This window comes from Corythoichthys intestinalis, chromosome 14 (genome assembly GCF_030265065.1).
Source record: "Corythoichthys intestinalis isolate RoL2023-P3 chromosome 14, ASM3026506v1, whole genome shotgun sequence".
In the NCBI taxonomy this organism is placed as follows: Eukaryota; Metazoa; Chordata; class Actinopteri; order Syngnathiformes; family Syngnathidae; genus Corythoichthys; species Corythoichthys intestinalis.
In genome coordinates this window covers 51069900-51214078 of record NC_080408.1, presented here as the reverse complement: position 1 = coordinate 51214078, position 144179 = coordinate 51069900, and the positions used below count along the sequence as shown (strand labels likewise).

General features: G+C 39.7%; 1 protein-coding gene and 3 long non-coding RNA genes across 6 annotated transcripts; 1 reads left to right on the top strand and 3 right to left on the bottom strand.

Moving 5' to 3' along the window:
• Positions 1-3527: 3527 nt before the first annotated feature.
• Positions 3528-21825, bottom strand: LOC130929598 (uncharacterized). Of its 2 annotated transcripts, none has more exons than XR_009066925.1 (5): positions 21800-21825; positions 21052-21084; positions 20685-20717; positions 4540-4607; positions 3528-4459 (listed from the first exon to the last, which is right to left on the bottom strand). It is a non-coding gene; the product is annotated as an uncharacterized LOC130929598 (long non-coding RNA). The 2 variants fall into 2 exon arrangements; XR_009066924.1 differs by lacking the exon at positions 21800-21825 and adding an exon at positions 21425-21462.
• A 9529-nt stretch (positions 21826-31354) lies between these two features.
• LOC130929421 (bile salt-activated lipase-like) lies at positions 31355-82247 on the bottom strand. Its single transcript, XM_057856527.1, has 12 exons — positions 82201-82247; positions 77538-77558; positions 55729-55761; positions 35872-35904; positions 35499-35531; positions 35132-35164; positions 34760-34792; positions 34393-34425; positions 34020-34052; positions 33653-33685; positions 31412-31444; positions 31355-31365 (listed from the first exon to the last, which is right to left on the bottom strand). Exons 1-12 carry the CDS (start codon positions 82226-82228, stop codon positions 31355-31357), a joined length of 357 nt encoding a protein of 118 aa, XP_057712510.1. The 5' UTR covers positions 82229-82247.
• Positions 55768-70231, bottom strand: LOC130929599 (uncharacterized). Its single transcript, XR_009066926.1, has 3 exons — positions 58226-70231; positions 57759-57791; positions 55768-55925 (listed from the first exon to the last, which is right to left on the bottom strand). It is a non-coding gene; the product is annotated as an uncharacterized LOC130929599 (long non-coding RNA).
• A 16995-nt stretch (positions 82248-99242) lies between the features above and the next one.
• LOC130929625 (uncharacterized) lies at positions 99243-102053 on the top strand. 2 transcript variants are annotated; one of them, XR_009066929.1, is made up of 8 exons: positions 99251-99317; positions 99730-99763; positions 99839-99937; positions 100003-100109; positions 101338-101398; positions 101469-101520; positions 101717-101785; positions 101895-102053. It is a non-coding gene; the product is annotated as an uncharacterized LOC130929625 (long non-coding RNA). The 2 variants fall into 2 exon arrangements; XR_009066928.1 differs by lacking the exon at positions 99730-99763 and having other exon boundaries at positions 99243-99317.
• The last annotated feature ends 42126 nt before the right edge of the window (positions 102054-144179 follow it).

Here is a 144179-nt window from a genome sequence, read left to right as displayed (position 1 = left end):
AACATTAAATAATAAAAATGCATTTATTCAGTACAACATGGCAAAATTACTCCATAACAGTCAAAATTGTCGATTTCACCTTTAGTGTCGCACCTCCCGAACGATATTTTATGCCAAAGTAGTTAGTGCGGCTTTTGTCATTTCCCTGTCACTTCGGATAATTTAACAAACCAAGAGGCGTGACAGCTAGCAGATGTTGGCGTTGGCTCTCGACCTCGTACCTTCAACGCCGCCCATTCTTTTTCTGTTCTGGAGGCTTTAATAAAAACGGAATCGACACACAAATACTGAGAGTCTCAGGGTGCGGTCAAACAACAAACACGTTTTAATGAATAAGGCACACACATTACAGTATCTGACTCCGATATATACCTCACATTTTACAATCTAGTGGGCGTTTACTTCACTCATTCAAGCCATTGGTCAACAAGGAACAGTTCTGGGGGTTTTCTTGTGGCTTCCCCTGATTGGATGAACAAAGACTTGAGTAGACTGAGGGGGGTTCATGTTACACCTTTGTGGTCTTCAAAGGACTAAGATAACTGAGCTTACTCTTATAACACCAAATGCTATATGTTAAAACTAACCAGAATGTGAATGCATGATTTCTTTGATTAACAATAAAAGACTACATAATGCATACAACTGAATACATAAATGTAAGTACATAACACAGAGCATGCTAACCCAAACTGTGTGATGTTTCAAAGTCTTCGAAGCAGAAAATCCCACATAAGTAGCCCTGATCATTTCACACGACGGCGGGATTGTCGATTGTCTTCACTGATTGGCAACCCGCCTGGCGGTGAGTTAGTTGGAGCTCGTCATTCCCCTTCTGAGGCCAGGGGGCTTGTTTGCGGAGAACCAGCTAGAAAATGACCGCCGGACAAACCGACCGACATCGGAGGAGCAGTATAGCTGCCAAATGGTCAACACGAATATAGCAAAATAATGCTCTACTACACAGCGAAAACGTAGACTGCAAGAGGAGAGCGGCTGAAGTTGTTGTGCAGCTAACATGACAAAATGTGTATGGGGAGAGCTTTTTACATGCACATCTATGATCAAACGTAAGTAGTCCTTTATTTAAAAAACGTTTTTCCCAAAAAGTGTTTACTTTGTAATCGCTGTATTCGCGGCTATTTTTAACACAAAGTTGCAATTTCTGATTGGGTGGAAAATTTGACAGAACATCGGGCACATGAAGAGGGCAATAAGCTGAGTATAGTGCTCTCCCGGCGGGGGGATGTGCGACAAGCCGCCTGTCGTCGGCCGAGTGGATAAGGAGCATGTCAGCCACAAAATGCAAGCCACCTACATATTAAAATGATCCCAGTATTTGACATAATACAAACTACTATGGTTACTAACTTCCTCTTAAGTCCAATGGTCTCACAGTAGTAGGGCTTGTTTTGGCCAATATCCACCGGTGAATGGGAACCTTTTGAAACCCCAAAAAGGCTCACACGCCTCTCCCTGGTGCAGCAATATTTTGCTGCAGCCGTTTGGCTGGTGCGATGCGAAAAATAAATGAATTAATCCGCAAAACCAGCTAAATCCGCAGTCGTTTTGCATACTGTAGTATTGGCTGAATACTGAAGATGACCATCCCGCCTACGTCACATAAGCAATCCTCGTCAAAACAGGAAGTCGCTCATTTTCATGGCACGGGATTCAAAAAACTAAATAAATATATTAGGGCTGTCAAATTTATCGCTTTAACAGGTGGTAATTAATTTTTTAAATTAATCACGGTAAAATATTTAGCGCAATTAACGCATGCGCGGCACGACCCACTCACGCATTGCCGCAAACAGCCTACAATGGCGCCGTTTTACTTATATATGTACAGAGCTAAGAGGCAGTGTCAGGTGAGTGTTTTTTTTGTCGCCCTCTGCTGGCGCTTGGGTGCGACTGATTTTATTGGTTTCAGCACCATAATTATTATTGACATCAACAATGGCGAGCTACTAGTTTATTTTTTGATTGAAAATTTTACAAACTTTGTTAAACCGAAAACATTGAGGGGTTTTAATATAAAATTTCTATAGCTTGTTCTAACATTTATCTTTTAAGAACTACAAGTCTTTCTATCAGTGGATCCCTTTCACAGAAAAAATGTTAATAATGTTAATGCCATCTTGTGGATTTATTGTTATAAAAAACAAATACAGTACTTATGTACAGTATGTTGAATGTATATCTCCGTCTTATCTTTCCATTCCAACAATAATTTAGAGAAAAATAGGGCATATTTTAGAGATGGTGTGAAGTGCTATTAATTACGATTAATTAATTCTTAAGCTGTGATTAACTCGATTAAAAATTTTAATCGTTTGACAGCCCTAAAATATATCGATCACTTCCACACACATCCAAGCAGTCCATTTCATTCAGGAGCATAAAATACCATGGAAAATATGACATAAACATGCTTTTTGTTGTCATAGGCACTTTAAGGCAAAGCACTACCGCTCTTGTTCACCGGTGCCGCTAAAATCGACCAAAACTGAAAAGTTACCTACAGTAGTGTTGCTTTAAAACTCCAAGTATTTTATTTAATTTATTTATTCATTTTTAATGGTGACTGAGACACTGCTGATCAATACTGGGGCATGTGCCCCAGTGAAATAATTCTGGCAACACCCATGATTGACGCTGGGCGACACTAGCTGTCTAGCTAACCAACATTTTATCAACATTTTTATCATTACAATATAACGGCGTTACTAACGGCGTTATTTTTTTCAGTAATGAGTAATCTAATTAATTACTTTTCTCATCTTGGCAACGCCGTTACCTTTACTGAGGCGGGAAAGGCATGCGTTACTATGCAATACTAAGTGGATTGGATAAAAAGTCTAAGAGAGACGGACTCACGGAGACGGGAGAGCAGAGCAGGAGTGGGGAAAAGGCCGTTGCAAACGCGATGCTAGGTGGCTCCAATAATACCTGACTGCAGCCATAGCCTACAAACTATGCCCACATGATACGGTAGATATCACATATTATAGAACTAGATGCAAATGTCAGACACGGCTGCATTGGCAACATGTTTTAAGGACTACATGCGTTAGTAAATAGCCACCATCTTAAAGCAGTAGACCTCTCAGGAAGGCTCTGATGTAGAGATCCTTCCTAGCGAACCTAAGTAATTTTTTTTTTTTTTTTTAAATCTAAAATGCTCCTAAATCGGCAAAATCTTGACTTAAATCTATCGTTAAATGATGAAACAGTTTTAAAACTTACACATGTTGAAAGTAGACAGAAGGGAACTAATGCAATAACGGGAGCAATTTTAACAACTTTAACGGTTGATTCACAACTTTAAATGACTTCCACAGATAGCAAAGGTTACTATCTAGTTATCACAATACCCTTGTATCTAAGTGGAGGGTAAAGATTTGGGCTAGGGCCAATTGTCCCCAAAACCCAAAACATTGTATGACCTGTTTTGTTTTTTTGGGTTTTTTTTTTTTTTTTGGGGGGGGGGGGGGGGGGGGGCATGACCATTATCACTAGTTACTTTCCCAAGTAACTAATTACTCTTACATTCAGGTAACTGAGTTACTAATGCAATTACTTTTGGGGAGAAGTAATTGGTAACTGTAATTAATTACTTTTTTAAAGTAAAATTAACAACACCGGTTATATCAAAATGGACACTGTTCTTATCTTAGCTGCCATGTTTTAATGTTTTAGAATTGTCTGGTTTTGATCTGGTTTCACGTGTTTCGTCATTTTAGTGTTTTTACAAATATTTTATATTGCATGGTTTTAGTGGTATGTTTTACTGAGGAGGGGGCCGCCACGGAGAAGGATGAGCGGCACAGAGGGAGCTGCGATGGACGCAAACAATAGAACCGATGCCAGGAAGGCCGGACACACCCAGACAGGCGTGGCATCAGGCCAAGAGTGTGATTTTTACTTTAAACATTTTAATGTCTTGTAAAATGTTGCTCATAAAATGGGTTTTTGGCTTTTTAAAATAAATGTCTGTTTTTAAAGTCAACTGTTTGGAGTCCCTTTTCTGCTGGTAGAATCAGGTTCACGTTGTTATTTAAAAAGAACCCTCACACACCTTGTGTGACAGTTACATGAATAACCTGTTGCTTTAGAAAGACTCAGTATTCAGGCATAGATTAATGTCGGACAAAGTTCGAGAAAGGTGGAAAGACTTCAACTTTAATTAGTATGCAACTCGGACACAGTTTGACAGAGGAGTTTATTATTTCAAAGTGAGAATTACCGGTACTATACACTTTTACTGTAATTGAATTAAATGAACAGACTGTACATTTTCAGCCCCGTGTACATGACAAGCACACCCCATTCGTGACCAGCCGGAACAGTTCTCCATTGCGCTTGAGGTTAAAACCTGTCAGGGTCCTGGGAGTTCCGTTACTCTGAGGTTAACTAAGCAGTTTCCACATCGGCTTCGAGCTTCTTCTTCAATGTACTGTAATGTAAGAGTGTGAAAACATTCTACATAAGACCAAGAATACAGTATGCTGCATTGCTGGTATTTGGTGCACTTACTTTTCGAATTAATTCTGTCACAATGAGACCGTTGACATGTTCAACCTGAGCTCTGATATGTGCCAACACTGTAGGAAAATAGAAATAATCAAAGTGATGAATTGACTGAATCAGCATCCAGTATTCTAACTCCACCTTCATCATTATGGTACACCACATACGGTATTTGAGCCACTGCAAGGAATCTGAAAGTTTACAAGGAATTGATTTCCCAACATTTCATACATTAACAAATGTCAATTTAATGTTAATGTTACAAGCAATGTATTTATTCACATTGTTAGCATAATAGCATAACTGCCTAACTTTTTTTTGTAAACACTGATAGTTTTATGACTAATAGTCTTTTTGAACAGTTCTAATTAGCTTAGGAGGAAATCAGTAAGTCAGGATGATGTAGATGTGGTAGGAAAGTAAAATTATACATAAATCTCAATTGGGCAAAAACATGACTTAGGCAATTATGCTATTAGGTTAACAATAAGCAAATGTGGAGAAAAAAAAACAACCTTACTTTTCCCATAAGATAACATAACCAGTACAGCATGAAACAGGAGTGGAATTTCACTTGTATTCCCTCCTGAGAAAAATCCATCTTAATCAAGGGGTTGAGTCAAAAAGTAAATCCCGTCCCACTCCAGTAGAATGACTCCCAAACGTGTCCTGCTCCCAGTCAAAATTACTCCCACTCCCATTTTTATTTATCCATCCATTCATCCATTATCTACCGCTTAATCCTGGGTCGGGTCGTGGGGGAAGCAGCTTTCGCAGAGAAGCCCAGACTTCCCTCTCCCCAGCCACTTCAACCAACTCCTAGGCGATCCCAGGCCAGCCAAGACACAGTGTCTCCAGGGTGTCCTGGGTCGTCCCCGGGGCCTCCCGCCGGTGGGACAGGCCCGAAACACCTCTCCAGGGATGCGTCCACGTGGCATCCGAACCAGATGCCCAAGCCACCTCAGCTGGCTCCTCTCATTGCGGAGGAGTAGCGACTCGACCATGAGTCCCTCCCGGATGACCGAGCTTCTCACCCTATCTCTAAGGGAGAGCCCGGACACCCTACAAAGGAGACACATTTCGGCTGCTTGTATTCGGGATCGTGTTCGTTCGGTCACGACCCACAGCTATTGACCATAGGTGAAGGTAGGAACTTAGATCAACTAAATCGAGAGCTTCGCCTTTTGGCTCACCTCGTTCTCCACCACAATCGGCCGGTTCAGAGTCTGCATCACTGCAGACGCTGCACCGGTCTGCTTGTCAATCTCCTGCTCCCTTCTGCCCTCACTTGACCCCAAGATACTTGAACTTCTCCACTTGAGGTAGGAACTCATCCCTGACCCGGAGAGGGCACGCCACTCTTTTCTGACTGAGGACCAGGTCTCGGATTTGGAGGTGATGATCTTTATCCAACTGCTGCACTCTCGTCTGCGAACCCCTCCAGTAAGAGTTGGAGGTCATGGCTCAATGAAGCCAACAGCACCACATCATCTGCAAGAAGCAGGGATGCAATGATGATGCCACCAAACTGGAACCCGTAACGATCTGGCTGCGCTTAGAAATTCTGTCCATAAAAGTTATGAACAGAATTGATGACAAAGGGCAACCTTGGTCCAACCATCGCTGGGAACGAAACCGATTTACTGCTGGCAATGCGGACCAAACTCTGACACCGGTCGTACAGGGACCAAGTGCCTCGGTACCCCATACTCCCGATGCACACCCCACACGACTCCCCGAGGGACACGGTCGAACACCTAATCCAAATCTACGAAACAGATGTTGGACAAACTCCCATGCACCCTCGAGCGCCCTTCCGAGGGGGTAAATTGCCATTAGGAAAGTCAATGGATTGTTCTTTTTGGATGACTGACTTTAGATTACCACTCGTCCCCGAGCAACTACAGTTATTTACTAGTCCCGCGCATTTTTTACAAGTCTTCAAAAATACACTAGCGTTCAAAAGTTTGGGGTCGCTTTGACCCCAAACTTTTGAACCGTAGTGTATCATATGGGATTTTTCATCATGTACAATCCAGTTCAAAAGTGGCTTTGTCAAAAGTCAAGAATCTGCATTGCACAAGGTGATGATTCTGGAACTTGGTTTGGTGCTGCTCCAGTGAGATTTACAAAGATGACTGCCTGGAAAAAAAACATCAAAATTCCCTCAGTCCTTGATAATATGGGGCTGCATGTCAGGCAAAGAGACTGGGGAGATGGCTGTGGTTAAATCTTCAATAAATGCACAAGTTTACATTGAAATTTTAGACAGCTTTCCTATCCCTTCAATTGAAAATATGTTTCCTCCGGGAACTCCGGTTTCCTCCCACATCCCAAAAACATGCCTGGTAGGCTGATTGAACACTCTAAATTGTTCGTAGGTATGAGAGTGTGCGTGAATGGTTGTACGTCTCCTTGTGCCCTGCGATTGGCTGGCAACCAGTTCAGGGTGTCCCCTGCCTACTGCCCGGAGTCAGCTGGGATAGGCTCCAGCACCTCCGCGACCCTCGTGAGGAAGAAGTGGCATGGAAAATGAATGAATTTTCCAAGATGACAATGCATCATGCCACAGAGCTAAAACTGTTAAAGCATTCCTTGGAAGAAGACTCATCCAGTCAATGTCATGGCCTGCAAATAGCCCAGATCTCAACCATATTGAAAACAATTGGGGGGGAAAATTGTCTACAGCAAGGCTCCGACCTGCAAGGATGATCTGGCAACTGCAATCAAAGAGAGTTGGCACCAAATTGATGAAGAATACTCATCAAGTCCATGCCTCAGATACTGCAAACTGTCATAAAAGCCAGAGGTTGTGCTGCTAAATACTTAATAATAATAATAGTTTTTACTACTTTTTAATACTAGAGTGTTGATTGTTATTTCTTTGTTTGGTTCTCGTGATTCCATATTTTTCATCACAATGGAGTGATTCCATATATATTTCCCTGCACTTGCTTTATAAAAATAACATTTACTGACCACCATAATGTTTTTTGTTAATTTCTTTTAGTGTTTCTGAATGCTAAAGAGTTGCATTTTTTAACTAATTCTGTTTTTTTTTTTTCAAGCTTTTTATCTGAGTTTGTACTACATGATAAAATGTCTGAGTGAGTGCTCGTCCGAGACTGGTGATTCCATACTTTTTGCAAGGGGTTGTAGCAGTCGAAGTGTTGGAAACTTGGGATAATGGAATGTGTAGTTCTTCTAACGTGCCAACACAAACCCACCAAAATAAAACTACAAAAATGGACGCTTCGGTCCGCGAGGCTTTTTTTGACACAGGTGAAAATCATCATTAATGTGTTCTTGCCCGCTCCCGTTAATTATTATTCACATCCCCAATGGCGGTTCTTAGCACGGTCGGGTTGGGCGGTCGCTGTAAATTGCTAGGGGCGCATGAACGTGAGGTGCACCCGAGTGATTGTTTACTATTATAATTGGTGCCCCTAGTGTTGCAATGACGTCCCCTGAAGATCGCAGTTACTGTCTGCACACAACTCCAAAATGAGAAGGGGGTAGGGGCGGGATTGGATTTGTTAAGTTTCACTCATCTACGGTTGACATTGATTTTTAACGTGCAAAGAATCTTTTTTTTCACTTCAATATTTGACCTAGTTGTATAATGTATATGATTCTCTCTGTTAAAGTGATCCTCTAGTTTTAAGACAAGTAATTCTTAAAAGATACATCTTAGTATGAGTTATAATAATTTGACACTAAATCCCTCTTAATGTTTTCGTTTTAATAAAATTTGTAAAATTATTTTAACTGATTGTTCGCCATGGTTGTTGACGTCGCAGTGCTGTGATGTCACAAATCCCGCTGACGGACTTTAGCGTGTCATTCATTAGCTATCCCAACATGTCGTCGGTTCGTCCCTTCCAATTTGAACCAGAGCGGAAAAGTGAAGAGCAGGACAGCACTGTCGGTCGTTCACAAGACGAGTAGCAAAGGCGAAATGCAGAGCAAGAAATACTTGATGAGGCAAGAGTTGGGCTAAACTTCTGGTGTACTTGCGGCAAGTGCATCTCGATGACAACGGAACGAGAGAGCGTATGCTGTCGAAAACTCAGGTTTTTGTCAGCAGATCTTCAAGGGTGAGTTATTGCGTCATCAAACTCATTCCAATATAATTATGTAGATTGTTAGCATCCAGAGCTGTCGTATGCTTTACATACAGTACAGGCCAAAACACCTTGGCATTCGTGCCTTTTTATTTTCATGACCATTGACATTATAAACTCTCACTGAAGGCAATAAAACTATGAATATGTGGCGAGCTAGGGAAGGAGGCGAAGTATCAAACCACGGAGCAAATCCGCGTTGTTTTATTGACATTTTGGCTGCAAGAAATAGCAATGTCTGTCTGGCATGCGACCCGCGGAAGGTAATGTTATTTCCAGCTGTTCTTCACAAAGTACCCCCCCCAACCACACAAACAAACACACACATAATTTCCGCCGGTGAATTCTGTTATAACTTGCTACAAATGCACATGTGTGAATTGTGTACTTAGAAAAAAGGTGAAATAACTACAAACGTGTAATATTCTAGTATCTTCGAAGTACCCACCCTTTTCTCTGATTACTGTTTGGCACTCTTGCCATTCTCGCGATGAGCTTTCAGAGGGAGTCCCCTAAAATGGATTTTGACTTCACATGTATGCCATTCCGCCGTTGATGAGAATTTATTGCTTTATCAATGGGGTTGGGACATTTGTGTTGCATTGAATGAATTGCATTGGACGTGCTTTGATCAGTTTGAGTGGCAGCATCACTCATATTAGGTGAATACTGAACACACACACTTAATGCCTGATGAACTGACAGTAGAGGTGAATTATTAGCTTCCTCTGTGACTAGCGGTACGCCCGAAGGTTCGCCTCCCGCTGTAGCGACAGGAGCGGCCTGGGTGCTTAAGAGGGCGGCCAGAGTGTCTCGTCGGTCTCGCTTCATTGCGCGCATTTCACTCGATATCCGAGCAGGCTGAGGCTTCTTGTGCTGGGAAATAGTTGGAACGGCATTTGGTTTTAGTGTGCGCTTATATCTAGCCGCTCCGGTGAGATCTTTCATTAGTTGTCGTTGACTAAAATCCTCAAACGCGGTAGGAGAAAAATGGCGAGAACAAAGCCTTGGTTGTTTGGGAAGATTTGCTTGTCTACAGGCATTTTCCCAAACCTTTCTCCTCTTCTTGTCAACAGGAAATTTGTGGAGACTCACATCACTCTCCTTGTTTCCGTTTGACTCGAAATTGCATCCATAAGCAGCACATCGTGGCATTTTACTTCGCGAGTTAAGCCAGCAATACACAATTGTTGTACACACTCTACACGATTGGGAAAATATCATCTACGTCATCAGTCCGCGCCCGCAGAACATGGCGCCAACTATCGGTCAAAAAATGCACCAAATATTATAAAATATTGCCATTGATTTAACATTTTATGTGTTTCTAACGACATATTTTAATACAAGAGAACAATTGTGGTTTGTTAGAGCCTACATCTCTTTAAAATCGAGGATCACTAAGAATTATGGGTATTTGATAAAGACCCAGATAGCGTTATTCTGTTTTTTTTTTTTTTTTTGGGAATGGGATTTCTTCGGCGCGCCACACAGCCCGAACCGTTTGACCGATGTATCGTTCTAATATCGAAACGACCGGAATTTTCATGCGATGCCGGGAATTTTTCGAACTAAAATTTTCCGTTCGCCCGTAAATGCCGTTTTATCACAGATTTTACGGAAAAAGAAAAAATTAAAACTGTATCTAGTCCTACAAAAACCAAATGTCCCGAAATTAACAGGAAACCAGATACTAGGCCAGATACCAGACTAGGACAAGCACCCCAATTGTCCCCAAATAACCTAATATGACCAGGCCACGCCCCCCAAGTGTCCCCAAATGACCTGAAATGACCAGGCCACGCCCCCAAATGACAGGATATAACCAGGCCACGCCCCCAAATCACCTGATATGACTAGGCCATGCCCCCCAAATGACCTGATATGGACAGGCCACACCCCCAAATTACCTGATATGGCCAGGCCACGCCCCCAAATGACCTGTTATGACCAGGCCAGGCCCCCAGAGTCACCAAGTGACCTGATATGACCAGGCCATGCCCCCCAAATGTCCACAAATGACCTGTTATGACCAGGCGTGTCCCCAAAAATGTCCCCAAATCAACAGGAAGTGACCTGATAATGTCCCCAAACCAGCCTGGGCGAGACTAAGATCTGTATCTCCACACAGTAAAGACCCAGAGTAATTTCTCCTGAAATTGAAGTTTCTAGTCATTCAAGTTGTTTAATAGTTACCTGGGTCTTTCCAAAGGAAAGGCCAAGGTAATGCTGTTCTGCAACTTTATTGTACTTATTACCTGGTCTTTCCTTTGGAAAGATCAGGTAGTGAGATTCTACAACTTCCTCCCTATATGTTATGCTGGTTTTTTTTTTTGAATGGGAATCCTTCGGCGCGCTGCGCAGCCCGAACCGCTTGACCGATCGGCACCATTCAAGTACCGACACGTCCGGAATTTTTGCGTGATGCAGGGACTTTTTCAAAAGTCCCCGAATATTTTCTGTTTGCCCGTAAACGGCAATTTTCCGAGAAAAAAAAAGCAATTTTCAAAATGTATCTAGTCCTACAATTTTTTACCAAATTACATAATTTAGGTATCAAAAATTCCGGGACGGTGAGGGGCATAAAAGTTGTATACAGAATTTGGAAAAAATTTACGGTTCCCCAGAAATTTGACAAAAACTTGCCCATTCATTTTTAATGAGGAAAAAAAAAGTTTCAAAATGTATCTAGTCCTACAATTTTTCACCAAATCAAACAATTTGGGCATCAAAAATTCAAGGACGGGGAGGGGATGGGAATTTTTCAAACGACCCCGAAAAATTTTCCGTTTGCCCGTAAACGGCAATTTTCTGAAAAAAAAAAAGCAATTTTCAAAATGTATCTAGTTCTACAATTTTTTTACCAAATTACATAATTTAGGTATCAAAAATTCCGGGACGGTGAGGGGCATAAAAGTTTTACGGTTCCCCGGAAATTTGCCAAAAACCTGCCCATTCATTTTTAATGGGAAAAAAAGACAACTTTCAAACTGTTACTAGTCCGTCAATTTTTGACGAAAACACACAAGATGGGCGTCAAAAATTCCCGAATGGCGAGGGGCATAAAAAATACAGAGAAAATTTTTTTGATAAAATGTACGGTTTCCTGGCAAATTGCCCAAAACTGGCCCATTCATTCTTAATGGGAAAAAAAGAAATGTTTCAAAAAGTATCTAGTCCTTCAATTTTTGACCAAATCACACAATTTGGGCATCAAAAATTCCGTGACGGTGAGGGGCATAAAAGTTGTATACAGAATTTTGATAAAAGTCGAGGTCAGCAGTACACCATCTTCACTATACACAGTGTTAATAGTGCACTGCTTTCCTCTTTTCAGACGCCAGATGGTGGACCAGAATTTCCTCGAAGCCGTCCGGAAGTCGTTTACCATGGCCTCACCGAACTCCTCCCATGTCCGAGTTTTTGCCTCGGCGACCGCCGAAGCCACAGTCCGCTCGGCCAGCCGGTACCTGTCAGCTGCCTCCGGAGTCCCACAGGCCAAAAAGGCCCGATAGGCCTCCTTCTTCAGCTTGACGGCATCCCTTACCGCTGGTGTCCACCAGCGGGTTCGGGGATTGCTGCCACGACAGGCACCAACCACCTTACGGCCACAGCTCCGATCGGCCGCCTCAACAATGGAGGTGCGGAACATGGCCCACTCGGACTCAATTTCCCCCACCTCCCCCGGGATAAGGGAGAAGTTCTGCCGGAGGTGGGTGTTGAAACTCTTTCTGACAGGGGATTCTGCCAGACGTTCCCAGCAGACCCTCACAATCCGTTTGGGCCTGCCAGGTCTGGCCAGCAACTTCCCCCGCCATCGGAGCCAACACACCACCAGGTGGTGATCAGTTGACAGCTCCACCCCTCTCTTCACCCGAGTGTCCAAAACTTGTGGACGCAAGTCCGATGACACGATTACAAAGTCGATCATTGAACTGCGGCCTAGGGTGTCCTGGTGCCAAGTGCACATATGGACATCCCTATGTCATCCCTATGTTTGAACATGGTCTTCGTTATGGACAAACCGTGACGAGCACAGAAGTCCAATAACAGAACACCACTCGGGTTCTGATCGGGGGGGCCGTTCCTCCTAATCACGCCCCTCCAGGTCTCACTGTCATTGCCCACGTGACCGTTGAAGTCCCCCAGTAGAACGAGGGAGTCCCCAGAGGGGGCGCTTTCCAGCACACCCTCCAAGGACTCCAAAAAGGGTGGGTATTCTGAGCTGCTGTTTGGTGCATAAGCGCAAACAACAGTCAGAACCCGTCCCCCCATCCGGAGGCGGAGGGAGGCTACCCTCTCGTCTACCGGGGTAAACCCCAACGTACAGGCACCAAGCCGGGGGGCAAAAAGTATGCCCACACCTGCTCGGCGTCTCTCACCGTGGGCAACTCCAGAGTGGAAGAGAGTCCAACCCCTCTCGAGAGGATTGGTACCAGAACCCAAGCTGTGTGTGGAGGAGAGTCCGACTATATCTAGTCGGAACTTCTCTGCCTCACACACCAGCTCAGGCTCCTTCCCTGCCAGAGAGGTGGCATTCCATGTCCCAATAGTTAGCTTCTGCAGCTGGGGGTTGGACCGCCAAGGCCCCCGCCTTTGGCTGCTGCCCAACTCTCTGCGCACCCGACCCCTTTGGCCCCTCCCACAGGTGGTGATCCCATGGGAAGGGGAACCCATATTGCCTTTTCGGGCTGTGCCCGGCCGGGCCCCATGGGGACAGGCCCGGCCACCAGACGCTTGCTTTCGAGCCCCACCTCCAGGCCTGGCTCCAGAGGGGGGCCCCGGTAACCCGCGTCCGGGCAAGGGAAACCTGAGTCCATTAATATTATTCATCATAAGGGGTCTTGTGAGTCATGCTTTGTCTGGCCCCTCACCTAGGACCTGTTTGCCATGGGTGACCCTGCCAGGGGCTTAAAGCCCCAGACAACATAGCTCCTAGGCTCATTGGGACACGCAAACCCCTCCACCACGATAAGGTGATGACTCACGGAGGGGTCCAAATTTTTTCCCATTCATTTTCAATGGTAATTTTTTTTTCTCCAAATCAACAGATAATGACTAGATATCAATAGGACGTGTCCCCCAAACTTCCCCAATTCCATTGGCGCTTATGGAGGGTGATGCCATTGACGTCCATGGACGTCCAAATTTCCCATTCATTTCTAAAGGCATTTAATTATGTTTTTTCATTTTATTGATGCCAATGTACTTGGATTCCATTGACGCCTATGTAAGTTGATACCATTGACGTCCATGGACGTCCAAATTTTTTCCCATTCATTTTCAATGGGATTTTTTTTTCTTCCCCAAATCAACAGGAAATGACAAGATATCAATAGGACGTGTCCCACAAACTTCCCCAATTCCATTCACGCTTATGAAGGGTGCCACCATTGACGGCTATGGACATCCAAATTTCCCATTCATTTCTAATGGCATTTACTTTATTTAATTCCATTGACTGGCATTATTACCTGGTCTTTCCTTTGGAAAGATCAGGTAGTGAGATTCTACGGCCTCCCCCTATATGTTATTCTGTTTTTTTTTTTGAATGGGAATCCTTCGGCGCGCTGCGCAGCCCGAACCGCTTGACCGATCGGCACCATTCAAGTACCGACACGTCCGGAATTTTTGCGCGACGATGGGAATTTGTCAAACGACCCCGAAAAATTTTCCGTTTGCCCGTAAACGGCAATTTTCCGAAAAAAAAAGCAATTTTCAAAATGTATCTAGTCCTACAATTTTTTACCAAATTACATAATTTAGGTATCAAAAATTCCGGGACGGTGAGGGGCATAAAAGTTGTATACAGAATTTGGAAAAAAATTACGGTTCCCCAGAAATTTGACAAAAACTTGCCCATTCATTTTTATTGAGAAAAAAAAAGTTTCAAAATGTATCTAGTCCTACAATTTTTCACCAATTTGGGCATCAAAAATTCCAGGACGGGGAGGGGAATAAAGGTTAATAAGACAATTTTGAAAAAATATACGGTTCCCCGGAAATTTGCCAAAAACCTGCCCATTCATTTTTAATGGGAAAAAAAAGACAAATTTCAAACTGTTACTAGTCCGTCAATTTTTGACGAAAACACACAAGATGGACGTCAAAAATTCCGGGATGGCAAGGGGCATAAAAAATACATCGAAAAATTTTTTGATAAAATGTACGGTTTCCCGGCAAATTGCCAAAAACTGGCTCATTCATTTTTAACGGGAAACAAAGAAAACTTTCAAAATGTATCTAGTCCTTCAATTTTTGACCAAATCACACAATTTGGGCATCAAAAATTCCGTGACGGTGAGGGGCATAAAAGTTGTATAAAGCATTTGTAAAAAAATTACGGTTTCCCAGAAACTTACCAAAAACTTTCCCATTCATTTCTAATGAGAACATTTCCCATTCACTTCCAATGGGATTTCCAATTGAATTTATTTTTTTTTTACATTGCATTGATGCCATTGACGGCCATGCATGTCGAATCTATTGATGCCAATGTACTTGGATTAGATTGACTTTATGGATGTCGATGCCATTGACGGCCATGGACGTCCAAAATGTTTCCCATTCATTTTCAATGGGGAAAAAACTAAATTTCCCCAAATCAACAGATAATGACCAGATACCTATTGATAAATAGGACCTGTCCCCCGAACATCCCTGACTCCATTGACGCTTATAGGGGGTGCTGCCATTGATGTCCATGGACGTCCAAATTTTTTCCCATTCATTTTCAATGGGAAATGTTTTTTTTCCCCCACAATCAACAGAAAATGACCAGATATCAATAGGACGTGTCCCCCAAACTTCTCCAATTTCATTGACGCTTATGAAGGGTGCCGCCATTGACGGCCATGGACGTCCAAATTTCCCATTCATTTTCTTATGGCATTTCAGCATGTTTTTATATTTTATTGATGCCAATGTACTTGGATTCCATTGACGCTTATGTAAGTTGATACCATTGACGTCCATGGACGTCCAAAATTTTTTCCATTCATTTTCAATGGTAATTTTTTTTTTTCTCCAAATCAACAGATAAGGACTAGATATCAATAGGACGTGTTCCCCAAACTTCCCCAATTCCATTGACGCTTATGGAGGGTGATGCCATTGGCGTCCATGGACGTTCAAACTTCCCATTCATTTCCAATGGCATTTCTTCATGTTTGTTCATTCTATTGATGCCAATGTACTTGGATTCCATTGACGCTTATGTAAGTTGATACCATTGACGTCCATGGACGTCCAAAAATTTTCCCATTCATTTTCAATGGGAATTTTTTTTTTCCCCAAATCAACAGAAAATGACTAGATATCAATAGGACGTGTCTCCCAAATGTCCCCGATTGCATTGCTGCTTATGGAGGGTGATGCCTTTGACGTCAATGGACGTCCAAACTTCCCATTAATTTCCAATGACATTTCTTCATGATTGTTCATTCTATTGATGCCAATGTACTTGGATTCCATTGACGCTTAAGTAAGTTGATACAATTGACGTCCATGGACGTCCAAAATTTTTCTCATTCATTTTCAATGGGAATTTCCCCCCCCCCAAATCAACAGGAAATGACCAGATATCAATAGGACGTGTACCCCAAATGTCCCCGATTGCATTGACGCTTATGGAAGGGGCTGCCATTGACGGCCATGGACGTCCAAATTTCCCATTCATTTCTAATGGCATTTAATTTGTTTAATGCCATTGATAGGCATGTTTGTCCATTCTAGTGATAGCCTTGGGCGGGGCTACGATTTGTATAGCCACACAGGAAAGACCAGGTGTAATTTCTCCCGAAATTGCAGTTTCTAGTTGTCCATTCTATTGCTACACCTGAGTGGGGCTAAGATCTGTATCTCCACTGAGGAAAGACCCAGGTGTAGTTTCTCCCGAAATTGCAGTTTCTAGTTACCTGGGTCTTTCCCAAAGGGAAAGCCAAGGTTATGTTGTTCTGCAACTTTATTGCACTTATTACCTGGTCTTTCCTTTGGAAAGATCAGGTAGTGAGATTCTGCAACTTCTTCCCTATATGTTATTCTGTTTTTTTTTTTTTTGAATGGGAATCCTTCGGCGCGCTGCGCAGCCCGAACCGCTTGACCGATCGGCACCATTCAAGTATCGACACGTCCGGAATTTTTGCGTGATGCAGGGACTTTTTCAAAAGTCCCCGAATATTTTCTGTTTGCCCGTAAACGGCAATTTTCCGAGAAAAAAAAAAGCAATTTTCAAAATGTATCTAGTCCTACAATTTTTTACCAAATTACATAATTTAGGTATCAAAAATTCCGGGACGGTGAGGGGCATAAAAGTTGTATACAGAATTTGGAAAAAATTTACGGTTCCCCAGAAATTTGACAAAAACTTGCCCATTCATTTTTAATGAGGTAAAAAAAAGTTTCAAAATGTATCTAGTCCTACAATTTTTCACCAAATCAAACAATTTGGGCATCAAAAATTCAAGGACGGGGAGGGGAATAAAGGTTATTAACACAATTTGGAAAAAAATGGAAATTTGAAAAAAACCTGCCCATTCATTTTTAATGGGAAAAAAAGACAATTTTCAAAGTGTATCTACTCCTTCAATTTTTGACCAAATCACACAAGATGGGCATCAAAAATTCCGGGACGGCGAGGGGAATAAAAAAGACAGGATATTTTTTTGATAAAATGTATGGTTTCCCGGCAATATGCCAAAAACTGGCCCATTCATTTTTAATGGGAAACAAAGAAAAGTTTCAAAATGTATCTAGTCCTTCAATTTTTGACCAAATCACACAATTTGGGCACCAAAAATTCCGTGACAGTGAGGGGCATAAAAGTATATACAGAATTTTGATAAAAATTACGGTCCCCCGAAAATTTGCCAAAAACTGTCCCATTCATTTCTAATGAGAACATTTCCTATTCACTAACAATGGGATTTCCAATTGAATTTTTTACACTGCATTGATGCCATTGACGGCCATGCATGTCGAATCTATTGATGCCAATGTACTTGGATTCAATTGACTTTATGGATGTCAATGCCATTGACGGCCATGGACGTCCAAAATGTTTCCCATTCATTTTCAATGGGGAAAAAACTAAATTTCCCCAAATCAACAGATAATGACCAGATATCAATAGGACCTGTCCCCAAACATCCCTAACTCCATTGACGCTTATAGGGGGTGCTGCCATTGACGTCCATGGACGTCCAAATTTTTTCCCATTCATTTTCAATGGGAAATGGTTTTTTTCCCCACAAGCAACAGAAAATGACCAGATATCAATAGGACGTGTCCCCCAAACTTCTCCAATTCCATTGACGCTTATGAAGGGTGCCGCCGTTGACGGCCATGGACGTCCAAATTTCCCATTCATTTTCTAATGGCATTTCAGCATGTTTTTACATTTTATTGATGCCAATATACTTGGATTCCATTGAAGCCTATGTAAGTTGATACCATTGACGTCCATGGACGTCCAAATTTTTTCCCATTCATTTTCAATGGGAACATTTCTTTTCCCCCAAATCAACAGAAAATGACTAGATATCAATAGGACGTGTCCCCCAAATGTCCCCGATTGCATTGCCGCTTATGGAGGGTGATGCCATTGACATCCATGGACGTCCAAATTTTTCCCATTCATTTTCAATGGGATTTTTTTTTTTTTTTTTTTTTTCGAAAATCAACAGATATCAATAGGACATGTCCCCCAAACTTCCCCAATTCCATTGACACTTATTAAGGGTGCCGCCATTGGCGCCCATGGACGTCCAAATTTCCCATTCATTTCTAATGGGATTTAATTTGTTTAATGCCATTGATAGGCATGTTTGTCCATTCTATTGATAGCCTTGGGCGGGGCTACGATCTATATAGCCACACAGGAAAGACCAGGTGTAATTTCTCCAGAAATTGCAGTTTCTAGTTCTTCATCTTATTCTCCGTGTTTTTTCGGCGCGCCGCGCAGCCCGAACCATAGCACCGATCGCCATCGTTCAAGTATCGGCACGACCGGAATTTTCGCGCGACGCAGGGTCTTTTTCAAACGGCCCCGAAAAGTTTTCCATTCGCCCGTAAACGGCAATTTTCCGGAAAAAAAAAAAAAAAAAGTTTCAAAACTCTACTTGTCCTACAATTTTTGACCAAATCGCATAATTTGGGCATCAAAAATTCCGGGACGGTGAGGGGCATAAAAGTTGTATACAGAATTTGGAAAAAAATTACGGTTCCCCGGTAATTTGCCAAAAACTATCCCATTCATTTCTAATGGGAGAGTTTTCCATTCACTTCCAATGGGATTTCCAATGGACTTTACATTGCATTGATGCCATTGACGGCCATGCATGTCGAATCTATTGATGCAATGTACTTGAATTCAATTGACAATATAGATGTCGATGCCATTGACGGCCATGGACGTCTTAAATTTTTCCCATTCATTTTCAATGGGGAAAATACAAAATTTCCGCAAATCAACAGAAAATGACCAGATATCAATAGGACGTGTCCCCCAAACATCCCCTACTCCATTGACGCTTATAGGAGGTGCTACCATTGACGTCCATGGACGTCCAATTTTTTTCCCATTCATTTTCAATGTCAAAAAAAAACAATGTCCCCAAATCAGTGGGAAATCACCAGTTATCAATAGGACATGTATCCCAAATGTCCCCAACTGCATTGATGCTTATGGAGGGTGATACCATTGACGTCCAAATTTTTCCAATTCATTTTCAATGGCAAAAACAAAAAATGTCCCCAAATCAGTAGGAAATCATCAGATATCAATAGGACCTTTACCCCAAATGTCCCCAACTGCATTGACGCTTATGGAGGGTGCTGCCATTGACGGACATGGACGTCCAATTCTCCCAATCATTTCTAATGGCGTTTACTTTGTTTAATGCCATTGACTGGCATTATTGTCCATTCTATTGATAGACCTGAGTGGGGCCAAGATTTTTATCTCCACAGAGGAAAGACCCAGGTGTAATTTCTCCCGAAATTGCAGTTTCTAGTTTAGAGTGACGTTTTATTAATTTACCTTCTATTTAAAGTGGCATTTTTATTTTGGAAACTGCTCGGGCTTTTATTTCCAGTTCTGCGGTTCTGGGCAGCTCCTTCAATGATGATGAGAGTATGCCTTGTAAAGTGAATTCTAGGCGATGCACATACTGTAGATCGTGAACATTCCTCGCAATGCTAGGTGGAGGAATAGTTGTGTTAGATGTGGTTTGGTGTCTGTTTTTTTAATGTTTAAGTGTGAGCAATAAAAAAAAATCATAGTTATTAGCTTGTTTTTTTTTTTTTTTTATCGGCGATGACTGTTATCATCATATTAAATAATTAATGTGAGCAGTGACTGTAGTGATTTGAAGGAAGATAGTGTGCAAATGTTCACTATAGTTGGTTTATAGTTAAGGTGATGTTGTTCAATGTTTAATAACCTAAACACATTAAGAGGTCTGTGAACGTTGACTGTATGTCTGCAAGTCTTTCACCAGATACTAAATGTACTCTATGCACACCTGCACATGAGCCCAAAAAGTATTTTATTTCACCTCCTGTGCTCTCTAACCGGAGCCCCAGTAGCGGTCATCACATCTTAGCCAACTAGTCACAAGTAAAATCTTCCAAACTTTTATTTCTATTATTTCTAAAATATTTAATAATATTTGTGATGTAAATTAATATTCTCTTTCATATATTTATTGTTGTGCACTTCATAAATGTAGTGTTCCTAACAAATACTGTGTTTTTGTTGTTAGGTCATTCTAAGTATACTTGTTGCGCTGTATTTTGTGGGTCAACCGTTGTTGTTTTTTTGTGATTTTTATTTATCTTATTTTTGTTTTGTGGGGGTGCCAAAGCATCTTGTCACCCAGGGCGTCATGTAGGCTAGAAACTCAACTGCCCGTCCTGTCCCCTTATGATTGAATTATATCTACCTGAAACCTTGAATATTTTAGATGAATTCTATAGGTATACTGGGGCAAAATATGTAGAGTACAGTTGTGAGTTGTGGGCACTCACCTGAGGTTCCACTAGTTGGTGTGGGGGAAGTTCCTAAGTATATAAAAGAGATAAAATGCGATTAAATCAACTTGAATATATTAAGTATATAACTGACAAATGAATGAATGATGTTTCCTGAAACTATGAATATTTTAGGTGAACATTATAGTTATACTAGGGTAAAGTACAGGTGTGATGTGTGGGAACTAAACTGGTGTAGTGGGATATCCGAAGTGATAGATGAAATGATATTAAATCAATTTGAATTTATATAATTGACATATGATTGAATGATACTTACCTGAAACCTTGAATATTTAGGTGAGTTCTATAGGTATACTGGGGCAAAATATGTAGAGTACAGGTGTGAGTTGTGGGCACTCACCTGAGGTTCCACTCGTTGGTGTGGGGGAAGTTCCTAAGTATATAAAAGCGATAAAATGCGAATAAATAAACTTGAAAAGATTAAAGTATATAATCGACTAATGAATGAAAAATGTGTCCTGAAACTATGAATATTTTAGGTGAACATTATAGGTATACTGGGGTAAAGTACAGGTGTGATGTGTGGAAGATAAACTGGTGTAGTGGGATATCTGAAATAATGTGTGGAAAAAATGATATTAAATCAATTTGAATTTATATAATTGACTTATGATTGAACGATATCTACCTGAAACCTTGAATATTTTAGGTGAATTCTATAGGTATACTGGGGTAAAATGTGTAGAGTACAGGTGTGAGTTGTTGGCGCTCACCTGAGGTTCCATTAGTTATTGTTGGGGGAGTTCCTAAGTAAATAAAAGCGATACAATGTGATTAAATCAAATTAGTTATATTATTAAGCTATATAATTGACTTATGAATGAATGATGTGTCCTGAAACCATGAATATTTAGTTGAACATTATAGTTATACTAGAGTAAAGTACAGGGGTGATTTGTGGGAACTAAACTGGTGTTGTGGGATATCCGAAGTAATATGTAGATAAAATGATATTAAATTAATTTGAATTTATATAATTGACTTATGATTGAATGATATCTACCTGAAACCTTGAATATTTTAGGTGAATTCTATAGGTATACTGGGGTAAAATGTGTAGAGTACAGGTTTGAGTCGTTGGCGCTCACCTGAGGTTCCATTAGTTGTTGTTGGGGGAGTTCCTAAGTAAATAAAAGCGATACAATGTGATTAAATAACCTTAGTTATATTATTAAGGTATATAATTGACTTATGAATGAATGATGTGTCCTGAAACCATGAATATTTAGTTGAACATTATAGGTATACTGGGGTAAAGTACAGGTGTAATGTGTGGGAACTAAACTGGTGTAGTGGGATATCCGAAGTAATATGTAGATAAAATTATATGAATTTGAATTTATATAATTGGCTTATGATTGAACGATACCTACCTAAAACCTTGAATATTTTAGGTGAATTCTATAGATATACTGGGGTAAAATGTGTAGAGTACAGGTGTGAGTTGTGGGCGCTCACCTGAGGTTCCATTAGTTGTTGTTGAGGGGGTTTCTAAGTAAATAAAAGAGATACAATGTGATTAAATAACCTTAGTTATATTATTAAGGTATATAATTGACTTATGAATGAATGATGTGTCCTGAAACCATGAATATTTAGTTGAACATTATAGGTATACTGGGGTAAAGTACAGGTGTAATGTGTGGGAACTAAACTGGTGTAGTGGGATATCCGAAGTAATATGTAGATAAAATTATATTAATTTGAATTTATATAATTGGCTTATGATTGAACGATACCTACCTAAAACCTTGAATATTTTAGGTGAATTCTATAGATATACTGGGGTAAAATGTGTAGAGTACAGGTGTGAGTTGTGGGCGCTCACCTGAGGTTCCATTAGTTGTTGTTGAGGGGGTTTCTAAGTAAATAAAAGAGATACAATGTGATTAAATAAACTTAGTTATATTATTAAGGTATATAATTGACTTATGAATGAATGATGTGTCCTGAAACCATGAATATTTAGTTGAACATTATAGTTATACTAGAAACTGCAATTTCGGGAGAAATTACACACCTTGGTCTTTCCTCTGTGGAGATACAGATCTTAGCCCCACTCAGGTCTATCAATAGAATGGACCATAATGCCAGTCAATGGCACTAAACAAAGTAAAAGCCATTAGAAAAGATTGGGAGAATTGGACGTCCATGAACGTCAATGGCATCACCCTCCATAAGCGTAAATGGAATTGGGGACGTTTGGGGTATACGTCCTATTAATATCTGTCATTTTCTGTTGATTTGGGGAAATTTAGTTTTTTCCCCATTGAAAATGAATGGGAAAATTTTTGGACGTCCATGGACGTCAATGGCAGCACCCCCTATAAGCATCAATGGAGTTCGGAACGTTTGGGGGAGACGTACTATTGATAACTGGTCATTTTCTGATGATTTGGGGAAATTTAGTTTTTTCCCCATTGAAAATGAATGGGAAAAATTTTGGACTTCCAGGGACGTCAATGGCAGCACCCCCCATAAGCGTCAAGGGAGTTGGGGACGTTTGGGGTATACGTCCTATTGATATCTGGTCATTTTCTGTTGATTTGGGGAAATTTAGTTTTTTCCCCATTGAAAATGAATGGGAAAATTTTTGGACGTCCATGGACGTCAATGGCAGCATCCCCTATAAGCGTCAATGGAGTTGGGGACGTTTGGGGGACACGCCCTATTGATATCTGGTCATTTTCTGTTGATTTGGGGAAATGTAGTTTTTTCCCCATTGAAAATGAATGGGAAAAATTTTGGACGTCCATGGCCGTCAATGGCATCGACATCCATATAGTCAATAGAATCCAAGTACATTGGCATCAGTAGATTCGACATGCATGGCCGTCAATGGCATCAATGCAATGTAAATTCCATAGAAATCCCATTGAAATGAATGGGAAATTTTCCCATTAGAAATGAATGGGATAGTTTTTGGCAAATTACCGGGGAACCGTAAATTTTTACCAAATTCTGTATACAACTTTTATGCCCCTCACCGTCCCGGAATTTTTGATACCCAAATTATGTGATTTGGTCAAAAATTGTAGGACTAGATACATTTTGAAAAAAAAAAAAAAATCTGGAAAATTGCCGTTTGCGGGAAAACGGAAAATTTTTCGGGGCCCTTTTTAAAAAAGCCATCGTCGCGCAAAAATTCCGGACGTTTCGATATCCGAACGGTGCCGATCGGTGCAGCGGTTCGGGCTGTGCGGCGCGCCGAAAAAACGCGGAGAATAAGATGAATAATAATAATAATAAAAATAAGTACGATAAAGTTGCAGAACAGCATTACCTTGTTCTTTCCCTTGGAAAGACCAAGGTAATTAGGGTAAAGTACAGGTGTGATGTGTGGGAACTAAACTGGTGTTGTGGGATATCCGAAGTAATATGTAGATAAAATGATATTAAATTAATTTGAATTTATATAATTGACTTATGATTGAATGATATCTACCTGAAACCTTGAATATTTTAGGTGAATTCTATAGGTATACTGGGGTAAAATGTGTAGAGTACAGGTTTGAGTCGTTGGCGCTCACCTGAGGTTCCATTAGTTGTTGTTGGGGGAGTTCCTAAGTAAATAAAAGCGATACAATGTGATTAAATAACCTTAGTTATATTATTAAGGTATATAATTGACTTATGAATGAATGATGTGTCCTGAAACCATGAATATTTAGTTGAACATTATAGGTATACTGGGGTAAAGTACAGGTGTAATGTGTGGGAACTAAACTGGTGTAGTGGGATATCCGAAGTAATATGTAGATAAAATTATATTAATTTGAATTTGAATTTATATAATTGACTTATGATTGAATGATATCTACCTGAAACCTTGAATATTTTAGGTGAATTCTATAGGTATACTGGGGTAAAATGTGTAGAGTACAGGTTTGAGTCGTTGGCGCTCACCTGAGGTTCCATTAGTTGTTGTTGGGGGAGTTCCTAAGTAAATAAAAGCGATACAATGTGATTAAATAACCTTAGTTATATTATTAAGGTATATAATTGACTTATGAATGAATGATGTGTCCTGAAACCATGAATATTTAGTTGAACATTATAGGTATACTGGGGTAAAGTAAAGGTGTAATGTGTGGGAACTAAACTGGTGTAGTGGGATATCCGAAGTAATATGTAGATAAAATTATATTAATTTGAATTTATATAATTGACTTATGATTGAATGATATCTACCTGAAACCTTGAATATTTTAGGTGAATTCTATAGGTATACTGGGGTAAAATGTGTAGAGTACAGGTTTGAGTCGTTGGCGCTCACCTGAGGTTCCATTAGTTGTTGTTGAGGGGGTTTCTAAGTAAATAAAAGAGATACAATGTGATTAAATAAACTTAGTCATATTATTAAGGTATATAATTGACTTATGAATGAATGATGTGTCCTGAAACCATGAATATTTAGTTGAACATTATAGGTATACTGGGGTAAAGTACAGGTGTGATGTGTGGGAACTAAACTGGTGTTGTGGGATATCCGAAGTAATATGAAGATAAAATGATATTAAATTAATTTGAATTTATATAATTGACTTATGATTGAATGATATCTACCTGAAACCTTGAATATTTTAGGTGAATTCTATAGGTATACTGGGGTAAAATGTGTAGAGTACAGGTGTGAGTCGTTGGCGCTCACCTGAGGTTCCATTAGTTGTTGTTGGGGGAGTTCCTAAGTAAATAAAAGCGATACAATGTGATTAAATAACCTTAGTTATATTATTAAGGTATATAATTGACTTATGAATGAATGATGTGTCCTGAAACCATGAATATTTAGTTGAACATTATAGGTATACTGGGGTAAAGTACAGGTGTAATGTGTGGGAACTAAACTGGTGTAGTGGGATATCCGAAGTAATATGTAGATAAAATTATATTAATTTGAATTTATATAATTGGCTTATGATTGAACGATACCTACCTAAAACCTTGAATATTTTAGGTGAATTCTATAGATATACTGGGGTAAAATGTGTAGAGTACAGGTGTGAGTTGTGGGCGCTCACCTGAGGTTCCATTAGTTGTTGTTGAGGGGGTTTCTAAGTAAATAAAAGAGATACAATGTGATTAAATAAACTTAGTTATATTATTAAGGTATATAATTGACTTATGAATGAATGATGTGTCCTGAAACCATGAATATTTAGTTGAACATTATAGTTATATTAGGGTAAAGTACAGGTGTGATGTGTGGGAACTAAACTAGTGTAGTTGGATATCCGAAGTAATATGTAGATAAAATCATTTTATATTAATTTGAATTTATATAATTGACTTATGATTGAACAATATCTACCTAAAACATTGAATATTTTAGATGAATTCTATAGGTATACCGGGGTAAAATGTGTAGAGTACAGGTGTGAGTTGTGGGCGCTCACCTGAGGTTCCATTAGTTGTTGTTGGGAGAGTTCCTAAGTAAATGAAAGAGATACAATGTGATTAAATCAACTTAATTATATTATTAAGGTATATAATTGACTTATGAATGAACGATGTGTCCTGAAAGCATGAATATTTAGTTGAACATTATAGGTATACTGGGGTAAAGTACAGGTTTAATGTGTGGGAACTAAACTGGTGTAGTGGGATATTCGAAGTAATATGTAGATAAATTTATATTAATTTGAATTTATATAATTGGCTTATGACTGAACGATATCTACCTGAAACCTTGAATATTTTAGGTGAATTCTATAGGTATACTGGGGTAAAATGTGTATAGTACAGGTGTGAGTTGTGGGCACTCACCTGAGGTTCCAATAGTTGGTGTGGGGGAAGTTCCTAAGTATGTAAAAGAGATAAAATTTGATTAAATCAACTTGAATATCAAGTGTATAATTGACAAATGAATGAATGATATTTCCTGAAACTATGAATATCTTAGGTGAACATTATAGGCATACTGGGGTAAAGTACAGGTGTGATGTGTAGGAACTAAACTGGTGTTGTGGGATATCCGAAGTAATATGAAGATAAAATGATATTAAATTAATTTGAATTTATATAATTGACTTATGATTGAATGATATCTACCTGAAACCTTGAATATTTTAGGTGAATTCTATAGGTATACTGGGGTAAAATGTGTAGAGTACAGGTGTGAGTCGTTGGCGCTCACCTGAGGTTCCATTAGTTGTTGTTGGGGGAGTTCCTAAGTAAATAAAAGCGATACAATGTGATTAAATAACCTTAGTTATATTATTAAGGTATATAATTGACTTATGAATGAATGATGTGTCCTGAAACCATGAATATTTAGTTGAACATTATAGGTATACTGGGGTAAAGTACAGGTGTAATGTGTGGGAACTAAACTGGTGTAGTGGGATATCCGAAGTAATATGTAGATAAAATTATATGAATTTGAATTTATATAATTGGCTTATGATTGAACGATACCTACCTAAAACCTTGAATATTTTAGGTGAATTCTATAGATATACTGGGGTAAAATGTGTAGAGTACAGGTGTGAGTTGTGGGCGCTCACCTGAGGTTCCATTAGTTGTTGTTGAGGGGGTTTCTAAGTAAATAAAAGAGATACAATGTGATTAAATAAACTTAGTTATATTATTAAGGTATATAATTGACTTATGAATGAATGATGTGTCCTGAAACCATGAATATTTAGTTGAACATTATAGTTATATTAGGGTAAAGTACAGGTGTGATGTGTGGGAACTAAACTGGTGTTGTGGGATATCCGAAGTAATATGTAGATAAAATGATATTAAATTAATTTGAATTTATATAATTGACTTATGATTGAATGATATCTACCTGAAACCTTGAATATTTTAGGTGAATTCTATAGGTATACTGGGGTAAAATGTGTAGAGTACAGGTTTGAGTCGTTGGCGCTCACCTGAGGTTCCATTAGTTGTTGTTGGGGGAGTTCCTAAGTAAATAAAAGCGATACAATGTGATTAAATAACCTTAGTTATATTATTAAGGTATATAATTGACTTATGAATGAATGATGTGTCCTGAAACCATGAATATTTAGTTGAACATTATAGGTATACTGGGGTAAAGTACAGGTGTAATGTGTGGGAATTAAACTGGTGTAGTGGGATATCCGAAGTAATATGTAGATAAAATTATATTAATTTGAATTTATATAATTGGCTTATGATTGAACGATACCTACCTAAAACCTTGAATATTTTAGGTGAATTCTATAGATATACTGGGGTAAAATGTGTAGAGTACAGGTGTGAGTTGTGGGCGCTCACCTGAGGTTCCATTAGTTGTTGTTGAGGGGGTTTCTAAGTAAATAAAAGAGATACAATGTGATTAAATAAACTTAGTCATATTATTAAGGTATATAATTGACTTATGAATGAATGATGTGTCCTGAAACCATGAATATTTAGTTGAACATTATAGGTATACTGGGGTAAAGTACAGGTGTGATGTGTGGGAACTAAACTGGTGTTGTGGGATATCCGAAGTAATATGAAGATAAAATGATATTAAATTAATTTGAATTTATATAATTGACTTATGATTGAATGATATCTACCTGAAACCTTGAATATTTTAGGTGAATTCTATAGGTATACTGGGGTAAAATGTGTAGAGTACAGGTGTGAGTCGTTGGCGCTCACCTGAGGTTCCATTAGTTGTTGTTGGGGGAGTTCCTAAGTAAATAAAAGCGATACAATGTGATTAAATAACCTTAGTTATATTATTAAGGTATATAATTGACTTATGAATGAATGATGTGTCCTGAAACCATGAATATTTAGTTGAACATTATAGGTATACTGGGGTAAAGTACAGGTGTAATGTGTGGGAACTAAACTGGTGTAGTGGGATATCCGAAGTAATATGTAGATAAAATTATATTAATTTGAATTTATATAATTGGCTTATGATTGAACGATACCTACCTAAAACCTTGAATATTTTAGGTGAATTCTATAGATATACTGGGGTAAAATGTGTAGAGTACAGGTGTGAGTTGTGGGCGCTCACCTGAGGTTCCATTAGTTGTTGTTGAGGGGGTTTCTAAGTAAATAAAAGAGATACAATGTGATTAAATAAACTTAGTTATATTATTAAGGTATATAATTGACTTATGAATGAATGATGTGTCCTGAAACCATGAATATTTAGTTGAACATTATAGTTATATTAGGGTAAAGTACAGGTGTGATGTGTGGGAACTAAACTAGTGTAGTTGGATATCCGAAGTAATATGTAGATAAAATCATTTTATATTAATTTGAATTTATATAATTGACTTATGATTGAACAATATCTACCTAAAACATTGAATATTTTAGATGAATTCTATAGGTATACTGGGGTAAAATGTGTAGAGTACAGGTGTGAGTTGTGGGCACTCACCCGAGGTTCCACTAGTTGGTGTGGGGGAAATTCCTAAGTATATAAAAGAGATGCGATTAAATCAACTTGAATATATTAAAGTATATAATTGACGAATGAATGAATGGTGTTTCCTGAAAATATGAATATTTTAGGTGAACATTATAGGTATACTGGGGTAGAGTACAGGTGTGATGTGTGGGAACTAAACTGGTGGAGTGGGATATCTGAAGTAATATGTAGATAAAATTATATTAAATTAATTTGAATGTATATGATTGACTTATGATTGAACGATATCTACCTGAAACCTTGAATATTTTATTTGAATTCTATAGGTATACTGGGGTAAAATGTGTAAAGTAGGGGTCCCCAACCTTTTTGCACCACGGACTGGTGTTATTTGGGTCTTTTTTTCACGGACCAGTGTTCTGACAAATTTTGCAACCCATCAAAAATTGCAACGATGCGGTTCTGCGCATGCGCGCAACGTTATACATAGCCGCAAAATGTGCAAATGCAGCGATTCCAAAGTAAACACTACAAACTTTCTTGAAAGGAATATTAACTTACGTTTGCTCATGGAAGGACTTGTAGAAAAGGTCTCCTCAGATACATCCTGCCATGTAAGCTGCACACAACAACTGCACACAGCTCTCACCAATAACGACTTGGCCTTGTCGTTAAACATTAATTAAGAAGCCCGCTTCACAAAGATATGATGTTGGAAATTGTAGCAAGGTTTTCAATGCTCTTGTAGCGATGTCAGGATATTCCAGAATGACTTTAATCCTGAACCTCGGTAGAGTTGTTGTTTCAAATGTACGTTTAATAAGGTCGCAGTCATTTGCGATCTCTACAAGTTGATCTTCCTTTTGCACAGACATGCTCGAATCACTCAGTTTAATCACATACGGGTCACAAATCCACTCCTTCGCAGCTCGTGGGTCGTCGAGGTTGTAGCTCGTCAGGTGCCCTTTTCGCCGTAAAAATATCTCCAAAGACTTCTGTTTTCTAGTCATCTTCGCTCGTGTGGGGGCTAATTATTTCCAGGAACAAATGTGCAGCGCCCGCGGCCTAGCAATACGTTATTATCAAGGACAAACACGCATAGATATATTATAAACACAAACAAAATGTACTAATAGCTGTCCAATTAATGGATTTCTATGACGACATTGTAATCTATCCCGTAGCATTATATCTACAGTAGAGTAGACAGGGATATTGGTGTGTTAAGCAGGGGCATAGGGTTAATTCAGCCAGAATGCAGTCGTTATTAAATTATTATTTTTATGCGGCCCAGGAGTAAATGAGTCACGGACCGGTATCGGTCCGCGGCCCGGCAGATGGGGACCCCTGGTGTAAAGTACAGGTGTGAGTTGTGGGCGCTCACCCGGGGTTCCAGTAGTTGTTGTTGGGGGAGTTCCTAAGTAAATAAAAGCGATACAATGTGATTAAATCACCTTAGTTTTATTATTAAGGTATATAATTGACTTATGAATGAATGATGTGTCCTGAAACCATGAATATTTAGTTGAACATTATAGGTATACTGGGGTAAAGTACAGGTGTGATGTGTGGGAACTAAACTGGTGTAGTGGGATATCCGAAGTAATATGAAGATAAAATGATATTAATTTGAATTTATATAGTTGACTTATGATTGAACGATATCTACCTGAAAACTTGAATATTTTAGGTGAATTCTATAGGTATACTGGGGTAAAATGTGTAGAGCACAGGTGTGAGTTGTTGGCGCTAGCCTGAGGTTCCATTAGTTGTTGTTGGGGGAGTTCCTAAGTAAATAAAAGCGATACAATGTGATTAAATCAACTTAGTTATATCATTAAGCTATATTATTGACTTATGAATGAATGATGTGTCCTGAAACCATGAATATTTAGTTGAACATTATAGTTATACTAGGCTAAAGTACAGGTATGATGTGTGGAACTAAACTGGTGTAGTGGGATATCCGAAATAATATGTAGATAAAATGATATTAAATTAATTTGAATTTATATAATTGATTTATGATTGAACGATATCTACCTGAAAACTTGAATATTTTAGGTGAATTCTATAGGTACACTCGGGTAAAATGTGTAGAGTGCAGGTGTGAGTTGTTGGCGCTCACCTGAGGTTCCATTAGTTTTTGTTGTTGGGGGAGTTCCTAAGTAAATAAAAGCGATACAATGTGATTAAATCACCTTAGTTATATTATTAAGGTATATAATTGACTTATGACTGAACGATATCTACCTGAAAACTTGAATATTTTAGGTGAATTCTATAGGTATACTGGGGTAAAATGTGAAGAGTACAGGTGTGAGTTGTGGGCACTCACCTGAGGTTCCACTAGTTGGTGTGGGGGAAGTTCCTAAGTATATAAAAGAGATACAATTTGATTAAATCAACTTGAATTATATTAAAGTAAATAATTGACAAATGAATGAATGACGTTTCCTGAAACTATGAATATCTTAGGTGAACATTATAGGTATACTGGGGTAAAGTACAGGTGTGATGTGTGGGAACTAAACTGGTGTAGTGGGATATCCGAAGTAATATGTAGATAAAATGATATTAAATCAATTTAAATTTATATAATTGATTTATGATTGAACGATATCTACCTGAAAACTTGAATATTTTAGGAGAATTCTATAGGTATACTGGGGTAAAATGTGTAGAGTACAGGTGTGAGTTGTTGGCGCTCACCTGAGGTTCCATTAGTTGTTGTTGTTGGGGGAGTTCCTAAGTAAATAAAAGCGATACAATGTGATTAAATCACCTTAGTTTTATTATTAAGGTATATAATTGACTTATGAATGAATGATGTGTCCTGAAACCATGAATATTTAGTTGAACATTATAGGTATACTGGGGTAAAGTACAGGTGTAATGTGTGGGAACTAAACTGGTGTAGTGGGATGTCCGAAGTATTATGTAGATAAAATGATATTAATTTGAATTTATATAATTGACTTATGACTGAAAGATATCTACCTGAAACCTTGAATATTTTAGGTGAATTCTATCGGTATATTGGGGTAAAATGTGTAGAGTACAGGTGTGAGTTGTGGGCACTCACCTGAGGTTCCATTAGTTGTTGTTGGGGGAGTTCCTAAGTAAATAAAAGCGATTCAGTGTGATTAAATCAACTTAGTTATATCATTAAGCTATATTATTGACTTATGAATGAATGATGTGTCCTGAAACCATGAATATTTAGTTGAACATTATAGTTATACTAGGCTAAAGTACAGGTATGATGTGTGGGAACTAAACTGGTGTAGTGGGATATCCGAAGTAATATGTAGATAAAATGATATTAAATTAATTTGAATTTATATAATTGACTTATGACTGAATGATATCTACCTGAAACCTTGAATATTTTAGGTGAATTCTATAGGTATACTGGGGTAAAATGTGTAGAGTACAGGTGTGAGTTGTGGGCACTCACCTGAGGTTCCGCTAGTTGGTGTGGGGGAATTTCCTAAGTATATAAAAAAGATACAATTTGATTAAATCAACTTGAATTATATTAAAGTAAATAATTGACAAATGAATGAATGACGTTTCCTGAAACTATGAATATCTTAGGTGAACATTATAGGTATACTGGGGTAAAGTACAGGTGTGATGTGTGGGAACTAAACTGGTGTAGTGGAATATCCGAAGTAATATGTAGATAAAATGATATTAAATTAATTTGAATGTATATAATTGATTTATGATTGAACGATATCTACCTGAAAACTTGAATATTTTAGGAGAATTCTATATGTATACTGGGATAAAATGTGTAGAGTACAGGTGTGAGTTGTTGGCTCTCACCTGAGGTTCCATTAGTTGTTGTTGTTGGGGGAGTTCCTAAGTAAATAAAAGCGATACAATGTGATTAAATCACCTTAGTTATATTATTAAGGTATATAAGTGACTTATGAATGAATGAAGTTTCCTGAAACCATGAATATTTAGTTGAACATTATCGGTATACTGGGGTAAAGTACAGGTGTAATGTGTGGGAACTAAACTAGTGTAGTGGGATATCCGAAGTATTATTTCGATAAAATGATATTAATTTGAATTTATATAATTGACTTATGATTGAACGATATCTACCTGAAACCTTGAATATTTTAGGTGAAATCTATAAGTATACTTTGGCAAAATATGTAGAGTACAGGTGTATATTGTCGGCACTCACCTGATATTCCACTAGTGGGTGTGGAAGAAGTTTCTAAGTATATAAAAGAGATAAAATGCGATTAAATCAACTTGAATATATTAAAGTATATAACTGACGAATAATGAATGATGTTTCCTAAAAATATGAATATTTTAGGTGAACATTATAGGTATACTGGAGTAAAGTACAGGTGTGATGTGTGGGAACTAAACTGGTGTAGTGGGATATCCGAAGTAAAATGTAGATAAAATGATCTTAAATTAATTTGAATTTATATAATTGACTTATGATTGAACGATATCTACCTTAAACCTTGAATATTTTAGGTGAAATCTATAGGTATACTTTGGCAAAATATGTAGAGTACAGGTGTGAATTGTCGGCACTCACCTGATATTCCACTAGTGGGTGTGGAAGAAGTTTCTAAGTATATAAAAGAGATAAAATGCGATTAAATCAACTTGAATATATTAAAGTATATAACTGACGAATAATGAATGATGTTTCCTGAAAATATGAATATTTTAGGTGAACATTATAGGTATACTGGAGTAAAGTACAGGTGTGATGTGTGGGAACTAAACTGGTGTAGTGGGATATCCGAAGTAATATGTAGATAAAATGATATTAATTTGAATTTATATAATTGACTTACGATTGAACGATATCTACCTGAAACCTTGAATATTTTAGGTGAATTCTATAGGTATACTGGGGTAAAATGTGTAGAGTACAGGTGTGAGTTGTGGGCACTCACCTGAGGTTCCACTAGTTGGTGTGGGGGAAGTTCCTAAGTATATAAAAGAGATAAAATGCGATTACATCAACTTGAAGATATTAAAGTACATAATTGACGAATGAACGAATGATGTTTTCTGAAACTATGAATATCTTAGGTGAACATTATAGGTATACTGTGGTAAAGTACAGGTGTGATGTGTGGTAACTAAACTGGTGTAGTGGGATATCCTAAGTAATATGTAGATAAAATGATCTTAAATTAATTTGAATTTATATCGTTGACTTATGATTGAACGATATCTACCTGAAAACTTGAATATTTTAGGTGAATTCTATAGGTATACTTGGGCAAAATATGTAGAGTACAGGTGTGAGTTGTGGGCACTCACCTGATGTTCCACTAGTGGGTGTGGGTGAAGTTTCTAAGTATATAAAAGAGATAAAATGCGATTAAATCAACTTGAATATATTAAAGTATATAACTGACGAATAATGAATGATGTTTCCTGAAAATATGAATATTTTAGGTGAACATTATAGGTATACTGGAGTAAATTACAGGTGTGATGTGTGGGAACTAAACTGGTGTAGTGGGATATCCAAAGTAATATGTAGATAAAATGATATTAATTTGAATTTATATAACTGACTTATGATTGAACGATATCTACCTGAAACCTTGAATATTTTAGGTGAATTCTGTAGGTATACTGGGGTAAAATGTGTAGAGTACTGTTGTGAGTTGTGGGCACTCACCTGAGGTTCCACTAGTTGGTGTGGGGGAAGTTCCTAAGTATATAAAAGAGATAAAATGCGATTACATCAACTTGAAGATATTAAAGTATATAATTGACGAATGAAAGAATGATGTTTTCTGAAACTATGAATATCTTAGGTGAACATTATAGGTATACTGTGGTAAAGTACAGGTATGATGTGTGGGAACTAAACTGGTGTAGTGGGATATCCGAAGTAATATGTAGATAAAATGATCTTAAATTAATTTGAATTTATATAATTGACTTATGATTGAACGATATCTACCTTAAACCTTGAATATTTTAGGTGAAATCTATAGGTATACTGGGCAAAATATGTAGAGTACAGGTGTGAATTGTCGGCACTCACCTGATGTTCCACTAGTGGGTGTGGAAGAAGTTTCTAAGTATATAAAAGAGATAAAATGCGATTAAATCAACTTGAATTTATTAAAGTATATAACTGACGAATAATGAATGATGTTTCCTGAAAATATGAATATTTTAGGTGAACATTATAGGTATACTGGAGTAAAGTACAGGTGTGATGTGTGGGAACTAAACTGGTGTAGTGGGATATCCGAAGTAATATGTAGATAAAATGATATTAATTTGAATTTATATAATTGACTTACGATTGAACGATATCTACCTGAAACCTTGAATATTTTAGGTGAATTCTATAGGTATACTGGGGTAAAATGTGTAGAGTACAGGTGTGAGTTGTGGGCACTCACCTGAGGTTCCACTAGTTGGTGTGGGGGAAGTTCCTAAGTATATAAAAGAGATAAAATGCGATTACATCAACTTGAAGATATTAAAGTACATAATTGACGAATGAATGAATGATGTTTTCTGAAACTATGAATATCTTAGGTGAACATTATAGGTATACTGTGGTAAAGTACAGGTGTGATGTGTGGTAACTAAACTGGTGTAGTGGGATATCCTAAGTAATATGTAGATAAAATGATCTTAAATTAATTTGAATTTATATCGTTGACTTATGATTGAACGATATCTACCTGAAAACTTGAATATTTTAGGTGAATTCTATAGGTATACTGGGGCAAAATATGTAGAGTACAGGTGTGAGTTGTGGGCACTCACCTGATGTTCCACTAGTGGGTGTGGGGGAAGTTTCTAAGTATATAAAAGAGATAAAATGCGATTAAATCAACTTGAATATATTAAAGTATATAACTGACGAATAATGAATGATGTTTCCTGAAAATATGAATATTTTAGGTAAACCTTGAATACTGTAGGTGAATTCTAGGGTCGGGTCGGGCCGCTGTGCCGGACTAATAAATTATATATTAAGAAGAAAAAAAAAAAAAATAGAGAGCAGGCTTTCTGTATTGCGCTTTTGCTTAAGCACGCACGCAAATGAACGCCGTGGTGCCGCCCGCTTTTTCTTCTTGTCCTCCCGCTGTAGCACTTGCGCACGGCCGAGGCACCGCCTTCTTTTTCATTTTCTCCTGTTCTGGCGCCTTGCGCGTGTACACAACTCCGCAACTCCTCATCCTCGTGGTACTTCTTTTTCAGTATGGAGCAGCAAGAAGTTAAAAACAAAATGAAGACGGGGGAATGGAAGAGGCAAGAATGCACTGGTAGGAGTGAGGTGTGGAAAGAATTTCAATTGATCGTGGAAGATGCAACAAAAAACTGTGTCGGCTTTGTTGAATGCAACAAATATATACCCAAAACTTTCCAAGTTGGCAAGAAAAAGTGTTGTTCATCCCTGCAAGCAGCAGCAGCAGCAGCAGCTGCGAGAGAGTTTTTAGCACTGCAGCCGCACAATAGATCAGCGGAGAACGTCACTGAAACCTGCTGGTGGACGCAATCTTATTCTATATTCTATTATTTTTAGTCCGAGCCGGTCTCGTTATTTCCCTTATTTCACAGGAATAAAGAGCAGGACATGAGGCCGCAAGTTGCAGACTGCAGTCAAGGCCAGCCTGCAGTTTAAAAGCTTTTATTTCGGGGTGGCGTGGCTCAGTGGTAGCGTAGTTGTCACCCGAACCAGAGGTTGTGGGTTCGATTCTCTGCCCTGATGAACTTGTCTAAGTGTCCTTGAGCAAGATACTGAACCCCACGTTGCTCCTGGTGCTGCGTCACCAGTAGGTAGATGGCGAGATAGTATAAAGCGCTTTGAGCGCCTTGAAAGGTGGAAAAGCGCTATATAACAACATTTTATTTCAGTTGTATTTTTTTTTACTAATTTATTTTTGGTATCGTTGTCATTACAATAAAGAATGTTATTTCAAAGCATGCAATTGTATTTTATTTATTTATTTTTTTTGCTGCTGCTGTTCCCTCTCCTTGTCAGAGAGGCGCGTCCATGTGAGAACAATATCCCACACACTTAGAAATATATTTAACAAACTTTCCCAGTGTTATTTCGTTGTGTAAATGCTTTGATAATTCTCATAAAAATATGTTGACTATTTAGATATTGAGTAAACTTTAAAAAGCATTTTTTTTCTGACAACTGTGAATTCGTTACGAAAGACACTTATTTATGCACACAAAGGCAACACAAATGTGATCCTTTTGAATCTTCTCCTCTGTGTGTCTGCAAAACCGCATTTTCTTTTTTATATTAAACTTTCCCAGCGTTATTTCGTTGTGTAAATGTTTTTATAATGATATAAAAATATGTAGACTATTTAAACATTAAGAAAACTTGCGTTTTTTTCTGCCAACTCGAAGAAATCAAAATAAATTGCTGCGTTTTTTTTTTTCCGCGTCACTCCAACAAATTTTGTTTTTTAAATCGGATTTTTTTGGGCTCGGGCCTGCGAATCTAGTTATTTGATTGGGTTCGTGCCGGGTCGGGCCTCAATACCAGCGGGCCGTGTCGGGTCGGGCTGGATTTTTTAGGCCCGAACTAGGCTCTACTGGCGCCTAAGTAAATCAGTACCACTGACAGCCATGTACGTCCATGCCATTGACTATCATGAATGTCGCTACTACTGATGCCAATGTACTTGGATTCCATTGAGGCATATGTAAGTTGATGCCATTGATGGCTATATACGTCCATGCCATTGACAGCCATGCAAGTCCAAATTTCTCATTCATTTTCAATAGTGGTTTTGATTTTTGACCATACATTTACCATTTTAGCCCATTGACATTGAACTGGCGCCTGAGTAAGTCGATGCCATTGACAGCCATGTACGTCCATGCCATTGACTGTCATGTATGTTGCTACTATTGATGCCAATGTACTTGGATTCCATTAAGGCATATATAAGTTGATGCCATTGACGGCCATATTCGTCCATGCCATTGACAGCCATGGACGTCCTTGCCATTGACTGCCATGTATGTTGCTACTATTGATGCCTATGTACTTGGACTCCATTGAGGCATATATAAATTGATGTTATTGACGGCCACATATGTCCATGCCATTGACGGCCATGGACGTCCATGCCATTGACTGCCATGTATGTCGCTACTATTTATGCCAATGTACTTGGATTCCATTGAGGCATATATAAATTGATGTGATTGATGGTCACATATGTCCATGCCATTGACGGCCATGTATGTTGATTCTATGGATGCCAATGTACTCTGATTTCATTGACACATATGTAAGTCAATGCCATTGTCGGCCATTTACGTCAAAATATTAACAGGAACTGACCTGTTATCGACAGGAAGTGACCTAATAGATCTGTATTTATCACAGCTCCATCGTAATTTCTGGAGAAAATGCAGTTTCTAGTTGGAAATATAACATTATAATAATTTTAATCAAAACTGAATTAGGTACATACAGTGGGGAGAACAAGTATTTGATACACTGCCGATTTTGCTGGTTTTCCTACTTGCAAGCCATGTAGAGGTCTGTAATTTGTATCATAAATTCTCTTCAACTGTGAGGGATGGAATCTAAGACAAAAATCCAGAAAATCACATTGTATTATTTTTAAATGATAAATTTGTATTTAACTGCATGAAATAAGTTTTTGATACATTACCAACTAGTAAATATTTCGGCTCTTAGTTCTTTTTTAAGAACCCCTCCTGTTCTCCACTCATTACCGGAAGTAGCTGCACCTGTTTGAACTTGTTACCTGTATAAAACACACCTGTTCACATGCTCAAACAAACAAACTCCAACCTCTCCACAATGGCCAAGACCAAAGAGCTGTGTAAGGACATCAGGGATAAAATAATAGACCTGCACAAGGCCGGGATGGGCTAAAGGAAAATAAGCAAGCAGCTTGGTGAGAAGGTAACAACTGTTGGAGCGATTATTAGAAAATGGAAGAAGTTCAAGTTGACGGTCAATCTGCCTCGTTCTGGGGCTCCATGCAAGATCTCACCTCGAGGGGCATCACTGATCATGAGGAAGGTGAGGGATCAGCCCAGAACTACACGGCACGACCTGGTCAATGACCTAAAGAGAGCTGGAACCACAGTCTCGAAGAAAACTATCGGAAACACATTACGCCGTCATGGATTAAAATCCTACAGGGCACGCAAGGTCCCGCTGCTGAAGATAGTGCATGTCCAGACACGTCTGAAGTTTGCCACTGACCATCTGAAAGTTCCAGAGGAGCAATGGGAGAAGGCCATATGGTCGGATGAGACCATAATTGAACTTTTTGGTCTATACTCGGCTCGTCGTGTTTGGAGGGAAAAAAAGGATGAGTACAACCCAAGAACACCATCCCAACCGTGAAACATGGAGGAGGAAACATCATTTTTTGGTTCTCTGCCAAGAGTACAGGACGACTGCACCGTATTGAGGGGGAGAATGGATGGGGTTATGTATCGCCAGATCTTGGCTGACAACCTCCTTCCTTCAGTGAGAGCCCTGAAGATGGGTCGTGGCTGGGTCTTCCAGCATGACAACGACCCAAAGCACACAGCCAAGGCAACTAAAGAGTGGCTCTGTAAGAAGCATCTTAAGGTCCTGGAGAGGCCTAGCCAGTCACCAGATCTGAACCCGATAGAAAATCTATGGAGGGAGCTGAAAGTCCGTGTTGCCCGGCAGCAGCCCCGAAACCTGAAGGCTTTGGAGAAGATCTGCATGGAGGAGTGGGCCAAAATCCCTGCTGCAGTGTGTGCAAACCTTGTCAAGGACTACAGGAAACGTTTGGTATCTGTAATACCAAACAAAGGTTTCTGTACCAAATATTAAGTTTGTTTTTTGTGATGTATCAAATACTTATTTCATGCAATTAAATGCAAATTTATTTTTTAAAAATCATACAACATGATTTTCTGTTTTTTTTGTATTAGATTCCGTCCCTCACAGTTGAAGAGAACTTATGATACAAATTATAAACCTCGAAATGCTTTGCAAGTGGGAAAACTAGCAAAATCGGCAGTGTATCAAATACTTGCTCTCCCCACTGTATCTGAGTGATTATAAGCACATGGAAAAACAAAAATTATCAGCAATGCATTTTTTTAACCTGTCCTGTTTAGCTGATTTGACACAATGGGAATCTGAGTGTCCTTATGGTCTGAATGCATCAATGTATTTTAATACAAAAAAAAAAAAAGAAGGATGAAGATGGACTATGTCCAGGGTCTCCAAACCGATCCTCAAGGGCTGCTCTGGGTCCTGATTTTTGTTCATACCGATCGAGCACAGACAGTTTAAACAATGAGGTTTCTGCTAAAACAAGCAGCACCTGACTACAATCAACCAGGCATGAAAATGGGTCAGGGGTTAAAAAGGTGAGAAGGGTGTGGAGGAAATATGTTCCGGCGTTCTGCCAAAATGTCCTCCGTCGGCGAAACATGAGGCGAATTTGACAATTTTAATTTTTCACATAAGGCTTAATATTCAAATTAGCAGGGGTTTAATTAGTTGAAGGAGTTGATTTCAACCACCATTGACTCGCGCTCTCACTCCGAAGCCCTGAAACTATCAAATAACTGGCAAACTGCACAGAATTTGTTCAAATCAACTCCAGCGACTAATTGAACCCTGGCTAACTCAAAGATTAAGCCTAATGTAAAAAATTCTGAACTTCCCCTTTAAAGTATAGACCATTGAATATGACCATTAAAATGTTGTCTATAAAAGTTTTAGAGCAATAAAACAACAAAAATGAATGAAATGAATAAGAATCCTTCAAAGTATTTCATAATGGGTCCAAATTATTTTTCGAACAGATCCTGTGACTATATCACCTGAGAGACAGCCGTTTGCTTTGCTTAGCCAAAACTACAGCTGAGGAGGCAAGATGGATATTTAGAATTTCTTTAAACCTAAGCTTTCAAAACCCTCAACAACAACTGAGCTTGAACAGAGGATTGAGCACGAGCAGTATCAAAAAGTCCTGGCTGTCTTGTTACCTGTTGTGCTGTAATTCCAGGTGGTGCTTGAATTGGATGCTTTAGCGGTCAACAGTCTTTTAGAGCCAGCGCAAGGAGATATTTTTGTCATCTTTACTGGACAAAAATGTGAAGTAATGGCTGTGTTTCCAGTGTGCAAATGCAGCCGTTTGTAGTATATCTCCTGCCTATTTAATTGCATCCTGGCGAGATAGCAAGGCTATGTTGTTTTGACCGCAAATTCCCAGCGCTCACGGCTCACGCATCATGGTAAAACACGTCACCTGTTTTTTTTCCATCCCCGATTAGAAAATGTGACACGTGATGTCACTCCCATGACTACAGTATTCTTCATCATACATACATTATGGGGCAATAACAAAATAGTAACGCACAGGCATCAAGGAAAGTAACTTTAATCAGATTACGGATTTAGAAAAATGAACGCGTTAGATTGCTCTTTACTGAAATAAAGTAATCAGATTACTGTTACGCATTACTCACATAACGCGTTACTGACAACACTGCTTTTATATTACCATTAAATACACAAGCTTGACGCTAACTTAACGGGAGCTATTTTTTTCACCAGAGATTTGGCTAGCTCTGGCAGTGTTCAATGCAAGCTGGAACGAACGGCAGTAACTTGTCATAACGCAAAATATGAAAACGATTGAAACCATTACTCACCAAATTCAATATGCTGGCAAATGCATTCATCTAAAAAAAAATTGGGAGTGAGACCTCTCCTCTTCCAGCGAACGTGAATTTGTGCTTAGAACAAGATCATCTGTTGCAATTAACGATCTTTGACGCTCTTTTCTCCCCCCTGCATTCAAACTTGTTTCTCTCTCAGCGGCTGTGATTAACCTCAATGAAGTTGCTCTCCTTGCTAAGCCTTGCCTATCATTCTGCTTTGTAAGTTTTTAGTAACTTTGTGTATTGAATTTGAAAGGAAAATGTGTGGGGGTTTTTTTGGCGAACTTTTTCATGAAGCTAAACTGTTGAAGCTACTCACACTTGGAAAAATACGATTGTACAACGTTTTAAATGTATTCATTTGGTATATTTCAGTTGCCACGATGTCAATAAATTGCAGAAAAGTACGCCTTGCGTTTGGAGTGCTTGTTTTTGGGTTTGCTGGAATAGCGTCACTGGCACACGCAGTATCAAACAGGGGAAAGGGTAAGCGCTGCCGCGCCAAGCCACTTCTGGTTGCATTTTTGACACATGAAAAATAACGATTACGTACTACTGTATGACGGAAAATTTTTAGTGGTTTTGTAACCGCGACATTTTAATAGCATGGTAAACCGTGAAGGTAACCGGCACATGCCTACACCCGACCCCCCCCTTTTAAAAATTTATCCTCGGATCTACACGGTTCACGTAGGTCATCCTTTTTTACTTCAAAACGGCGAATTTCGCCGAAAGGTGAGAGATTTTCATGCCTGATCAACTGATTACATTCCTGTTTTGTTTGAAAGAAATCCAGCACCCAGTGCGCTCTATGTGGAATAGTTTGGGCACCCCTGGACTGTATCATATATGTTACAAATATATGTAAAGTCTTACTATCACTTTAGGAGAGTCACTACATGGCGGTAAGGCAAGGCTATTTTGGTCGCTATGCTGCAGAGTTGGTGTGTAAAATGTGGAGATGACAAAAACAGCATATGGATAACCAAGGTTGAATTAACCCTTTAAGGTCTGGGCCTATTTTGTCTGATTTTGCATGCCTTTGAAGTTGCCTTTATATTTCAAAGAAAGAATTGTTTACGATGGCCTGGTTTGGTCCCTTTTTTTGTGACACCTTGAACTTCATGTCCAAACTGTTGTTTCCTTCACTGACCAATTATAAATCATCATTTTGGGCCCAAAAAGACCAAAAATTCCAAAATCGTTTTGTCAAAATTTTTAATATTGATGTCCAATTGACAACCAAACATGCGTAACGAACCGTTTTGAAACTTTATAATATTTATTCAACATGTTAGGATGAACATTCAACCAAAAAAATTTAGAATAAATAGTCTTATATTTGACAATTCAACATAAACAACAGGTATAGCCATAGGCGTTTTTTACTTTTATACATGCTCTAGTCAAAACAGGTTATATACAGCAGACCAAACAGTGAAGAACAGTGAAAAATATATACCATCTAACACAAAAAGTGTTTAGAGGCCATCTCTTTATGAGTTTAGGTATTGCGGCCCATCACCTGATGAAAACTATGTACACACAATCAAGCTTCTTGAACACACATTTATATACACAAATTGAGAAGACTGATTGTGGGGGGGGGGGGGGGGGGGGGGTTAGGGGATAGCATTGGAAAAAAAAGTATTTTCAAAAATATTTACAATAAACAAGTTAAATTTTTTTCAGGCATGCCACTCCGAAAAGCTGTTTCGTCCTGGAATTCCTTGCCTTCCAATAATCTTGCACAGTTGGAAGTGAAACCAAAGACATGTACAAGAGGAGTCCAATAAATTTTTCAAGCTCCTCCGCTGTAGTGTCTGTCCAGACAAACTTTTTCTCAATCTCTTTTCGGACTCTGCCATACTGGTTTGTGTGTTTGCACATATTCATCATTGTCGATGAGGTGAAGAACAGGTCAAAAAGTTCTTTTGGGGTGTATGCATTGTCACGATTCACCTGAGGTCCTGGTGGTCTCCGGGGTGTGAACCGGCTGCACTGTGGGGCAGTGTCTGTGTCTTGCTCTGTGCTCCATGGCACAGGTGCAGGCTGAGCCAGTGGTGATCGGCTTCTGCCGCGCTGACTTCTCCAGCCTCTCCTCCGCTGACATCTCATCGCTCTTCCATGATGACCCCTTCTCCCTCGTCCTCTTTCCATTCGGGCAGTGAATGTAGATTTTTCATTGTCACTATAAATGTACATGAAAAAAAAGTCAGTATTTATGAAAATAATAAAGTATAAAATAAAAATATATACAGCAAAAAATAATAATGGAAATCTATATGTATGACAATAGAAAGAATACCATAGCAATACCATAGCTGATGAATATGTGCTACATCCCTAATCTTCATATAGAAAGAACAACACAAATTATAAATTCCTGCCTGGGATACACACAGTGCACGTACGACTTTGATCTGATATGCACATTTTATTATTATATACACAAACACACACTTATATTGCATCAAAATTAACTTTGTCTTGCAATATCAAAAGAAACTTTCAAAAGAAACTTTTTCAGCATTAAAAAAAAAAAGTGAGTTGGCTTACCTCTGCTCGTCGATGGCGTCACCCACGTGTTCAATCCGTCACTATCTTCACTCGAGGACTCTTCCGAAGAAGACGATGATGACGAATTTAGACCATCCTCTTCCTCAAGTTGATCAAAAAGCACAATTGCTTGCGCTAAATTTAGTTTTCCGTTCATTCTCAAAGTCACACAAAGTCGCTGCTTGATCTAAACGGCCGTCGCGTCGTTCGCCACCTCGCTGCTTCAGAACACTCCTCCCTCTCGTTCGGTGGAACCTCGCACGGCAGTTTTATTTATTTATTTTTTTAAAAACCCATTTTGTGCTTCCACTGTGACTTCGAAAGGGTTCGTTTGATTTGTGTTTTTTTCATGGAGCTTCCGTTTTGAAAAAGGACAAGAAATGATCGAAATATAGACATAAACAAATTATCCATGCAGCGTTTTAATGTTTTTTTGAGAGGACAATAAAACTATCAAACCTAAATGACAATATCTCACGTTTTAGTTGGTCGATTGACTTCAAATAATAACGAGAGTAAACCGCAACTTCCGCACTTTAAAACGAGACCAACCAACGGCATGTGGGTGACTTAATTAAAACGTGAGGGCGCTTCAAAGACGACGTGCGCTGAGGACGCGCCGGCGCGTCCTTCGACTCTCAAGGGTTAAGTGTTGCTGTTAAAGGGAAGTCACCAACATGGACATTATACAATTTATTACATGGTGTCAGAAGTGCTTGACAGACGGGACAATGGCCAAATTTTAATCTGCCGGTCAGTTGTGCCTTTGATTGCTTAGATTTTTCTCCACTACCGTCTTGCAATGAAACTGAATAAAGAAGATAGCGAAGTTCAACTCAGTTGCTCGATATACACCATGGGCCTAAGGGGCCCGAAATGTTTTCAAATCATTCACGTTATCCGAGATTGATGACAATAACTTGACGTTGTGTTAAGAAAATACGACGTGAAGTGTGGGACAACCGAACAGGACGATCGGAAAGACGTCCGGAATGCCAGGAGTGGAATGACTGAGCAAGATGAACGGGTGTACGACCAGGATGAGGAGCGTGTTGCGCAGCACTGCCCAGTTGTGGCCGGAGAGGCAGGTGACGAGAGCAGTGGTATGTGTTGCCCAGCCATGGGGACAACGAACTGAGCTGACCAGTCATTGCAGGAGCGAAGGAAAAACTAAAACCGAAGATTCATCGACATTCACATGTGCTGTCAGAGGAGCGACACCAAAGAATTCCGGATGCGCTGGAGCGATGGTATCAGCGGTGGCGTCCAGAGACGCTGACACAGAAGCGACGTCATCAGCATCATCAAGTGAAGCAAGAGCAGACGCAGGGTCGCTAAGAATACCAGGAACGGACGTTGCGGCGCAGTCGAGAAGGCCAGGAACGGGCTCAGCGGTGTCGTTGGGAAGGCCAGGAACAGACGCGGCAGTGTTGTTGGGAAGGCCAGGAATAAACGCAGTGTCATTGAGAAGCACTAGAGCTGAAGTGAGCAGGAGTCGCGCTGGAGGCAAGACGGGGATAATGGCGTTGTGAAGCGCCAGAGCAGGAGCGAGCTGTGGGGCGCTGGCACCGAGACGGGAGCATGACTGCGTGGAAACAGGGCGGAAGTGTGCTGTCGTCGTCGCCGGGAACCTTGGGCAGTTGGGCCATCGTAACAGGCACCTTGGGCGTACGACAAGTCAAGGATCCTGAGAAGGTGCGTCTTGTGCCCCTTATACTTGTTCCCCTACGGCTAGAAGACAATGTTGTACTGAGCCTTGACCGCTGTGGGATACCTGAGCACAGACAACACGTGGTAGAAGCATGTGGTATCAACGGAAATACCGCAGAGGGAGAACCGCGCCTCTGTGCACGCTATCCACGGGAACGCAGCATGCTAGCAAAACCTCAACAGCTCTAGAAAGCCAGCGTCCGCCATTTTGTACAATGTTCGTAATAGACTTCAGAGACTTGGGGGAGGCAGACATCGGGCAATGTTCCCACTAATTTTTTATGTGTCTAAGCAGACACACAAGCTCCCTAAGCACACTGCGTCCACTGTGAGCAACATTAGATGTGTAAACTGTGGCCCTACACCAGTTTCACGTCTGTTTAAAACCTGCAATCTACATGCACCAAGTGCAAAAAGGTGGGTCACTGGGAAAAAGGTCATATGAAAGCATTGAGAGAAATGACAGAGGCTGTTTCACAAAAGTCATACTTCTTAGGTTTTCTCACAAACACCAACAGGTGGATTGCACAAGTTCAGCTGGGAGTGACATAGCAGAGGAGACATTCAAACAACAACACAAAGACAAGCAGTGCTCTTGTATGTCTACCGCAACTAAACAGAAATCAACCTACTATGGAGATACCTCAGAACAGCATGGCCAGCACCTGACAAAAGTCCTAGAGAGGATCAAGACAGCGGGCTTGAAGTTAAACAATAACAAATATGTGTTCAAGCAGAACCAGCTTCACTTTCTTGGCCAAGCGATTGACAAGACAGGTGTAAAACCTGATCCTGAAAAAGTCAAAGCCATTACACTTTTATTGTCGCCACAGAATGTACCTGAGCTGAGACAAGTCCCTGGCATGCTCACATATATGGGAAAATACATCCCCAATTTGTTAAAAGTGGACAACCACTCTATGAACTCTTGAGATCAAAACTGACGTGGACATTTGATCATGCACAGTAGAAGGTGTTCCAACACATAAAAGACACCCTGTCCACTTCTCCAGTTTTTGAAATTCTATGACCTGAACAGGCCTACAGCTGTGTCGGCTGACGCCAGCAGCTTTGGAATTGCTGGAGTGCTGTTGCAGCTACACGACAAGGAAGGTAAACGTGTTGCCTACTGCTCATGTCGTTTGTCAGAGGTCGAAACCAGGTATGCACAGATTGAAAAAGTGCCTGGTAGGCGTCTGGGCATGTTAAATATACCGTGTTGGTCTAATTCAGACATGTCCAAAGTCCGGCCCGGGGGCCAAATGCGGCCCTTGGACAAATTGCATCCGGCCCCCAGCCTCTGTCCTAAAATCAATAACGTCTGGCCCACACACAGACTTAATAAATTGGTCAGCAGTACTGATGCCAGCATATGAAGTAGGTTACACACCAAATGCTGCTCCTCATTTACCCACTAAAAGGCAGCAGCACTCTAGGCAACAGTACCCTGTGTGACCCTTTATTCCCAATTTTCTAAAATGGCGACAATCAACTGCGACGGCCGACGCTTCAAGGATAAGTGGAAATTGGACTATTTCTTCTCTAAAATACGCAACAACTGTGTCTGCCTCATTTGCAAAGAGACAGTCGCTGCTTTTAATAGTTCAATGTGAGGCGATATTACCAAACAAGACACACGTGCGACAAGATTACAGGTAAATACGTAGCGATAAATTGAAGCAACTTGAAGCTTGTTTAATTTCACAGCAGCAGTATTTCGCAAGAGTCCGAGATTCGAAAGGGTATGCCACAAAGGCTAGTTGCGAGATTGTTGAAATTATTAATTTAAAGAAATAGTAAAGCAAATGTGACACACAGAATGGCTTGCTAAAATTTGCTTAAATATATTGTTCTACATAAAGGACGTCAGCCAAGGTCGGCCCCCCACATTTTTACCACACAAAATCTGGCCCCCTTTGCAAAAAGTTTGAACACCCCTGGTCTAATTACTCACTGATCATATACCCTTGGTGGTTCTCATAAACAAAAAGGACCAAGATAATGTCCCAATACAGTGCCAGAGATTTTTGATGAGACTAATGAGATACAAGCCAACAGCTGAGTATGCATCTGGCAAGACCTTGACTGTAGCAGACACCTTGTCACGTAACCCACTACAGAGTGTGACAGAAGTGGTGAAAAGTCATGATGATTTTGAATGTTATATTGCAGCTGTTGTTAATAATTTGCCTGCTACGCCACTAAGAATAGATGTCATAAGAGAGACCAATGCTGTTGACAGCAAGCAGCAGGTGCTGCTGAAGTACATCAAGTCAGGATGGCCTGACTATGTTGCTGATATTCCAGTAGCTGTCAGAGACTAGTTCCCGATCAGAAGTGAATTGTCGGAATACAGTGGAGCTGTCACAAGAGGATGCTGGAAGGTGATTCCAAACTTGTTGAGAGCTGGTGTCCTGGACCGGATCCATGATGGACATTAAGGCCTGACAAAATGCAGGGAGCGGGCTAACTAATCAGCGTGGTGGCCCTGCATGTCAACTGAAATCAAGAACAAAATCCTGAGCTGTCAAGTTTGTCGCAAGTTGAGAGACACACAGTGCAAAGAACCTCTCATGCCAACCCCGCAACCTGACCGACCCTGGAAGAGGATTGCTGTTGACCTGTGTGATCATGTGTTTGCAAGATTCCAATGCCCGGATCAAGTTGTCATTGACAATGGGCCGCAGTTTTCTTGTAAGACTTCCAAGAGTTTGCGTCAGAGTACAACTCTGACCACATTAGTTCAAGTCCTCACAATCCACAAAGAAATGGAAACGCTGAGAGAGTCCAAATTGACAATACTGAAACAGAAGGATTTGCTGGCTATCATGTGCTACCGTACGACACCATGCACGTCCACTGGTGTGAGTGTGGCTGAACTGCTTGTGGGCAGGAAGATAAAGACAACTCATTCAATGCTTGAGAACAATCTAAATTTGTCCTTATATGCCTTCCTAAATGGCTAGACCTGGAGGCTATGAAGAGCAAAGATGCAAAGGAAAAGGAGAAACACAGGTTCTACTTTGACATTCAACATGGCACAAAGCCCCTTCCTCTGCTGAGACTTGACAATCCTGTCCTTATGAAATTGGATCGTCATCACGCCTGGGAGAGACACCTGCCGTCGTAATGGGCGACAGCACGAGTTGTAGGTCTTAGACCATTGAGACTTTATAGGGGGCGTTGCTGAGACGAAACTGTCGTCACCTTCAACATGTCCCTATGCCCGTTGAAGATGAATCAGCGCTGGTGCGTGATGAACAGCATTGTGACGTCGCCACATAACGACCAGACCCTGTTGGTACCACTAAGTCTACCTCACAAACTCCTGTTGCCCTCTTCAGCCTATAAAGGAGGGACTGTTTATCACATGTTCTGGCAGACAGAACAAACCTGTGGACAAATTGAATCTGTGAGTTGGAGTGAACTTTCTGTGTGATTTGTTCAAAAGAAAAATGTTGTTTAGCACAAGTCATCTGCTGTCATTTGTGATTAAGTGAAGACTATTTTGCTTGTAAACGAAAACTCGTTTTGGTAATGTGACATTCTATTTTCACACCTTGGGGGGGCGGGGGGGGGGGGGGGGGGGGGATTCCACTAAAGAAGATTCTAAGAATAAAGGAAGAATTCTGACATAAAGTCAGATTTTTGAGAATCAGAAAAGTCAGAATCTTGGCCATCTTTTTTTTCCCCCTACAGTGGCCCTAATCTGCTTCTGTAGTATTCCTAACACTTTTGCATTGTAATTTTGTTTTGGTTAATAGAAAACAAAACATTTTCTTTTTTTTTTTTTTTTTTTAAGGGAGATGTTATATTTGTTACAAATATACACTATGAAAAGTGTTATTATTCCTTTAAGAGAGTCTTGACATGGCCGTAAGTATGATGCTATGTTGGTTGATGATGCGGGAAAATATTACATTATGCTTTTGTGATGTATGATTGCTTCTGTGACATAGATTGTAACAACTTCTATTGTTTTTCACCTTGTTCCTAAAGTTAGGAGACGCGCTTGAGAATCTTACGAGATAACTTGTTCTGCACCATAGTATTGTTTTACTACACCCCTGGGTCCCATAGTTACACGCCTGGGTCCCATAGAGATAACTTGTTTTGCACCCATAATATTTACCATTAGTTGGCGTCTGTTGCAGCACAGCTCATTTGTCCCATGTGAAAAGCCCTTTTTCAACGGGGCTGAACCAAAAGTAGCTTAAATGTTTGTGATTGGACGGGGCCACGCCGCTTGGGGGCGGAAGTTGGCCTCTCTGCCTCCTGGAGGCGCGTCCCTACAAAAACCAAACATTTCCGGGCGACCAGTGAAGTCCGCTGGTGGATTAAGTACGGTTCGCCCAGCTTTTGTCCTTTTGACGCTTTACTGGAGTGTTGTTGGCTTCCCACTCGTTTGTCACGGTAAGCGATTTTTCATGTCTAAGGCACAACTAGTTGTGCTTAATGTAACGCAGGAATTCTGAGATTGACAAACTCAAATCTAGCATCACGTTACCATTTGTTTGCTTGTTTTTGATATCTGTTTGCTTGCTTTTGTGGGATTGTAATCAATAAATCTTATTTATTCTGCATTTTCTAATCAATAAACATCGTCTATTGAGCAAAAGTGTGCCTGTTACTGATTCCCCGGGAACCTGGAAATTTCGGAAAACAGTTGATATACTGGGGTGTGTAAAACGGGAGATGACAAAAGCAGCATATGATAACCAATGTTGAATAAAGTGTCGCTGTTAAAGGGAAATCACTGGCGTGGACATTATACTATTTATTACAGACTACAATAAAATTGACATTTGTCATGCTGAATTTAAAACTGTTGTAATTCAACAATTAAGTTCTGGAACCTTTTTTTTGTGTGTGTTTTGGGGCTTTTTTTTTTTTTTTTTTTTTTTTTTTTTTTTAATTTAGGTGAGTTCAAAGTCCCCTCAGCAATAACAGTTTTGCAAATGATCACCCCAAACATATAATGTATAATTTTATCCCCTGGCTTTTAACCGTGAATCAGGCTAAACCCTGTTAATGTATTGTTTGTTTGTTTTTTTGCTTGCTTTTGACAACAGTACTGATGTCGTATGTCTCTACTTCAAATGAATTAATTGCCCATTATTGACACAACAGAAAAAACTAACCCAAACAGTTTGTGCGACCCGAGCGTTGCTGTCACGTCATCAGCAGGCGCATGCCCCCCAAAACTTTCACTTGTGCATCCTGAGCTGACTGTGTACCTACACCGCGAATCAATTGTTTCACAGGTAAGGCTAAACCCATGCACAACAATCTTTTTAGATTATAATAAAATATTTAACATGCATGGATTGTAGCTATAAATATTTGACATGGATGTTCTTTTACCCCAACAATAATATTGTAGTGACTTTTCTAATTTCTGCCGAATTGCATGATGGGAGGTTGGTGCAACCATGACAGTGAGTGGTGGTTGCCTGTGGTATATCACGTTTGCCGTGTTCAATCAAGTGTGCTGTTTTTTTGGGGTCGTGTGGTGTATGGGGCACAAGAGCAGCATGTAACATCAGAAGTCAATATCCTATGATTCCTCCCTACGGCGCTTGCCATAATATTTTTTAACAGAAACCCACGAGCTCACAGTATGCTAACTGGTAAAACCTTTCACAAATTACAGTAAGTAGCTTTTTTTATGGAGTTTTCAGTATTTATATAATTTCATATATTGATCGAAAATTACTGTGCCCCTCTTTTGTCGCGTTAGCAGAATTAGCTTCACTGGTCACATATGAGAGGATTCCTGCATCGGTTTGTTAAAGCTATGATATTTAATAGTGGTGTCAACAATAATCGATGCGGCGATGCATCCCGATGCGGGGCATGGACGATTCGATTCGATGCGGGCAACAATCCGAATCGATTCAGCGCATTTAAAAATATATAAGTACGTTCAAAAATCTTCCCTGCGCAATTCCGGTGATGCAACGGATTTGGTTTCCCCATTTGTATTATTATTCACGTTTCATTTTTTTACACACTGCATAACTCTGGTCAAGTTTCCCACCAACCTCGTAGAAGCCAAAATGTCTCCAGATGTCTGCTTTCAATGTCTTAGATGCATCAATAATCTTTCTCGCTCCCTCTTTCTCCGCTTCAGCCATTGTTAAGTTATGTCCTATCTCTTAGAGATTAGATCGTGTGCCCGAACGGGTCGGGTCGGGCCCAAAATGTTAAGCATTCACGTTCGGGTCGGGCCGCCGCGCCGGACTAATAAATTATTTTTAAAAAATGGGATAAAACCGAGAGCAGGCTCTTTGTATTGTGAATTTGCTTGTGCAGGCACATGAAGCAGTGGCGCCGCCTGCTTTTTCTTCTTCTCTTCTGCTGTGGCGCTTGCGATTCGTTACGAAAGACACTTTCATTTATGCACACAAAGGCAACACAAATGTGATCCTTTTGAATCTTCTATGTGTGTCTGCAAATCGCATGTTTTTTTTTAATTTTTATATTAAACTTTCCCAGCGTTATTTCGTTGTGTAAATGCTTTTATAATGATCATAAAAATATGTAGACTATTTAAGCATTAAGAAAACTTACGTTTTTTTTCTGCCAACTGAGAATTCGTAACGAAAGACACTTTTTTATCCACACAAAGGAAACACAAATGTGATCCTTTTGAATCTTCTCCTCTGTGAGTCTGCAAAATCGCGTTTTTTTTTTTTTTTTTTATATTAAACTTTCCCAGCGTTATTTCGTTTTGTAAATGCTTTTATAATGATTATAATGACAACTCGAAGAAATGAAAATAAATTGCTGCTGCTGCGGGGTTTTTTTTCGTGTCACTCCAAGCCGGTCGGGCTGGATTTTTTAGGCCCGATCTAATCCCTACTATCTCTCTGCTCTCTCGATTGCAAAAAACTGATATTTCCTCATGTTGAAACAGATTGTTATGGCTGCTAAAATGCTGCTGCACTTCATTTTAATTCATTATTTTTTATTGTCATGTGGTAGTTACTGATTGCATTTCCAAGTTGATTGCAGATATATAGTGGGCTAGGCCTACATTTTACTTTTGTTCTACATTGCAATTTAGTTGATGTTTTGTTTGCAACTGAATTGATCCCTGGATTGATATTGCGATAAAGATGCTGCTGCGCTACAATATTTTCTTTATCGTTTTCTTTAACATTTACTTGAATATTTTTATTGATGGGTCGTTGTGGCTAAAATACAGTGACTGTTATTACTAATTTTGCACAGGAGTTCAGATGTTGCACTGTGTGAAAGGCTGCTACTCTGTGTAAAAAAAAAAAAAAAAGAAAATAAAGCACTAATTAAATGCTGTGATCTTTTTTTTTAATTTTTTTTAATCTATATATCTGAAAGTATTTTCATTTGACTTCAACCAGGAGTGACACGAGAGCCAATAAAAAGTTGTTTAATGTCTGACCGCTTGTGTTGCCTCATGATTCCCGAAAAATATGCTTTGCATTAGAATTTTAATGCATCCCAGGCTTTAAGACAATGCGATGCATTGCCGAATCGAACCGAATCGTGACCCTCTGAATCGAATTAAATCGTGGCCCTCCGAATCGAATCGAATCGTGAGGGCAGTGCCGATGCACACCTTTAATATTTAATATTGCTTTTGTGTACAAATTGTTATTTAAGAAAATGTATCGTAAAGTACTATAAGTGCACTAAAATAAGTACACAATAGCTAATAAAGGCGCCTGTTAACAGTTGCAGTTTCACCCTAGAATCACTATGATTTGGAATGGCAAAATTTAACATAAAGTCACGTTTTTTTTTTTCTCCTCTATTAAAGGTTATTGACACCAGTTGCCTCAGTACGGCTTCCACATTGAAGCTCACAACGACATAGCCACCTTGTGAGCAGCAATTGCAGATTTTGTTTCAAGAGTCAACGTTCTTCTAACAAACTCACTTTTTTGTACCTTGTGAGCAGCAATTGCAGATTTTGTTTCAAGAGTCAACGTTCTTCTAACAAACTCACTTTTTTGTCCTCTCTTACAGGTTTTTTTTTTTGCCATCACTTGGCGCACGACAGCCTTTCTTCCTGCTGCCACCTACACATTGAAGTCAATCGAGCCACAACCACCTTTACTGGATAAGCAACCATCGCAAACTATTTTTGTTTTAAGATTAATGGTGACTGATTTGATTACAAGTAGTGTAGTCTTTGAAATGTGGGGATGCAAAGAATGTCGAAAATATAAGTGTTTTTGTAAATCATTAAAGTTCTTGCATCACTGGTTGTCAAGTTTAAACTGCCTACGCGTGAACATTAACAACAATAAGTCATTGGAAGTATGCGATATTAAATTCTGTCATACTGTATTTGTTGTTGCAACTCTGTTGAATTAAGTTGGATGAACATTTGTCAATTTAGTCCATGATACACTTAGTGATCATGTCAAAAATAAAACATTATATTATGTTTATCTAACAAGGGTGCCTTATGTTGGCTCAACATGTTTGCTTTATGTTAAAAGGACACAATTGCTAAATAATGAAGGAAAGCAATTTAAACAGGTGCAAATTCCCTACTTCTTTAATGTCAGTTCAACATGTTATTTTTTGGGGTGAACATGAGTGCCTTATGTTGGCTCAACAAGAGTGCGTTATGTTCGCGCAACATGAGTGTCTAATGTTAGCTTGACATGCGCTTTGTGTGAAAAGGACACAATTGCTAAATGCTGAAGGAAAGCAATTTAATAAGGAGCAAATTACATTATTTTTTTATGTCGGTTCAACATTTGATTTTATTGGGGTGAACATGGTTGCCTTATGTTGGCTCAACAAGAGTATGTTATGTTCGCTCAACATGAGTGCCTAAAGTTGGCTAGACATGCGTGCTTTATGTTAAAAGGACACAACTGTTAAAGGCTGAAGGAAAGCCATATTATTAGGTGCAAATTCTTTCCATAATTTTTTTATGTCAGTTCAATACCCCATTTTTTTTTAGTGCAGAGGTATTGCGAATATTGCGATAACTAGATAGTAACCTTTTCTTTGTGTGAAACTCATTTAATGTTGTGAATCAACCTTTACAGTTGTTAAAATTGCTCCCGTTATTGCATTAGTTCCCTTCTGTCTACTTTCGACATGTGTAAGTTTTAAAACAGTTTCATCATTTAAGATAAATTTAAGTGAAGATTTTGCCAATTTCGGAGCATTTTAGATAAAAAGTTAGTTAGGTTCGCTCGTAAGGTTCTCTACAACAGAGCCTTCCTGAGAAGTCTACTGCTTTAAGATGGCGGCTGTTTACTAACACATCTAGTTCTTTTTACATGTTGCTAATGCCACCGTTGCATTTAGTTCGATATATATGTGAGATCTACAGTAGCATCATGTGGGCGTAGTTTGCAGGCTATCGGCTACAGTCAGGTATTACTGGAGCCACCTAGCATCGCGTTTGCAACAGCCTCCCCACTCCTGCTCTGCTCTCTCGTCTCTGTGAGTCCATCTCTCTCTCTTTTGTCGCGACCAACATAGTAACGCATAGTAACGCACGCCTTTCCCGCCTCAGTAACGGCGTAGCCAAGATGAGAAAAGTATAAGATTACTCACTACTGAAAAAAATAACGCCGTTATATTCTAACGCCGTTATTAACAACACTGGCTGAAACCTTGAATATTTTAGGTGAATTCTATAAAGTACAGGTGTAAGTTGTTGGCACTCACCTGAGGTTCCATTAGTTGGTGTGGGGGGAGTTCCTAAGTAAATAAAAGAGACAAAATGTGATTAAATCAACTTGAATATATCAAAGTATATAATTGACTTATAAATTGGGTTGGGCATCATTTGAAATTGAACGATTCCAGTTCCGATTTCGATTCCACGTTTCGATTCCGGTTCCGAACGATTCTCGTTTCCGATTCTTTTAAGAGACAGAGTCAAAAAAAAAAGGCAAGGTCAAAAAAATTGCATAGTCTATATTAACGTCTTAACTTTTTGATGATTTTTTAAATTATATGAAGTTCTCACAGGGCTAATTTTAACTTGTATATACATAGCAGTCTTTCAACTTGGGCATTTTTTTCCCGCTCAGCAGTCAAGGCAACGAAACATGAAATCGAAATTTAAAAATTCAAACAATTCCAGGAATATCGGAGTGATAGAACCAGTTCCCATCGATGTTTGATGCCCAACCCTACTTATGAATGAATGATGTGTCCTGAAACCATAAATATTTTAGGTGAACATTGTAGGTATACTGGGGGAAAGTACAGGTGTGATGTATGAGAGCTAATTTGGTGTAGTGGGAGATCCTAAGTAGAGCAGGGCGGTAAACCGAAAATTTACCGTCACCGAAATTCTTAACGATGACCGACGTAATTTTGACCATGTCGGTAAATTCGGTAAATTAATAAAACAAGAAAATATAGTCTTTTCATCCCGCTTTGATTCTGTGTTGTCCGTCTATGTTCATTCCCCTTTAAGAAACCGCCAATGGGCTTACGTAGGGAGTCACGTGATCATCAAGGAGCCAATCAAACAAAAGCCCAGTAAGCTAACGCTAGCAGCTAACGCTACAAGCAAAACGTGATGGAGTGTGGCTTAAGAGAGGTTCACCAAACTTTTAACCGACATTTAGTAGACTCTTAGTGGCATCCAGACGGGCTTTCACCCGCTGTCCTCCCTGCTGTTCTCACAATTTCCGGAGATGGTGCTTTCAGTGCTTTCTACTGGTAGCCAGGCTAGCGCTAGCTAGCGGCTAACGCTACAAATGAACGTGATGTAGTCGGATAGCGGCTCTAACTTGTCGAAACGGCTGAACTTAATGAGTGGATTGGGCACGGACTGCATCTAGCAATTACTATGTGGCATTATTTTGTATCTGTCTGTGTGTGATTCCTCTGATAGCTTTTGTGATGGTAAAGCATTCAGCTTAAAGTACAATCCAACGGCGAAACTTATAATGACCGAGAAATGGCCCCAGCTATTTTTCTGTATGTGCTTATTTCTGTGTCATTATTGCTATCATAAAATCTTAAGCGTTTCATTTGAAGAAGATCAATATAGCTTTAATGTGTGTGTGTCTCTCTCTGTTTGTTTGGGGTTTCATTTGTGCGTGCATTTATTAAAAAATGCACTGGGGGGGACCCTGAAACCATAATGTAAACACTTGTATTTAATAATTATGTCACAGCAGCCATTAACAAGTTGTCTTTTTGAAGTGTACTGTTCAAGCTGCAAGTCATTTGTGTTACAATGACATGTTTGCACAGGCATATTGATTTTGATAATGTACATTGTTCAAGTCATACACGCTGTTATAAATGTTCATACTTGAATTCTTATTGCTTACATTACATTTTTATAAACTTAATGTTTAGACTGCATGTACAATTGTTAAATACAGTATATGAAATTGAATGCTGGTAAATAAATCAACAAGAAACAGTTAATCTGTATTTCATGCATTGATTCAGATTTTCAAATTATATAACAGTACGCTTGGGCGAATTTATCGTCATTTATCGTTATCGAGATAAATCTGCTCAATTTATCGTGATACATGTTTAAGGCCATATCGCCCAGCCCTAATCCTAAGTAAGTAAGAGATATATGAATTCAAATATATTTAATATCATTTTAATTGACTTATGATTGAATGATATCTACCCGAAACCTTGAATATTTTAGGTGTATTCTATAGGTATACTGGGGTAAAATGTGTAGAGTACAGGTGTGAGTTGTGGGCACTCACCTGAGGTTCCATTAGTTGGTGTGGGGGGAGTTCCTAAGTAAATAAAAGAGATAAAATGTGATTAAATCAACTTGAATATATTAAAGTATATAACTGACTTATCAAAGAATGATTAGTCCTGAAACCATGAATATTTTAGGTGATCATTATAGGTATAGTGGGGTAAAGTACAGGTGTGATGTGTGGGGGGTAAACTGCTGTAGTGGGATATCCTAATTAAAAGATAAAATGAAATTAAATCAATTTGAATTTATATAATTGACATATGATTAGTCATTCTATCATTAGTTGGTGTGGGGGGAGAGCCTAAGTAAATAAAAGAGATGAAATGTTATCAAATCGACTTGAATATATTAAAGTATATAATTGACTTATGAATGAATGATGTGTCCTGAAACCATTAATTTTTCAGGTGAACACTATAGGTATACTAGGGTAAAGTACAGGTGTGATGTGTGGGAGCTTACCTGGTGAAGGGAGAGATCCAAAGTACATAAAAAATAAAAAATGTTATTAAATCAATTTGCTTTTATGAAAGGGTTTAATTTGCTTCTGAAATACTATTTCAGTTGAATACAAGGTATACTGTGGTGAAATGTGTAAAGTAAAAAATTAATTGGAAGACATGCAACCTTATTTTAGGTTAGGTTTTGCTGAAATAATTACTGCTATACTGGAGCAAAAACTTGAATGAGCGTAATCTGATTATTGTAGAAACTAGTGTTGTATCGGTCGTGAACGATTCGTTCTTTTTGAACGAATTGTTTGGGTGAACGAGACCGAACTAATCATCTTCTGCACTGATTCGTTCTATGAAGTTGGGTCCCTTATTATCTGCGTGGGAGGGCGTTGAGCAAGCGGCAGCGTCTACTGACATAGCACACGACCAATCAGACGCCAGCCTCATCGCGGGCAGGGGAGGGAGCGGAAACAGAATCAGGGCGTCTGTCACTCACTTCCACGTGTGGCCAATAAGCAGCCAGCATGCAGGCAGGGGGCAAGACTGAGTTATGTCACTTCCCGTTCACTGACTCTCCGTCCTACCGAGAATGCTTAGATGATTCGTTCTGCTAGACTGCTACGCTAATTTATAGTCAGCCTACACCGGCAGTCACGCAGCAGCGCTGCGGCAGTGAACGAGCTAACGACTGAAAGGAAAGGGCTTTATCACATATTCTTTCATGTTGAGCCTATCATATGCTACTCAAATGCACAAAAATCACCACATAAACACAGTGAGCAAAGTTTACTGTGCTTTTCTCGACAGACTCGAGACCACATATGACGACATTGTATCCACTTTACAGTACGTTAAAACTTTCGCCAGTAGCTACAAGGCGATAAGGCTGAGCTATGGATACGTCGCGGGGGCGGGCGAGAAAGCTGTCAAGAGACTAGCTGGACTTCATGGCAGCGAAATTTATCTAATCTGTGCCTATGGAAAATTACTATTTAGTATGATCACCATAATACTGATTTGCTATGAAACGGTAGTTTCATGACATATTTTTCCGAGTTTTTTTTTTTTCCGTGTCACAGCTTGTCGGGTTGGGGCGCAAATTAATTAACGTTGAGTCCATCCTGTGCGACTAAAGCGTCCAAAAATTAAACGCGGGGACGTAGGATGTATATATACATGTATGTCTCCATTTTCTTAACATACCAATGAGAGTGGAATGGTTACATTGTAAAGAGCAAACGATTCTCTTTTCGTCTGCATTTGGCGATCTGAGATCGGGAGGGGATGACTGCGTGGAGTTGATGGGATTATTTATATATTAATACCAGTGCAAAAATGACATTTCAACACGATTTTTAGGTAATATTTTTTCGAGTGTTGTTTTATTTATTTATTTTCGTGTCAGAGAAGCCAAATAATAATAATAATAATAATAATAATAATACATTTTATTTATAACGCTGATTTAATATTTATTAATATACATAATATATTGATTATTTATTAATATTTTTTATATTTTCTTATTTGTGTGCAATAAATCTCACTCAACCGGAAAAAATAGCCGAAGACAGTTTATTTAAATTCCACATTTATTTGTTCTTCAGCCGAAATGATTTGGTGGTATATCAAATGGCTTTCACGAGCAGCCAGCTCACGTAAACACGCATTTAAACCACGAATACGGAAGGGAGCGTACACGTAATTTAGCGTGATTGAAAAAGTTTGTGCTTAAAAAAAGGGGAAATGTTTAACCGTTTCCTATATCAAAGTGAAGCAAGCACAAGCCATGGCTTTGATCCCATAGAAATATGATAGACGCGGAAATTCTCATTGCTGCAGCGGCTGGGCTGCAGAGACGAGGCAGTGAAAAAAAAAGAAAGAAAAACACAGTCTGTTACTCACTTCTAATCTACGAAGAGAGCGGCCAATGAAAAGCCTGTGTACTGTGGAAGAGGGGGAGGGACCAAGCCTTCCTGTTTAGTTATATATGCTAAGCGGTCTTTTGGTGATTCGTTTGGCAACGTCACTTCCCGTTCACTGACCGAACGATTCATTTGGGCGGTTGTGGGTGGGGGGGATGAGGAGGGCAAACGATTCGTTGAACGATTTGTTTGAACAAATCTTTTTACTGAACGAACCGGAATTGATTCGTTTCCTCAGGTGAACGACTTTTCCCGTCACTAGTAGAAACGAGCAATGATTTTTCAAAACCAGTAGTCAGATTAAAGTTAGTTTCCTTAGTGTCTGGTGCGTTACTATTTTGTTATTGCCTCATAACGTATGTACTGTAGACATCTACGGAGAGCATTTCTAATGCAAAATTTTGCTCTTGAGTTTGGGTGTGACATCACATGTCACGTTTTCTCATCGGAGGACAGAAAAATACGGGTTACATGCATTACCATGCTGTGTGAGCGCTGAGAGTCTGCGGCCAAAACAACATAGCCTACTGTGGCTACCTCGTCAGGACGCAAACAATGAAAGAGGCAGGAGAGATACCACAAACGGCTGCATTTGCCCACTGGAGATAAAGCCATTACTTCACATTTTTGTCCAGTAAAGATGACAAAAAATATCTCCGTGCGTTGCAAACTTTGCGCTGGCTCAAAAACACTGTCAACCGCTAAAAACCCCACATCCAATTCAAGGAACATCTTGGAATTACAGCACAGCATGATTCAACTCGAACCAAAGGCAACAGGTATCGAGACAGCCAGCACTTATACAGTTTGTAACCAGCCTTTAGGTATACTTCATAGTTACTGTTTGTCACCATAGGTGGAGTTTGACATTTGTGGAAGGGGGGATGGGGGGCACAACATGTTGATGACCCTGAAACGCAGTGTCAGCAATAAAATGAATTCACTATATACTGTATATATTTGCAGTATATTAGTGAGGAGCAGCAGTATTTGCACCCCTTGTGTTTTACACCCACTTGGAAAAAAGGATAAGGTCTGAAATTTCAATCATAGGTTCATTTCCACTCGTAAAGACATAATCTAAAAAAACATTTTTAAAAATCCGGAACTTATTGTATGATTTTTCAATAATTTATTTGTAATTTACTTGGATTTATCAGTATTTTTACCCCTGAGAAAATCAGTGCTAATATTTAGTGCAGGAGACTTTTTTTGCAATTATGGAGGTCAGACGCTTTCTGTGGTTCTTGACCAGGTTTTCTCATTGTCATGTTGGAAGATCCAGCCATGACTCATCTTCAAGTCTCTGACTGAGGGAATGAGGTTGTGGCTCAAAATCTGACGATGCATTTCACCATTCATCCTGTACATGAATGGTGATTCATCCTCTGCTTTATACAGTACAGTCGTTCGGGATGGGAATCGAGAACCTGTAAGAACCGGTTCCGCGTGTTTCAATTCCAAGGAATTGTTTGGCAGTTTATTTAACGATTCTCTTATCGATTCCAACCAGCACTAATTACGTCACGTAACTTATGCATGTCACGTACGCTAGATTCAGCAAGTACTACTACGTGATTAGGTTACGCTGGTTTAGCATTGGGAATTGCAGCTGTAAACATAACAATGGCACTGCGTAGGTTGAACCGCTCGAAAGTGTGGCTTCACTTCACGAGGAAAAATGGCAGCAAAGCGACCTGCAGTCATTGCAAGGAGAGAAATAACTGCGTCGTGAGGGAATATGACCGATATGCAGAAACATTTGCGTACAAAGCATGCAATCATTTTAAATGAGTGTCACGTTTTTGTACGCTTCGGACCTATGCATTGCAACCCGGAAGTAGCGGCTACAGTAGCCAAGGTGTGATCACGTCTGCGCTTACTATGGAAGGAAACTCTGGTAAGTACTGCCTAGGTGTTTCTTTGTGAAGGATGCAACGCTATCTTTGTGCTATTAAACGAATGCCGTCGGCATTTCATGTTGAAGATGACCGTGACCAGAGAGTGAGCCTGGCTGGCTCAGAGGCTGACAACTCTCGCTCCTGCTGCTCACTACCTGCTCTCGCTTCTCCTTTCATCGAGGCAGGCAAAAGTAAAAAGCCCCAGGCCAGGGTAGATGAATGTCGCCAAGCAGCAGTGTTGGGAGTAACGCAGTTATTTTTTCAGTAACGGGGTAATCTAACTAATTACTTTTTCCGCCGTTACAACGCCGTTACCGTTACTGACGGTCAAAAGCGGTGCGTTACTTACTCTAAATAAATTGAAGAAACTACCAGCCGTGTCGAGTCGACTCTCTGCTCTGTTGATTTGTCATCCAAGACTTGGGGTGCGTTCAGGTTCGAGAATAGCGCACGTACTTTTGACTCCAAGCTGTTTGTCCCTGCTCATTCAATTAGACAATGCTTTCCAAAGTTTGGTAACGTGTCTGTGTTTGCTACACCTGATGCTAGCCTCATTCCCATCTCCCACTGCCAGCTAGCAATAATTCTGCTTCCATCTTGAGGACGGCAGACGCTTTGTAGGTTATGTGAATTGTCGGGAAACGAGCCTACCTGAATGCACCCCCTCGAGAGATGCGATGGAAGTGATTGTGATTGGCTGTGGGTTAGAGTCATGTGTCGTGGTAAGCCAATCAGAGCCGGTGATTTCACAAGCAAACCGGAACAGCGCGTGCGGCCAACACACACATGCAAATCAGATGCACAGGGTCGGGATGGCAGAGCATTCGGAAGAAAAATTGTCCTTTAAGAGGTGGAGACACTATTTCAAGTTTGTCGAAATTAAAGGAAAGAACCTGCATGTAATGTGTAATTTATGCATTTATGTAAGCAATTCAAATCTGCTGAGGCACCTAACAAGTCAACTACCTGTCTGTTCTTCTCTATTCCACTGACTCGAATACTGCTCAGAAAATTTCAAATTCTTTGACATACAACAAGTTCTTTTTAAAGTAACGGAAATAGTTACTTTCCCTGATAACTAGTTACTTTTACTATAGAGTAATTCAGTTACTAACTCAGTTACTTTTTGGAAGAAGTAGTGAGTAATTTAACTAATTACTTTTTTAAAGTAACGTGCCCAACACTGCCGAGCAGTCACTAAGTTTGTTGTTAAGGGCTTGCATCCATTTGCTATAGTAGATGCCCTTGAATTTCGGTAGGTGAATGTACTCAATTGTGGAGGAAATATTCAATTTTGACAATATGACTTAGCACAACTGGAGGATATCCAAGTTAACAAGATGTTTCACTCATTATTTTTCATTATATTTCCTAGGGAGATGACCAAGATTCTCAATCCAAAATACAATGCCCCAAAAAGAGAAAGCTTAGCGAACCCATTGATCCCTGCATGGTATGCTGTCGAAAAGGGAAATCTGATCACTGAGCTGAAACAAGTGTCAAAGGCAGCCATCACTGCTGATGGATGGACAAGTTTTAGTCAAGATCATTACCTCACAGTTACTCTGCACTTTGTCAGTGTATTGGAAAAAAAAAAAAAACACCAGTAACATTTTCTATGACCTTTTTATGACCTTGTAACCTTTTTTGTGACCAGTCAGCAATGGCCAGGCTAAGGAAAAGGCGCTTAAAACCAAAGCCGTGTACCAAGCTCAGACAGGCTCAGCTGTAGCGGAGGAGATCAATGACATCCTCGAGGAATATGGTGTCAGGGAAAAGGTTGTGGCGGCTACTGTTGACAATGCAGCTAACATGGATGTAGCTATCAAAATGCTGCAAATTGTGAAATATGCCATGTTTTGCTCATACGTTTCACCTGGGAGCACAGAAGCTGTACAATTGCACTATTTCCAACTGGGCAGCACAAATTCATGCAGTCATTGTTTGGAAGAAGAGGTCCCACATGGCAAAAGTTGTATTTAAATAGAAACACCTTCACAAGGAGCGTCAAGGAGAACATCTGGAATTATCTTTCCAAACGCTACCAGGTACATTATTTCTCTTAAATGAAATAAGAGCAGTAAATAATTCAGATAATGTCACCCTGTCCCCCTTTCTCCTGTTCTCCCTTTTGAAATTTAAGGGAACTGATATCCAGAGATTCCTGGAGGAGGCAACCAGCATGGACCCCTGATTTAAATCCAAAGTGAATAATGGTGAAGCAGTATCTGGGAAGCAGCAATCACTGCAAACACAGTGGCAGCAACCGATGAGGTATTTGAATTTGCCTATGTCTTTTGATTGCATTTTATTACATTGTGAGAGTGAGACCTTTCATTCATGGCTCTATATTAAAAGTTAATTTTGTATTTTGTTTATATCACCTCTCAAGCTCCCGGAGCAAGGAGAGACGCAAAGGGAACGCTCTGAAGATGGAGAGGAGGAAGAAGTAGATGAAGACTTTGTATGGTTAACTAACAAATTTTTGTGATGCCCATATACTGTATATTTGCTTCATGTTGATTTAATTTCAGGCACTAGCACCACCAGTAAAGCAGAAAAGGACAGCCTTGGAGGAACTCTTTAAAGAAGAGGAGAGCGAGCTGAAATTATTTGGAAAAATTGGAGCCCCTTGATAGTGGATCAGGAGACCCAGTTGTAGCATGCCCTCCATCCCCTCCAAGGATAGGGCCACACTATGGTGGTGGAAAAAAACGAGTTACTCTGCCCCTGCTGTCTGGACTAGCTGAACATTTTCTGTGTGTGCAGGCTTCCTCCACCCCATCTAAGAGGGTGTTCTCCCCTGTTGGAGACACCGTAAGTAAGTCCAGAAAGAGCACATATCCTTCCTGAAAAAGGAGACATGCTTATTTTTCTGCAAAAGAATTGTTAATTTTGCACAATTGCTCTACCCACTGTTCTTTTTTGTTTGACAGTATTATCTTTAATATTTTTGAGTGCTATTAGCTCAAATGTCCTTTTAAAAAGTTTTTTTTATTTTTATTACAAGAATGTTACAGTAAAATGTTACACATTCTTGTGTATTTGCCAGTTCCGCATTGCCACAGTTAGCATCAAGGCTTTGGTCCTCTTTTGACTTTGTGAGTCGTGCACTGTAAAAAATTTCAGCGTAAAATAACGGTAAAGAGCTGGCAGCAGGGTTGCCATTTATATACTGTTCTTCTACAGTCTTGGTAATGTAAAAATGTAAATGTAAAAATGTTTCACAGTAATCCAGAAAAACTTGATTCCTGTATTTATAGAAAAAACAATAAAAGTCCGTCAGCAGGATTGCCATCACCAGACTGTTATTTTACAGTCTTGGTATAAAACTGTTGATTCCTGTATTTATAGAAAACACAGTAAAAGTCCGTCAGCAGGATTGCTATTAACAGACTGTTATTTTACAGTTTTGGTAATGTAAAAATATTTGTCTGTAATCCAGGAAAAACTGTATATTCCTGTATCACAAGAATTCACAGTAAAGAGCAGGCAACTGAGGAGCTGCAGTATGCTGCATTTTTAACGATATACTGTGTTTTAACAGTATTATCTGGGAAAATGACTTTACAGTCCATGAATGCATATATTTCCGTCTAGTACAGAAAGAAATGCGGATGTCAGGTTCGAAACAGAACAGGTTTTGTTTCATCGTGTTGGCAGGCAGTGAAAACTGACAGGAACTAGATAGATGGTGCAGTCGGGTCGTGTAGGTCAGGCCGGAGATCTGGCGTAATCGGGTCAAGCAGGACAGGCTGGGTCAGAAGTGGTGATCGGTCAAGGACAAACGACGAGCAGGAGTGTGCTGGATCGTTGACAAACTGATACCGACTTTGGGAGGCCGTGCCTTTCTTTTATTTTTTATTTGAGCAATGTGGAAACCTTTCTCCATTAGGTGAAAACTTTCAATAAATACAAAAAGAAAATGTCAACAGTTGCATTTGACTAAACAATTCAACATTAACATTGAATCTCTAGCACTTAAACTACAACTATTTTAGAACAGTCAATTAACTCTTTAAATTGCACACAGTCAATAACTAATTTCAAATTAGTGTTTAAATCTCTCATTTTTAAATATTTATACTTTTATACCATAAAAGGATAAATTCATTAAATTACATTGTTTTAATTAACACAATAACAAAAAGTGAAAGCTAGAATACATTAAATGTCAATGTCAATATTAAACCAGTGTCTCAATTCTCAAATCCCAAATTACCTCTAAAATATATACTACAATTGTCCAAACATTTCCACCGGTGAGTCAAGCCATGTGGTAATGGCCGCTGCTGGCACATTTCATCTTTTAATTCTGCTGCTTACCGGCTGCCTCTCTGGTTACCTTTTGCCAACGTCTCCAGCTGAACAGGACTGCAAGTTTCAATAGCCAAACCAGGGTGCCATCTTCCTTTCCTGCTTTTATAGCTCTGGGTTGCTTATGGGTTGATTGGCCAATCTCTTCCAGCTATGCATCGTTTCCATAGTGCTTGCATGCCGGTGATTTTCCAGTTCACGCCCTGGTTGTCTGCTCAATGCTTTTTTGTTGATGTTTATCAGGGTTTGAGTTTACAATGGTTGAAAAATAATTGACCATGTTGTTCTTCAATATGAAGACGTAAGAGTTTGTAAAAAAAATTGAAGCAAAAAAGCACCTGTCTAATTTACTCCAAATGTAAACATTGGTCACATGTGTGACGTGGGGACAAAGTTTGTCACAGCCAGTGACGTTTCCACAGTAATTCACCGCCATACCACTAGATTGGTGTGGCTTTGTCTTTGAATGGTTTTGGGGGACTCTTGTCAAATTCCTTTAATTTTCCACCGGTCATTGACAGCAATGGCAATGGAGATGGAACGTGTGCATTTGCAGCTGCAGCTAATTAATATTAAACAACAAATGTTGTCAATACAAATGTTGAAGCGTAGGCGACACAGAAGTCGTTTGCGAATGTTTGAAAATTGTGTTGTTGTTGTGCTGAACCGGAAACAATGTTCTGAGCAGACCAATCACAGTCCTTCGACGTTCACGTCACGCGCATTGATGTGATGTGTAGTCAGGACTTTTTAGAGGTGCACATCAGGCTATGGCGTAGGGTCGTAATCGGGTCCGCGTTTATGGCGTAGATCTGCCGTCACCACTACGCAGAAGCATAAATCAGCCTACAGGGTGATGGAATGCTACAATTTTTGGAGAAGGGCCAGTTTAGATCAGAGTAGGGATACAACAAGAAACATAACATATGAGTAGAATAGAATTGAGGTGACGTCAAATAATATAATAATATAGCGTATAGGCCAACCAAACATCCAGTCTGGTGTTTGCGTCGATGTGATTGTGTTGTAGTCTGAGGTTCAACACCCATACATCATCCGGTACAGCTAACGCTAATGCATTTAGCTAACATTTGCAACATCAAAATTTAAAACTACTAACAATCAAAACATAAACATAATAAATATAAATATAAATAGAGAAATAATTAAAAATTAATTGTATCGTATTATAACTCCACTGTTGGATACATATGAGACACTTTTATTTATTTCCCCCAAAAATTCTCTCAGCTGCATCTTTTGCAAAACAATCAAAAACTGCCCTCTACTGGCACTCCAGAGGAATTAACATCAATATTATATATCGCTATCCAGCATTCTCAGAACTTTAGTTTGATATAAAACGTTTTAGGTAATATGAGTAAGACTTAATTAACTTACTGTTTATAAATTGGTATACATAAATCCCAATATGAGTTGAACAACAAGCAATGAGTAGCAGCAAATTTCATCTAAAGTCATCCTCTGAAGAGTCTCCAACATCCAAATTATGGGTAATTAGGTCCTCCAGGATTTGTTGGCAAATTATTTGCGGTGTCTAGTTATTTTAATTTAAATTGGCAAAAAACATAGTCTATATTGCCACAATGCTCCAAATTTCCAGTCAAAACTCAGTTTCCAAAAAATACGGTAGTGTCATGTAATTGAAACATTAACATACCGTTTACAGCATTTGTCTTGTTGCTTTAATGTTGGTAACCCACAATGCATTGCTAACTACCCACAATGCATTGCTAACTACCCACAATGCATTGCTAACTACATAATAAACTGTTTAACATAAAAACGGTATTTTAGTGTACAAAATTGGCCGTAAATTTACAGCAATTTTTTACAGTGTGAGTTTGTAAGGTTGTGACTTCTAATTAAACAAACTAGATGCCAATCAAAATGTTTGTTCTTCTTTTTCCCCAAATTACAATCGATAAGAGAATCGAAAAAGAATTGAATCATTGAGCAATATCGATAATGGAATCGGAATCGTAAAAATCGTATAAATTCCTATCCCTAACAGTCATCCTGTCCCATTTGCCATAAAACATGAGGTTTCCACCCCCATACTTCACAGTGGGGATGGTGTTCTTGGGATTGTACTCATCTTTCTTTTTCCTTCACTCAAGACAAGTAAAGTTTGCACCAAAAAGTTCTATTTTGAACTGATCTGACCACATGACTTTCTCCCATGAACCTTTTACATCATTCAGATGGTCCCTGGCAAACTTCAGACGGGTCTTCACATGTCCTGGCTTCAACAGGGGAACCTTCTGAGCAATGCATGATTTTAAACCATTGCCCCATAGTGTTCTACTGACAATAGCCTTTGAAACTGTGCATCCAGCTCGTTTTAGGTCATTGACCAGCTCCTGCCTTGTAGTTCTCGGCAGAGCCCTCACTTTTTTCTTTATGAGTGATGCCCCACGAGGAGAGATTTTACATGGAGCCCCAGTCCAAGGTAGATTATCAGTCAGGTTTAGCCTTTTCCACTTTGTAACAATTATTGCAACTGTTGATTTATTTTCTCCAAACTGCTTTCCAATTGCTCCATAGCCTTCTCTTTTGAAAGCTCTCTGGTCTTACCCATGGTAGCAGTTGGATAATGACTGACTGTGGGTTGTACAGGTGGGAATATTGAGCTCAAACGGGTGGTGGGTGGTTACTCATGGGTTAAGATGGACTTTTTTAAAGGTACACTGACATCTCTTTGAGTGTCATAATTAGTGCTGATTCTCTGGGGTACAAATACGTAGGAACCCCAGTAAATTACAAATAAATGATTTTTTAAAAAATCATGTGATTTCTGGATTTATTTTTTAGATTATGTCTCTATGAGTGGAAACTCATCTATGATTGAGATTTCAAACATCTACCTAATTTCTAAGTGGGTGAACTTGCAAACACTTCTGCTCCTCACTGTATATTTATCCATCTATCTATCTATCTTGTCTGTCTGTCTGTCTGTCTGCATATGTATATATATATAAGAGCTGTCCCGACTAGTCGACGTTGTCGACGTCATCGATGACGTAAATGCGTCGACGGGCAAAACATACCGCGGACGGGTAATGACGGGTTAAAAAAAATTACATGCAGATAAAGTTTAGAATGGCAGGTGCTCGCGATACAAGTGGTTGTTACTGGCACCCCCAAGGGTGTTATTTCAATGTGACCGGCGTTGTCAGATTGAGCGAAGAGGAAGAAAGTGGGCGAGCGAGAGACAGGGAGCGAAATCGGCGAGTTGGAAAAGTGCGCGGCTAGCGCCGAGTTGAGTGGCTTCATCCCCCACGTTTTTGTTTTGGTCAATAAAAGTATCCTTAAAAAGCCATCCGACGCCTCTCGGTGTTTTTATGCACGCTGCCGCCTTCCCAAGGAGGAAATCGGACATACGCAGATGAACCGACGACAACGAGCCAAGTGAATCGCCGGTGAGGAGTTGAAAACACCGCCAATTTCCAAAAAGGGCAGAGATGGTTACACGTGAAAGCGGCATAAAGACAAAAAAGCGGACCAGAATAACCAGAGCCTGGAATTATTTCAAGGAAAATATGGAGGATGCCACTGTGCGTATGTACTCTTTGCTAAGCTGAGCTCGCATACCACGGTAGCACGTCGGCTATAAACGAACACTTGAAGCGCTGTCACCCAAGTATAATTTTCGAAGACAACAAGAAACAACAAGCTAGCGGATTGTAAGTCCATACAACTCTCTAACAATTTTTTAAATGGAAGTTTCCTTTATGTGCGTCGTATTAACGCGCATTTTTATTTAATAAAATAATTAATATAATTATATATATATTTTTTAATTATTATTAAATTTATTAGGATCATGGAAGCTCCCACTTAGGGAAAATATATACATATATCCTATATATACAGTGGGGAGAACAAGTATTTGATACACTGCCAACGGGAAAACCCATTGGCAGTGTATCAAATACTTGTTCTCCCCACTGTACATAATATAAAAAATATATATCGAAACACCACTGGCCTGCTTACTGTAATCCATGACTGCACTAATTACACTAGTTATTTAATATTATATATATATTATATATATAATAATCATAATATATAATATATACATTATATATTATATATTTACATATAGTAGTATACTATAAAATTAATACTATATACTTAATTTTTGTAACTGTGGGTATGTGTGCCTTTCATTCAAAATAATTGTGGTAATATTTCAGTGTGCCCTCTGCGTTATCTTCAGGTTAAAACAAACAAAAGTTGAACAGTTTTTTTCCTTCCCCAAAAAATGCGGAATGCACACCGGAAAGAGCATCTGAACTCACACAAAGTATTCTGAAAATGATTGTCCGGGACATTGCAATTCATTTTAACATTTAGAACAATATAGACAATGACATACCGCAAAAACAGTAAGAATTGTTTTGACTCCTGTTAAAAAGGTGAAGTCACAGTGTTTTATTTTACATTTTTTTTGCACCAGTTAATGCCAGCAGCATTTGACCTCATTGTTTGTGATTTATCATTGATATTTATGTTATTTATTTATACATTAATAAAGAATTTAGGGGTTCCAAAATGTTTTTTTTGTGAATTAATAAGATTTAACAAAAATTTCATTATTAAATTAGTAAAAAAAAAAAAAAAAAAAAAAAAAAAAAAAAAAAAAAATTAATAGATTAGTCGACTAATCCTAAAAATAGTCGGCTGACTAATCGGGAGGAAATTAGTCGTTTGGGACAGCCCTAATATATAGATAGATAGATAGATAGATAGATAGATAGATAGATAGATAGATAGATAGATAGACAGACAGACAGACAGACAGACAGACAGACAGACAGACAGACAGACAGACAGACAGACAGACAGACAGACAGACAGACAGACAGACAGACAGACAGACAGACAGACAGACAGACAGACAGACAGACAGACAGACAGACAGACAGACAGACAGACAGACAGATAGATAGATAGATATTAGTGCTGTCAAATGATTAAACAATTTAATCTAGTTAATCATATGTCAACTGTGTGATTAATCATGATTAATCACATTATCCTCGGGATGAATAAAGTTTCTCTTCAGGAAAAAAAAATCTAGGAAAATACGATAATTGACTTAAAATTTGTTTTCAGATTAAATGTATGATGTATGAATGAATTAATGCTTAACCAAATAGTTTTAAAATTGTATTTAACAACTCAGCTCGTATAAAATAAAATAAATTGTCAGTATTCTACAGAAGAGCTGAACAGATAAAGTGCCTCAGACTAACAATGTGGCTCAAGTACCATTTGGCATATTGCCCAAAATTAACTGCCAACTTAAAGAGCAGACAAGCACAATACAGTAACAATAGCTCGTGTTTCAAAAAATGTGTAAACAACTCGTCTGTTAAATTAAACATTTCACCCAAATGCAGCATTTGCAGTTTTACACTAAATGGCCTGAAAGCTGTGTGAGATTTAAAAAAAAATAATAATAATTTGTCAATTTTCACACACTTAACTGAAAAATATTACACTAAAATGTGTGTAAAGGTGTTTAGAAACACTGCTTAAGTTAGCCAGTCATACCCTTTTTTTTTTTTTTTTTTTGTCCAGTGGTCTCCTGTCAGTGCAACAAACTCTGGCTAGTTGCTCCACCTTCGTTGTCTTTTCATTTTCAAAAAGTTCATGAATTTTTGTGGCAATAGTTGCCCGTGAAGGTGTTCTGTATGTTGGGTTGCGCGATGCTATCTGGATGAGATTTTCAAGGCCCTTGTCTTCGACTAAGTTAATGGGTCTACAGTCTCTGGCTACCCATCTAGCGATAGCAGTAGTCAACCTACTTGTTGTCCTTTTGTTGACAAGTCCGAGTCCGCACTCTGCCAGTGTAGCTTGATAACTGCAGCTTGTTTTTGCGGTGTTAGCGTCATTGCTAACACTAGCGAAGATATGCTTTGCCCGAAGGTGGTACTTTAGGCTGGTTGTGCTTCGATGGAAGGACAGTTCATCACAGCAGTATGTGCACACAACTTTTGTTTTATCCAGATTTCCATGAGGCAGCTTTTTAAAACGGAATTTGCCATGAAGCAGTCCTGGGTCATTATCCTCACTCACCGTGGCTGGCTGCATTTTGTCCTGCATTGCCGCGCGGAGAATGTAAACATCACAGAGTGGGACTACGGGAGGCAGCTGCGGCCAAACTTAGTGTGAGTAAATTGCTTTTTTTTTTTTTTTTATGCGTTAATATGTGGCGGAAAACACTCAAGTGACTTGAAGTTCTGTTCTGAGACCCCCAATTTGGCCGAATTTCAAAATTGTCCAAAATGCATGTGTGATACATCATTGGAAAGCTTAAAATCTCAATTATCTGGGGGAAGAAAAATTTTGAACAGAGGGCTTCTTTTTTTTTTTTTTTTAAATAATTTTTTAAACAGCAAAAACCTAACTGGAGGTGAGAGCATGAGAGAGCAGAATTAAAGACGCCACGATTTTAACGAATTTTAAGATATTACGACGAAGAAAGTGGCAAAATGTCATTGTTCCTGTCTCTTTACTTCAATATTTTTACAGGATATTCTTTTTATCCAAGTATTTTCCTCAATAGCTATATAAATGGCTTGAGAAGGACCAGTCAGCCTGTCGAGGGGGAACTATTCACAACGAGGAAAACACGACGAAGAGAGCGACAAAATGTCATTGTTTCTGTCTCTTTACTTCAATATTTTTACAGGATATTCTTTTTAACCAAGTATTTTCCCCAATAGCTATATAAATGGCTTGAGAAGGACCTGTCAGCCCGTCGAGGGGGAACTATTCACAACGAGGAAAACGCGACGAAGAGAGCGGCAAAATGTCATTGTTCCTGTCTCTTTACTTCAATATTTTTACAGGATATTCTTTTTATCCAAGTATTTTCCCCAATAGCTATATAAATGGCTTGAGAAGGACCAGTCAGCCTGTCGAGGGGGAACTATTCACAACGAGGAAAACGCGACGAAGAGAGCGGCAAAATGTCATTGTTTCTGTCTCTTTACTTCAATATTTTTACAGGATATTCTTTTTATCCAAGTATTTTCCCCAATTGCTAAATAAATGGCATGGTCATGACAAATAACAGTCTTGTGTTGAATGGAATATGAAATAATAAAAATGCATTTATTCAGGACGACATGGCAAAATTACTCCATAATGGTCAAAACTGTCAACTTCACCTTTACTGTCGCACCTCCCGAACGATATTTTATGACACCTAAATCGGACATATGTCATTTCCCTTCCCCGGCTTCGGAGAATGTAAACAAACCAGAAGGCGTGACAGCTAGCCGACATGCTAACCCGAACCGAGTGATGTTTCAAAGTCTTCGAAGCGGAAAATCACACATAACTATCCTGGATTATTTGACATGACGACCCGGTTGTCGATTGTCTTCGCGGCGGAGAGCAATTTACAGTTCGTTCCCTGGAGGAGGGTGGCTGGAGTTGTTGTGCAGCTAACGTGCTGCTGCTAATGAGCATTAGGAGAGCTTTTTACATGCCTATCAATGATCAAACGTAAGTAGTCCTTCATTTAAAGGAAGTTTGTAGTGTTTACTTTGTAATCGCTGTATTCGGATTTAACATAATACTAAACAAGATGTTTACTCACTTCCTCGTAAGTCCAATGGTCCCGCAGTAAATATCCACGGTGAATGGGAATCTTTTGAAACTCCAAAAAGGCGCATACGCCTCTCCCTCATACAGAATGATTTTTATGCAGCCGTTTGGCTGGCTTGTTGCGAAAAATAAACGTATTAATTCGCAAAATCAGCTGAATCCTTCGTCCTCATACACAACAGTACACTGTAGCGTGAAGAGGACGTCTTCTACCGTACACGTCACAGCGCCCTCCTCAATGCAAGACCGAAGCCGGAAGTCACTCATTTTCATGGCGCGGGATTCAAAAAACGAAATAAAAATAGCGATCGCTTCCACACACATCCAAGCGGCCCATATCATTCAGGGGCATAAAATACCGCGTGTATTATGAAATAAACATGCTGTTTTGTGTCACAGGCACTTTAAGTACATGTAGGCTCTAATAAACCAGAATTGTTCTCTTGTACTAAAATATGTTGTTAGAAACACATAAAATGTTAAATTAATGGCAATATTTTATAATATTTAGGACACATTTTGACTGATACAATTTCTGGTCAAATTGAAACAAGGGGAGTGACGTGAGTGGTCAAGGTGGAATTTTTTTTTTTTTTTTTTTTGTGAATAAATGTGCATAAGTGGAAGATTCTCCCCTTTTTGGTCCCTGTGTGCACGCATCCTACCTACCACGCGTTACAACTGGCGCCGAACATTTTTCCTGGATCCTTAGTCAAGTAAGGGATCCGTCTATTTTCAGAATCCGACGGTCTCACTGCGGCTGCAATATTGGTTTCGCATCTATTTTCTGGATTCGACGGTCCCACAGCGGCTTTCGGATCAGTCTGTTTTGTGAATTGGACGGCCTGATCGCGGCTGCAACATTGCCATGTGATTGGTCTAATTCCTGGATCTTCGAGTGAGTGAAAAACGCGGATTTGGATTACTATTGCTATCTTTTTTGCTGACTATTCTTCGTGGGAGTTTTCCCCAAATCATACCAAATAATTAAAGCACTATGGCACGCTACAGTGATGACAGTGACTCTGATATGGACCTTACTTTTATGTTGGAGTTGTCTGGGAACGCGTGAGTGCGTACCGCTGAACTCCCGAGTGACGAGTGGTCAAGCTGGAAATATTACTTTTTGTGAACAAATGTGTATGAGTGGAAGCTTCTCCGCTTTTTGGTACTTTAATGCACGTATCCACTTAAGACATGGAATACACTCAATTCTAGGATTTGTTCCTGTCAGATGATGAATTTAACAAGGACAGTCAGCAACGACACAACTCCGATCCTGACTAGTTTTATTACCTTCAGTAAGAGTTTATAATGTCAATAGTCATGAAAATAAAAATGCACGAATGACAAGGTGTGATCAAACTTTTGGCCTGTACTATATGTAAAGCACACGACAGCTTTGGATGCTAACAATCTACATATTTATACTGGGATAAGTTTGAAAACGCAATAGTTTACCTTGAGGAACATAAACCGGTGTTCTCAACAGCATACACTCTCTAGCTCCATTGTCATTGAGACGCACTTGCAACGAGTACAACACCAGTTTTTCCCAACTCTTGTCTTATCAGGTACTGTATTTCCTGCTGTCATTTTTCCTTTGCTGCTCGTCTTGTGAACGACCGACAGTGCTGTCCTGCTCTTCACTTTTCCGATCTGGTTCAAATTGGAAGGGCAGAACCGACGACATGTTGGGGTAGGTATGAGTGACATGCTGAAAGTTCGGCAACGGGCCATGTGACGTCACGCACTGCGATGTAACAAAAATGGCGACCTATCACTTAAAATGATTTTACAAACTTTATTAAAACGAAAACATTAAGAGGGGTTTTAGTATCAAATTATTATAACTCATACTAACATTTATCTTTTAAGAATTACTTGTCTTAAACATCGAGGATCACTTTAAGGAATGGTCGATATTTTCTTTTGCATATATTTACCCTTTTAAACGTTTTTGTTGTTGTTTTGTTTTAATATTTTCTTTCTTTGAATCGATTATTTATCTAAAATATTGGGGAAAATGCGACAGTAAAAAAAAATGTATAATTAACCGATAGTTATGAGGTAGATATCCGTGACACCTTTTTTTTCATTGTAACATAATTTGTTTAAAAGTTTAAAATATGTGCGTGAATAATTTTTTCAAGTCTTTTCTTTTTTTTTTATGACTAAATATTAGACATCAATTAATGATTCAAAGCTAAAAATGACAGACATTTCAAATAAATATAATTGCTTACCTTCTTTTTATGGCTGGGTTGAAACAAAAGCGGATACGTGACGTCTGTAAACGGGGGTTTCCAGGGTAAAACGGACAAGTTAAAATAGTTTGGGGACTTTTTGTGTTTGTTTTCCGCTATATATGGATATCGACATCATAACTATCGCTTAATTGTAATTGTTTTGTTACTGTCGCATTTTCCTCTGATATGTTAATTGATCCAAGCAAAGAAAAATTATTTAACAAAAAAAAACAAAAAAAACATTTAAAAGGGTAAAAATATGAAAACGAAAATCTCGACCACTCCTTAATGTCTGCGATTTCTGCATCGCTACCACCCTTACCATGTTTCACCCATAAAATCCCCCAAAAATCCAGCTGTGGCCATTGACAGCTGTGTCTTGACACTCAGTGATACATGCTACATGGAGTTTTTGGATGGAAACAAGGTAAGTACACGATAATATCTCGTTAAAGTCATGGCGTCTTTAATTCTGCTCTTTCATGCTCTCACCTCCAGGTAGGGTTTTGCTGTCTACATTTTTTTTAAATGCCCTCCTGTTCAAAAAAATTTCTTCCCCCAGAAAATTGAGATTTTAAGCTTTCCAACGATGTATCACACATGCGTATCGGCCAATTTTGAAAGTTGGCCAAATTGGGGGTCTCAGAGCGGAACTTCAAGTCACCTGAGTGTTTTCCACCATATACATCTTGCCTCCTCAGTTGTAGTTTTGGCTCAGCAAAGCAAAGGACCGTCTCTAATTTGCTAGTCATATGATCTGTTAGAAAAATGATTTTGACCCATTAAGAAATCTTTTAGGATTATCGTTCAGTTTGTTAATTTTTGTTGTTTTATTGCTTTACAACTTATAGACAACATTCTAACGCCTAGCTCTTTAATTCAAAGGGAAAGTTCAGAATCTTTGACATTAGGCTTAATATTTGAGTTAGTGGGGGTTTAGTTAGTCCGTGGAGTTGATTTCAACAAATTCCATGCAGCTTGTCAGTTATTTGTTAGTTTCAGGGCTCCATAGTGGCTAAGCTATCGCGGGTCAATGGTGGTTGTTATTAAATTCCATTTGAATTTTGTAAATGTACTTCCTTTACCATAGTTTTAAATGCATAATAACTCCCGAAACCCTGTTCATCTGAGTTAACTACTGGAGTATGTTTGTGAACTACAGCTGGGGGGAGTTTACCAGCCACTGAGCAATTAAATGAAATTATTGCAGTACAATAATAAGTTTACTTTTTCAGAGTTTTGACACAATATTTCAGAGGAGTGGTAGTGGATGTTACCTGAATTATCAGGAGTCTGTCCTAAAAAAAGCCAATGAGAAATTAAATGAGAATTGCTATATAAAATAGAACATTGAATATACATTTCAGAGATGTGAGTTAAAATTTGGAATGGAATTGAATTGGATGTTACCTCCATCTCCTGCCTGTGTCTTGAGGAACTATCGTGCAATACAATATACAGTGGGGAGAACAAGTATTTGATACACTGCCAACAGGAAAAGCCATTGGCAGTGTATCAAATACTTGTTCTCCACACTGTTTAACCATACTACTGTATGTATTACTTTATATATGTATGTAGAGTGGGGCAAATAAGTATTTAGTCAACCACTAATTGTGCAAGTTCACCCACTTGAAAATATTAGAGAGGCCTGTAATTGTCAACATGGGTAACCTCAACCCTCAACCATGAGAGACGGAATGTGGAAAAGAAAAAAAAAAAAAAAACAGAAAATCACATTGTTTGATTTTTAAAGAATTTATTTGCAAATCATGGTGGAAAATAAGCATTTGGTCCATACCAAAAGTTCATCTCAATACTTTGTTATGCACCCTTTGTTGGCAATAACGGAGGCCAAAGGTTTTCTGTAACTCTTCACAAGCTTTTCACACACTGTTGCTGGTATTTTGGCCCATTCCTCCATGCAGATCTCCTCTAGAGCAGTGATGTTTTGGGGTTGTCGTTGGGCAACACAGACTTTCAACTCCCTCCACAGATTTTCAATGGGATTGAGATCTGGAGACTGGCTAGGCCTCTCCAGTATGGGACCTTGAAATGCTTCTTACGAAGCCACACTGAAGAAGGATGTGCTAGAGAGCTTTTAAATATTTTGGATACATTTTGTTTATCTCAGCATGTCACAGTTCCAACTCATAACAGAGGGCACATACTGGACTTAATAATATCCAAAGGTCTTAACATCTCTGAGGTCACAGTAAATGATGTTGCTCTGTCTGATCACTACTGCATTATGTTTAAAATGACCACCCCTGTCCATCCTCTGAAAAGGGAAACAGAGGTAATTAGGAAGCGTTACATAAGTGATAACACTTGTGCGTTATTCACACAGGCCTATGCCTCACCATTAACCCCTACAACAGCTCCAGTGGAAGAACTTGTAAATAGTTTCAGTTCCAGTGTGATGACTGTAGTTGACACTATTGCCCCGGTTAAGACAAAAACTTTGTCAAGAAAGAAGAGGTCACCCTGGAGAAATGCCATATTGGCTTTAAAACAAAAGCAAGATTGTAGACGAGCAGAACGCAGATGGCGAAAAAACAAACTCCTAGTTTTTTATGATATCTACAAAGAGAGTCTTTGCAAATACAACCAGGAACTGAAAAATGCTAGACAGTCATATTTTTCAGAGATCATTAGTAGAAACACCAACAATACTCGAACACTATTTTCTGTTGTTGACAAACTGACAAACCCACAAGCATCAATACCACAGGAATTGGCATCTGAGGTGTCCTGTAATGATTTCGCAGCATTCTTTACACACAAAGTACTATAGATTAGACAGACTGTGTGCAACTCCAGATTAACAATTGCTACACTAAATGCCTCCCAAAATGTCCCCCACGTCAATCTTAGACAGTTTAGCCTCTTGGACTATGCCACTTTAACAGAAATTGTGTCAAAATTAAAGCCCACAACATGCTGCCTTGACATCCTTCCTTCAAACTTTTTCAAAACTGTTTTTCATTGCATAGCCCCAGACATACTTCAGATTATAAATACTTCTCTCCAAACAGGAGAGTTTCCACAGACTTTAAAAACTGCAGTAATAAAACCTCTCCTAAAAAAACCTAATCTGGATGCCTCAACCATTAGCAATTACAGGCCAATATCAAATCTGACATTCCTGTGGAAAATAATCGATTGGGTTGTGTTCGAACAGATTCAGACTTTTATGATGCAAAACAATCTTTTTAACTCATTTCAGTCTGGATTTCGGCCACAACACAGCACCGAGACTGTGCTTATCAAAGTCCTAAATGATATTCGTTGGAATACCGATGCAGGCAAATCATCTGTTCTGTTACTATTGGATCTCAGCGACGCATTCGACATGGTTGATCACAACATACGACTCAGCAAATTGGAACAGTGGGTAGGGCTTACTGACACTATTCTTCAGGGGTTCACATCCTATTTACATGATAGGGATTTCTTTGTGTCAATCGGAAACTATCAGTCAGAACGAACCAAATTCACGTGTGGAGTCCCTCAAGGGTCAATTCTTGGACCACTCTTATTTAACATCTATATGCTTCTGTTAGCTCAGATAATGGAACAGTATGACATCTCCTATCACGCCTATGCAGATGACACACAACTGTGCATTTCTGTGCCCCCACATGATTATAGTCCCTTAGTCTCCCTGAGTAAATGCATTCATCAAATCAATGAATGGATGTGCCAGAATTTTCTCCAGTTAAATGTGGAGAAGACAGAGGTGATCATTTTTGGTCCAAAAAAGGAAAGGTCAAAGATAAGCAGGCAACTTAGCACAATGTCACTTACAGCTACAAATCAAGTCAGAAACCTTGGTGTAATTATTGATTCAGACCTAAAATTTGATAGCCATCTAAAGTCCGTCACTAAATCCGCTTATTACCACCTAAAAAATATAACCAGAATTAAGGGGCTTTTGACTCAACAAGACATGGAAAAACTTATGCATGCATTCATTTTCAGCAGATTGGACTATTGCAACAGTATATTTACAGGTCTTGATAAAAAATCAGTCAGGAAGCTGCAGCTAGTACAGAATGCTGCAGCCAGAGTCCTCACAAATACAAGGAAGCTGGACCACATTACACCGGTTTTTAAAATCGCTACACTGGCTTCCAGTGAGTCAAAGGATAGACTATAAAATACTACTGCTCGTCTACAAAACACTTAATGGCCTTGGACCAAAAAACATGCTTGACTTGTTAGATTCCTATGAGACATCTAGACCCCTAAGGTCGTCTGGAACCGGTCTTCTGCATGTTCCAAGAACAAGAACAAAGCATGGTGAGGCAGCATTTAGTTATTATGCTCCTCACCTCTGGAACAAGTTACCTGAACGTCTGAAATATGCTCAAACTGTTAGATCTTTTAAATCAGGGCTAAAAACGCTTTTGTTTAGCACTGCATATCCATAACGAGCTATATATTTCAATCTACCTGCTTTCTATTCCTCTTGTGCTTATCTCCATTGCTGATTTCAATTATTATTAGTAGTAGTAGTTTTTGTTTTATTTTTATTTCAGTTTTATTTTTATTTATTTATTTATATTCTATTTGTGATTAAATGCGATCTTTTGTCTTGGTTTTTACGTTGTATTGATTTAAATGTGATTTTTATGATCTTCATGTGATGTAAAGCACTTTGAATTGCCTTGTGTTGAATTGTGCTATATAAATAAATTTGCCTTGCCTTGCCTTGCCTTGCCTTTGGAATCATTGTCATGCTGAAAGACCCAGTCACGTCTCATCTTCAATGCCCTTGCTGATGGAAGGAGATTTTCACTCAAAATCTCTCAATACATGGCCCCATTCATTCTTTCCTTTACACAGATCAGTCGTCCTGGTCCCTTTGCAGAATAACAAACAAAGCATCTTGTTTCCACTCCCATGCTTCACATTGGGTATGGTGTTCTTCGGATGCAATTCAGTATTCTTTCTCCTCCAAACACGAGAACCTGTGTTTCTACCAAAAAATTCTATTTTGGTTTCATCTGACCATAACACATTCTCCCAGTCTTCTTCTGGATCATCCAAATGCTCTCTAGCAAACCGCTCGCGGGCCTGGACGTGTACTTTCTTCAGCAGGGGGACACGTCTGGCAGTGCAGGATTTGAGTCCCTGGCGACGCATTGTGTTACTGATAGTAGCCTTTGTTATTGTGGTCCCAGCTCTCTGTAGGTCATTCACTTGGTCCCCCCGTGTTGTTCTGGGATTTTGCTCACCGTTCTTGTTATCATTTTGACGCCACGGGGTGGGATCTTGCATTGAGCCCCAGATCGAGGGAAATTATTAGTGGTTTTGCATGTCTTCCATTTTCTAATAATTGCTCCCACAGTTGATTTCTTTACACCATGCATTTTACCTATTACAGATTCAGTCTTCCCAGCCTGGTGCAGGTCTACAATTTTGTCTTTGGTGTCCTTCGACAGCTCTTTGGTCTTGGCCATAGTGGAGTTTGGAGTGTGACTCACTGTGGATGTGGACAGGTGTCTTTTATACCGATAATGAGTTAAAACAGGTGCCATTAATACAGGTAATGAGTGGAGCCTCGTTAGATCTCATTAGAAGAAGTTAGACCTCTTTGACAGCCAGAAATTTTGCCTGTTTGTAGGTGACCAAACACTTATTTTCCAATCCAATTTGGAAATAAATTCTTTAAAAATCAAACCATATGATTTTCAGTTTTTTTTTTTCACATTCTGTCTCTCATAGTTGAGGTTTACCCATGTTGACAATTACAGGCCTCTCTAATCTTCTCAAGTAGGAGAACTTGCACAATTGGTGGTTGACTAAATACAGTACTTATTTGCCCCACTGTACATCTCAAATTTGTTTAGATTGTTGATGAAATAAATCAACAAATGAACTGAAACTTGGATTCATTCAAGCCTTACAACAAGAAATATGTGAATTACTCACCACTGATTAGCGGTATGGACACCGACATAAAGAGATACAAAACAAACGTATACATGTCCAACTCCTGTCCGAAGCCTCTCACGTCTGTTCTGTTATTTGTTCCTTGTTGTCTATCTGTTGTAGTTTTTTTTTTTTTTTTTTTTTTTTTTTTATCTTACAAGGCACACCCTTTGCTTTCAATTTATAGGAATGCTGCTTGGTTACCTGCAGAAGGATGGCATTCTTTTAAGACATTTATCCATTCAAATAACATACACTTTAATATATTAAGGCCCCAAGGTTTGACATGTGTCTCATTAGATGGGGCTTTGCAAGACAGAGCTAATAAAATTCCTCAACTTTATTAGATGGGGCTTTGCAAGGCAAACAACAACAGGACATGTCCCCGAAATGTCCCCAAATCAACAGAAAGTGACCTGATATCAATAGGAAGTGACCGGTTATCAACAGGAAGTGTCACCAAATCAACAGGAAATGACCCCAAATCAGTATTAGTGACCTGATATCAACAGGAAGTGTCCCTAAATTCAACAGGAAGTGACCTGATATCAACAGGTGTCCCCGAAATGTCCCCAAATAAACAGAAAGTGACCTGATATCACCAGGAAGTGTCCCCAAAATGTCCCCAAATCAGTAGGAAGTGACCTAATATCAATAGGAAGTGACCTGTTATCAACAGGAAGTGTCCCCAAATCAGTAGGAAGTGACCTGATATCAACAGTAAGTGACCTGATATCAACAGGTGTCCCAGAAATGTCTCCAAATCAACAGGAAGTGACCTGATATCTACAGGAAATGTCCCAGAAATGTCCCCAAATCAACAGGAAGTGACCTGATGTCAACAGAACATGTCTCCCAAATCGACAAGAAGTGATCTGTCATCAACAGGATATGTCCCCCATTGGTATCAACAAGAAGTGTCCCCGAATCAGTAGTAAGTGACCTGATATCAACAGGAAGTGTCGCCAAATCAAAAGGGGAGTGACCTGTTGTCAATAGAAGGTGTCCCCCATTGGTATCAACAAGAAATGTTCCCAAATCAGTATTAAGTGATCTGATATCAATAGGAAATGTCCTCAAATCAAAAGGAAGTGACCTGTTACCAACAGGAAGTGTCCTCAAATTTACAGGATGTGACCTGATATTAACAGGAAGTGTCCCCAAAATGTCCCCAAATCAGTAGGAAGTGACCTGATGTCAACAGAAAATGTCCCCAATTCAACAGGAAGTGACCTGTTATCTACAAGAAGTGTCCACGACATGTCCTCAATTCAACAGGAATTGACCTGATATCAACAGGAAGTGTCCCTGAAATGTCCCCCAATTAACTCATTTGCTCCCCAAAACGTATAAATACGTTCTATTTTTAAATGCTTCATCGTCCCAAAAACGTATTTATACGTCTTTCGCGTTTTTAAAAAAAATTTTTTTTTTACAAGAAGCATCTATACCTACTGATCTATCTGAGAAAAACAAAGAACAAAGCTCAAAACACATTTTAAAGCAATAAAACTGGCCACTGGAGGGCAGTAGTGCATTTTGTAAGACCCGCAACCCGATTAAACAGCAGTGAACAGCCAGGCAGCACGGTCGGAGCGCTGGCGGCATGATGCTAGGCGACGGACGACCGAGCAAAACAACCGAGAGGACGCCTGGGATGCCAGGCGATGGACGACCGAGCAAAGCGACTGGACCACCAGTGCAGCGGGCTCGCCGAGCAGACCCCGCAGAGACTAAAAAATAATCCATCTTTGTGAGACACACAATGAGGGAAAAGTTTACATGGCTGACGCGTTAACAACGGCGTCATCTCGGCGACAACAGCGTCATCTCTCAGTAGTCATGCGTAACTAAATTGTTACTTTGCTATCAAAGCTCTATTTGTCTTGTTCTTTATGATATTTTGTAAAAGGAAACATTATTTAGATGTTTGGGATGTAACTAATTAAAAAAAATAGCTGTGTTAAAGTCAAAGTTATGTTTGAAATCTATGCATTTACAGAAATCTCATTTTCTCAGTTTTTTCATCAGAAATTTGAAAATTGCTCAAACTAAGCTATTTTCTAATGCTGATTTCTAAAGAATGGAAAAAGATTAGGGCTGTCATACGATTAAAATTTTTAATCGAGTTAATCACAGCTTAAAAAATAATCGTAATTAATGGCAATACAAACCATCTCTAAAATATGCAATATTTTTCTGTAAATTATTGTTGGAATTGAAAGATAAGAAAAGACGGATAAATATACATTCAACATACTGCACATAAGTACTGTATTTGTTTATTATAACAATAAATCCATAAGATGGCATTAACATTCTTTCTGTGAAAGGGATCCATGGATAAAAAGACTTGGCATTCTTAAAGGATGAATGTGAGTTTGTATATTGTGACAAAATATTGCCATCTAGTGTATTTGTTGAGCTTTCAGTAAATGATACTGTAGCGACTTTAAATGATACTGTAGCGACTTAACTGTTCTGCCCAAAAGCATGATGGGAAGTGGTGCAACCATGACTGTGTGTGGTGGCTGCAAATGCAAATATCTTCTTTGCATTGGGTGCTATACAGGGTGTTAGGAAAAAGATCACCTCCTGCCATGCTTCCCCACGTCGCTTCCCTCAACAGTTATAGTTGTTGTGGAAGAGCTGTCAAAGCTTTTGCCAATTAAAAGCACGGCCCCAATTAAATCTTGTATCGACTCCATTCACTTGACGCTGCCTCTTAGCTCTGTATTTATGTAAAACAGCGCCAATGTAGTCTGTTTGTGGCAATGCGCGAGTGGGTCGTTCCGCGCATGCGTTAAATGCGTTAAATATTTTAACGTGATTAATTTTAAAAATTCATTACCGCCCGTTAACGTGATAAAGTTGACAGCTCTAAAAAGATATAACTTACTTTTTTCTGCTGAAAGAAGGGAGTCTAATCTTTCTTTTGGTGGGTTCCATGTTTATATAGCAATTTAATTAGCAATATAGCAGAATTTTCTGTGGGCCTTGCAAAATCAGTCAAAATCCAGTAAAACGACCGGAAGCGAAGGGCCTTGCTCTGGTGAAAATGGCTGGGAGTGAATGAGTTAACAAGAAGTGACCTGATATCAACAGGACATGTCTCCCAAATCAACAAGAAGTGATCAGTTATCAACAGGACGTGTCCCCCATTGGCAGGGGCGGACTGGGACTAAGAAGCAGCCCTGGACTTTGACTCAGCCCAGCCCACAAGAATCGCTGTACACAGACCCTCCAGGGGGGTCCGGGGGTATGCCCCCCCGGGAGAATTTTAAGAATATTTTATTGTAAAATGCATCAATTTCGTTCCCTTTGAGAGAAAAATGAAGAAAGTGTGTCTAGACTGTGACTGTCTGACTTGGGGCGCTCAAAGTACTGCAAGGCTAAACTGGGGTTGGATTCATCTTCTGTCCTAGCGCTATAATCAAGCTGAATAAACAAATAAAAGATTTTTAAAGCAAGTTTTATGTATACAATTGATTATAATAACACCTATCCCCTGTGTCTATAAAATGACTTAATTGTTTATGCCATAATTAATCTTGCCACACAAATATTAAATTTCAATGAAAATACAATAAACATTTCAAGACAAACCCTGTATACGTTCATAACCTCCATTGGGAAGTATTAACCAGAAAACAAAACAATAAATAAATGATTAAAAATATATATCATATCAAATTAACTACCTAAATTTTAAAGTAAAACCATTCATTTTATTCATATTTTGTTATATTTCTTCTGAATTAATATTGCTGCTGCGTGTGCATACGTTGTTTTACAGCTAGTGTTTTTTGCTGGCACTAGCCCTTTAATTGACATTTATTTCATTTAAATTGTAGCTACCTGGTGGATAACAGTTGCCAAAATACCAAGCAAGTAACCCTCTTCATTCCATCTCAGCCCGGTGGCAACTAGAAAGTCTGCCAAAGCTCTTATCGCTCTATCCTGCCCCTTCGTGGGCCATAACAAGTCTTTCAGCCAGGCGCATTGCTGCCACCTGTCGGATTGTAGATAATCACAGAGGACATTGGGGACAAAAACGATGTATGTATGGCGGCCGCCGGCCGTCCAGAGCACCGGCCGTTCTGTGATCCTCCAGAAGCTACAGATTACCAGTCCGCCCCTGCCAATTGGTATCAACAAGAAGTGTCCCCAAATCAGTAGTAAGTGACCCGATATCAACAGGAAGTGACCTGTTATCAACAGGGAGTGTCCCCCATTGGTATCAACAAAAGTGTCCCCAAATCAGTAGTAAGTGACCTGATATCAACAGTGAGTGTCCCCAAATTAACAGGAAGTGACCTGATATTAACAGGAAGTGTCCCCGAAATGTCACCAAATCAGTAGGAAGTGACCTGTTGTCAACATGAAGTGTCCCCAATTCAACGGGAAGTGACCTGTTATCTACAAAAAGTGTCCCCAAAATGTCCCCAAATCAACAGGACTTGACCGGATATCAACAGAGCGTGTCCGTCAAATGTCCCCAAATAAACAGGAAGTGGGCTGATATCAACAGGACTTGTCCCTGAAATGTCCGCAAACCAACAGGAAGTGGGCTGATATCAACTGGACTTGTCCCTGAAATGTCCACAAACCAAAAGGAAGAGAACGGATATCAACAGGATATGTCCCCACATCAACAGGAAGTGACCTGACAGATGTGTTTCTACCACAGCAAAGCTTCATTGTCAAATGCTATTCTGCATACATCAGTTGTACGAAGTGATTATTTCAGTAACTCTCTCCTTTCTTGTCTGGCCATTCTCCTCTAACCTCAAGCATTAACAAGGTTTTTTTTTTGCCCACAGAACTACCGCTCATTGGATTTTTTCCTCTTTTTCGAATCATTTTCTGTAAACCCTACAGATCAGTGGTTGGGAACCTATGGCTCGTGAGCCAGCTCTGGCTCCTTTGACGGCTGCATCTGGCTCGCAGAAGAATCCTTAATTATTAACAAAAAATGATTCGTTATACTCCTTTGCACTGTTACCGGCATCCCCAAGGGGCTGCTGTCCCGTTTCAATATGACCGGCATTGTCAATTCAGTGTAAAAGAAGAAGTGGACGACCGTATGGGAAGAGAAAAACAGGTGTAGAGAGAGAGTTGCACGGGAGCGCTCTGTTGAGTGGCTGGGTGTCCCAAAGAGATTTTTGTTCGTGTTAATAAAGTCTCCGATAAAAAGTCATCCGACATGTCTATGTGTTTTTATACACTACGCCACCTCCCCGATGGAAGAACTGGACGTAGGAGCGACGACAAACGAACCACGGAAATCGCCAGTCCACTCCCGACTACGGTTTAGAGCTGAGAGCACAGCATTACCAAACAGAGCAGATTTTTAACAGTGTATTTACAGTGTTTTTAACAGTAATTTTAGTGGGAAAGTGGTGAACATACATGTCATTGTGTCTACCCATCTATATCCGTCTATCAATCGCATTGGCAATGCAGATGAGGCAGAGATCTTTTCTCAAGTGAGCAATCAATCTATGGTGTCTGTAGCACATCGTTGATCAAGGACAGTAAACAATTCCACGTCTGTACGTCAAAAGCAGAGTGGCGCAGCGGAAGCGTGCTGGGCCCATAGCCCAGTGATGATGGATTGAAACCATCCTCTGCTACTTAAACTTGTATCTTCTTTCCCAGAGCACTGCAGGCAAAATGTAGTGAGACGACTAAAGTATTCACAATGTTGCAGTTGTTGTTTCAGGCTTTACCCTTCAGTCTGCTTGAAAATTACCTCAACTCGTGCTCTTTGATCTGGTGAGAGCTGCCTACCTTCGCTATCAGATCACGAGCAATCCCCAATGTTTGTGTTCTGAAAGTATCCATAAAAAGTAAACTAATGAAAGTTGCTGCTGTACTTTTATTCTTTTAATAAGCCATGTAACTAATAAGCCAAGGTTTTGAAGAAGTGTGATACTGGTGTGTGGCTACCTCATACACATCTGATGTTGTTCACAGTGGTCTTCAGTGTGCTCAAGGAGCTTGTGTGTCTGCTCAGAAAAACATTGGAACATTGCTATGGACTAATTTTATTTTTTTCATTCATTCCATCGTTACACTTTCCAGCTTTCTCCAAACTCTTCAGTATTGTTGGCCATGGTGTAATCAGGTTACAGTCGGTCATCCGTGTGTTACCTCCCTTGTGTGACTCGTGGAGTGACAAGTGGAAAAGGATGAAGGCTCTTGATTGCTTTTTAACTGGTGGCGTTTATTGCCCAGTACACACCCACACGTCCGGCTGCCTCAACGTAGCTAGACACTTCTGTATTACAGCGCGCGCTCCCTTCTTCCCCCGCCCGCGCATGCGCACACACAAGCCCATTGTTTCCAGGCAATACTTGCATCATGTGGTTCTACCGCCACCCTCACTTTTCGTTTGTATGTGCGTGGTACAGTTATTCCTGAGGACAGATATATACACACTTTGTGATTTCAGGGTAAAAACGAAAAATAAAAAAACAATCACAGTTAATTAATTGGAATGTCGATGTCTTTGGATGAATTCCCCCAAACAAAGTTTGTGGCACTTTGCTAACACGCGGCAATTTGGTTGCAAGGTAATAGGCGCTACAATTTCAGATCTTTAGCGGGGCCTTGAGGTGGAATTTGAATTAGAAAAATTATGTCATTCATTTTTACTGAAATTTTTTTTCGTTGGTGCTACTGTAATTTTTGATATTATAACAATTCTTTTATGGGTCAATCATTTTGAATAAAAAACATTCAAAGATGGTGTCAGCCGTATGTGCTGTAAAAATGTTCGTTTGTGCTGCTATCATTTTTGAGATATTGACATACAGTGATCCCTCGCTAAACAAACATCGCGCCCTCAGTCCATCGGGGATTTTTTTTCAATTTAAAAAATTATTTAAAAAAAAAAAAGCACAATTTTATTGAGATGTCCCATCCAATCACGTGCAGCCTCTCGCTCTCCCTGCAGCTTGTTAAAGTAAACAGTTAGTGACAAGGGACCTGCTTTGAAGTGCCCGGACAACTACCTTTAAACGGCCGCCGCCTCGTTTAACTTTTTAAACATTGGCTGTAGTCGCTATGGCAACTCACTGTCATGTGTCGTGTGGTGTTCTAAGCAGCATGAGTTGATTTGAGAGGACTCGCTCATTGAAGAATATAATTAAGAATTATACTTTAAGGAAAAAAGGGAAAATAACGTCTTGTATCTCTTTACAATGCTAAATCTGAATAAATACATTTAACACGCCTTTTTTTATGTAAATAAGCTACACCCGGAATGGTGCAATTTGTTTATTCTACATTTGTGCTGTAAAAAAAGTATTTTTGCTGCTCGCGTTTTATAGAGATATTAATTTCGAATGATGACGTCAATCGTAGCGACTCCGTTGAGGCTGACGCTGCGTACCAGCTAGTGCAACTAGTGCAAATGTAGCACAAACAAATTGCACCCCTTCGTGTCTCTTTTGCAGTAAATGGGGCTTGACATATTAATTTCAAGTGATGACATGACTCGCAGCAGTTGTTGGTTCAAGTCCTGTGTCTTCCGTTCCTTCATTATCTGGGTAGTCGGTTGATGATGGGTGAGCTGTGGCAGTAGTTTGTGGTTCACATGCCATTGAAGCTGTGGTATCGCTGTGATTTGTGGCAGTGGTGGCATTTGGAGTCCAAGAATTGGTTGCTTGTGGAGTATGGGCTGGAGTTGATAACGGGTGCGCTGTGTCAGTAGTTTGAGATTCAGTTGAGGCACTCGGGTGCATGGGTTTGCTTGTTGCTGGTCTTGTTGTCTGTGTCTCAGAGCCTGTTGTGTTTATTGGGGGTTTAAAACTTTCAGTTGTAACTGAATCGGTAGTCATGGGGACAGGGGATGTAGGTTTCGTCAGGTCTGTAAATTAAATCACTTTTAGTAAGATACACTGGTTCTGGAAGCAAAATTGTCAATTGAAGTACAATGGTTACCTGAACATCGGCCTCTAGATAGGGATATATCATCTATGGCCACATCTGACTGATCATTTGAACCTCGTCGGCCTTCAAAAAGTATATGATATTAAGAGCACATTTTAATTCTTCTCTTTGCATACATCCAAATACATGCAAGTGAAAGACTGGAATAGATTTTGTCTACCTGAAAAGATCCTTTGGTTGTGAAGTCAATTTGGGCTAAGTGCCACATATTCCCATGATTGTTTCTCATCCAGCTAATAACCTCAGCTTTTTTGTCCTGCAGCAAATACACATGGAGGTCCATAGTATTGGCTGAACCATACATATGGTACCAGAACTGCAAACACTGAGGCCTGGATGTAGAACATTTGGAACTGATGAGACGAGCTGTATCTCCATGTGAAGCGCTGTTACCTTCAATGTAAAGATAATGGCCATCTGAAATATAATATGAGAGTTGATTAGTTGAGATGTAACAGTCTGATTTTTCAATTCCATCTTCAGCTTAAAATGTGCTTTTCCAGGTTGTTTTCTCAATACAGTACTATTATTTTAAAGCTACTTTTTTTTAATGAAAGATAGAACAAGTTTTAATTCTCGAAACAGCTGTTTTCACAAAATAACATAATTCTTCAAACCGCTTATTCTCCCTATTGTTTAAGATGGGTGTCAGCTAGCGATGGGATCTGTCATTCACGAGGAAATGAATCCATTCCAGTTAGTTCAGTAAAAAGACTCGTTCAAACAAAGCGTTCAATGAATCGTTCGCCCCCTCATCCCCCTCCCCACCCAAATGAATCGTTCGGTTAGTGAACTGGAAGGGACGTTGCCGAACGAATCACCAAATACCGCTTCGCAGTATAACTGAACGGGAAGTGACATTGCTTGGTCCCTCCCTCTCTTGCTCACAGGCTCCTCATTGACCGCTAGTCGTAGTTTAAGAAATGAGTGACAGACGATATCATTCTGCTTTCCCAGCCTCGTCTCTCTCCAGCTGCTGCAAAAGCGAGGGAGAACTTCCGCGTCGTCTGTCGCATTTCTATGGGATCAAAGCCATGGCTCGTGCTTGCATTTCGATTTAGGAAACAGTTAAACATTTTCCTTTTGTGGGGGGAGTGGGGGTTTGGGGTCGGGGGCACATGGACTTTTAGCATGATCTTGATCACATATACAATGCTGCTGCTACCAGCCAACGCGGCATGCTTGCTGTCACGAAAATAAAAATAAATTGAAAGTTTAATTTCTAATTATGGAACGACCAACACATCATATTTACCTCACGCTCTGTTGTGTTTTTGTTTTTATGCTCATCACTATTATTTTTGGGATCTATTTTTAAAACTAAAGTGTAAATAGCTAGTTGTCAAATGTGTTGCTCTGAAATGAAAATAATACTACATTTTGATATTAAAAAGTTTCATTGCAAATCACTATTATTAATAAATAAAATAATCCGGTCAGCTCCCCTGTCGTCCCCTCATCTCAGATGGTCAAATGCTGACGAGAAATAACTGTTTGCTCTTTACGATGCTGCCTTTCTACTCTTATTAGTCTGTTAAGAAAAATGTAGACATATTGCGACATCTCCCGTGCCCGCGTGCGTTGTTTTTGGGCGCTTGAGTAGCACATGATGGATGGACATAATTTGTCAAACCAACCAACAGCCGACACGCTCTGACACGAAAAAAATAAATAAAACACTCGGAAAAAATGGACATGTATGTACAGCTTCATTGCAAATCAGTATTATGGTGATCATACTAAATATTCTTTTTTCTGTGCACATATGAGGTAAATATCGCTGCCATGAAGCCTCCATACAATGACAGTTCTCTCCCCCCTGCACTGTCATCACGCGACCGCAGCTCAGCTCTTGCTTGCCTCGTAGCTACCCGCGAAAGTACTACTGTAAATTTGATAGTATGTCATCATATGTATGTCAAGTTGTTGAGGAGAGTAGTACACTAAACCATGCTCGTTAGGTTTGTCTGGTGTTTTTGTCTGTTTGAGCAGCATATGATAGGCTCCACATTAACAAATATGTGACAAAGTCTTTTCCTTTCATTTTTTGACTCGTTCACCGCATGACTGGAAAGTCAAGTTAGCAACAAGCTCGGTCAGGAGCCGGAGGACCGAGTAAGTGAACGGGAAGTGACATAACTCAGCTTGCCCCCTGCGTGCACGCTGGCTGCTTATTGGCCACACGTGGAAGTGAGTGACAGACGCCCTGATTCTGTTTCCGCTCCCTCCCCTGCCCGCGATGAGGCTGGCGCCTGATTGGTCGTGTGCGATGTCAGAAGACGCTGCCGCTTCCTCAACGCCCTCCTACGCAGCTAACAAGTCCCAACTTCATTGAACGAATCAGTGCAGAAGGTATTTAGTTCGGTCTCGTCCACCCAAACGATTCGTTCAAAAAGAACGAATCGTTCACGACCGATACAACACAGTGTCAGAAACCGACGGCTCAAGAAGCGCTGCCCTAGTGGGTCCCAGGAGCTTTTTCAAAAATGTTTGACAATGTAAAAAGATGTTGTGTATCCTTCTCTGCATTGCAGGGAAAATAAACATTTAGGCTGCGTTTTAATAACAATTTTATTCACCCTCGCTCACTTGCCCTCGGGGGAATCCCTGGGGCCATCTTAAGGGCCGTTCCATTTCTTGAAACAGCTGAAGTGAACTGAGATCGACCCTTGAGGGCTTAGTGATCGAGTCAACAACGATGGTCACCTCAGAGCTGTATACATCGCACAATGCATCGCAGTGGTGCACAGAAAATATGTCCTTGTGGTGGTGATAAAAAGAAGCTAAAAAAACGTTGACTGCTGTCTATTTTAAAAAGACAATAAATTAAGGAGCCAGCACGGTGTTTGAATGTTATACCAAACTGACTTTCGAGTTGTAAAATTGATTGTTGTTGTAAAAAAAAAAAAAAAAAAAAAAGACTGTTACGGAGCCACTTAAAGCGACATCGACAAAAACAAAATAAATTTAAACCATCTGGTGCCCACTAGAAACAATCTGGTAAACATTAGCATTAAATCACATTTAAGCTAGCAGACTTTTGCTACACGAGTTAGCCAATTGTTCTTTTGTCGTTCCTAGATTCTCTTTTTTTTTTTTTAAACATGATTTAAGGCTAGTCCAAGATTGAAGTAAAGCTCAACTAAATCTTGTATTATTATTTTTAGCACACTGAAACTGCTGGTGTCCAATGCATGCCTGAGCTTAGCCTCAAACAATATAAAAAACAAATAAATAAAATCTTACAAAAAAACAATTAGCTAACTTGCATAGCAAAAGTCTGCTAGCCTAAATGCTATATAATGCTAATGTTTACCAGATTGTTTCTAGTGCGCACCAGAAACAACAGTGCGCACCAGTGCACCACGGCGCACCACGTACTATCTGGTGCAGACCGGATAGTTTAAATTTATTTTATTTCTGTTGATATATTTTTAGTGACTCCGTAGTCTGTGGCAGTTATGGCAGAGCATATGGAATCAGAGGAGAGCCAAAATTTAAAAAATAAAAGAATGAACAATGACAAAAATGAAAATAAAAAAATATATATTGTTGTTGACTTTTACTTTTTGTCATTAAAAATCACAAACGGAAAAAAAACTCTTTTTGTTTCACTTGCCTTTTCTATTTTGCTTTGACCGGAAGGAATGATTTGTCAATCAAATGGCGTTGGGAAGGACTGAAACTAAAACTAATGTCAACTAAACGTAAATTAGGTTAAATGTATTCAAACAACAAAACTGTCTACAAATTATAAGGTAAAGAAAATAAATAATGATTGGCCCAAATAAAATTTGATACAAAACTAATAATTCTGACAATTCCCAAGTACCGACATACTGCCATTAAGCACAGAATACCTCTCTGTTTTAATAACATGAGTCTCGTCTTGCCTGTGAACGAACGAGGGAAAGTGTGTTCCATTTACCTCTTTCATCACCCCCGCCCACTTTCCCTCCGCCCTCCAAGTGGCCTTCGTGTGACGTCAAACTGTTTTTGGAATGCAGCCAAGCTCTTTTTGAAACGCAGCTTTAATCATGAAGGCTCATTGTGTATTTGTACGTGACTTTAGGATGGCTGAGTCCCAGCCGCCATTTTGTCTCCAGTCGTTTTTGATGGCAAGTCCAGTATATTATTTGTCCTTTAATTTAGTTACTTGTAAGGCCCATTCCGCATTACGTCGCCATCGTAATGCGGAAGTGGGTGATTATAGACATGCCCTCGCGTACAATCCATGTTGTTTCTGCTTGTTTTCTCCGGTAATCTTTCAAAAAAGAACATGCCGAGTCAACACTGCTGCTATGGAACTTGTAGAAACAACTCTAGCCAATACGACATATGAAGGATGTTTTCTTCATACGTTTCCGAAACAAAAAACTCCAGTTTAACGTCAGCAACTTGAAGCCATTCGCATTTCATATGCAGTAAACATTTTGTTGGGGGCCATGGTCCTACAGAGGACGAAGATATAAGCCATTGTGATATTTTAACTTATTTTTTAGCGTGGCGTTTTGCCGTGCTGCTTCTGTCTGACAATGAATGAACTGAAGAAAAAAAAAAATTAAATGGTATCTGACTGCCACTGTTGTTACCTTTTATGTTGTAAAAAACAACTTTAGTAAGGGGGAAGTGTAAATAAATTATAGAATTAAGATTTGTTATTAATGAAAAAAATTAAAGTGTTCGTTGGCTGTCACTGAGTAGCATTTGGGATCGCTACACAAAAATAGCAATGTAAATTGCCCCCAAGAATGGTCAGAGACGTAAGACAACCAGAGGATATAATATATAAGATAGACATGGCATATAATGGTAAAGGATAGAGTGTTGAAATGCAGCCTCAATCATGAAGGCTCATTGTGTATTTGTAGCCAATTTTATCATTTTGACTAGAGGCTAATATAGCTAATATACTGTAGATACATACAGCATGTGTTGCCTTCATTACAAGGCTTTTAATTTTTGCAGCTTTAGACGTATTTGTTTTTTGTTTAGTTGGTCCCTTATAGCGCTTTCAAAGTTTGCCGACCCCTGGTAAAGTGTACTGGAGGTTATCCCAGCAGACGATGATACACCCGAGGGAGGAATGCAGAAGAAAAATAAATAAATACCTAAAAGCATCACAACTGGAAAAACACGGAAGTTGGTTTGTAAAGGCGTGCCAGACTTGGAACAACCTGTTACTAACTCTGTAATCTTATAATAGCTGTCAAGTTAGACAACGAGAATGGTATTTACAGTTGTGGTCAAAAGTTTACATACACTTGTGAAGAACATGCTGTCATGGCTCTCTTGAGTTTCCAGTTATTTCTACAACTATGATTTTTCTCCGATAGAGTGATTAGAACAGATACTTCTTTGTCACAAAAAACATTCATGAAGTTTGGTTCTTTTATGACTTTATTATGGGTTAACAGAAAAAGTGATCAAATCTGCTGGGTCAAAAATATACATACATGGATCTGAAAAAGCGAATCATTGACTTGAACAAGTCAGGAAAGTCACTTGGAGCCATTTCAAAGCAGCTGCAGGTCCCAAGAGCAACAGTGCAAACAATTGTTTGTAAGTATAAAGTGCATGGCACTGTTTTGTCACTGCCACTATCAGGAAGAAAATGCAAGCTATCACCTGCTGCTGAGAGAAAATTGGTCTGGAGGGTGAAGATTCAACCGAGAATCACCAAAAAGCAGATCTGCCAAGAATTAGAAGCTGCTGGAACACAGGTGTCAGTGTCCACAGTCAAGCGTGTTTTGCATCTCCATGGACTGAGAGGCTGCCGTGCAAGAAGGAAGTCCTTGCTCCAAAAGCGGCACCGTAGGCTCGACTGAAGTTTGCTGCTGATCACATGGACAAAGATAAGACCTTCTGGAGGAAAGTTCTGTGGTCAGACGAAACAAAAATCGAGCTGTTTGGCCACAATGCCCAGCAATATGTTTGGAGGAGAAAAGGTGAGGCCTTTAACCCCAAGTACACCATGCCTACTGTCAAGCACGGTGGTGGTAGTATTATGCTGTGGGGCTGTTTTGCTGCCGATGGAACTGGTGCTTTACAGAGAGTAAATGGGATAATGAAGAAGGAGGATTACCTTCAAATTCTTCAAGATAACCTAAAGTCATCAGTCCGAAGACTGGGTCTTGGGCGCATTTGGGTGTTCCAACAGGACAATGACCCCAAACACACATCAAAAGTGGTAATGGGATGGCTAAATCAAGCTAGAATTAAGGTTTTCAAATGGCCTTCCCAAAGTCCTGACTTAAACCCCATTGAGAACTTGTGGACAATGCTGAAGAAACAAGTCCATGTCAGAAAGCCATCAAATTTAACTGAACTGCACCAATTCTGTCAAGAGGAGTGATCAAAGATTCAACCAGAAGCTTGCCAGAAGCTTGTGGATGGCTACCAAAAGCGCCTAATTGAAGTGAAAATGGCCAAGGGACATGTTACCAAATATTAGCGCTGCTGTATGTATATTTTTGACCCAGCAGATTTGATCACTTTTTTCTGTTCACCCATAATAAAGTCATAAAAGAACCAAACTTCATGAATGTTTTTTGTGACAAGCTATCTGTTCCAATCACTCTATCAGAGAAAAATCAGATTTGTAGAAATAACTGGAAACTCAAGAGAGCCATGACGTTATGTTCTTCACAAGTGTATGTAAACTTTTGACCACAACTGTACATCCTGCCCAAGAAGGCCCTGTTCCAAATGTTTGGGTTGAGCCACTTAGCCTTGTCCAGTCAAACACAGGACTAGTTGTAGCAGGAAATTGATTGGTAACATTTACCGACGGAAGCTTTGTAACTGCAGTTACTTGTCATGTGAAACTTGGAGGATGAGTGGCGTTGCCTTCGGGTTTGGGTGTTTGAGCTGTCTCCACACTGCTTAGCTCTAAGAATTGTAGTTGGAACTGTGTTTAAAACGGACAATCTTTTATTGAAACAAAACATTTGTATTCTGTGTGGATTTTTCAGACCTGAACATTGACCATGGTAAAGCATTACATCATCTAAGGCGACATCAGACTCTTCGTTAGAGCCTCTGGGCCCCTCAAAAATGATCTAAGGAAGGAAATAAAGGCTATTTCTTTAAGAAGTCTTGTCATGCCTATAGTGCAGTAGTTCAGCATTGCAGCATTGTTGCCTGAACGTATGTTCAAATGAATGCATTGTACCTGGAAAGATCCAGTGACAGTCAAATCCACTTCAGCTAAGTGCCACATATTCCCTTGATCATTCCTCTTCCACCAAATAGGACTCGCTCTTTTGTGCTGCAGCAGATACACATGTAGGCCCATAGTATGAGCTGAGCCATACATATGGTACCAAAACTGAAGACACTGAAGACCTGAGGCAGGGCACTCTGAGCTGATGAGACGAGCTGTGTCTCCAAATGACGCTCTGTTGGCTTCAATGTAAAGGTAGTGGCCATTATAACAAAACGTTTGAATAGCTAATTTTTGCATTGCTAATGATGAATGTATTCCACAAACCTCGTGAAAATGAATGCATGAATGTTTTCATTGGTAAACTAAAGGCATTGAGTTTCTTTTGAAGTTGTGATAACGCATGAAAGATATTTCATGTGCATAACAATTTCATACATACAGTGGTTAAAGTGGGCCCGAGCTTTGCGTCTTTAGTCAAAAGAAATACAGCATTTTCGCACCATAAGGCGCATCTAACAGCCTTCAATTTTCTCAAATACGACAGTGCTTTATAATCCGATGCGCCTTTATATGGATCTATATTAGTTAATCATGGCATGACATTCGCTTTAGCCCAGCACCATCTAGTGCACAGGTGTCAAACCGATTCCAGAAAGGGCCAAGTGGGTGCAGGTTTGCTTTCCAACCAATGAAGAGGACACCTTTTCACCAATCAGATCTTTTACCTGTGTAATCAGTTAAACTTTGTCAGGTGCTGCTTGTTTCAGTAGGAAGTTCATTGGTTAAACTCTCTGCATGGTATCGGTTGGAACAAAATCCAGCACCCACTTGGCCCTTTTTGGAATCGGTTTGACACCTGTGATCTAGTGGATGTATAATGCAGCCCCAACCACTACTACTACTACTGTGCCTTGTAATGCGGTGCGCCCTATACAGGTACCGTATTTTTCGGATTATAAATCGCAGTTTTTTTTCATAGTTTGGATGGGGGTGACTACTCAGGAGTGACTTATATGTGAAATTATTAACACATTATGATATCATTTCACATGTTATTTTCGTGGTTTAGAGTGACACTGATGGTTTGGTAAACTTGTTACCATGTTCTTTATGATATAGTTATCTGAATAACTCTTAATAGCTATGGCCATGTTCGCGTTCTGCCTTTGGCAATGTGTGTTCAATTGTATTATTGAATTTTTTTTATATTGAAATGTAGGGCTGCAGCTATCGAATATTTTAGTAATCAAGTAATCGACTGAAAATTCTATCGATTGATCGAGTAATCAGATAAAACATTTTATTTAGGTAAAGAGCAATTAAAAAAAGATGAGGAAACAAGACATTTCATCTAATAGTGAACCATTTTCAGTCAATCAATGTCTTTATTTTCGATGTACATTGTTGAAAACAGCCAACAATTGCATCTCAAATGTGAAAAGAAAAAATAAAAAGACTAATTCACTGCTTTCACTCAAAAAACTTCGATCTTATAAAAAAACTTCTTACCTAAAAATGTCATTACGCTTGATAACACACATCACTTAAAAGTTAAGTGTTCTTCCCACATGTTTCAATTGAATTTCCACTTGTGTCAAGCTATAGGTTCTATTTAAGTTTTAAAGTGATCCTCGAGTTTTAAGACAAGTAATTCTTAAAATATAAATGTTAGTATGAGTTATATTAATTTGATATTAAAACCCCTCTTAATGTTTTCTTTTTAATAAAATTTGTAAAATTATTTTAAGTGATAGGTTGCCATCCTTGTGACGTTGCAGTGCGTGACGTCACAGGGCCCGTTGCCAAACTTTCGAGAGGAGTCTGGCTGCAGCCCGCCTCTCTCAGTACCCTGCGCCGCTCTTCTCAGTACCCATCCCGCAGACAGGAAATGACGCAACACCGCAGCTCTCAGGCCCCTCAGACCGGAAATGTCGTCAACCCTTGCGACGAAAACAAGTTACGTTATTTCACCTCTCGCGAAAAAAACACGGTAAGTGGCCGCACTGAAAAAAAGTTTTTAAAAGCGTATGCATGTTTAAAAATGTTAAATAGTTAAACAAGACTTGCGGTGAAAATATGAAGTGTTTATTCTGAGTTGAAAAGACCGTACTTATATCTAGTATTCTTAATGTAATTTAAATAATGTCTTCCTTTACTAACTGCATGTGACTTTGCTCTACTTATATTGTTTAATACGTACTGATGAATTCAGCAGCGAATTCGCTAATGCTGCTAATGCTTTTTACATTTTTTTTCACAATGAACAGTCTTCTTTGTGTAGTTTTCATTATATTGCACTCTTATTTTTCATTATGTACATGCCTGCAATTCGCAGCTCGCTGTTTTTGTTGTTGTATGGTATTGTTGTTTTGCCTTCATTTGTTTTGTCTGGTCCTTTGTAGTTTGAATGTTGTCACATGATCCAAATAGGACAAGGTTGTAATTTTTTCTTGATATTGTTACTCTGCTTAGCTATATATTTTTTCATTATTTTGTTTTTTTTTTTACTAGCTGCAAGATCACCACCCCATTGGGAAGAAACTAAATCACGACCCCCAAATGGTAGTCTTCCCATGCAGATACAGGGATGTCACACAGATCCAAATGGAAGTAAGTAGCATAAATATTAATGTACTTTAGATTTTGGACTGTGCTGAATACTTTTTTTTTGATAGACATCGAACACTGTAAAACCCACTGTGCAGACAGGACCAATGGTGACAATATAAGACCATGCCGAGCTTCATGGACGGTTCAAACTCATCCTGCCCAGGAACGGCTGGTATGTTTTATGTCTGAGACAAATGTTGTGCTCAGTGGAAATCTGGATAGGCTTATTATTCCTTATATTAGTTAACAATTGGACATAATTGATTATTTACTCTTTGTTTATTTAACCAATCAACATTCTCATTAGCTTATGCAAATCTTGAATATAAAGAGGCCAGAAATGGTGTTGATTGTCTAAAAAAAGAAAGTTTGATTGACACGTGCTGACTTTTGGAACGTTGGCCTGAACAATGAAATGGAATCAACTGTGAATTTTGAGGATTTAGTTTCTCTAAAGAACATAATGTCACTTGTACAATTAAGTAAAATGTAACTTTTTGTTTTTGTTTTTTTGCAGATATGAAATGCATATTTATAACTTGTCTAACAAGTAGCTCATTCAAAGGTATAAAAAAGTATTTTTTTGGCGTGTGTAGGGTATTATTTTAACTATGTAGCCTACAGAATGCTTGTATGGGCTCATGTAGGTGTCTGCGTACGTTTGTATTTATATAACATATGTCCGTGTGTATAGATTATGTATTTTTCAGGGAAGGACCATATTTTTGGCTGACCCCTATGTTGTTGCAACATGGTGAAAGCCTACAGGATGTGACCCACACATGCATCTGCCTGTAAGGCTGATTAGTAACAACTACAACTTGGAGCATTGGTTCATTTTCAAAGAACAGTCAAATCATAACAAATTAAATGATCCAAATTCCAATTATTTGTGGGAAGAAAAACAGATCCAATCTTGAGATCAGAGAACTATTGTTATCTCTAATGAAATTCAGTAACCATTCATATTGGCATGGCGTTTCCATGATGATCCAGAATAGCCTTGTTTGGTTTTGAAGGTATGTTCCAGTCGATCCTTTTATTTTGCCCCTTCAATTAAAGCAGAATTGCACTCCAGATGATTCATCCAATCATTTGAAGCAAAATTCTAAAATGCCACTCTAAAATTGCGAATGTTTTGTTTCAAGGGCATTGGCCCGGTCTCAACATTGGTAGGGACGAATATAATGCAAATAAGGTTGCTCAAAAGTTGGTGGGGACAACTTTAGCATCCTGAAAAGTTGGTCGTGTTATGTCCCTACCGTCCCTATGCAAACCTACGCCCTTGTTTTGTTTGCATGAATCATTTAAACCTGACTGGTTGGTGTTCTTATGCATGGAAACACGTTTGTAATTGTTTAACTACTGTATTTAATATAAACCTATATTTTCAATTGCAGAAAACGTTGACAGTCAATCAACAGGGGGACATGGAAAGAGAGGATTGGAAGTGAAATAGAGGTATTTGTAAAAGTGTGTATTCATTGATCCAAAACTTGAAGGAAGTGACTCGGTTAAATTCTTACGTTAGGGTTTTTCGGGACAGCCATAGGGGAAGGACTGTGGCATCTTCATGTTGGTAGGTGAGTTTAACTGTCCAATTTTGTCCTCTGTTATATTTGTATTCATTTATCCATTTGTAGTATGCTCTTTGCACTGTTCTGGATGCTCTCTTTGAGTTTAACCATTGTAAAAGGAAGTTCACCGAATCATTCAAATTGGGCTACAAAATATCCTTGTCGTTATTCTTTATTTACACTTGTTTTTAATTTTTGTTAGACTGATATGCCAACTCTGAGGAAGTGGTGGTGTATATTGCTAGTGGACAATTTCAAACTTGGGTGCATGGTAAGTCTTTGAAACTGTTGATATGGCATTCATAGGAAAGTAGGTGCACAGCACCTTAATTCTTTGTTGGAAAATGTGGAATACTTATTTTTGTATTTTTTCAACTTAGGTGAGCCACAGGAAAGAGTTTGCCCATTGGACAGATAAGGCAAAAGCATTACTGCAGGGTGAAGTGCCACCAGTCTATCAGCTACAGAAGTGAAATTTGAATATAATTGCTGAGGTCAGCTTTTAAAGACTTTTTAGTGTCCATTACTCTGACGCACTTTTGAACATGTCCCCCTTTATTCACTGATTTTTTTTTAGGAAGAGGTGTAACCACAGCTCCTTCAAGTTAGTGGTGGCCCACTCCAAAAAGATATGGCGGGAAAAAATGGTAAGATTGTTTATATATCTAGTTTAATGCAATGCCTGAAAAGAAAAATCAAGTATAAAATTAACAAAGCATCATTTTTATTATGTAATATTCAAATAGCTGTTTTCTTTCTCTTTTCCAATGAACAGTTTTGGTAAAAGGATTGTGCAAGACAGCACAAAAGCCTCGGACAGGGCGGGGGGGGGGGGGGGGGGGGGGGGATCAATGCAGTAGGAGTTCCCAAGCATCCTGCAGATGGAAGAGGATGAGCACGAACTACAATGTCTTGGAGCCATTCAAGTTCTGTTCCAACCATCTGGAAGATGGATTTACCTTTTTTGAGGAGATTGTTGACCAAAGAAAATATCTGGTATTCTCTCAATAATAATAAAAAAATAATAAAAATAAAGTTTACCATATTAGAACTGGTTGTATTGAGTTCATTTTTCTACACTTATAAATTAGTTGTTTTTTTTCTTTTATCCCAGATGTTAGTTGTAGGTAGTTTTAATTACCTGTGATGAAGGCTTGCCGAAAAATGTCAGGTAATTAAAACAACCTACAACTATTGTCTGGGATAAAAGAAAAGAACAACTAACACATGACAACTATTTTGTCATTTCTGTTTGAAATAAAGGTGCCTTTCCTGGAGCAGAAAGTTTAATATAGTTTCTGAATTAGTTAATTAGGATCTTCACCCACATGAATGAATTTAAGTAGCAAAATGAAAGACAAAATTGGTTTGGTTGCAACATTGAGAGAATATTACGTTTTTGATACATTAAATTGTAATGAAGCTATATTAATGTGTCCGTTCATAAAAATGTAAGGATGACAGCAATTTCTAATAATTCTCAATTGGAGTATATTTTACAATTGACAAACTAAAGTACACACTGTGATAGGTCACATGCGATCTCTCAGTCACCAATTAAACCTTTATTGCAGTAGTGTGTATTTTAATTTTGATGTACTGTAACCGTGTTTTTCATTTTGGTAAAATCAGCAGGCTTTAACAAACTGACCGCGCTTAAAGAGTTAATCTCCCGATTTCACCAAATCAATTTAAGGAGCATGGAAATAAATTATTATTTAAATAATAATGAGTGATGCTGAAACCGAACATAAAAGACGTGCGAAAAGGAAAGTAAACTAGTATTTACGTTCGAATGGACGCTAACTATTACGATAAAACCGGAAGCTCGGAGCTCGAGCGCTGTTTCATGTTGTCATTTCCGGTCTGAGAGCTGCGATATTGCGTCACTTCCTGTCTGCGGGATGGGTACTGAGACGAGCGGCGCAGGGTACTGAGAGAGGCGGGCTGCAGCCAGACTCTCTTGGGAGAGAAACTTTCAGCGTGTCACTCTTAGCTACCCCAACATGTCGTTGGTTCTGCCCTTCCAATTTGAACCAGATCGGAAAAGTGAAGAGCAGGACAGCACGCAGCGTGGCTGACTGTCCTCATTAAATTCCCATCTGACGGGAACAAATCTTGGAATCGAGTGTAATCCATCTCTTGTACATTATAACTCGTGGTATGTAGGATATGTGAATAAAAGTACCAAAACGGGGAGAAGCTTCCACTATTGCACATTTATTCACAAACAAAATATTTCCACCTTGACCACTCGTCACTCAGGAGCTCAGCGGTAGGCTCACATGCGTTCCCAGACGAACTCCAATATAAAAGTAAGGTCCGAGTCACTATCGTCACTATACCGTGCCATAGTGCTTTAATTATTTGGTATGATTTGGGAAAACTCCCACGAAGAATGTTCAACAAAAAAGATAACAATAGTAATCCAAATCCGCGTTTTTTTTCACTCACTCGAAGATCCAGGAAGTAGACCGATCCCATGGCACTGTTGCAGCCGCGATCAGGCCGCCGAATCCATAAAATAGACTGATCCGAAAAGCCGCTGTGGGACCGTCGAATCCAGAAAATAGACAGATGCGAAACCAATATTGCAGCCCCAGTGGGACCGAAGGATCCAGAAAATAGATGGATCCCTTACTTGACTAAGGATCCAGGAAAAATGTTCGGCTGCCAGTTGTAACGCGTGGTAGGTCGGATACGTGCATACAGGGACCAAAAAGGGGGGAAGCTTCCACTTATGCACATTTATTCACAAAAAAAAAAAAAAAAATTCCACCTTGACCACCCACGTCACTCCCCTTGTTTCAATTTGACTGGAAATTGTACGCAAAAAGAAGCACATCGTGACATTTTACTACGCGAGTTTAGGCAGCAATACACAATTGTTGTATACGCTACACATTTGGAAACATCCCATTTACGTCATCACTGCGAGTCCGCAAAACATGGCGCCAACTATCGGTCAAAATGTGTACTAAATATTATAAAATATTTCCATTGATTTAACATTTTATGTGTATATAACAACATATTTTAGTACAAGAGAACAATTGTGGTTTATTACAGCCTACATATATTTATGGTAGAGGATCACTTTAAGTTAGTCTAAACTGTAAATCCTGATAGGATTGTGAGTTTTTGCAGTGTTCAAAATAAATGCTGTGCTGTATTGGAGCACATTAAGCACTAGTGCCACTTGGTGTTTTATCCAGCAATGACTACTGAGCTAAAATTGACAGTTAGCATTATTAAGTTTTTATTTTACACCCTAATCACTCTACATCACATTTTTTCACAGATTAAATAAAGCCTGTATGTAAAAGTTAGCCACGCATCGACAGTGGTCATAATGAATAGAAACCTAGCCCTCCGCAGGGATAACGTTACGTGAGCGAGTGACAGTAACGTTAATCTTATTTAAGAGCGCTGAGAAGTTTAGTGCTTTAAGATGGCGGCTGTTCTATTAAGACCGCCGAGTCGGTCATTTCGCATTTAGTTCTACGCAGGGGTGAAAGTGAGTGGGAACGGTCAAGAATGCAGTTCCGGTATAAGATTCAGGGCTGGAACGCAGTTCCGGTATAAGATTCAGGGCAGGAATGCTGTTCCGGTATAGGGTGCTTTGAGTCTGAAAATATGACGGCAACTGTCAAAACGCAATGTAAAAAAAGAAATATACAAAGCTGCCACACATGCATTTCATCTCCAAGAAGAATACAATCTACCAACATCAAATTTACATACACAAGTGTTAACAACAAGTGTAATAAAGTGCTGTGTAGGGTAATCCGTTTCCACCAATACTTATTATTTATTTTATTCCAAGGACGGCATGGAGGTTTCCCGAGCTGCTGCAGTTATCTGAGTCTGACGAATCCACGCAGCAAAGCAAAACGCCTGGACTCATTTATCTGTTCAATTGGCTGACATACTGACATGTGATCACCAGAGATAGTTAGCTCTGATTGGTTCAGATGTGCAATTTTTCTGAAACAGCAAAAAAAAAATAAAAAAAAATAGGGCAATGCAACAGAAAATGTATCAAATCTTTTAGAGCAAGGAAAGAGCTAAGGTGGCTTATTTATCATATTTTGTTTTATTTGCTCTGATGGGGAGGTTCAGAACATCTTAGCTGTCAAAGTCAACTTTGGACTTATATTTGTTAATTTGTGTTAGGCTACCTATTAATTTCCATATGATTTAAAAAAGTAAATGTGCGATCTTCAAAATATATTCCATTTCACTCTGCATAATATAGTTTGTACTTATTTTTTCTGAATGTAAATTACTTATATCTGTATTATTAAAAAACAACAAAAAGTAAATGTTTACATTATCTTAAATTTCAATATACATCTTATGTTCTTAAGTAGTTAAAATTGAGATTTGGCATGTAGTATGTGAGGAAATGAGGGAAAATAGAAATTAGGAGATGGAGGTTGGGGTTATAGCTGTTTTTGTTCACTTTTATTTTGCAAATAATGGAAAAAATACAATTTTGAATGAAAATCAGTGTTTGTATGTGTTATAGAAATAACTGACCAAAACCGTTCTCTTTGTATTTCAGTAGTTTTGACACCCCCCCCCCCCCCCAAAAAAAAAGAAAAGTTTTCTTTGCATTGCAATTTCTGGCTCCGTGGTGATCTTCACTTTGGTGAGTTCCAGCAAGAAATTCTAACCACTTTCACCCCTGGTTCTATGTACATATATCTATATGGTATATGTCTATGACACGCATTAGACGCTACCTGCTACCATGTTGCTACCACCGTAGCAACATACGGGCGTAGTTTTTAGCAACATCGCCGCAGTTTGTAACGGCTGTGGACTGCAGTAAGTTTTTTTTATTTTTTTTTTTTGCTTCTTCCTCTACGCATGTGACGTCAGCGCGTTGTCCCGCATGAAAAGCAGCCCGGGCAAAACATGATGCTTAGAGCTGGCAAAATTAAACGATTCCTTGAGGTGAATAAAATTACTCGGATCAGTTTTTAAACTCGAGTTACTCGAGTTGCTCGAGTATTCGTTTCAGCTCTATTGAAATGCATGCTTTTACTTTGTGGCGCTTCACTGCCCAAGTCGGGCGCACTCGCACTTGTTTACGCGAAGAAGAGCGCTCACACGCCAGAAGAAGACGGACAGCTATGCAGCGCCTGAGTGAGTGGGCGAGAGAGAGAGAGAGAGAGAGAGAGAGAAACGAACCTACGTTCATTGTTTATGCTTGTAAAATATCTCTAAAGAGGCAACGCCTGCGTGTATCATCATTTCTGTTGTTGTTGTGTGTTTTCCACCAGTGATCGGACACTTAGAGCCAGTTGTGTGGTTGTTTGAACGATGTGCTAATGCTAGCGAACGCATGCTAACCGTTTGTGTCATTGCTGTAATAGCAGCTAATTATCATTTATTTCCGTTGATGTGAACCTGTTTGGTATCGAGGACGAAATTGATTTGTATTATTTCTATTTTTAGTTTCACTCTTCAAATGATGGTGCCGTAACGACAGCCAAAATATAAAGTAAGAAAATTATACGGATATCCAGCATCGTCATTTGCGAGTTTAGCTCGCTGTATAACCATGACCGAGCCTTAGCGTCCTGGTGAGGACAGTACATTCGCATTTCGCTGTTCATGCATCGTGTAAAATTATCATACTGCACACTTATTCAGCATGTTGTTCTCTGTTGTATTTTTATTTTAAATTGCCTTTCAAGATTACATATCTGTGTGCTGGATTTTATCAAGTAAATTTCCCCCCAAAATGCGACTTGTACTCCGGTGCGACTTATATTTGTTTTTTTCATCTTCGTTGGGCATTTTATGGCTGGTGCGACTTATACTTAGGTGCGACTTATAGTTCAAAAAATACGGTAGTTCCGGGATTATGAACCTGAATTTCTGAGGGAGTCTGAATTAACCCCTAAAATACCCATAAATCTCAAAATAACTATCCAAAAAGTCCAAAGGTATTGTATTTTGTTTAATGATAGAGGCTATACTACCCTCTGCTGGCAGTGTTGGGTCTGGCTGCACTGTCGCCTTGTATGACTGAGGAGCAGGCTCATCTGACATGGATAAAGGAAAGTCGCGCTCTGGTTTGGCTCACATAAGGCTGTAAGTTGTTTCAGTTAATACATGTTTGTGCACATTTGTGAGTTTAGAGCTACAGTTATGTGTGGAGTTATGTGTGAGCGATTTGCGATGAGAATTGTAAATACGTTAGCATTCGTAGCATTTAAGCTAGAGGACTTATATTTGGCAAATTAGGCTAATTTATTCCACTATATTAACATATTTAACAGACTAGATGGACACTTTTTTGTGTCAAGTGTTTTATTATTAAACTGTGTGTCATTTTGAACACAAGCACACATGTGTGTGTTACAGCTTAACAACTTGTGAAAAGGTAAGGAAGGATAAAGCTTCAAATACAACAATTGCCTTGTTTACTGTCTCTCAAGCTGAACAACTTCACTTTTAGTGAGGACCGAACATGTCATATTAACTCATTTGCTCCCAAAAACATATAAATACGTTTTATTTTTAATTGTTTCAGTGTCCCAAAGACGTATTTATACGTCTTTTACGTTTGTTTTTTGTTTTTTCAAAAAGACATCTCTGGCTTCTAATTCAATTGCGATCCAAAGCACAAAGCAGAAAATCAATTTTAAAGCAGTAAAACTGGCCACTGTAGGACAGTAATGCATTTGGTAAGACCCGCAACCCTATTCTGTGGCAACGAGAGGCCAAGCTGCAAAGCCGGGTTGCTGGCGGAAGACGGTCGAATGGATGCCAGGCGGCGGACGACCGAGCAGAACAACCGATAGGACGCCCGGGATGCCGCTGGACAACCGTGACCACTAAATGCCGTTGAGCCCATTTTGCTCGTGAGCAGAGCCCGCAGAGACAAAAAAAAAAAAAAATCATCTTTTTTAGATAGTCAACCATGAGGGAAAAGTTTAACCGGCGGTTAATAGTGTATTTTCAGTTAGTTAGGTGTAAATAAATTGTTACTTTGCTGTCAAAAGCTCTATTTGTCTTGTTGTTTGTGATATTTTGTAAAAGGAAAACATTATTCAGATGTTTGAGATGTCACCAAATCAAAAAATAGCCTTTTTAGAGCCCGGAGCATGCTGTGACGTCGATACTCTCGCGAGACTCCGTAGACGAATGACGCAACCAACTGGCTAGGCTCGCAAGTAACTTTGCTCAAGAAGACCAACTAATTTCTCCCTCAAATTCTTCACGTTCGTGATTTATCTTTTCTGTCCGACTCCGCCACACATCAAGGAAACGCCATGGCAACATCTAGCCAACGCAGTGATCACCTGGCGAAGCGTAAAAAGGCAGATTCTATTGATTCGGCTACATCGACCGACGATTTGTTGTTAGCAAGCCCACCCTAATACACAAAGTCACTTAGCGAGGGAATTGGATCAGTCGATAAGAAAATATCCATAGCATTAGAAATCCTTCAAGCCAAGATTAAAGATTTAAAAGAAAGCCTCGTGTTTACACAGCAGGAGGTAGTATCTCTCAAGTCGCAAAACGATATCCTTAAAGGTGCCTTCGAGTCGACGGCAGGACTATTAGAATCCATGAAAAAAGAGAACAAGATAATGAAAGAATCTATTTTGGACCTTCAATCAAGGAGCATGAGGGACAATTTAATTTTCTCTGGCATCGAAGAAAACACAGTAGACAAACCAGAAGCCCTCGTTAAGTCATTTATGGCAACATCTCTCAAGCTGCCCAAGGAAATGGTGGATTCGATAAAGTTTACGAGGGTACACCGTCTAGGGAAGCCAAGAGGAAGTGGTCCGGGTCCAATAATCGCCAAGTTCGAGCTCTACCAGCAGAAAGTACTGGTGAAATCCAAAGGAAGAGAATTACATGGAACAAGATTCGGTATGAATGATCATTTCCCGCGCGAGATCAACGAAAGACGGAAAACCCTTTATCCAATTCTGAAGCGGTCCAGAGCAGAGGGCAAACGTGCGATTATCACAGTCGACAAACTTTACATTGATGGTCAACTATATCAAAACCAAGTGCTCACCCCATGGCTATTCTGACCGATAAGTAATGCCTAAATATTTCTATCATGCATACAATGCTGTCTTGATTTAAGTAAAACATGTGCATAGATTAGGGATGCTTAATACTTAGTTTGCTATTCCTAAACACTACCAGTACGCATATAATGCTGAATTAAATTGTTTTGGTTTGAGTAAGGCACATATGTAGATTAGGGCTGCATGATAATTATTTCGTCTGTACCTTCGAAACACTTCCAATTTGTATATAATGCTGAATTAAGTTGTTTTTTTGTTTGAGCAAGGCACATGTGTAGATTAGGATTGCACGATAATCACTTTGTCTGTACTTCCTAAACACTTCCAATATGGACATAATGCCGTATTAAGTCGATTTGATTTCAACAATGCACACGTACAGATCAGGGTTGCATGATAATCACTTAGTCTATAACAGTCACGCATGTCTCACACTACACATTTCTGTACTGGCGCTCTTATCTTTTCTTCTTTTTCTGGGTTATTTGTTTTACCTTTTCCACACTGCTGTTTTCAAACACACACTAAGTACACGCTTTAAAATTGTAATGTTTAGTGTTGATGCTACCCATGTATGTAATCTTTCTAACAACGTCTTAATGTCGTGTGAATTATGCCACGCGGTTTACAAAAAATTGCATTCAGTTCTATTAGAACTTGATTTATTATATACACGTATGGCTTCTAATGAATGTGAATGGTTGATGACATTCAGGTCCAAATATTATATCACACATCCTGAGAGCATTACTTTCCTAAAGATACTTATGAATATTCACATATGACATATATACATTTTGTTTCATTTACTGTGAATGGCTTCCGATCGCAGGCAAAGAGAACTAAAATTATGGAATACATCACCAAATTAAAGGCAGACCTTTTCTTTATGCAAGAATCACTTCTAGCCAAATCCGAAGAGAAATATTTTAAACACTCAAATTTTAACTTGATGTATTCAGCCAGCCATAACAGCAGACAAAGAGTAGTATCAATATTAATACATAAAAGAATCTCATTCACATTAAATAATGCAACTGCAGACCCGGAAGGTAGATTCATAATAGTACAAGCTACCATAAGTAATAAACTGTTCACATTAGTGAACATATATGCCCCAAACAACGATGATACACAGTTCTTCCACAATATCTTTGGTAAATTGAGTGACATGTCAGTGAACTCAACAATTATTATAGGAGGGGACTTTAACACAACACTTGATCCAAGTATAGATAGCTCCAATTCTAAACTAACTAAACAGTCACAAACTACAAGAACCATTAGGAAATATATGGACGATTTCGGCTTAAGTGACGTTTGGAGAGCAAAACATTTAACAAAAAGGGAATATACCTTTCAATCCCTAGCCCATGGATCGTGTTCAAGAATCGATTTTTTTCTAGCGAATAATTCCACTATTAATAATATTTCGCCAAGAATACATCCAATAATCATCAGTGATCATGCACCAATTTCTTTAGCCCTTAAAATTGACTCCCGCACGATACCCCACGCAACCTGGCGCTGTAATGATTCCTTATTAGATGACCCAGCATTTGATACATTCGTTAAGAAAGAATGGAAAGACTTTATGGAACTTAACGATTCCCCAAACAGTGTGGGTTAAGGCAAAAACATTAATGGTTATCCCGGTCAGCTTAAAAGTAGAGGCTGTGACTTGCGGAATTGTTATGAATGTTACATGTAGTCCCCGTGTTACGAACGAGTTCCATTCCTACGCTGGCGACGTAACCTGAATTTCCGCGTAAATAGGAATGAACCCTTTCAGTACCCCTAAATCTCAAAATAACTATCCAAAAACATGTATCATTATCATCATTGTTCTGCCCTCGCCAAGACGTTGGAGCTAAATTCTAGCTAGAAAGCGAACTAAGCTGTAATCATTCCTTATTCTCTCCCACACAGGTGTGCGACTTCGTGAGACTTTTTCATGTGCGCGAATACATTCTTCTTGCTAGGTACATGCGCTCTTACTCACATGCGTCTTTACTACGCTTCCTGCGCCAAAATAAAAGCGTACATCCCTAAACGAAAGTCAACATTACAGTCAAATGCACATTTCGCCAAAGGGCAGACTGGTCATATTGATAAAATAAAGTAAAAAAAAAAAAAAAACAGATACTGTGAGGTACAATAAGGCAGTGTTTTTCAACATTTTCAGAGTCACGGCACGTTTTTACATCGGAAAAAATCTCACGGCACACCACAAACCAAAAATGTTCCAAAATTAATTTCTGTACAGTATATTTAATTTAGGGCTGTCAAACGATTAAAATTTTTAATCGAGTTAATTACAGCTTAAAATTAATTAATCGTAATTAATCACAATTAATCGCAATTCAGACCATCTACAAAATATGCCATATTTTCCTGTAAATTATTATTGGAATGGAAAGATAAGACACAAGATGGATATATACAGAACATTCAACATACGGTACATAGGGACTGTATTTGTTTATTATAACAATAAATCAACAAAATGGCATTAACATTATTAACATTCTGTTAAAGCGATCCATGGATAGAAAGATTTGTAGCTCTTAAAAGATAAATGTTAGTACAAGTTATAGAAATTTTATATTAAAACCCCTCTTAATGTTTTCGTTGTAATAAAATTTGTAAAAATTTCAATCAAAAAATAAACTAGTAGCCCGCCATTGTTGATGTCAATAATTACTTACACAATGCTCATGGGTGCTGAAGCCTATAAAATCAGTCACACCCAAGCGCCAGCAGAGGGCGGCAAAACTCCATAAAACACAATTATCATGTGGGTATTTTACTGTACTGTCATTTAAATCTGGCTGAGCGGGGCATGTGCGTTAACTGCGTCAAATATTTTAACGTGATTAATTTTAAAAATTAATTAACGCCCGTTAACGCAATAATTTTGACAGCCCTAATTTAATTACGAAATAATTTCTCAATATTTATACTTACTCAGTGTGAAACTTGAGCCTGTATGGATGAACACAAAGCCGATATCCTTGCAGGAATCTTCATTAGCAGCTCTTAGTATATGGAGGTGGATTTGTGTCTTTATTATTCAATCCAAAAAAAAAGTTGCTTCAATCAAATAAAAAGTTGCTTCAATCAAAGTATATATTTTCAATAGAAGAAAACGTCACTTCAATCAAAAACCTAACCCTAACCCAAAAAATATATTTGAAAACTATTTTTCTTTGATTGATTCTGATTGATTGATTTTTGATTGAAACACCATTTTTGATTGAAGTCATGTAATTTGGCGTTTGGACCACATTTTGGCTAGGACATTTGTGTCTTTATTATTCAATCAAAAAATAAGTTGCTTCAAACAAAAAAATATATTTTCAAAAGAAAAATCACTTCAATCAATTTTTTTTTTAAATTCAATCGTAGAAAAAAAGGTTTGAATGTGAAAAAATATTTGAGACTCAGAAATTCGCATTTGAACACTTTATTTTTCATTCAAACTGTTTTCTTTGATTGAAGCAATCCTTTTTGTTTTTGAGCCATATTAGGGGTAGGACATTTGTGTCTAAATCATTCAATCACAATAAAAGTTTCTTTAATCAAACTATTTAACATTTTTACTTTCTTTTTTTTAACTATTTAATTTAATCAAACTAATCAACTATTTTTGATCAAAGAAAAAAATCATTTGCAAAAATATATATTTTTTAAAAATATATTTTTTTTATTTGAAATATATATTTTTTATTGAAGTGTCACTTTTTAAGTTTTAAAGTTTTAAACTCTTTTATTTTCAAAGTGGAAAAGGTTTTGAACACACTTTTTTTTTTTAAGTGGAAAAAGTTTTGAAGGCACTTTTTTTCGAATGAATCATTTTGACTCAGAGATTCAACTTCAACGCTAGTTCCAGTGTGTTTGACTGGCCGGTGATTACGCGGCTGCGTATATTTGTTTTTGAGACAAACATAACAAGAAACGGTCAAATTTTCACACACAAGCGCATTCGAAATTCACACGTGTTTTTCGAATTCACAAATCTGTCCGCGAGTCTCACAAATACATTAGTCATTTTCACATGGGTTTTCAGATCCACAAATATGTCCGCGTTTTCCACATGTAATTTTCAAATCCACAAGTACTTCTGCAAATTTCACGTGTTTTTTTAATGATGTGTGTGCAATTATCTTGACTTGACATTTTTTAAGGATTCAATTTTGCTTGTGAATTGCTGGAGCTGTGTTTTTTAACAGCGAACACACGCATTTATTTTGAGACAAACGTCACTCGATGTCTGACCAAAGATTTTCTCACACACAGCAAGCAGACAATTTTCACGTGTCTCAAAACACTTCAGGTTCCACCCGATAGGTGGCAGTATTGAGCGCATAGAAAGGTCAAAAGTACCCATCAAAAGAGATCACATACTGACACCTAGCAGGTGACATTACACCGGGCAACAGATAAACAGGTGTCTTGGGTCCGTTGGCCATTCGTTTTTCCTTCTAATGTTGGAAAACAAGCCCAATTTTTATGTGTGTTAACCCAAAAAAAAAAAAAAAAAAGAAATGAATCATTTCCTGTTTCCCAATTCAAAACTGCTAATTCAATAAAGGAAACGAGCCTTAATCCATCTTTCCAATAACTGTTTATTTAAAACTGAGTCAAAAAAAAAAAAAAAAAAAAAAAAAAAACAGAAAGTTGAAGAATCAACAATACAAACCAAAAACAAAACAACACAAACAAAAATATGGCAGGGGGCATAAACATTTCAAACATTACAAATGAGAGAAAAAAAACAAAACAATGAATAATGCTGTAATCAATTATTCACAGTTTTTCACAAATATTGTTTTTTCCGCCTTTAGATTAGATTTTCTTTAAAAAAAAAAAAAAAAAAAAAACATTCATGCAGCACACAATCTCATTCTGAAAATGAATTATTTGATTTTTTTTTTTTTAAATTAAAAAAACAGATTTATGTAGCACACACTCTCGTTATAAAAGTGAGATTAGAAAAAAACCTTGCTAAATATAAATTTGTGGAGGTAGAATTTCGATAGCAAAATGAGAAGATTAATAATAAAAACACTCATCCTTGCGATTGTTATAGAAACAAAAAAATGACATTTTCCCATTTGAGTTTGAAGTCCACATGTAGGTTCCCTATGATGAACTTGCAAAGTTCTTTCCAAAATTTATTGTAAAAAGAGCAGGTACAAAAAAGGTGCTGAACTGTCTCTGGATGATTTCCACAGAAAAAAAAAAGTTTGTCTCAATGTCCTGCTTGATAGTATCTAAGTGTAACGGGTACACAGTGTATCCGTTGTAGCACGTGGAAACCTCCCCGCCGATTCCTTCATGTAAGGACGCTAGCGGCTTCTCCATTGGCTCGAGCTTTATTGGAGCAGTGCAGGGGTTTTCAACCCAGTCCTCAAGGCACACTGTGGGTCCTGGTTTTTGTTCCAGCCGATCCAGCAGAGACAGTTGAACCAATGAGGCTTCTGCTAAAACAAGCCACACCTGACTGCAATCAACTGATTGCACTTGTAAAACACCAGATTGGGGAAAAAGTGTTGTCATCTTGTTTGGTAAGAATGAAATCCTGCACCCACAGTGTGCCTTAGTGGAATAGGTTGGGAACCCCTGGAGCAGTGGGTAACGTCCTTGCCTGCCGACTAGATTCGTCACGGCGCGTGGGTTCGCTTACCAGCATGGCCAGAGGTGGGAGAGAAACGCGGGGCGGCATTGACACACGGATTACAAAAACAACACTGGAGGGCATGAGCGACATTTGAAGAAAGTCAGAGACTCACAACTATGACGTCAGCGCATGCGCACTTCCTTTTGGAACGTTGGCTTTTCTAACTGAGGGGGAAAAGTTTTGTTCGCCCCAGAAAGAAATGAGAAAAAGATAAAGAAAAGCAAATTGACGAATGCATCAACTATTGCTGTGTGGCGTCTGTTGCTTGAAGCGAATTCAGACGGTCGCGTGGTGAAAATATTGAGCAGAAAGCACTCGGTAAGATGTGGAAACAATTCGCTAATTCGCTAATGCTAAATTTGCATTCATGGCTAACTGCTAGCGCCTTATTCATGTAGGCCAAAAGCCTTGTGTGAGAGGAAGAGGACCAGGCGTCGTCAGTTAAGACTATTCGGTGAGATATTTTCATTAAAATATACTGCTGTTTGTAATGGTATAAAATATATTTTCCATTCGAAAGGAAAATAAATATAATTTCTGTTTTTGGTTATGGAAAATGTACCATTTACAGTATTGCATGAAAAAATGCTTTTGAGAGCCTAATTAACATTTTTGTGTTATGGAAATGTCATTTATTGCATACAAAATGCTTTGTAAATGACTAGAAGTATATTCTTGAGTGTTTACACTCAGTAGTGTTTGAAAAAAGTTGTACAACAAAAATGAAACTGAAACATTGAAACTGAAAAGATTGTAACCCAAGACCTGTGTTAAATACAGGTCAGGTTTTTTTTCTGATTGGAAAAAAAAGATCATCAGATTGGATTCAACGATGGCAAGCTAACCCAGAGTGATTTGAAGAACCAAGAACATCGAAAATTCTGGAATAACAGACAGACTGTGTGTGGTAGGATTGTATCAGTCATCGGACTAATACCTATATTTTTCTTTTTTCTTCCAAAGAATGCACTCCAACGGACATAGAAAAAAAAAAACTATTGCAAATAGTTAAAAAAAACTTGACACTGAATTAGTTGTCATTGCAACTAATATTGGACAAATTTTGACTTTGACAGAACAATTGACTGAGACTCAAGACTATTTTTTTCTATTTTTCTCGTTTGTTGTTAACACTAGTTCGTTGTGTTTAGTTGTTAAAAAATGTTTTTATATAATTGTTCATTAAAAATCTACAAAAAAGCATCCCAAATGCCTAAACCTGATGTTTGAGGTGGTTATCATGTCAAAAACCAATAAGTCGAACCTAGATTGCAGCTCCTATCGGTGTACATACAGGAGGGTATAGATAGGGGCTACATATTGATAATTTTGAAAGTGACTTCTTTGACCTTACTTGTCAACGGAAACATATTGGGGATTGTCCATACCTTAGACCAAATGATATCTCCAACAAATTGATTCCAAAAAGACTTAAAGCAGTAATGTGAAGTAATTTCTTCACATGCCAAATAGGGTCACAAGTAAAGTAATTTAACATTGTCCAACAAATAAAGTACAAAAAAATAATTTATATGTTGTATATTTGACAAAATAATCGCGTTTCCGAAGTTCGAGCCTGAAAGGGGAAGAACCCGGAAGTGATACTTCACACCGGGAACGCGATGGCACCTCCATACATACGGCCGCCATACAAAGCCCTTCAAACAGCGATATAAGTGATAGATCAAGCGCAAGGGAGGAGATCCAAATTTTTGAAGAGTTGGAGGAAGAAGAGGAGATTGGAATTTTATGTTTTTAGCCAGACGCTAATCAGGATGCAAACAATGTGCCTAGACTACCTGACATGGAATGGATACAAGACCCATCGAGATTACAACATTGGTAAGATATAGGCTGTTATTATTTTAATGATTTGAAGATGCAGGCATTTGCACATAATTTTATGTTTTTGTCTATCTGATGACATTGTTAAAAAAAATAGTAACCAGACTTCATGTTCATTTTGGCAGATCCGGCAGCTCTCGTGCATATAAAATAATGATATATAAAAACGTTGGGGGGAAAGAAGGAGATGAGTCGTTGTTATATCTTGACCGAGTGACCCACACGACACCTTTATTGGCTTTACAACTTTACTCAACGTCTTGCCAAGTAACTCTGAACAACAACTTTTCTCTCTTTTAGTGAACGAGTAAGGCCCAAACAATAACACATCTAAATGACATGCATAGACTCTACTGGTGTAATCCCACCAACTAGAAAGGCTGTCAAACGATCACCGTGAAAGAAACGCCAAACCGTACAAATGCAATGCAATGCTAGAAGCATGAAGGTGGAAATACATAATACAAATACAAATAAATGTGCACAAACTCGCCAGCGGTGTGTGTCTCTGACTGCAACGTGACCGTGAATTACCGCGACGCCGACCCGCTTATGTGCACATCCACACCCCTTTCCCGATTGACAGTGGATTAACCCTTTCGGACAAGATCGTAAATGACGCACAATTTAAACACGCTTCACCTAGTGAACGCAACAACAACTATGATCGGTGATTGCAACGAGTTAACTTTCAGCTAACGTCGCTAGCTTATACTGTTCATTCCACAACAGTTGGCAGCTCTGCTTTGACAAAGTCATCAGTCATCTATCCAAAAATCACACTTACTTTTTGGCAAATCCTTGATCATAAGCAGACCGGTTAAGGAAGCAGGCATCTTCGAAGTGTTTGCAGCAGAGAACACTACTCAATGATGGCATGAAATTCATTCGCTTCGTGTGAACGAAAGATGTCCATTTACGTGCCCTGCTATCCTTTGGCCACTCATACAACTTTTCGTTTGAGTGAGAACAAAACATCGCCGATAAGCAATGCAACAACTATGGCGGACTTCCCTCGCACTTCCCGGTGTGACATAATTTTCGAAGATTGCCCAGGAAAAGCATTTTCGTTGTCAAGGGCGTTGCTATGGGTTAAACAAAGAATCTGGAAGGGTTGCGTTAAAAAAAAAAAATGAAAATATGCTTATAACTGTTTAGCCATTGATATTATTCAAAAACATGGTTGGCCAACCTTACTTCACATTACAGCTTTAAGATATGGTGTGGATCTAATCTCATTCTGAAATAGAGATCGAGTGTATCTATTATAATTTTTGTAATGTAGTTAACAGAATTTACCCACATTTGAATTTAGTATATTTGGAGGAGATAAAGTCTGAAATGGCATGCTTACATTTCTGCACAGCATAATGAATCCTGAAGGAATCGCATCATAAACAATAGCATATTGCTGAGGTCTAACTGGTAACTGAAAATAATCAAAAAACTCCGCGTAAGACATCAGGTGCCCGTTGCAATTAAAAAGTTGTGACACAAAAATGATTTTCTTCTGCATCTAATTGTCCAAGAATAAAGATTTGTTTTTGTAAAGAATTCAATAAGCCATGATCCGGAAGACGATGCCTTGTTGAAGAAGAACTTTTCCGGGTCAACGCTCATCGTGAAAGCGAACTCTGAGGAAAACAAATATTGAAGGATATAGAAGGAAAAACAAACAGCCAAAAGGTACACGGACCATCTTGATAGTTCTTGAAGTTTGGGAATCATACCTTTATAGTCTATGCCAGACATGTCCAAAGTGCGGCCCGGGGGGCCAAATAAGGCCCGTGGTAAAATTTCATCCGGCCCCCAGCCTGTTACGGCAAGGTAGGCAAAGTTGATGTGGACCAAAATGCGAGCCGGAAACACATGAAGTGTGAAGTGATATTTATTGCACAAGGGCAAGGTGCTGAGCGGCTGGTGGGTTGAATGGTAAATGGCTGTGGCTGAGGTTCAGGCTGTGGCTGTGAGGGCTTGGAGGGTGGGTGTCCTGATGGCAAAAAACATAATTAGTTAAGAGTTCTAACACAGGAATCACAAACTACAGTGTTCGTTGGCCGATGTACCAATGGTGACTGGCAAAATCATCTGGCACCTGCTTGCTGCCCATGCCGCTCCTTAAAAGCAGTGTTGATTGTGATAAGCTGCAGGTGCTCTCCCAGGTCTGCCAAGGTTGAACTCATGCCACATAAAACAGGAAGTGTAACAACAATAAAAGCCAGTAGAGGGGAGTGTGGGCTAGGCCCACCACAGTACCCCCCCCCTCAACGGACGCCACCGGGCGGCCTGCCCGGTTTACCAGGGTTGGCAGCATAGAAGTCCCGCAAGAGGGATGGGTCCAATATGAGGCTACGGGAGATCCACGACCTCTCCTCAGGGCCATAGCCCACCCAGTCCACCAGGAACTGGAATCCACGGCCGCGAGGCCGGACATCAAGAATCTTGGAGACCGCAAACGCGGGGTGGCCATCAATGAGAAGGGGCGGGGGAGGTGCAACGGCAGGAGGACACAGGTCACCGGAGGAAACAGGCTTGAGAAGGGAAACATGAAAGGTGGGGTGGACATTCATTGATGCCGGGAGGTCCAACCGAACGACAGATGGGTTGATGATCTTCGTTATCTTGTAGGGGCCCACGAAGCGGGGGGCAAGTTCGCGTGACTACCTGCAGAGGGAGGTCCCGGGCGGACAACCAGACCTCCTGTCCCACCTTGTATTCTGGGGCTGGTGAACGATGGAGATCGGCCAATCTCTTGTTCTTCTCGGCAGAGCAAGCGAAGGCAGCCCTTACGGTCTTCCATATTTCCCTAATCCTGCCGACATTGTCCTTCACAGCAGGAACAGCGATTTCCTTTTCCTGCTCTGGGAACAACGGAGGCTCAAAGCCATTACAAGCCATGAAAGGGGACATACCAGTGGCCGAGCAGATGAGCGAATTATGGGCGTACTCAACCCATGGAAGGAAAGTGCTCCAGGAGACCGGATGGTGGGCAGTGACACAAGGCAGAGCAGCTTCTAGGTCCTGGTTGGCCCTTTCCGTCTGGCCGTTGGTCTGGGGATGGTATCCCGAGGAGAGACTGGCTGTCGCCCCCACCGCCTTGCAGAACTCCTTCCACACCACCGAGGAGAAACTGGGGACCACGGTCTGAAACTATGTCTAAAGGGAGGCCATGAAGCCTGAAAACATGCTTGACCAAGAGATTGGCAGTTTCAAGAGCAGAGGGAAGTTTGGGAAGGGGAACATAGTGAACAGACTTTGAGAAACGATCGATAACAGTAAGAATAACAGTGTTACCTTCAGAGGGAGGCAGACCGGTTACAAAATCCACTGCGATGTGGGACCAAGGTCGACTGGGAACAGGGAGAGGGCACAACAGACCAGCGGGTGGCTGATGGGAGGCCTTCCCTTGAGCACAGACTGTGCAGGCATTGACAAAGTTGCGGGCATCTTTAACCATACCAGGCCACCAGAATGATTGTCGGAGGAAACCGAGGGTCCGATGCACACCAGGGTGGCAGGTTAGCTTGGACGAATGGCTCCATTCCAGGACTTGAGACCGCATGCCAGATGGGACATATAGGCGGTTTGGAGGACCGTTTCCTGGATCCGGATCGGCCTTTTGAGCTTCCCTGACCACAGATGTGATCTCCCATCTAGCTGCACCGACCACGCAGGCCGAGAGGAGAATAGGCCCAGGGTCTTCTGTGTCCAGATTGGGGGAATGTAGCCGTGATAGGGCATCAGCTTTATCATTGCGTGAACCTGGGCGGTATGATAGTGTAAAATTGAACCGGGCAAGAAACAGTGACCAGCGGGCTTGTCGGGGGTTAAGACGCTGTGCGGATTGGATGTAGGAGAGGTTCTTGTGATCTGTCCAGATTAAAAATGGGGTTTTAGCACCTTCCAGCCAGTGACGCCATTCCTGCAGGGCCAAAACAACCGCCAGCAGTTCCCGATTTCCCACATCATAGTTCCTCTCAGCAGGGCTGAGCCGCCGGGAGAAAAAGGCACATGGATGCAGCTTCTGGGTGGTGGGATCTCGCTGGGACAAGATGGCCCCAACTCCGGTGTCCGACGCATCCACCTCCACCACAAATTGGCGTGAGGTGTCTGGGTGTTTGAGGATAGGGGCAGAAGTGAAGAGAGACTATAGCTGGGAAAACGCCTTACCAGCAGCTTCAGGCCAGGCAAAGGGGTGTTTGGTGGAGGTGAGTTGAGTCAGCGGGAGAGCCACTTTGCTGTAGCCCCGGATGAAGCGACGATAGAAATTTGCAAAGCCCAAGAACCTCTGAAGCTCCTTCCGGGTATTGGGAGTAGGCCAATCAACGACTGCCTTGATCTTTATTGGGTCTGGTTTCAGTTGCCCCTGGGCGATTACGTAACCTAAAAAGTTAACCGAGGACACATGGAATTCACATTTTACCGGTTTAACAAAAAGCCTGTTCTCCAGGAGCCGCTGCAAGACCATCGTGACATGATGCCGATGTTCCTCTAAGGATCGTGAAAACACAAGTATGTCATCTAGATAGATAAATACAAAACGGTTAAGAATATCACGAAAGATATCGTTCATGAGCCGTTGGAAAACAGCAGGAGCATTTGTGAGACCAAAGGGCATTACTAAATATTCAAAATGACCAAGGGGAGTGTTGAATGCCGTTTTCCACTCGTCCCCCTCACGGATTCGGACGAGATGATATGCAGTTCGGAGATCCAGCTTTGTGAACAACCTGGCGTGACTGAAGGGCTCAAAAGAAGGGTCAATAAGAGGCAAAGGGTACTTACCTTTTATTGTTATCTGGTTTAGGCTCTGGTAATCAATGCATGGCCGCCATCCTTCTTGCCCACGAAGAAGAAGCCTGCGCCGACAGGGGAGGAGGAGGGACGGATGATACCAGAAGCCAAGGAGTCTCTGATGTAGTCTTCCATAGCCGTTCTCTCAGGACCGGATATGTTGTACAATCTGCTTGTCGGAAGGGGAGCCCCCGGTAGGAGATTAATGGCACAATCATAGGGGCAATGGGGAGGCAGAGTGTGGGCGAGGTCCTCGCTGAACACCGTCGCCAAGTCGTGGTATTCAGGAGGCACTGGTGGACAGGTTGGCTTTCCTACCGGTCTACCAAGTGGGTGCGCCGAGCCAAGACATTCCAAGTGGCAGCGATTGCTCCATCCCACGATCTTTCCCTCTGTCCAGTTGATGTTCGGGTTGTGGTGTTTAAGCCAGGGGAGACCAAGGATGACCTGTGCTATTGGTGAGGAGATAATGAACAATTGTATTAATTCATGATGATTTCCTGAGACCTTGAGCATGAGAGGGATGGTGCGATGGGTTACCAAAAAGAGTTTTCTACCATCCACTGCTTCCACTACCTTGGGGGCCTTTAGGGGTTCGAGAGGGATTTTAGCTAGAGTCGCAAAACTTTCGTCCATAAAACTGTCGTCAGCACCAGAATCGATGAATACTTGTAGTGGCATAGCGTCCAAACCATGGGAGATGCTAGCCGGGAGTATGAGTCGCGACTGAGAGACAGAGTTGGAGGAGGTTTGGCTCACCAGGGTGCTCCTTTTATCTGGTTAGTCTGGACTTTTGGCTGAGCAGGGCAGGTGAATGCTAAGTGTCCGGTTTGCTCAAGTTCCATAGGATCTTCCAACGGAAGAGGGGATGTCGGTCGCCGAGTGTCGCTAGGGGATGGTTTGATGGCATCGGGTGACATGAATGGCGGAGACAGACGTGACTTAATAGCTTTCTCCCTCTTACGTTCTCTCAGTCGATTATCCATCTTTATTGCTAGGGAAATTAGCTCCTCCAGCGTGGAAGGCTCATCCCGTGTTGCTAATTCATCCTTTATTTCCTCCGCCAAACTACGCGAAAAAACAGAAATCAAAGCCAGCTCACCCCAGCCACTTTCGGCAGCCAAAATACGAAAAGCGATTGAAAACTCCGCCACTGATTTAGAACCTTGCTGGAGGGAAAAAAGGCGATTTCTGGCCTCTCTCCCACGAACAGGGTGAGCAAACACTCTGAGCAATTCTCCAGAAAATGCCTCAAAAGAACTTAGCGCTGGTGAATTCTTCTCCCAAAGTGCTGTCGCCCATTAGCCACGTTTACATGCTGACTTTTATTCATACCGATTCAAATCATTCCGAATGGAAATTTCACATCAGCTGTTTACATGTCACTTCATCTATTCCGATCCAGCGTTTACATGTGTCTGCCTTTATTCCGAAAGGATGTTTGACAACTGCCGTCTGACATGCGCAGATTAATCAAAACAAAGCGTCACGTTGCAAAACATGGAGATCGATCATCAGATCAGCTGCTGTTTTAACTTTGAGAGGAAACAAAACTTCAGAATGATACGCCGTTCATTTAAAAAGTTGTGTGGGTGCGCTGTGCGTGTGCTTGGAAGCCATGTTGCAAGTGACGTTACTTACGTCACCAAGTGACGTCACCACGTCAGTACGGAGCATGTGCAGAAAGAACGCAACCAGCCACCATTCCGCTTCCCTGTTTACATGATATAATTTTACTTCTAATCGGTTTGGGAAAAGGAATATTCCACCCCTGTGAATCGGAATGAAATTCCATTCAGTTTGGGCCTGTTCATTCCGAATGAGGTGTTTATATGGAACACATTTATTCGGTTTGAACAAATATTCCGATTGTAATTGGAATATTTGGCTCCATGTAAACGTGGCAACTGACCCGCTTTTCCCCTCAACAGGTTAATACAGAAAGCAACCCTAGCGGCATCAGAGGAATGACTATAAGGCTGCATATTAAACACTAGATTGCAATTGAGTAAAAAACGGCTGCAAGAGCCCAACTCCCCAGAGTAACATTCAGGAGTTGGAATGAATACGTCCGGCTGAAGGGGGGGCGGTAGGCCACCAGTAGTACAACTCACAGAAATAGTAGGGCTGGCCCTGGAAGTGGGGGATTGCGAGAGCTGCGTCTTGAACCGGTGTAAGTCCATCGAAATTCTCCGGAGAGTCTCTCCAAGGCTACCTAGCGTCTGCTCATGCTTGCCTAGCATGACTCTCTGGTGTCCGAGGGCCTCTTGGAGGGTGTCGGCGGTCGCTTGGTCCATTTCTTTAGGCCAGATGATTATGTTACGGCAAGGTAGGCAAAGTTGATGTGGACCAAAATGCGAGCCGGAAACACATGAAGTGTGAAGTGATATTTATTGCACAAGGGCAAGGTGCTGAGCGGCTGGTGGGTTGAATGGTAAATGGCTGTGGCTGAGGCTGTGGCTGAGGTTCAGGCTGTGGCTGTGAGGGCTTGGAGGGTAGTGATGTGCCCTACTGTGCCGAGGCGCCGATGCGTGTGCTGAGTAAACCGGAAAAAATCTGCAAAGCGCGCATCGAGGCATGTGTTGATCACGCTTGTGGCCACGCCCGAAGCCTCGGAAGGCACGTTGCTACGTCCGAAGCCTCACGAGACGGGCTTCCTACGTCATTGCCAACACATGGTTTCGCGGGTGATTCGAAATAAACTGGCGCACCGAGACGACAATGAGCTGACAGGTGACACTGACACACCCAACTCACATCTTCAAACCTCAATTCAATCGGATTCGTTGTCAATCATTTACGTTCGGGTCGGGCCGGACTTCTTCTCTCACTAACTTTTTAAAAATAAATATACTGTATATTTATTGTATATGGATTTTAAACTAAGGAATACTTGTTATAAAATAAATAAATTGTATAAAACAGAGAAAGGGCGCTGTCATGAGCCGCAGGAGAGCCATGCAGTGCATTGTTTGCGCACATGAACGCTCTGGGGCTCTCCGTGAGTCTGCAACTCTGCATCCTTTCCTTTTCAAATTTCGATATGGATATGATATTAGTCAAACATCTTTATTATCATTTGTTTCGAGGGCCACACCTCTTCGTGCAAAGGTGGACATCGTGAAGTTCGTGGTGTTCCTTAAAATGTTATTTTGTTTCAGTGTTCCGTAAGGCAGGTTGTTCTTTTGTGTGTTCTGATCCGAGTAATTAAAGTAATGTCATTTAAAAGTATTTTAATTTATTTTTGTATATGCTGCTTTTCTCTCCTTGTCAGAGAGGTGCGTCCATGAGAGCACAATATCCCACACAGAAATATATTTAACAAACCTATCCAGCATTATTTCGTTGTGTACATATATTTATAATGATCAAAAAAGTATGTAGACTATTTAAACATTATGAAAAATTGCGTTTTTTTCTGCCAACTCGAAGGAATTAAAACAAATATCTGTTACTGCATTTTGCCAAGGAAATGAAGCATGAACTATCCACCTGATAGAACAGACACACAAATATAAAAATATAAATGTTTATTGAATATGCATTTTACAGTCTTGTTTAACTGGGAGAATTTGTTACAAAAGACAGGCTTTAATTTGTTATCATTATGCACATAGGCGTCGTCACAAATGTGATCACACAAAACACAACAATTTTCCAAGCAGTGCTCTGTCCAGGTCTGACTGATGCATTGCATCCCCGCATTTCCTCCTTCTGGGTCCTCATAAATAGAAAAATAAAATTTCGGCTTTTTTTTCCCACTCGGCCATGCAAGTTAAGTTGCCCGGGTCGGGCTGAATTTTTTAGGCCTGATCTAGGCTCTACTTTCAAGTAACACACGCACATTCATTCACATCACAACTCCCTGCCCTTTTGACCCCATCAAATCCATGGTATCATTTTAAGCCCTCTGCCTGTCATGACCTTTATTTTCCACATGATGGCGCAATAGAACAAATGAAGCCTCATGATGCTTCGGCCCAGGAGCGAACCAGTTTGATGGAAAGCCTCATTGCTTCATGATGCTTCAGTATGCCATCACTGTTGGAGGGTGGGTGTCCTCATGGCAAAAAACAGAATTAGTTAAGAGTTCTAAGACAGGAATCACAAACTACAGTGTTCGTTGGCTGATGTACTAATGGTGACTGGCAAAATCATCTGGCACCTGCTTGCTGCCCATGCCGCTCCTTTAAAGCAGTGTTGATTGTGATAAGCTGCAGGTGCGCTCCCAGGTCTGCCAAGGTTGAACTCATGCCACATAAAACAGGAAGTGTAACAACAATAAAAGCCAGTAGAGGGGAGTGTGGGCTAGGACCACCACACAGCCTCTGTCATAAGATCAATAACGTCTGGCCCGCACATAGACTTAATAAATTGGTCAGCAGTACTGCTACCAGAAAATGAAGTAGCTTACACACTAAATGCTGCTCTTCATTTACCCACGAAAAGGCAGCAGCACTCTAAGCAACATTGTGTGTTCCCGTGTGTTCCTTAACTTCCAATTTTCTAAAATGGCGACAATCAACAACAACAAAAAGAAAGTTGACTGCGACGGCCAACGCTTCAAGGATAGGTGGAAATTGGACTATTTTTTCACTAAAATACGCAACATTTGTGTCTGCCTCATTTGCAAAGAGACAGTCGCTGTTTTTAGAGAGTTCCATGTGAGGCGATATTACCAAACAAGACACGCTGACATGTACGACAAGATTACAGGGAAGATACGCAGCGAGAAATTGAAGCAACTTGAAGCTAGTTAATTTCACAGCAGCAGTATTTTGCAAGAGCCCGAGACGCGAAAGAGAACGCCACAAAGGCTAGTTGCGAGATTGTTGAAATTATTAATTTTAAAAAATTATAAAGCAAATGTGACACACAGAATGGCTTGCTAAAATTTGCTTGAATATATTGGTCTAGGTAAAGGACGTCAGCCAAGGTCGGCCCCCCACCTTTTTACAACACCAAATCTGGCCCCTTTTGCAAAAAGTTTGGACACCCCTGGTCTATGCGGTTAATACTGCCACCTATCGGGTGGAAGCGGAGGTGTTTTGAGACACGTGAAAATTGTGTGTGCTTGTGTGTGAGAAAATCTTGGTCAAACTTCGAGTGACGTTTGTCTCAAAAATAAATGCTCGTGTTCACTGTTAAAAAACACAGCTCCAACAATTCAAAAGCAAAATTGAATACTGAAAAAATGTCAAGTCATGATAATTGCAAGCACATCATTGAAAAACATGTGAAATTTGCGGAAGTATTTGTGGATTTAAAAAATACATGTGGAAAAGGCGGACGTATTTGTGGATCTGAAAAACACGTGAAAATGACTAATGTATTCGTGAGAATCGCGGATGTATTTGTGAATTTGAAAAACACGTGTGAATCGCAAATGCGCTTGTGTGTGAAAATTTGACTGTTTCTTGTTATGTTTGTCTCAAAAATAAATGCACGCGGCCGCCGATTCACAAATACAATTCGAACGTTTGCAAACAATAATTCATGATGAGTGCATGCACAATCACAAAAAAAACACGTAAAACTCACGGATATATTTGTGGATTACAAAAACATGTGAAACTCACGAATATATTTGTGGATCTCGAAAATACATGTGAAAATCTTAGATATATTTGTGCATCTACAAAAAATATGTATGAATCGCGGATGTATTTGTGAGAATATTTTTGAGACAAATCTCTCCCCAGAGTAGTCCACTCGTTTACTGGGCAGGCTAGTGTCTGGCCACTCGCCGGCCACTCCCGTACCAGCGCGTCGCGACACTGCAGTTGGACCCCAATTGCCAACCGCCACGTCAGGGCAGAGGATGAAGTTCCCCGTGTTCCCCGCGACAGGGCACCGTACCATCGCGGGCACTCAACGATGTCACACCTCCGTAGCGGTGCCCTATTTTCGGCTTGGACACCATCAGAGTCCGATGGCTGGATGGAGCCCTGGTGGCCATTATTCTTACTTCCTGCTTTTATGTCATTGGCGTAGTCACCTGCCACTCAAACATGTCAGAAGTAGCGTTGAAGAAGGATCTTTGTGTCAAAATGATTCAATCGAAAAAAAGTGCCTTCAAAACTATTTCCACTTAAAAAAAAGTGGGTTCAAAACTTTTTCCACTTTACGAAAAAAAGTTTAAAACTTTTTGCTTTTCAAAAAAAGTGACACATCAATAAATATATATATATATATATATATATTCCAAATAAAAAAAAAATTCAAAAAAATATTTTTGCAAAAGGTTTTTTTTCTTTGATTAAAATAGTTTTTTTGACTGAAGCAACTTTTATTGGGATTGAATGATTTAGACACAATTGTCCTACCCAAAATATGGCTCAAACACAAAAAGGATTGCTTCGATCAAAGAAAACAGTTTCAATGAAAAATGAAGTGTTCAAATGCGAATTTGTGAGTCTCAAAATTTTTTTCACATTCAAAACTGTTTTTTCTACGATTGAATTTTTTTTTTTTTTTTTTTTGATGTGATTTTTGTTTTGAAAATATTTTTTTGTTTGTTTGTAGCAACTTATTTTTTGATTGACCCTAGCCAAAATGTGGTCCAAATGCAAAATTACATGACTTCAATCAAAAAAGTTGTTTCAAACAAACAAAAAAAATCAAAGAAAAACAGTTTTCAAATACATTTTTTTGAGTTTCAAATTTATTTTTGCATTCAAACACATTTTTTTTATTCAAGTGACTTCTTCTTCGATTGAAAATATATATTTTGATTGAGGCAACTTTTTATTTGATTGAAGCAACTTTTTTTTGGATTGAATAATAAAGACACAAATGTACCTCCATACTCCTCCTTTCCTACTGCAACTTGTTACACGTGGTAAGCAGGATGCGTGCATAAAAGTAACAAAAAGGGGAAAGGCTTCCACTTATGCACATTTATTCACAAAAAAATAATAATAAATCCACCTTGACCACTCGTCACTCGGGAGCTCAGCGGTTCGCACACACGTGTTTGCAAAACTCCAACATAAAAGTAAGCAGCAACAAAAGAAGAACATATTCAATGTAAATAAAGCAGCGCCACCGCATGGTGGATGTCGGGAGGAACACCATTTAAGGAGGTGATTGTTACAGACTCCGCCCGACAACGTAAATAAAAAAATGCGATATTGGATAACTTCTCGCGGCACACCTGACGATCTCTCGTGTGCCACAGCACACCGGTTGAAAAAGCTCGCTATTAGCCCTCTAGTTTTTTGAGCAGTGTTAGTTTTCACCACTGGACCGGTGTCACTAATAGCTGCTGTTTTCTTTGTTGAATTGCCTAATATTTGGACCATATTGAGGTTTTTTTTTTTTGTAAGCAAACATGTCTGTATTGATTTACTTTATAGCATAATTGTACAATATTGCCATTATCATATAGTTCATAGTTTGACAGTGACAAATTAATAAATGTCAGTTGTAAGAAGAATTACAGTGTGATCAGTGTTACTGGAGGGAATTAATATCTATATATGTTATCATTTTTTTATTTTTATTATTTTATTATTTTATTAAAGGGTATGTAGTGCCCTGGGAAAATTTTAATATTCCATCATTAATCCATAAACGCATGCCTTTTGTATTCATATCATGCCATTTCGTGTAATTACACACTAGAAAATGAGAGAAATTTGGCTCGATTGTCAAGCTAAAACGACCGGCGCCCGAGATCTGGCAGATTGTGTGCGTGACGTCACGACAACTGAAGAGAGTGCCACCGGCCACTAGGGGGGCAGCGCCTGTCTGCATCAATATAATTCCTTCTAGTGAGGGGAGAATTAGGGGTGTTTTGAGCTGTTTATGCTGATGCATTGTGTTCGTCCTGCACATATTCCAGGTTCCCTCATGAAGAAACACCCCTCATTGTCAGTAAAAGAGAATTCAGAACTGACGGTGAGGGGTGTTTCTTCAACAAGAAAAAGGCTCAGTGCTTTAATACTGAATGGCGGCGATGATGGCAGACAATTTCGTTTCTAGTTTCAGCGACGAATCCGACGTAGAAGGACGTAACGAATGTTCATCTAATGGTGACGAGGAGAGTTACGAAGCTTTAATCGGTGTTTTAGGTTACCAATTTGAGCCCAAACAAACGCCAATGCAGCGTAATGAAACGGTCATTGAGGGGAGCAATGACACTGATGAAACATCGGCAGCAGATCGTGTGGGAAACACCAATGATTTGTTTTGCATTTCTTTTTGTGAAGCTGATACACCGTGACTGCAAAATAAAGGAATGGATAGAATAATTATCATTTATTGCGCTATCATAGCTTTTCGCTCTGCCAACAGACACAAATATGAATGGGATCAGAGGATTTGTTCTATATATTTTACGAACGATAATTTTTACATGTGTCCAGTCCTGTATCCAATGCGTGACATTTTTTTTTATTATAAAAGAGTACTCACTCTGGCCATTTCGAGCTTGGCTGCTCTCCTCCTTTGCTTAGCCTTAGCCTCCTTTGCTAGTCATCGTCCTCTTTCTTGATATCTCGGGACATTTAGGTGGGTGCGTGTGTATGGTCGGCACCGCATCTCCTTTGAGCAGCAATCTTCACTTGTCCATAGTTCGAGAAGCTTTCAGGTGGAAAATGCGCACCACAGAAAAGCGTGCCGGAGGCTGTGTCTAGAAAATTAGCCGTCTTTGCACGGACGAACTTTACCCATTGTCTGTGTAGACCAGCTTTTTTTTTTCGCATTCAGGAACTCATGGATACTATATTACGATAAATAACTATTTGTACACCGCATAGCACAGCAGTTTTGAACCATTTTTGTGATGTTTTGGTCAAACAAACCCCAACGCTACTCTCTCGTCGTTAAAAAACAATGGCACCTGGCTCCGCCTCGACTGTCAATCACTTGTCGTGACGTCTCCGCCCCATTCGGCTGTTTCCGGAACACTTTCGGAAATGTTCGTCATTTTCGATCTATTTTCGATAACTGCTCATTAATGTGATTGATTTTTTTGTTAACTTTATCAATATTTGTTATCTTGGCACATAACGGTTCTATTGATGTCTCACACCCCCTTTGCCGCTACATACTCTTTAATATGATGTATAATACATGTTTTTGGATGGTTATTTTGAGATTTAGAGGATATTTAGGGGTACTTGGAGGGTTAATTCCAATATACGGCAAAATTCGGGTTACGTCGCCAGCGTTAGAACAGAACTTGTTCGTAACCTGGGGACTACCTGTATTTATATAATGGATGGAAAACATAATACTGTATAAGTGTTAATATCTGACAATGTCATTGTTAAAGAAGGAGGCGGATGAAGAAAACTGTTAGTTTGCTGTTTCTTTGTGTTAGTTAGCCATGTGTGTTCCTGTTAATCTTGCTTGTGTTAGTTAGCCATGTGTGTTCCTGTTCATCTTGCCTTTAAATCTCTTTTGAGAATAAATGTACGTAATTTTCCCTTCTTTGCCGCCACACTGAATTTTATGGCTCCCCAACCTGTCAAAGCTCACTTTGACCACTGCATACTGTATATATGACAAAACCACCTCGCCTTTTTTTTTTTTTTTTTTTTTTTAAATCTAATTGAATAGTGGAATAATTATAATAATAATGTTTTAAAAAATACTTGGACTTTGTAAAAATGTAACACTTTGTATGTAGTAATTAGAAGAGACGGAAAAATATTTCCTTGGCCAAATGATAAACATTAAACAATAAAAAGCAAATACACCCACAATTGAAAAACAAGGAAGTTGGTTCTCAACCAGTTATCATCGTCTTCCATAATTAGCATCCAGGTTCCAACCTGGCTAATGAGGTAAATGTCTTAAAAATGCATGAGTCACAAGAGTCAAATTTTACGTCGGATGTCGAAAAGATAGTGTGTCAAAGCGATCGTATGTCGAGGTACCACTGTAGTTTCATCTGATTTACAATTCAGTCCATTGAGGGGGAATGATTCTGAATGAGGAAAAAGCAACGAAGCGAGCCCCAGTGTCAATGTTTTAGTCTATCTACTCCAATATTTTTACAGGATATTCTTTTTATCTATGTATTTTTCCCAATTGCTAAATAAATGGTATGGTCATGACAAATAACAGTCTTGTGCTAAATGGAATATGAAATAATAAAAATTCCTTTATTCAGTACGACATGGCAAAATTACTCCATAATGGTCAAAAGCCTCGACTTCACCTTTACTGTCGCACCTCTCGAACGATATTTTATTACACCGTAGTTAGTCTGGCTTTGGAATAAGAATGAATGTGAAGAAATGAAACGAAATGTAAAGAATGTAAACAAACCAAGAGGTGTGACAGTTAGACGACATGCTAACCCGAACCGAGTGATGTTTCAAAGTCTTCGAAGCGGAAAATAACACATATCTAGCCTGGATCATTTCACATGACGGCGGGGTTGTCGACTGTCTTCGATCGGCAACCTGCCCGCCGGCAAGCAAGTTAGAGCCCATTGTTCCCCTGCTGAGGCCAGAGGGCTCGTTTGTGGGGAAGCAGCTGGAAAATGACCGCCGGACAAATCAGCCGACGTCGGAGGAGCGTATAGCTGCAAAATGGTCAACCCAAATATGGCAAAATAATGCTTTCCTACACGGCGAAGAAGTAAAACAGCAAGAGAGTCATAGGAGAGCTGCTTAAGTTGTTGTGCAGCTAACATGACAAAATCTGTATGAGGAAAGCTTTTTACATGCACATTCATGATCAAACGTAAGTAGTCCTTTTGTTACGCCCCGGTCTAGGGGTTTCAGGACGCAACATGGGGTGTGCTCCTCCCATCAACCCTCACCCAGAAAGGCCAGTAGAAACAGAAGATCACTCAAGAGCAGTTTCTTTATTTGGCTCAGAGGGAGACAATCGCCAAAATAACAAACAAAACAATCTATAAAAACCCTGTCTTACCTAACAAAAAGGAAAAAAGTCAAATCAAAGACATCTCCTTTACCGAACTCCTAGCAACAAAACAGGAGAAAACTGTAAAACAAAAAGGCATCTCCCTCCTACAATACTGCTCAGTTATTTACACTATACTGTATACAAATTTTACATGAAGTAGGTATCGCAGCAGAAAACCGAACACGAAACTGGCGTTTCTGGATGCTGGTCTGGCTGGCGAGGAGGACGAGTGCTGGTGGCAAGCTTCTTAAATAGGCCAGGAAGTCCACACCTAGGCCAATGAGGGGGCACCAATCAGGAGTGGTTTAATCAGCAGCACCTGCACCTAATTCATTCAATTAGCCACCAAACTCACCCACACACACAGTGGAAAAAGCAGTAAAAAAAGAACAATTGACTCACAGGGTCATAACACCCCACCACCTAAAAATCGGACATTTACGCCCCAGTGTAAATGTGCGATTCAGAGTTGCTCTAATGTGACTAGTGTTTTTAACCTCTCCAAAAAGTAACAAAATGGATGATCAACATTATAGTCATCTTACTGCAGGAATACGGCACCTGCGCCAAGGGCGCTGGCGTAGAGCTCTACTTTGAAGGGGCGAGCAAGTTTTATACAAACAAAAACGATGACACAAATTATGGGCGGCGTTTTGGGCAGCGCTTAGCTGATCTTTGTCTACGGGTGGTGTCAGATTTTCAGTAACAGAATGGGACTCAATAGGAACTAATTCTTTTCGGTTTACCCTAGCACACGGATTTTTAATTATCTCGGGAGAAGGAAAAACTTTCCCACCGGCCAAATCATTTCCAAGGATCAAATCTACTCCATTAACTGGGAGCTGTGGTCTAACACCAATTTTTACTCTGCCTTTCACAAAACAAGATTTCAAATTCACAAAATGTAAAGGTGCACGCACCTCACTCAATTTTACACCCAAAACTGAAATACTTGAGCCAGAATAGGACTCAGCTGAAAGTGGGAGAACATCCCCACGAATAAGCGATTGCTTTGCCCCAGTATCCCGCAGAACAGTGATAGTGACTGGCCTTGTGTTTTCCAATTTTACTGAACCTTTGGAGACAAAGGGCCGAAAATCGGCGTCTACCTGGCATTTTGGTGTTGCTAACTTAATGTGAGGCGGTGCAAATTGTCTAGTCTGAATGGATGCAATTGAGGATGGTGGTCTAGTTTTGGATTCTTTTCTTTTCAGGATGGGACAGGAGCCAATCAGGTGGCCCTGCTCATGGCAGTAAAAACATTCGCGGGTTTCTGTAGCCGAAGAGACCGTGACAGGGTTACGACGATTGGTGTTAGGGGATCTAGGTTTGTCAACGGGAGCCGAATCGCGACGAGTTATTGGCGAGGACAAATGTTTGTGTGTCAATGCGAATTAATCTGCCAATACTGCAGCTTCAGTAAGGCAGATGGTTTTCTGCTCATTTAAATAAATTACAATTCTCTCTGGAAGACAATTTTTAAATTCTTCCATCAATATTAATTCACGTAAATTGTCGAAATTTTGAATCTTGCTAGCTTGGCACCATCTGTCGAACAAAACAGTTTTCTCCCTCTCGAACTCTACATAGGTTTGGGTGGCAGTTTTTCCACATTTTCTAAATTTTTGCCTATATGCCTCTGGCACTAACTCATACGCGCGAAGGACGGTGGCTTTCACAACATCGTAATTTAGGCCGTCTTCTAAAGACAGCGAGGTGCACACTTCCTGGTCTTTACCAACTAATCTACATTGAAGCAATAAGGGCCACACATTTTTGGGCCAATTCAATGTAGCTGCAACACGTTCGAACACATTAAAATACGAGTCCACTTCAGACTCTGAAAGGCGGAACTAATGTGCGATGTGCCGGCTAACATCAAACCCTTCATGGGGCATACCGGTGAGCGGTGACTGTGGGGTTGTGGGACTGGCTGTAGCAGCCGCACCCCGCTCTAGCTCCAGAGATTTCACCCTAAGATGCATGGCTTCCACCTCCCATTCCTTTTGTCTCACCTCAACCTCTTTTATGCGAAGCGTTATCCTCAGCTCCTCGGCCGACATAGCAGCCTGATTTGGGGAGGTACGGAGTGGGGGAATACTAGGCACAGCACCTGGCCCCTCTGTCGGGGCTGGCTCACCAAACAAACCCCTGTCATTCAACACATTGAACAGGAGCTCACGTAGTTCAGGTTTCCTGATGTTAGGAGGCACAACCACCTCAGAAGCGTGTGCAATTAGAACAAGATCACCCTTTCTACATTTACCCAGTACCTCTATAGTCAGATTACTAACAAAACCTACATTAAATTCCATAGTCGCCACCACCAAAAAGAAAAAACTGCCAACCAAAAGCAGATACCGAGACAGAAAACAGACTCACCAGGACAGGCGACGAACGATGAAAAAGAAACGGACGAGCCCCCAAATCACTTTAAGATAGAGCCTAGTTCGGGCCTAAAAAATCCAGCCCGACCCGACACGGCCCGCTGGTATTGAGGCCCGACCCGGCCCAAGCTCGATCACTTTACTAGATTTGCAGGCCCGAGCCCGAAAAACCCGATTTTTTTTTTTTTTTTTTTTTTTTTTTTTGAGTGACGCGGAAAAAACGCAGCTGCAGCAATTTATTTTCATTTCTTCGAGTTGGCAGAAAAAAACGCAAGTTTTCTTAATGTTAAAATAATCTACATATTTTTTTGAGAATTATCAAAGCATTCACACAACGAAATAACGCTGGGAAAGTTTGTTAAACATATTTCTGAGTGTGTGGGATATTGTTCTCACATGGACGCGCCTCTCTGACAAGGAGAGGGAACAGCAGCAAAAAAAAAAAAAAACTACAAATGCTTTGAAATAACATTCTTTATTGTAACGACAACAATACCAAAATAAAAAATAAAAATGAAATAAAAGCTTTAAACTGCGGGCTGGCCTTGACTGCAGTCGGCAACTTGCGGCCCCCGCCTCATGTCTTGCTCTTTATTACTGTGAAATAAGGGAAATAATTAGACCGGCTCTGACTAAAAATGGCGATTTGAACAGCAGGATATTATGGCTTATACTTACACTGGTTATATTTTTTGGTCGTCGTCGTGCAGAAATAAAATAAAATCCGTCTTCAGTTTGTTTTTAGCTTCTTTCTGCTCCATATTGGAAAAGTACCAAGCGGATGAGTTGTGTACACTCGGTGCAGAGAGGGAGAAAATGAAAATGAGGGCGGCGCCTCGGCCGTGAGCAAACGGTACAGCGGGAGGACAAGAAGAAAAAGTGGCCGGCGCCACGGCGTTCGTGCACACCCACAAGCAAAAGCGCAATACAGAGAGCCTGGGTTCCCAATTTTTTTTTAAATAATTTATTAGTCCGGCATGGCGGCCCGACCCGACATGACCCGAACGTGAATGCTTAAAATGTGGGCCCGACCCGACCCGAATGTCGGGTCGGGTTCGGGTTCGGGCACAAAATCTAACCTCTACTTTAAGACTGGGGCGAGCTCCTCCCGACCAACCCTCACCCAGAAAGGCCAGCAAACACAGAACAGCACAGAGTAAACGAAGCAGGAATCACTGCTAAACCGAACACACGCGAACTGGCGTTTCTGGATGCTGGTCTGGCTGGCGAGGAGGACGAGTGCTGGTGGCAAGCTTCTTAAATAGGCCAGGAAGTCCACACATTGGCCAATGAGGGGGCACCAATCAGGAGTGGTTGAATCAGCAGCACCTGCACCTAATTCATTCAATTAGCCACCAAACTCACGCACACACACAATGGAAAAAGCAGTAAAAAAAGAACAATTGACCCACAGGGTCATAACACCTTTATTTAAAAAAGGTTTGTAATGTTTAATTTGTAATCGCTGTATTCGCGCGACAGTATTTTTAACACAAAATTGCAATTTCTGATCGGGTGGAAAATTTGACAGAACACCGGGCACATGAAAAGGGCAATAAGCCGAGTATAGTGCTCTCCCGGCGGGGGGATGTGCGACAAGCTGCCGGTCGTCGGCCGAATGGACAAGGAGCATGTCAGCCACAAAATGCAAGCCACCTACATATTGAAATGATCCCAGTATTTGACATAATACAAAACACTATGGTTACTAACTTCCTCTTAAGTCCAATGGTCTCACAGTAGTAGGGCTTGTTTTGGCCAATATCCACCGGTGAACGGGAACCTTTTGAAACCCCAAAAAGGCCCACACGCCTCTCCCTGGTGCAGCAACATTTTTCTGCAGCCGTTTGGCTGGCGCGATGCGAAAAATAAACGAATTAATCTGCAAAACTAGCTGAATCCTCAGTCGTTCTGCATACTGTAGTATTGGCCGTATCCTGAAGATGACCATCCCACCTACGTCCCATTAGCAATTCTCGTCAAAACAGGAAGTCACTCATTTTCATGGCGCGGGATTTAAAAAACTAAATAGATTAGGGCTGTCAAATTTATCGCGTTAACAGACGGTAATTAATTTTTTAAATAATCACGTTAAAATATTTAACGCAATTAACGCATGCGCGGCACGACACACTCACGCATTGCCGCCGTTTTACCTATATACAGAGCTAAGAGGCAGTGTAAAGTGAGTGTTTTTTTGTCGCCCTCTGCTGGCGCTTGGGTGCGACTGATTTTATGGGTTTCAGCACCATAATTATTATTGACATCAACAATGGCGAGCTACTAGTTTATTTTTTGATTGAAAATTTTACAAACTTTATTAAAACAAAAACATTAAGAGGGGTTTATAAAAGTTCTATAGCTTGTACTAACATTTATCTTTTAAGAAGTACAAGTCTTTCTATCCGTGGATCCATTTTTTACTTGCTTAAGCATGTGGTTACTTCCTTCAATTTCTAGCCAACCGCTTATTTGCATGGAGATTACATGACATCAACAATATTGCTAGGTTATATCAAAATGGACACTGTTCTTATCTTAGCTGCAATGTTTTGTTTCACCGTTTTAGAATTGTTTGGTTTTGATCTGGTTTCATGTGTTTTGTCATTTTAGTGTTTTTACAAATATTTTATATTGCATGGTTTTAGTGGTATGTTTTACTGAGGAGGGGGCCGCCACGGACAAGGAATAGCGGCACGGAGGGAACCGCGATGGACGCAAACAATAGAACAGATGCCAGGAAGCCCGGACGCACCCAGACAGGCGTGACATCATGCCAAGAGTGTGATGTTACTTTAAACATTTTAATGTCTTGTAAAATGTTGCTCATAAAATGGGTTTTTGGCTTTTTAAAATAAATGTGTGTTTTTAAAGTCAACTGTTTGGAGTCCCTTTTCTGCTGGTAGAATCAGGTTCACGTTGTGATTTAAAAAGAACCCTCACACACCTTGTGTGACAGTTACATGAATAACCTGTTGCTTTAGAAAGACTCAGTATTCAGCCATAGATTAATGTCAGACAAAGTTAGAGAAAGGTGGAAAGACTTCAACTTTAATTAGTATGCAACTGGGACACAGTTTGACAGAGGAGTTTATTATTTCCAAGTGAGGATTACCGGTACTATACACTTTTACCGTAATGGAATTAAATGAACAGACTGAACATTTGCATCCCTGTGTCCATGACAAGCGCACTCCATTTGTGACCAGCCCGACCAGTTCTCCATTGCGCTTGAGGTTAAAACCTGTCAGCGTACTGGGAGTTCTGTTACCCTGAGGTTAACTAAGCAGTTTCCACATCGGCTACGAGCTTCTTCTTCAATGTACTGTAATGTAAGAGTGCGAAAACATTCTTCATAAGACCAAGAACACAGTATGCTGTATTGCTGGTATTTGGTGCACTTACTTCACGAATTAATTCTGTCACAATGAGACCATTGACATGTTCAACCTGAGCTCTGATATGTGCCAACACTGTAAGAAAATAGAAATAATCAAAGTGATGAATTGAATGAATCAGTATCCACTATTCTAACTCCGCCTTCATCATTATGGTACACTACATACAGTATTTGAGCCACTGCAAGGAATCTGAAAGTTAACAAGGAATTGATTTCCCAACGTTTCATACATTAACAAATGTCAGCTCAATGTTAATGTTACAAGCAATGTATTCATTCACACCGTTAGCAAAATGGCATAACTGCCTAACTTTTTGTTTTTTGTGAACACTGATAGTTTTATGACTAATGCAGTCTTTTTGAACAGTTCTGATTAGCTTTGGAGAAAATCAGTAAGTCAGGATGATGTAGAGGTGGTAGGAAAGTAAAATTACACATAAATCTCAATTTGGCAAAAACATGACTTAGACAATTATGCTATTAGGTTAACGATAAGCAAATGTGGAGAAAAAACAACAACCTCACTTTTCCCATATGATAACGAACATAACCAGTACAGCATGAAACAGGAGTGGAATTTCACTTGTATTCCCCTCCGAGAAAAATCCATCCTAATCCTGGGGCTGAGTCAAAAAGTAAATCCCGTCCCACTCCAGTCAAATGACTCCCAATCCTGTCCCGCTCCCAGTCAAAATTACTCCCACTTTTTATTTATTTATTTATCCATCCATCCATTATCTACCGCTTAATCCTGGGTCGGGTCGCAGAGGAAGCAGCTTTCGCAGGGAAGCCCAGACTTCCCTCTCCCCAGCCACTTCAACCAACTCCTAGGCGATCCCAGGCCAGCCAAGAAACATAGTGTCTCCGGGTGTCCTGGGTCGTCCCCGGCGCCTCCCGTTAGTGGGACAGGCCTGAAACACCTCTCCAGGGATGCGTCCAGGTGGCATACAAACCAAATGCCCAAGCCACCTCGGCTGGCTCCTCTCAACGCGGAGGAGTAGCAGCTCGACCATGAGTCCCTCCCGGAGGCGGCCCTACCGAGCTTCTCACCCTATCTCTAAGGGAGAGCCCGGGCACCCTGCAGAGGAGACACATTTTGGCCGCTTGTACCCAGGATCGTGTTTGTTCGGTCACGACCCACAGCTATTGACCATAGGTGAAGGTAGGAACTAAGATCAACTAGTAAATCGAGAACTTTGCCTTTTGGCTCACCTTGTTCATCATCACCTTGTCAAAAGTCAAAAATCTGATTTGGACAAGGTGTCAAGAGTCAAGAATCTGCATTGCACAAGGGGATAATGCTGGAACTTGGGTTAGTGCTGTTACAGTGAGATTTACAAAGATGACTGCCTGACAAAAAATAACATCAAAGTTTCCTCAGTCCATGATAATATGGGGCTGCATGTCAGGCAAAGACACTGGGGAGATGGCTGTGGTTAAATCTTCAATAGATGCACAAGTTTCCACTGAAATTTTAGAAATCTTTCCTATCCCTTCAGTTGAAAATATGTTTGTCATTTTCCAAGATGACAATGCATCATGCCACATATGGAGATAGATTTGTGTCTTTATTATTCAATAAAAAAAAAAAGTTGCTTCAATCAAATAAAAAGTTGCTTCAATCAAAATATATATTTTCAATAGAAAAAAAAAGTCACTTCAATCTAAAAAATGTGTTTGAATGCAAAAATGAATTTGAAACTCAAAAAAATGTATTTGAAAACTATTTTTATTTTATTTTTTTTATTTAAGTCAAGTTTTTGACAACAAAAACAACCATTTTGATTGAAGTAATGTAATTTTGCGTTTGGACCTCATTTTGGCTAGGACATTTGTGTCTTTATTATTCAATCAAACAATAAGTTGCTCCAAACAAAATATATATATATTTTCAAAAGAAAAATCATTTCAATCAAAAAAAAAAAAAAAAAAAAAAAAATTCCTAGAAAAAAAGGTTTGAATGTGAAAAAATATTTGAGACTCAGAAATTCGCATTTGAATACTTCATTTTTCATTCAAACTGTTTTCTTTGATTAAAGCAATCCTTTTTGTGTTTGAGCCATATTATGGGTAAGACATTTGTGTCTAAATCATTCAATCCCAATAAAAGTTGGTTCGATCAAAAAAAAACTATTTTTAATCAAAGAAAAAAAAAATTAAAATATTTTTGGGGAATTTTTTTATTTTATTTGAAATATATATATTTTTTTATGGACGTGTCACTTTTTTTGAAAAGCAAAAAGTTTTAAACTTTCTTTTTTTAAAGTGGAAAAAGTTTTGAACACACTTTTTTTTTTTGAAGTGGAAAAAGTTTTGAAGGCACTTTTTTTCGATTGAATCATTTTGACACAAAGAGCCAACTTCAACGCTACTTCCGACATGTTTGAGTGGCAGGTGACTACGCCAAAGGCATTAAAGCATGAAGCAAGAAAAATGGCCACCAGGGCTCCATTCAGCCATCTGCTCGAGGCTAAGCCGAAAATAGGGCACCGGTATGGGGGTGCGACATCAGGATCTCACCGGAGTGCCCGCGACGGTATGGGTCCCTGTCGCGTACACACCCAGGCGCGGAGGCTGGCTGTCGAGTGGACGGCCCGCGAGTGACACGAAACTTATTCAAAGCAGAAGCGACGGGGATCCCGGCACGGACACCGGCGACTCGCCCGCAGTCCACTTGCTAACTGGGCAGGCTAGTGTCGGGCCAATCGCCAGCCACTCCCGTACCAGCGCCTACCGTCACGTCAGAGCAGCGGGTGAAGTTCCCAGTGTTGAATCACATTAAGCAGCAGGGCACCGATGTCCGATGGCTGGATAAAGCCCTGATGGCCATTATTCTTGCTTCATGCTTTAATGCCATTGGCGTAGTCACCTGCCACTCAAACATGTCAGAAGTAGCGTTGAAGAAGGATCTTTGTGTCAAAATGATTTAACTGAAAAAAAGTGCCATCAAAATTTTTCCACTTAAAAAAAAAAGTGCATTCAAAACTTTTTCCACTTAAAAAAAAGGTTAAAACTTGATGCTTTTCAAAAAAAGTGACACTTCAATAAAAAAAATATATATTTCAAATTTAAAAAAATATATATATATACTTTTGCAAATGATTTTTTTCTTTGATTAAAAACAGTTTTTTTTTGATTGAACCAACTTTTATTGGGATTGAATGATTTAGACACAAATGTCCTACCCATAATATGGCTCAAACACAAAAAGGATTGCTTTAGTCAAAGAAAACCGTTTCAATGAAAAATGAAGTGTTCAAATGCGAATTTCTGAGTCTCAAATATTTTTTCACATTCAAACCTTTTTTTCTACGATTATTTTTTTAAAATTTTTGATTGAAGTGATTTTTCTTTTGAAAATATTTTTTGTTTTGTTTGAAACAACTTATTTTTTGATTGAATAATAAAGACACAAATGTCCTAGCCAAAATGTAGTCCAAATGCAAAATTACATGACTTAAATCAAAATGTTGTTTCAATAAAAATAAAAAAAAAAACGACTTGAATCAAAAAAAAATTCAATCAAAGAAAAATAGTTTTCAAATACAATTTTTTGAGTTTTAAATTTATTTTTGCATTCAAACATATTTTTTTTTTTATTGAAGTGACTTTTTCTTCGATTGAAAATATATATTTTGATTGAAGCAACCACAGAGCTAGAACTGTTAAAGCATTCCTTGGAGAAAGACTCATCCAGTCAATGTCATGGCCTGCAAATAGCCCGGATCTCAACCCTATTGAAAATGTGGTGGAAATTGAAAAAAAAAAAAGGTCCACAGCAAGGCTCCGACCTGCAAGGATGATCTGGCAACTGCAATCAAAGAGAGTTGGCACCAAATTGATGAAGAATACTAATCAGGTCCATGCCTCAGAGACTGCAAGCTGTCATAAAAGCCAGAGGTGGTGCTAGTAAATACTAGAGATAAGTTTTGATTGTTATTTCTTTGTTTGGTTCTCATGATTCCACATTTTTTTCCTCAGAATGGAGTGATTCCATATACACTCACCGGCCACTTTATTAGGTACACAATGCTAGTAACGGGTTGGACCCCCTTTTGCCGTCAGAACTGCCTCAATTTTTTTGTGGCATAGATTCAACAAGGTGCTGGAAGCATTCCTCAGAGAGTTTGGTCCATATTGACATGATGGCATCACACAGTTGGCGCAGATTTGTCGGCTGCACATCCATGATGTGAATCTCCCGTTCCACCACATCCCAAAGATGCTCTATTGGATTGAGATCTGGTGACTGGAGGCCATTTGAGTACAGTGAACTCATTGTCATGTTCAAGAAACCAGTCTGAGATGATTCCAGCTTTATGAAATGGCACATTATCCTGCTGAAAGTAGCCATCAGATGTTGGGTACATTGTGGTCATAAAGGGATGGACATGGTCAGCAACAATACTCAGGTAGGCTGTGGGGTTCCAACGATGCTCAATTGGTACCAAGGGGCCCAAAGAGTGCCAAGAAAATATTCCCCACACCATTAAACCGCCACCACCAGCCTGAACCGTTAATAAAAGGCAGGATTGATCCGTGGTTTCATATTGTTGACGCCAAATTCTGACCCTACCATCCGAATGTCGCAGCAGAAATCGAGACACATTAGACCAGGCAACGTTTTTCCAATCTTCTATTGTCCAATTTCGATGAGCTTGTACAAATTGTAGCCTCAGTTTCCTGTTCTTAGCTGAAAGGAGTGGTACCCGGCGTGGTCTTCTGCTGCTGTAGCCCATCTGCCTCAAAGTTCGACGTACTGTGCGTTCAGAGATGCTCTTCTGCCTGCCTTGGTTGTAACGGGTGGTTATTTGAGTCACGGTTGCCCTTCTATTAGCTCGAACCAGTCTGGCCATTCTCTTCTGACCTCTGGCATCAACAAGGCATTTCCGCCCACAGAACTGCCCCTCACTGGATATTTTTTCTTTTTCGGACCATTCTCTGTAAACCCTCGAGATGGTTGTGTGTGAAAATCCCAGTAGATCAGCAGTTTCTGAAATACACGGACAAGCCCTTCTGGCACCAACAACCATGCCACGTTCAAAGTCACTCAAATCACCTTTCTTCCCCATACTGATGCTCGGTTTGAACTACAGGAGATTGTCTTAAACCATGTCTACATGCCTAAATGCACTGAGTTGCCGCCATGTGATTGGCTGATTAGAAATTAAGTGTTAACGAGCAGTTGGACAAGTGTACCTAATAAAGTGGCCGGTGAGTTTATATTACCCTGCACTTGCTCTATAAAAATAACATTTACCGACCACCACAATGTTTTTTATTCATTTCATTTAGTGTTTCTGAATGCTAAAGAGTTGTACTCTTGAACTAATTCATTATTTTTTCAAGCTTTTTATCCGAGTTTATACTACATGATAAAATTTCAGAGTGAATGCTCGTCCGAGACTGGTGATTCCATACTTTTTGCTAGGGGTTGTAGCAGCTGCAAGTCGAAGCGTTGGAAACTTTGGATATTGGAATGTGTAGTTTTTTTAAACCTACCAACACAAACCAAGATGACCCACCAAAATAAAACTACAAAAATGGACGCTTCTGTGTTCGAGGTTTTTTTTTTAACACAGGTGAAAATCATCATTAAT

Bases quoted from the DNA above. Each gene is read 5' to 3' on its own strand.
- LOC130929421 (XM_057856527.1), bottom strand. From the start codon at position 82,228: ATGTCGGTGTCCATACCGCTAATCAGTG. The intron at 35,905-55,728 runs GTGAGTGCCAAC...TTATATACTTAG, and splicing joins ACCAACTAATGGAACCTCAG to AAACTTCCCCCACACCCACT. The intron at 31,445-33,652 runs GTGAGTGCCGAC...TTATATACTTAG, and splicing joins ACCCACTAGTGGAATATCAG to GAACTTCCCCCACACCAACT.